Source organism: Bemisia tabaci, chromosome 1 (assembly GCF_918797505.1).
Source record: "Bemisia tabaci chromosome 1, PGI_BMITA_v3".
Classification (NCBI taxonomy): Eukaryota; Metazoa; Arthropoda; class Insecta; order Hemiptera; family Aleyrodidae; genus Bemisia; species Bemisia tabaci.
Window position 1 is genome coordinate 76319144 of NC_092793.1, and position 144179 is coordinate 76463322.

Here is a 144179-nt window from a genome sequence, read left to right on the forward strand (position 1 = left end):
AAACGCCAATATTTTTTATCGATTGTGGTAGAATTACCGAGATAAAATGGCAAAGCTACCGGGAATTGATTACCAGTAAAAGTGGTATTCTGACCTGAAAATAACAGTTAAAGTACCAGTTTTTGGGTAAGCTTACCAGTCTGTCTTGGTAAAATTACCAATAATTGGTAAAAAAAAATTGAGATGGTAAAGGTGCCAACGGACCTTGGTAAAAACGCCGAGAATTTTTTTTAGTGCGCAAACAGAGTTATGTGAATGCTCATTTACACTGTCGATATGGACTTAACTCGGAGGAGTTCGATGTCATCTGAGCATAAACCAGACAAACAGAAAAACCTGGCCTGCAAAAATCCCGGGTCACTGTATCAGTGTTTTTGAGAAAATTTTTGACGCGCTGAATCCGAATTCCAACTTTCAGCCGAAAAATTCGCTTCAAAACGTTGCCAAAACTCTTTTTCGCGAATTATGAACCCTAAACTCACTATGAGTTGATCTGCGGACAAAATTAGTTATTTTCAAAATTAAAGCCGGTTTTCCCCCATTGAATTGAGTTTACGTAGTTTTTCGCTCAAGGCAAAACTGAACGCGCTGAAAGCAGCCCTTCAGCGCCGAATTTAGCAACTCACCGGCACGAAATTTTTGGTCCTACGCGGAAATTCGGATTCAGTGCTTCAAAACTTCATAAGAAGCATTGCAAACATGGGCAACCGATTTCAGCAGATTATGGCTCCTTTCATGGACCCGGCAACGCTTTTGGGAGGAATGAAAATGCTGACCATGATCTTTTGAAAAAGAAGGAAATACTGACATTTAGAGCCTCTGGGACTTACCCAAACAGGATTTTATGTAATTTGACTACACTTCGCAATAAGAAACCACTACTGTGTAAGAGCACACCCTTTCAACATTCAACATCGGAAGGTATTATGCGATGGTTTGCCAGGAAGAACGCATTAAAAATGACAAAAGAACGACTCATTTAGGTACATGCGTGGAGGAAAACTTCAAAAATCATACGCAGATACGCATTTTTTTCAGTGCGAGATGCCAGCACTGTTGGATACAATTTAACAATCAATGCATTTTTCAGAAAATTGACTGTGTCGCGACAGGAATCCAGCGTTGTCAGATGACAACGCTGGAATTAAATCAAGGTGTGAGAAAAACATGCAAATCGGTCTCAGTTGGTATCGCATGCGACGAACACTAAGCGAATTGCATTATAACGCCTGCGGATGCAACTATTCGAGCTCTACGGATGTCCATGTTGCATAAGCACGGAGGTGAAGGCGTTTTGACTTTTCAGGCACTCACCGCTTCATCCGCGATGACCACGATGAGGCGCGGCAGGCAGCATTGCGTGCACCCAAGAGGACAGAGCGCCTTCAGTTCATCGCTTATACTACAAAGACACCTCTTTAACACAAATAATCAGTTGCTCTATAGAAATCACTTTTACTACATCGTGACATCAAATCGAAGCACCAAAGATATACGTACTCACATCCTACGCTTGAGTGCAACCCAACGATCCGAGCTATGTTCCAAATTTGTGCGACGAAGTTCCGAAAAATGCTTTGATTTTTTAAATTTATTACAACGTTACCCACCTGAAATGTTGGCTAGGGCCCCAAATTTACGGATCTAAGAACGACGAATGCGGCACAATGATTTCTTGGAAAACTTCAGGGAAAATTTCTCGAGTGCGCAACCTAACAAATTTTTTACTTCAAATTTTGCTATGTTTCTGAGTATTTTTCTTTTCTTAGCGGCTTAAAAGTAGGCAAGAAGTGTCGCTCTTTCAAATAACGGTAGAACTAAATGACTAACTTAATTAGGAATTGGAAAACAATTTATTTACATAATTACAATTTCTTTTTACACGTGTGTCCAGTGTGTTAAAACTAGGAAGACTAGATAGTGGATTGCTTCGAAACAAACAAAAAGAAAAAAAAACGATTGAGTGGTAGAAAAGGCAGTCACAGCAGACTAAATACGTACTTGTACCAAAAAAAAATTTCGGGGCAAAAGTGACAGTTCTCTCTCATTAGGCTTTCCGAAAGAGTCCATATATCAAATAACACGAAAAAATATTGAACCTTCATGGAATGAAGATTCCTTTTCTTCGACTGAATTTTGATACAATAAATATTATTTGCACATAACAAGGTAATGTTTTTTTGGTGTGAATTATCTAGACAAATTTTGTTGAATTAAAGAATTTATTATAAAACTAGTTTATTTTCAGAATTTGCAAGGCAAACCTCTTTACGGGCCAAATTTGACTGGACTTTAAAAGATAAAATACCACACAAGAGAAAGTCGTCAAGCCTGCCCTGCTCCCGAACAAGCCTAAAAGATACGCTGGTATGAAGGGAACTGTCAGTCAAGCACCTAAATATTAGAGCTAGTTTTTCAACTGCAAATGAGATCATGAGGAGGAAAAATCTTTTCATCACAAAATGAGATCATAAAAAGAATAAATTGTAACCAGACATTGGCGGATCCAGCAAATTGGCAACATTATTTCTCTCCATTTAAACCTATGGAAATGTATCGATTCTTGAAGGGGCCAGGTGCTCCGACAGGAATCGATTATTTAGCATAGGTTCAAATGAAGGGAATCCAGTTTTGCCAAATTGCTGGATCCGTCTCTGGTCATAGATGAGATCACGATTGAGATATTGTTGTCATGCAACTCACATAAAATGCCTTTCAACGTTAAGGTTGTTGAAACTAAAAGATGAGAGGGGGGGTTGAGGGTTATTGTGGTTGCTTAGGACGGTAACATCAGGAGGTGGGGGCGGCAGTGGCCCTGGAGGCACAAAGTAGTGGAGAGGCAGCAAAGTTTGCTCATGGTCGAAAACTTCATGCGAGCCTACGCCCGGATAACGGTGCAGCGAGTCATGCACCAGTTTGGTGCGACTCAAAGAATGGCAGTATGGAGATTCAACAGGCATCGTATCTGGAAAAAAAAATAAATAAATAAAAAAATAAAACGAGGTGAAGGAAAATAAATATTACTCCAGATTATCAAAACTAATTTTTTGAAGGACCTAATTATTTTTTTGAATATTTCAGAAACGTATACAACTCGAAACCAAAATGACGTTGATAGTTTTAATTCAAAACATCCAAATTTTAAAAATGTCACACCCAAGAAGCACAGTGCAACGAATATGTTGAAATTAAATCGCAATTTGATTAATACAATAAAATTGTAATTTTTTACCATTAAATTGCGATATGTTTACATCATTAGTCGATTTATGCCGACTTTAAGCAATCAAAAAAATGAGCCCTTCATGTGTCAGAATGATAGGCAATATGCAATGAAATGAAAAATTGCAACTGATTTTAATTTTATTACAATAAGTTTCAATAAATGGAACCCCTTCAAACAGGAGCTAGGCAACATACTCAACACTCAGTGGAATTGCAATATTTTTACTGTGTAATCGCTACTTGTAGCAATCCTGCAATCTTTTGTATTATCTGCTGGTAAAACAACTTAAATTGGACTGCGTTAAGTAAACATGAACCGAGCCACGTCAGCTATTGCCACATATAATTGAAAAAGTTGATATTTTACATAAAAACGGTTGTGCAGATTTTTTAACAAACAATAAAATTTTTGCATTCCTCAAAATTTTTAAATAAAAATCCGCACGAACGTTATCTTGTAAAAATTTTCAATTGCTCAGTTAAATTTGGCGATATAGCTGACGTGGATTGATTCTTTTCTGCTAAACGCGGTCCAATACGGAATTGAAATAATAAAATAAATCTCACAGAGATATAAAATAAAAGAGGCGAATAATGCATTTCCGAGTGCCTGTCCATTTCCTCAGGACGGATTCCGATAAAACTTTCTGCCTCCTATGTTGCCGCCTAGGAATTTTAAAAATCAATTATCCAGCCTTTCCTGATCAAATTAACCAAACCAAATCTTCCCGATTTTTATTTATTTCCATCCATTCCACAGTATCGAATTTACACATCTATCCCTGAAGTTGATTAAAATATCGCCGAGTGTTCGATTACGTATGACTTTCGTAAATAGTTGACAACAGGTGAATTCTCAGTACGTTCGAGTTTATTATTTCGATTCCATACACTGAAAAAAAAGTCCGGTCGTAAAAACCAAAGGTTAACAAACAGTTATCCCTAAAAGTGGCGGAAGTTGAAATCCGCTGATAACACAGACACGCATGGGCTTCAATTACAAAATTTAATTGTTGATGCTTTGCTCTCGGTTGGATCTTTTATACCGAACCGCATGAAAGATAGGAAATGTTCTCACCACGATTTGGACTCCTTTGACCTCTCCTCATAGTGCCAAAACTGTATTCACAATTCCAATTCAAGTAAGGGTAGTGCCCTGCGTAACTATTCTGGAACCTGTGGCACATTGTGGCAGCGATTTTCCTATTTTCATTCTGTAAAGATCAAAATACAACTTTGAAATGTACCAAAACCTGAGGACACCTTCAACATTTTCTGACAAAATTGCATACCTAAGGATTACCCAGACTAAGGACTAGAGAATCTTAATTGAATATTCCGTCTTCAAATCGGATTCATGATTTATAAAATTAATGATTGATGAAACTAAAGAATTAATTTTTAGAGAGAATTCTGACCAATCTGTTTCCTCATGTGCATGTTTAAAAATTGATTTTTTGATCGAGGTATAATAAACAGATGTATATTTTCTTTGAAGCGAGTATTTTTGATTCACGTTGAAGGTATTGGTAGATCGCTATTTCTTTCATTAATATGATGTCTCACCAAGCATCATTTGATACGCAAGAATTCATAAAACAAATTCAAGCAATTTCCAATAACCTCCAGATAATCAGGAGCTTTCAAAGCTTTGAAAAAAAGTCAACATCAAGCACTTTCTACAGCTGCAACAACCATGTTGATACCTACATTTTTTTTTCATTTTCTGAACTGAAATTTATCGTAAAAAATGGAAGTAATTCCACACAGAAAACCTGAATCTACTCCTTAGCGAAAAAATAAAATCTTCTAAAAAGACAAGATTCAACTCGAGAGAAACTTTCAAGACTTCATCATGATTCTAGTTAGGATACATTTCCCCGTAAAAAAACTTGCGGACATTATTGCTATGAAACTATGTTTGGTTCATTATTTGATGCGGTATTATTTTGGGATTTACTTACGGTGATATCGGGATTTGGGTCGGTGAAAGTTTCACTTTTCTCCGATATACTACTCAGTGTTTCTGTCGTCCCTGTTCCTGTGAAAAGGCTCGGAGATGTGAACATTTCTAATGAATTTGTTTTACCAGATACTTGCTTTTCTTTCCCTGAAAATTCAGGCACAGTAAATGAATTATTTTTTGGAGAGCAATTAACTTGAAAGAAAATAATATGTAGGATCCCTAAAAATCTTAAAAGATTAATGTTCGTAACCTAGGACAATTTCATAAAGAAAAGAGTGTTGGTGGAGTACGTGCTATGAGAGTTCCAAAATGCCACAAGGTATGATTGTATAGTAAAGCTGGGGAGTGCCCCTGGACCCCCGGTTCCTAGCTTCGCGCTGAATTTGCAGCTCGCTCCGCGGGCGCCCTTCATAGCATATATCTTTAACCCTTACCTGCTCAGTGGTCAGTCACACTGACCACCTTTTTAAATAATTATTCCTGGCCGTGTTTGCGCCATATACTCTTACCAACCATGTAGTTATACTCGGGGTATGGTCCAGAATATGAAAAAAAATATTTCAAAGCAATGTCACGTTGGCAATATTGCTTTATCATTAGTTGTTTACCGCGAGTTCGTTGGAGGTTAGGTCCCGCCGGCGTTCCCTCCAATTTTCCGGTTGTAGGTTAGTTGTACGCCTCAAATGGTCATGGATTAGTGGCGGAATATAAAGTTAGAAGACTTTGCTGTAAGAAACTCCTTTGGTAAGTAAAAAATTCAAAAGTTTTGATTATTTAATTCATGCTGGAACATGGTGGTTAGTATGACTGACCACCAAGCAGGCGGCTAGAAGCTGGCACTGGATACTTGTTGCTGAGTGGATTCACCCTCACCTCATTGTGGCGATTTATTTAATTTATTTGTCTCAAACTTACTACACAAATAATTACATGACCTCCAGGTAATCAAACTTTCAATCTTTCACAAATTATTTTCCATCTTTGATCATATTTGACAGAATTCATGTCAATCTCAAGCTTCGGTATAGTGTTGCGCAGTGTTTTGTTTCGGGGTGTTTTGATTTTTCAACCTTTACCAGTTTATCTGATTTTCGTATGCTTCTTGTGCAGACAACATTTTTAATATGGATAACGTAACGGACGAAGAGATAGAGCAGCTCCTGGCAGAGATTCCCAGTGATAATGAATCAGAGACCGATCCGGAACCAGACAGCGAGGATGATAATGTCATAACTCCCAGATCTTCAGCTCTTCGTAAACTCACTCCAAAGAGTTCCAGCACAGGCAAAACCAGGTGCACACCCATTTCATCAGGTAATAAAAGACGTTCAATAAAAACTTACAGTCCAAATCGGCCTTGTGCGGACCCTTCACTAGTACCATCAAGAAGAGGCGCTAGAATCCGTGTCCCAAGGAAGCCTTTCACATTTAGTGAACCAACCAAAAGTGACTCGCCTTTAGATATAGAGATGCTCTGTGTGCCTTTAGACAACATTACAGAATTTAACGTTGCAGAATCCAACGCAGAGGAATGTACCACTGCAGAATTTTTAGAACCTGTCGCAGGGCCCTCGACCGCTGCAGAAGTTTTTGAGCCCATCGCAGGGCCCTCGACCGCTGCAGAATTTTTAGAGCCCATTGCTGAGCCCGCTCCCGGGCTTGATGATAGCTTCATACTAGATGTTTTCTTACCGGAAGAGATACCTCAAATCGACGATGATAATGAGGCTCAGTACACGGCTGAGGAAGATGTGCCGCTATCTGTACGATTAGCAGGCCCTTGGAGGGACAATCCAGAACCACCGGTCGTAAAAGAATTTTCAGAGCCTGTGGGTTTTACATGGCCTCATTTGATTGAAACCCCAACCGATTATTTCAATATAGTTTGGCCAGACTTACTTATTCAAACAATTGTATTTCAAACAAATCTTTATGCTACGCAAAGAGGCAAGCCATTTTTACCAGTAACAGACACAGAAATTAAACAATTCTTGGCGATAAACCTGCTCATGGGCATAAAAAAACTACCATCTTACAGAGACTACTGGTCTGCTCATTTAGAACTTCGAGATCATTTCATTGCCTCTTTGATGCCGCAAAAAAGATTTTCTTGGATCCTTGGAAATCTTCATCTGAATGATAATACTCTTGCCCCCAAAAAAGGGGAAGATGGTTTCAATAAACTCTATAAGTTACAGCCGATGCTTGATATTTTGACCACATCATTTCTCCATGACATGAACCCTAGTCGAGAACAATCTATTGACGAGTCAATGATTCGCTTCAAAGGGAAATCAAGCCTGAAGCAGTACATGCCCAAGAAGCCCACAAAACGGGGCTACAAGGTCTGGGTTAGGGCAGACAGCTCTGGATACTGTTGTGAATTTCAAATCTATACAGGCAAAGCTGACAGTCCAGAGAAAAATTTGGGTAAGAGAGTCGTCCAAGACCTTACGCGTCGTCTTGCTGGAAAAAACCACATTGCATATTTTGATAATTATTTTGCTGGGTATGAGCTGGTGAAAGAGTTATTGACTGATAAGATTTATGCATGTGGCACCATTATGAAAAAAAGAAAACATCTTCCACAACTACCTGGGTATGAAAATGATGAGCGCGGTGAATATGTCTGGAAAGCAGACACAAATGGAATCTCTTTCATGCGCTGGAAAGATGCAAAAGATGTGCACCTTATTTCATCGGTCCACGACCCAAGAATGAGAACATCAGTCAGTCGGAAACAAAAAGATGGGACAGCACAAAATATTCCATGCCCCATGGCAGTAAAGGATTATAATAAGCACATGGGCTATGTCGATCGAATGGATCATCTGAAAACGCTGTATGAGATTGACCGCCAGTCAAACAAGTGGTGGCATCGCATTTTTTTTTATTTTCTAGACATTGCTGTGGTGAATAGCTATGTGATGTTCAAATCTCAGTCTGAAGGTTCCTCGCTAACAATGAAAAGTTTCCGCATGGCTGTTGCTTCAGGACTTAGCGGTGTATCCACACCAGCTGCGCGAGGTAGGAGAGCGACACCACAACCTGTTAGTAAATTCAAACCTATCATTCCCTTAGAAACTAGGTACACCTCAAACGCACATCTCCCAAAAATTGGTACATTTCGAAGATGTGCACACTGTAGCACAAAAAAAGAAGCGCATCGTTCCCACTGGGCATGCTCCACTTGCAAAGTGGCATTGTGCTTGGCCCCGACAAGAAATTGCTTCGCCCCGTATCACAGAAAAAATGGAAATGACAGTGATGGAGGAGAGGACGGAGATGGTGTGGTGGTAGACTGAATTCATGCGACAAGTTTCTGGCATTTACTATCTTTTTCGTTTACATTTTTTTCAAGTATTCATTTTTAATTTTGTTACCGAAATTTCTATTTATTTTGCGACAAGTTTCTGGCATTTACTATCTTTTTCGTTTACATTTTTTTCATGTATTCATTTTTAATTTTGTTACCGAAATTTCTATTTATTTTTTTGCACGTGCTCAAATTTTAGGTGCTTGTTTGAACTAAAAGAAATTATTATTCTCAGTTATTATTAAGTTTTTTTTTCAAAATTTTCATGACTGTGTTCATTACTTAAATTTCTATTTATTTTTTTGCACGTGCTCAAATTTTAGGTGCTTGTTTGAACTAAAAGAAATTAATATTCTCAGTTATTATTAAGTTTTTTTTCAAAATTTTCATGACTGTGTTCATTACTCAAAATTCTATTTATTTTTTTGCACGTGCTCAAATTTTAGGTGCTTTTTTGAACTAAAAGAAATTAATATTCTCAGTTATTATTAAGTGTTTTTTCAAAATTTTCAAGACTGTGTTCATTACTATTATTAAGATTTTTTTCGAAATTTTCATGACTGTGTTCATTACTTTTAATTTTTGACCAAAATTAGTACTTTACAATTGCTAGTCTCATGTAGGAAAGGACTATTAGGGTTACATTTTGAAAAAAATGAAGTTATTCATTGAACTACGAGAAATTAATATTCTCAGTTATTTTTAGGTTTTTTTCATAATTTTTATGATTATGTTCATTAATTTTAATTTTTGACTAAAATTATTAATTTACAATAGCTAGTCTCATGTGAAAAAGGACTGTTAGCGTTTCATTTTGAAAAAATGGATTTATTTCATTTTGACTAGTCTTTTGTTGCCTCCTTACTCATCCCAGTTACTCTCATAATGTTCCTAATTTCAAGTTTTTTTTCTGTACTTTTTCTCTTTTTGTACTTTTTTATAATAAATTGTACATTTTTCTAAGACTAGCTTTACTCAATTTCCAAATAAAGAGACTTTATCACTTACAAACATGCAAGAAGAAGTGAAAAACTTACGAAACCTACCGAGTCAGCATTTATATTTCACTAATAAAGTTAGTATGGAGGGGAAAGGGAAGGGGAAAATTAAAGTAAAGTAGGCAATGCCCGGTGTATAGTTCTGATTAAACTCGTTCAATTACGAAATCATAATGTAAAAATGGAAGGATTCCATTCAGCTTTATAATATTTCGTCAACTTCCAGGCAAAGTATCACAAGCGCCATGCGACGTTTAAAAATTTCCGCCGCCATTTTATTTCTTTACTGAGAAATTGTTGGTTGAATCTGTTCGAAAATTTCACTAAATTTTATCGGCAGCACAAAGAAAATTCGGTATAATTTTTGGACAGCTTCGTTGAACAATTTCTCAGTAAAGAAATAAAATGGCGGCGGAAATTTTTAAACGTCGCATGGCGCTTGTGATACTTTGCCTGGAAGGTGACGATTTCACGATTTAGGTACTCGGGTCAAAAAAAAAAAAAAAAAATGGCGGCGACTTCAGGTGGGAGAAAGTGTGAGCGCAGCGGTTGAGAAGGGACTTATTGCCAACCTTTGACGTTTATTACTCCGCCTATTACCGTATTTTTTTTATACCATAGAGGCGTAAGTGTAATTGATGTTTTCAAATCCAATACAGAAAGTTGGATTTTGTCTACCTTCGGGATGGGAGTAAATCTTACGTTCATATTGGCAAATAAAACCTCATTATCTACATTGGCAAATGATCTGCAACTGACCAACGCCATTCGTTTATCTTAATGGCCTCGTGAAGTCTTATGAGAAATGCGCACGAACAAAAACCACGCCATTGCACTGCGTAGATCACTGTGAGATCGCGCGCAAATTCGCAGGCTGCTCTAATTGGACGTTGCTAGAGCCACGCCTCTTCCCGGCCATCATATCCCGCTCAACCGTTCTACTACTTCTATTCGATCATCAAATTAAACCAATCAGAAACACGCACGGACAAAAACCACGCCATTGCCCCGCGCAGATCGCTGTGAAATCGCGCGCAAATTTGCAAACGGCCCTCATTGGACGTTGGTAGAGCCACGCCTCTTTCCCCCGCACTGACCTCTTCCCTTCCATCTTATCCCACCGCTCAACCGCAACCCGACCCCCGCCATCGGATTGAATCGGACCAATCACGCGCAAAGCTGCTCAGTGGCCGTTGCTAGGGCAACGCTTCTTTTCCCCGCGCTAACCCCTTCCCTACCGTCTTATCCCACCGCTCAACGTTGCCCCTACTCCCGTTATCTGATGAAATCGGACCAACCACGCGCAAAGCTGCTCATTGGCCGTTGCTATAGCAACGCTTCTTTCCTCCGCACTAACCGCTTCCCTGCAATCTTATCCCACTCAACCATGTCCCTTTATTCCATTCGCTCTTCAAATTATACCAATCAGGAACACGTACGAACAGGACCACGGCATTGCAACGCGCAGATCGCTGTGATACCTCGCGCAAAGCAAGTTGCTCATTGGACGTTGCTAGCGTCACGCCTCTTTTCCCCGCACCGGCCCCTCCCCTACAATCTTATCCCACCGCTTAATCGTTCCCCTACTCTCATCTGATCAAATGGACAGCTTTATGCAATAAGGAACTAGGGTCAAATTTTCGATTTTTTTTTATGATGGATTCCGTATCAGGAGGGTATTTACTTACTATTGAGAAAAAGAAAATCCTCAAAAACGATTTTTATGCCGCTTCAGCAACCCCGCGAAAATTTGCCGTCGCAGGATCACGCGAGGTTCATTTTGCAATTGGGACCTATACTATGGTTCCCTATTGCGTAATGCGAAACTCGGATTTCCCATTTTGCAATTCGGAACTATAGGCAGACGGAAAAATGCTATCTCGGCATTCTCGGCTCCTGTTCGACCGATCTTGATGATTTTTGGTACCAGGTGGTATTTTTCGACGGGAAACTCGAATTTCTGGTCAAATTTTGAAAATTCGAAAATCCAAGATGGCGGATGTGGCCTAAAATGCTATCTCGGCTCCTGTTTGATGGATCTTGCTGATTTTTGGTATCAGGGGGTATTTTTTGACGGGAAACTCGAATTTCTGGTCAAATTTTGAAAATTTAAAAATCCAAGATGGCGGATGTGGCCTAAAATGCTATCTCGGCTCCTGCTCGATCGATGTTGCTGAATTTTGGTATCAGGGGGTATTATTGAACGGGAAACTCGAATTTTTTGTCAAATTTTGAAAATTCGAAAATTCAAGATGGCAGATGTGGCCTAAAATGCTATCCCGGCTAGTGCTCCATCTACCGCGGTGAATCTTGGTACCAGGTAGTAATTTTGGATGGGAAACTCGAATTTCTGGTCAAATTTTGAAAATTTGAAAATCCAAGATGGCGGATGTGGCCTAAAATGCTATCTCGGCTCCTGTTTGATGGATCTTGTTGATTTTTGGTACCAGGTGGTATTTTTCGACGGGAAAGTCGAATTTCTGGTCAAATTTTGAAAATTCGAAAATCCAAGATGGCGGATGTGGCCTAAAATGCTATCTTGGCTCTTGTTTGATCGATCTTGCTGATTTTTGGTACCAGGGGGTACCCTAATAGCACACCTAGTTTTAGAGATGTTTTTAAAATGTGTCAATGACACCAAGCCTCATTTCTGAAATGTTTCACGTGGCACTTTAAAAACCCGAATGAAGTGTCAAACACGAAGCCACTCTGTGTTCAACATATTCCCATGTCACCACATTTTATTTGTCTGTGAAACATTTGCAGATTGTGTTACCGAAATGTTTCGAATTCATTTTTTACATATTTGAATGACACACTGGGCAAAGGTCTCCGTTGGCAGTGCATTTTTGACACATTTCTGACACATTTGTAAAACAATGAGCCTTTAAACTCAGATTTTCCTCTGATTTTCTAAATGTTCATGACGCATTTTTGGTATAATCACTACAGTTCATGTAATGTTAAACACCAGCCCACTCTTTGTTGAATACATCTGCATGCATGTCACTACTTCTTATTCGCAGGTACATCTGAATTTCATCCATACAGTAAGTTTAGATTGGGACCATCTGAAGTCAAGTTTTAGGTGAGGACCAACGTCAGCCTTGTGTTCTTCCACCACCAATCCTAATGAATGTGTGAATTATTTATGATGTTTTTCTGTACTTTTCTTGAACGCATAGCTCAACCTGCGCTCTAGATGACCTGAATTTTTTGCTTTTATTTTGCAAATGCTACATTCACAGGGTTGCAAAGAAGGGGAAAAAGAAATTTTGAGTTTAATTAGTGTTTGAGATACTTAGTACGCTTATTTTTCCAAATTATGCATTAATTCGCAGAAAATTTGCTTGAACAACTCATATAGGCCATTTTTGTAAATGCCTGAGATTTCCAAAAAAAATGTCCAAGTTTTCCAAACCAAAACTGCTTCTGCATCATTAGTGATGTTATGTATATTTTTCTTGACCCATGAAAGCGAAATTTTACCCTGTGTTAACTGTTAAATCAGATATTTCAATGATTTCTTGCTGTACTATCAAATACCCGGGGGCTAAGGAGTAATCTCAGGTGATTCTCTCTTATTGGAAATTGAGATGAGACAAGTAATTGTTCATTTTATTCATTTTCAGATGATCAAAGTAGATTGGTTAACTCACTCTTAGTTCTCCCAATTTTACTGCCATCGCTGACATTGAAAAAAAATTGGAAGCCGTCCAAAATTGAGACAAAAGACGCGTTTTTCCTGCATCGTGAATCACGCCCTGCAGCACTTGATCGACTGAAAGCGAGAACTGCTTATTTGAGACAGTATCAATTACCACCACAACCCACTCCAGGCCTGATTGGTCCTACGCACAGTCGCGAAGCCTATGTTGTCATCGGGGATGTTGTTTACGTGTTGGATTCAATTTTGAAAGCGATTGATGTTTGCTGCAAGTTAATGATAACTCTGGATGCAGAGCCACCAAAAGATTGTACTTTACCTTGGCTCTTCATTCTAGCTTTTCTTTATGGAGTACGCAAAACCGCTGTCATCAAATACCCTGCCTTGATGACTCTCAAGAATGATCTCGGGCTTTAACAGTTTTTTCTCTGATGCCATTTCAGCTTTTGATATCCATGTCAAAAGCACTTAACTCTTTTCATACTTCCAATTTTGAACAATGATTTTTTTAAAGGAAAAACACATCATATTTACTGTAATGATAACAATAATTAACGATATATAATAATCAAACAAATACCAAACCCTCCTCAAATGAACAAGCACAATGAACTGATTATCTAGACCTGAATATTACAGGAAAATTAAAGAAAAGTAAAACTTTTTAATTAATCAGTAGCAGTTAAGTTTGGGAGGACTCACAACACAACAACATAAATCAATTTTTACCACCTTCGGGCGGTCCTCGTTTTTCAAGATGTTCGTATGTTTTAAATGTAAACGCTCAATGGAATCTTTAGACGGTCTTTTGGAACATTTCCGACGTATTGAAAAACTTACTGCAACCATTGATCCAGTGAAATGCTGTCACAAAGGTTGCTCTCGCACGTTCACCAATCAGCGTTATTTTGTGCGACATTTTTTGAAAGAACATTCCGTTCAAAATGTTCCTAATATTACAGAAAACGAAGAAATGGATATAGTTTCTGACGAGTTAGGACCAAAACTTTCCTCGTGCTTGAATACTAGTGTAAATGTATTGTGTCCAACATTAGTTTCTCAAAGTCAAGAAGACTTCGAAGGTGGATGCTCCTTTGATACAAGCGTTTCTAGTGATGATCTGAAAGAAGCCCTAGGACAAAAAGTCTTTGCATTTTGCAGTTCATTATACAGTTCTCCAGGTATCCCATTAGCTCATGCACAACAAACAATTAAAAGTACGATTAATCTTGTTGAGTGCATTAATAGTGCCTATAAACAGAATTTATTGAACGAAAGTGCTAACGTGTCAGAAGAAACTGTTCCAAACATTGTTTCAAGTATGAAAGAAATGACAACATTCGATCGTAGAAGGAGCTTTGAATAAATATAATTCCAACTATAAATGTGAGAACATTTTGATGAGAGAAGGGTCTTACTTTGCCCCGGAAGTTAAAAGTTTAGGGTATGTTTTTAAAAGAAGAAAATTTAAGAAAAGATACTGTGTTATCCGCGTAAAACTCCCCATTGTGCATGTTCAACTGAGGAATGTTCTTCAAAAACTCCTTGAGCAAAAAGGTATATATGTTCTTCCCCGCATACTTCAGTATATGGAGGCATTAAAGATGGAAGACCAAAGTCTTGAAAACTGTATTCAAGGTAATTTTAATTACGGTTTAATTGCGAGAAATGTTGTTGAAACATACTGGTATCGTTTGGAGCATTAAAAATATTCGATAGAAAGCCTATATAAGAAGTCAAATTCTGAAATAAGCGTCTTACTAATTAAGTTTGTCCTTACTCATTTCCGACAAATTTCTTCACTACCTCAAATTTTTCTGAGTGATGAAGTTTCTTTTGTCTTTGTCTCTCTTTCTTAACTCGAAAACTGCGTTGGGTATGCTCGAAATGTCTACTGAAAAGATGAAAGGATCGATAAATCGTCGGAGCTTTTCCGAAAAAAATTGTCTCAGTTTTATTTCGCAAGAATTTTCTCACCGATGCCGCGATCCACGGATCGTATGATCCAGCACATTTTGCACCCCTGAAAATATCTGAGCGGGGAGATCGACCCGATAAAACATCGGAATGCGATATATTGCACGTTGAAGATAGAGCTAAGTCTTGTCTTATCGTGCTGACATAGTTTCAAGAATCGGCCCGCGGACATGAAAGTTGCTAGTTCTATGGAGTTACTGCTTGAACTCATTGTCAGTTGAAAATTTTGCTGGAACTCAATGTCAGTTGTAAATTTCACGAGCTGAAAAAAACTTACCACCAGTGAATTTCTCTGATCGCTTATAGAGACAACAGCCAAGGAGTACTGCGTTTATGAGGAGGAGCATTGTCCCGACTCCAAGCCCAAGAAACAGGAGACTACGATCGCCGTTTATTTTACCCGCGCTCAGTGAAAAAGCTGATGTTGGACCTAAAATGGATGAATAAGATCATTTATGATTTAAAAAAAAAAAAAAAATCATGGAAGCAATCTTCCGAAAAGGACTCTGAAATCAGTTGAAACCTGAAGGACATCTTTCAGAAGGCAGGGTTGTTGATACTTCACTGACGTTCTATCCATTCATATTTGATGATAGTATGATGACTCTTCTACTACTATCAAATTTTTATCTAATGTAAAGTACACTCATATTGATGCTAAACTCAAAATAAAGCATGAGATGTGCCAAAATAAAAAGTAAAATTGCACATAAAATTTAGGTTTAATTTTTTCAATATTAAATGGAATGAAGTGATAAAAACTTTGTAAAAGTGAAAGAAAGCATTTTTACGTGAAAAATAACAAAAAGGTTTACTCACTAAAATATTTAACAGTTCTTTAAGGGTTTTATTTTTAAAATTGAATTTTTTTTAGTTTCTTCTGAAACAGTAAATCGACAGTGAAACTCCCAAACTACGTATTTCAGTTTTGCCGACTTCTTGTCACATTTTATTTTTTCAATGACAAACTTCTCAGCGTCATGACGTTTAAAGTCAGTTGTATATGATTGGAACTCTTCAGAGCTTCCATGATTTATCTTCTCTGTGGAAAGAACATTCTGTGAAAAATTAATGCAAGAATGTTGATTTTCTTTTTCTTTAAAAAAATAGAACGGAAGCGGAGATGTTATAACACCGCAAACGAGATACGTGGTTTGAGACTCTCACCGTCGAAATGCTACCACACTGAAAAAAAGATTGGTAGAATTTACCATTCCTTCACGCTGTATTTCAGACAGCGTGAATTCAAAGTTGATTCTGCCAGATAAATGGTTACCTGTACCAGTATATAGAAACGTTTACCTTTCTTCCGGCGAAATTGACTCTGGATTGACGCTGTGTGCAATACAGCGTGAAGGAATGGTAAATGGACCACTAGACAAGGTTCGAATTTAAGCCTTGTGATACATGTTTCTTTACCAAAATTTCATGTAAAACACGATGCGCACAACGAAAATTACCGAAATCAACTTCTTACGAAGATATTTAATGATTCTTGATGCGTGAATTCAAACCTCTCGCCTTGAAAACTCCATGCTCTACGTGACTCACATCGCGCGCTAAACGTTATCATGACAGTCTCTGCGATATAAAAATCTGGCAACCTCAATCTTGACGCTTTGGCTCAGCTGTAGCAAATTGCTTATAGTTTGAACAACTCATGGTGGAAAATGAACATTGCTCGATTGAGAAGCTTGCTGAAATCGTTGCAGTGCACGATTTGACTCACGTAGAGCTTTGAGTTTCTTGTGAGCGGGCAGTTCAAATTCCTCGTAGCCTATGTGAAATAAAAACGTTAATATCTCCGTTCGGAGTTGGTTTCAGTAATTTTCGTTGTGCGCGTCGTGCTTCACGTGAAATTTTGGTGAAGAAACATGGATGAGGATGCTGAAATTCGTACCTTGTCTAGTGGTCTATTCTACCCATCTTTTTCTTAGTGCAGGGAGGCCTCAAAGTATATACTTACTCAAGGTAACCCCTTTGATAGTATCAGAGTAGAATCTGCTAGTCCCGTATTTGTTGATTGCCCGTATGCTGAAGATATACTCTGTCCCCGTCCTGAGGCCTGAAATTATAGTTTGCGAGACGTTGGACGGGACTTTATGGTAGCTGTCCATGAGATTGGAGGAGTGAGCTTGTCGGAAGCGGATCTGGAAGTCGGCCGGGTCGCCGCCGTCGAAGCCCGGGAGCCAGGCGAGCATGACCGAGGTCTGCGTGAAGTTGACCACGCGGAAGTTGAGCGGAGCATCCGGGATCGACGGCTGTGTGAGCTTCACCACTGATGAGGAGTAGCCGAGGACGTTGCGCACCACGCAGTTGTAGTTACCATAGTCGCTTCCTTCCACGTTCGTTACCAGCAGTTTCGAGAGGTATTTTGTACCCACCAGCTGAAAACCAATGATTCTTCATGACAAAATCTCCTTGAAATGGAACACCGAAAAAAATAATATGCTGTTGTAGCATCTAGGATGTCAGAATTGTGTCTAGTGATATCAAGATGCTGCCCCCGCAGTTAATTTTACATCCTGTGAATGCAAATTCAACTGCGGGGGCAGTAAAGGCAGCATCTTGGGACCACCAGACACATTTTTGACATGACACATTTTGACACATTTTAGGATGTCAAAAATGTGTCTGGTGATTCCAAGATGCTGCCCCCGCAGTTAATTTTACATCCTGTGAATGCAAATTCAACTGCGGGGGCAGTAAAGGCAGCATCTCGGGACCACCAGACACATTTTTGACATGACACATTTTGACACAGTTTAGGATGTCAAAAATGTGTCTGGTGATCCCAAGATGCTGCCCCCGCAGTTAATTTTACATCCTGTGAATGCAAATTCAACCGCGGGGGCAGTAAAGGCAGCATCTTGGGATCACCAGACACATTTTCGACATCCTAGATGCTAAAACAGCATATTATTCTTTTCGGTGAAGCTTTTCCGGAATGATGAAGGACACTACGCATTTCTAGTTAAATAGGCGGACGTTTCGGTTTGAAAGACTAGGGACGGTACTCGGTATTAAAGAGAAAATAAGAGTCCGCATTGAATAGGGAAGAGGAGCTCACTTTTTATCCAAATCAGACATTATTCGACGACGACTTTTGAATTCCGCATGGAAAATAACATAGGAAATCCAAACCACATATTTTTTTCCAATTCCGCCGATTTTTCGGGAGAGAGTTTTCTGCTATGACTGACTTCTCGAGACTTTGGCGTTTCCATTGATGTATGATACGAGCTCATTCCACTTTCTTCAAAAAAAAAAAAAAAAAAAAAAAAAAAAAAGAAAAAGAAACAAACAAAAAGAAAACACTAAAGATCTTTACTCTTGAAACTTCAGTTTCCTTCTACTTGGGTCGGCGTCCTACTGACACAAGAAGAAGGGAACTAAAATTTCAAAAATAAAGATCTTTTGTGTTTTTTGGAGAAAGTGAAATGATGCTCGCATTACACATACACAGAAACGCCAAACCCTCGAGAAGTCATAGCCATGGACATCATTTTCCGAGAAAATCGGCTGAATTTAAAAAAAAAATATGGTTTCCATTTCCCATGTTGTTTTCCAAGGAATGCAAATATGGTCGTCGGGTGTCTGATTGGCTGCAAAGAAGCGCGAGAAAATCAGGCGTGGTCACGTTTTTTCCCTAAGTATTCTATTCGGACTCCTTTTTCCAAAAAAAAAAAAAAAAATCATAATGAATAGCAAAATCATTTCAAGAGGCCATTATTTTCTTGATACCAAGTAAAACTTAGAAATAAAGGAGCAATAAACTTACTTTTTTTTCAATCTACTTTTAAATGAAACCAAAATCAAAGCTGCTAAACATTGTAAGCTGATTGAAACTCACAAGCGGAAACTGATCACGGACTTGCTCTTGCAATATAGGAAATTTACAAACTTGACTAGGACTGAACTAGTTTATACCTGATAGAAGAAAACCTGATATTTTTCTGTTGTGTTTATAGCCAGAGGTGATCCTACTCGATTCCAAGTGAATTTTGGCTTTGGCGCAGCGGAGGCATGACAAAGCAATTGAGCCGTGTTTCCAATATGACTGGCAGCTTTCGTCAACTGAGGAGACAATTCTATTTCCGGTTTATCTGTTGAAAGACGAGATCGGAATTGATTCATGGGTCTCCAATAATGAGACAAAAATACTGTTTCCTGGGTCTAGGCTCATGCAAGAAAGATTGCATCACATTCATGCACGCTACATTACGAATACAAGTTTTGCCTCGCTAGTAAGCAACAGTTCATATTTTTGTATGTTTTCATTTTCTATTTTACTTTTTAGCGGTAGAAAAGGGTCTTCAACGACTGAGACGTCCCGCTTTGTATACCTACTAACAGCCTGTACCCAGGCCCTCCACAAGGGGGGGGGGGGGGGATACTGAGTCCCTGGTATCGGGACCCGGGTCCTGTAGGGGCCCGAGCCCGTGCCGCCGCACAGTGGATCCAGTCAATCAGAGGGGTCGGATATACAATCTTTTACCGAAACTGCTAATTTTTATGTTTATTTCGTCACATTTTAAATGTTAAGGGATGCTCCTAGCAGAAAATTTCACGAAAAAACCAATGGGGCCATTTTTCAAACCTCAAAATTTTGTATGAACGGAGTTATAAGCTCTTAAAGTTTCCAAATATTGTCCGACCTCTCCCATTGACTCGATCCACTGTGCGCCGGTGACAAACCATTGCGAATTCACATGTGACCCTTTGTCTCGTAAGGTAAAGTGAAAAATTTACCCTAAAAATTTAGAAAAAGGTGAATAAATTTTCAAAAGCACACTGGGCACTTTAGAATTCTTCTTTACTTCTTGAAAGATTTCTGTCTATTCTCAAGATTTTTAGTTTAGAATGATATTTTTAGTAACTGCGTTTCATTTTCTTCCATCGTCGGATGCTACGAATCTCCAGTCTGGGTATCCTAGACTTCAATGGCTCGACTCCCTTGCCACAGACGTACGAAAAGAGGGAACCGGCCCCCCTAGAATTGAAAATAGTATCATCCCCCCCCCCCCGCTACAAAAAATCCTGCAGATGTCTTAAATACAACAGTGCGAAAGTATTTAAAGCTCAAAGTGAAAATAAAAAAAGAGTAATTATTTTGCAGAAATTGATGGAAAATCTCCGCCATAGCCATAGGAGCTTTAAAATACGTCAAAATGGATTTGCAATTTCAAAAATTTCTCGGGGGAAGCCCCTCGGGCCCTCCTCTGTGCTGGGGGCTCGGGCCTTAAAACTGGTACCAGGGCCCAAGACGGGATTTGGCGGGCCTGCCTGTACCTCGATTTTTATGCATGTCCTTACGTATTAAGTGTGGAATTGGGATGAGTAATTATGTTACGTACATGTATATTAATCGATTTACACCCTCTATGGGCACAAAAATGAACTACAGCTCTTGCAACTGCTTTTCGCGACCATTAGAGAGTTTGCCGTTGAAATCGCTTTCATCCAACTCAAACAAAAATTCGCTCCTCCGAGAATTTCCAGTTCAAGGCTTTATAGTTTAAACATGCATATAAGTCGCTTTACAGCACTCCCTCGCGCTCTACGACTCCTAACCTCCACTGCTCTCTTTCAAACCATAAATCTTGGGGGATTGAGCACCTTAACATTTCCGCTTCAATCCCTTCCCTCCAACCTTTCATTGGGCGCCCTCTGCGTCTTCTCCCAGGAGGAACCCAGTCAAGGACCTTCTTCGGCAACCTGTTTCCTGCCATTCTCTGGACATGACCATACCAAATGAGTTGTTTTGTCATAATGTCATGCACGATGGTCTGCTTGGCATCCATGATATCCCGTACCGTCTCATTCCTGACGCGATCCTTTCTGGAAATACCAGCGGATCTACGCCAGAAGTCCATCTCTGTTGCCTCTAAAACCTCCCGGACGGAAAGATGGAAGAGTGGACCAGGCCATCAAGAAGAGGAATATGCTGGGTAGGAGGGCAATCGCTATGTTAATTGGGGTCCTTTGGGACCAAAGGATCTCCAAAGAGAACAAAAGAAGGATCTACAACGCGATTGTCAAGAGCATAGTAACCTACGGGTGTGAAGTATGACCGACGAAACAGCGGACCCTTTATAGTTTATTCATTTCCAAATAGTAAAGGAGAAATCGTATGAATTCTTACGCTTGAAGAACAAATGAACAGCTTTCTGGACAAGCTTTCCGAGGCCATTGTCGACGATACATTCGTATTCGCCGTAGTCCTCACGTGTGATGTTCTGAATGATGAGGATCGACGTGCTGTTGACAAACGTTTTGGTGGCCCCGCTTTTGAGCAGGTGTCCTCTCCTCCTCCAAGCAACGTGATCCGTCTTCAAAGGATTGCCTTCCAAACCGCAGACCAGACTCACGTTTTCACCATGACCTGCCTCAATGTTTTCCGACACAGACATGATGGTTGCAGGATCTAAAATCGGTTAAACCTCTATGATACACATACTCAAAAACATGCTAAGAAGAGCACAGGCCTTGCTGGCTGATTGGTGAAACTAAGGGACAAAGCGATAGACAAAGAAGACATAGCAGTGGCGTGGCGTGAATTGCGATGTATCGCTTGAAATGTAATTTAAACCTATGGTAAAGAATCGATTATTAAGGTGTTCGCTGCGAACACCCTATTTATCGATCTTTTTCCATAGGTTTAAATGGCAGAGCATTCGATATATCGCAAAGCACGCCACACCACTGAGACATAGGGAGAATGGAGCGATCCTATTGGTTAAAATGTGTGCTTCCTATAGAGTAAGGAAGAGAATGATGAAATAAAAAACTGTACGCACAGTCTCTCGTGGGTTGCCGTTAGTGTTATAGTCTAAAATCTAACTCCTTCGTCCACTGCAACCACCCGCTTCCACCAATAGGATCCCTCCAATCCATTTTGTCTCCTTTGTATATCAATGTCAACAATCAGTGCGCAGGCTCACTTTCAATTTGGTGAAATTCTCAGATTTTGGAGGCAAAAGGGTCAAAGTTTCCGAGAAAGTAAGGGAGAGTAGAACACACAGATGATGCGACATGCACGTCACAAAATGTGAACTGCAGTGTCCTAGAGACGATATAAACTCAAAGTACAAATGGAGGACCTAGCACACAAGATGAAGGGATTCGGCACCGCCTAAATATTATTATTATTATTTGATATGATATTATTTACATCCCCTGATTGAGGACGATGCGTTTCAATAATCGAGCTTTCAATGTATGCCGATTTTGAAATTTTTATGAAGCGGGTCGCTGTTAAGGAGTGAGTTTTTCACAAGAGTGATTTATTCACAAGTACTTCCTCATTCAGATTTGGATATGCTGCTTTTTCAGATCTCACCAGACAGGCCAATAAGTGCACTGCAAGTGGTCATATTATTAGTTGAGTATATATCATTCCAATTTTGAGGGGTTTTTCAGTTATCGGAATTTACAAAACAGTTGGACCTATTAAAATTTTTGCACGTGATAGCTTCTTGCTTTTCCAAATATACTTTCTCAAGAAATGTTGGACAAAAATGTCGAATGATGGTCGCCTGAAAAAATAAATTACAAGCAAAAAATACTGGCACGCCACAACGCCACAATCATGGTACATCTTAAGGTATGTACTTAAAGATGTATAGTGATTGTGACTTTTAACTGTGAGAGATTGTTAGGTCACTGTCAATAAACTACGAAAAAGGTCACATTTAAAAGCTTCTCTGAGGTCACGGCGTACCTCTATTTCCACGAGAGCCCTAGAAAGCATAGAATAAAATTAAGGGCTCACGTGAAAATTGAGATACGTTATCCTACGTCATAACCGCAACGAAATATTGTACAGTGGATTTAAGCTCACATTGAACTTCCAGGTGAAAAGAGAAAAAAGCTGATCCTTCACTGTTGATAGCCTCGCAAGTATAGATTCCCTCATCTTGACGATCCAGCTTTTCGAAACTTATGGTAGAACCATTGATGAATGATGAATTCACGGGTGACCCATTCTTCGTCCACGTGTAAGTCAAAACAGGAGGATGGGCACGCACTTTGAGCATAACCGCAAACGGCTCTCCTTCAAGCCCTTTCCGCTGATTTTCCATCTCAATAAAAACAGGCTTGTCTATGAAACAAAAGGAGAGAGAGAAAATAAATATCAAAAAGCAACCAGCGCAATTGCAGAGATGGAGAATTTACAAGAAATCTACGCCAATATAGAATGAGACGGCTGCCAATTTATTGCTCAGATGACAGATGGAAGCTGCAGAGTTTTAAATACAAATACCAGTGAATGGATAGCTTGACAAGGGCATATGACCTTAGCTTGATTAAAGTTATAATGACAGTTAATTTTACTAATGTTAGTAACGTAAGTATATCGACGGTGAAACTACCAGACCGCACGGGAAAAAAAAAGTTGGAGTTTGCCACCAATCCTGGTGGAGATGAGAAATTTGGAGCGGGAATCCATCGGAGTGGCCTGCCGCTCCGAAAAGGATTTCGAATTGCCGCCACTCTTGAGTCGGAGAATGTATGCTGCACCCTCTGTTAGACCCAGTCTGCAACATGCGTTTTTCTTTTCCCAATCAACAGTCGGAGTTTCCCTCCAACTTCCTATAATGTGCGGTCTTGGTCTTGAACCTTCGTATTCCGCCGAAAATGTAGTAAACATGTGCTTTTTGTTCACTTGTAATTGTGACTACGCCTTTTCCTTGTGTTAAACCTCGTTTCGTTCTTTCGTGTTAAACTTCTCCCTAAATAATTTGGTAAGTGAAATCATGCATAACAGTTACAATGAGATTCTTGTATGACTTTTCTTCTCTGGTTACGTGGCTAGAATTCTTTCTAACTTCCACTAGAGAGTGCGCTAGTTCAACGGGTTTTATGTTATACTCACCTCCACAGCCTTGGGGACGAACCCGATATTCAAATCATCAGTAAACGATTAAATTAATGATTGTTCTCCCTTATATATGTCATCTACTTCAAATTTCCATTAAAATGTATTTAGATTATACAACACTGATTCGAAATATCCATACTTTTGTAGGGTTTTTTTCTACGGTTATAGCTGTATAGGTCGATTTACGTGAACACGCTCGTTTCCACATGACCAGGTTTTTTGCGGGCCTCGAATCTGCTCAACAATCCCATCATAATAATTTTTTGGGGTCCAAAATTTGTAGTTAAAGCATAATAACTTTTTTAATATTTACTAAGATTTAAAAAGGGCGGGCAGTACGAGTAGATCTGAGCACATTCTACTCAAACATCATAGGGTTTTTGGGTTATACTCTATACGACTTAACAAGCTAGAGAGCTAATTTGACCGCAAATCATGCAGACGAGCCCGATTGAGATTCTTCGCGTACATCTAGTGAGGCAGAAGTCACCTGTCGTCTTTCACTTCTCAGGGTTTTTTTTTTGGGGGGGGGGGGGGGGGCTACCACTACCCAGTATCGGTTTTTTTAGGTAGATACCTAAAAAATCTAAAATGGAAGTTATCCATAAGTACATTTAACTTGAGTTCCAATCGTGAATTGTAAAATCAAGATTTCAACTCACAAACAACTTGGAGCGTGTGTGAGTGATGGATACTTCTCTCCAACGGCAAATTAGTGGCCTGGCAGGTGTATGTTACTCCGTCGCTATCGGCGGTTATAGTGATGGGCAGATGTATGGAGGCCGCAACACCTCCGTGCATTCTCTCTGTTTCCCGATCGAAGACCACCTCTTCGCCGACTGGTACATCGTTCCGCCACCAGCTTAGCTCAGCAGGGGGGTTACTCGCACCCGACTCACAAATCAGTGTTGCTTTCGTCCCAATCCGTAGGACCTCAGGCTCCTGCTTGATCTGAACGTAGCTTGGAGGAACTGGAGGAGAAAAGGTTTTACAACCTGAATGAGCGAAAGTGAAGGAACTAGGGTTCATGCTGTCAAACACAGCAAAGCTGAAGAATTTGCATTCGGACGGATTTCTGCCAAACGGAACTATGTGTATTATGACGTGGGCCCTGTTATGCATATATTCTTATGGGTCTCAGGGCTCATGTCTTAATGCACATGGTTCCGCTTGACATAAAGACGCTCATTTGAAAATATTTATGGGCTTTTAATGATGTTTTTCAGCCCTTCAATGAAATTTTAGCGCTCACACTTTAACTGTGAAGACAATCTTGCAATTAATAGATATCTAACATAATTCAAGGACTTCAGAGTAATTAGGTGGTGGCTTTTCTAAAAAAAAGCAAGTATTTTCAAAAACTTGAAAATCTGCAAAATAATTGCGAGAACTTTTCGGTGCCGCCTCGAACTCTGGTTGAACCTGATCGTGATCCGACTAAAATTGAGAGGCTTGGAGGACAAGGCGCGTAAGTGCGTGTTTGAAGATTCGAAATTACACGGATCCTTACGGCGGGAAGACAGTTCAAACTGACTTTTTATTGCTTAAAAGCTGGAATTTGGGAGCTAAATTTTCCTAGAATATGCATTCAGACTAATTTTACTTTGTAATCATTAATACTCAATTATCCCAAAAACTGCACTTGTGCACCTTGTCCACCGAGCCCCTCAATTGTTAATTCCTCCTCCATAATTTTTCCACCAACTTTCCTTCCTCGATTCTCTAGTTTTCAATATGGGGCTTCTCGTGTCTTCTCCTAACTAACTAAGCGACTGTTTATAATAGGGAATATTTACGATGGTGGTGCTGTTTTCATAGCCGGATCATACACGAACTTTTTTTCGGCCTATTAAAACCTTATTTTACCCTCTACTCCATTCCTTATTTTCAGCTCCATTCAAGCCATGGAAAGAGCAACCATCTCACTAGATTTTTCACTGTATAAGGTTCATAGCATTGACAACATTCACTATTTTTTCATCAATTCTCTGGACCAGAACATGATGAGCCCTCATTTCACTGGCACAATTGCAGTTTTTTGAGCACATTTAAGAGCGTTGACTCGAATGAAAGTTTTGGGAAAACTTACAAAATACGCTCAGGAGGACCGATTCGGAGAGCGGTTTCTCAGTGGCAGAATTGTTTGCTTCACACGTGTAGACAGCCTGATTGTCGGAATTACTCAATAATACAGCCACCTCAGATACAGTTGTTTGGTCCTGGACTTTCATTGTTGATTGGATCTGTCGAAGAAATATCATAAATCAAATGTTTTTTACTCAATAGAAGAGTATCTAGAAAGATAACTAATAGACTTTTAACCTAGGTGGGCCTAGTATCTGTTACCATGTACCCTCTCTACCTGGACTTTGTATTGTAGTTGTATTGTATTGTATTATTTGTTTTGTACCTTCTCTACCTTGACTTTGTTTAATTTGTTTTGTGACAAATCTACAATAAAAATTATTATCATCATTATTAAATAACAAATACAGTAAAGTACTTCATCGATTAGATCTCAGCTCCTCCGTCTGGTGGCTCCGATAAACATGTTGGCTCGTAAAAGTGTTATAATCGACATTTAAAAATGGAACATAAATGCTGCTACAAAAGGTAAAAATTGACGGTTACAGGCCTCTTGGCTCAATCTAGACAATACTACCCTAGAGGAAACCGTACAGTATATGAATGAGTTGTATGAAGACCCTAATATTTTGAGTAATGTTATACAAGGTTCTGAATGGACCAAAACTCTTGCAAAATTAAGAGAAACAAAACCAAACGATCTGTTCATACCCCTGTTCATATACAATGATGAATATGAGATATACAACCCTTTGGGCACCCATAGAAAAACCCATAAACTTTCTGCAATTTATGCACAGGTTCCTTGTTTACCACCCAGGATCCAGAGCAGCCTCATAACCATGTTTCTTTGCCTCTTATTCCAGGGCAAGTACCGCAAGGTGTGTGGAAACGCCGTAACGTTTGAAAAAACAATTTATGAATTAAATTTTTTGTTCAATAATGGAACTCAGGATGAAATACAAGGAGAGATAAAACAATTGTTTTTTGTTGCCTCTCCATTAATTGCCGACAATTTGGGCTATAATCAAATGTTAGGCTTAGTAGAGTGCTTTGTTGCAAATTACCCCTGCAGGATTTGTCGACTTAAACTAGACCAGATTCAAATATTATGTTGGGATGATCATACAGCTTATCGTACTGTAGAGAATTATGAGGAAGATCTTCAAACAAACAATTATTCGTTAACAGGAGTAAAAACTCCATGCATGTGTTTGAAACAGGGTTGAAAATGTTCAAAAAGTACGATCTTTTGAGTGAAAATCTCAAGAACGTGGACGGTTTGTGCATCACAGCGGATGGAGTGAAAATAGTAAGAGTTCATTGAGGTTAACTTGCCATTTCATTGAAGGCGTAGTGACAAAGAACCATCCCCTGGAAACAAAATTTTTGGATGAACGTCATACAGGTGACAGTATTCGAATAGCAGTCACGGAAATTTTTGATAATTGGGGCATCATTCTGTTTCAGATTGTCAACTCCGTTACAGAGGATGCTTCAAATATGCGAAGAAACCTATGAGGGATCTGCTCGGACTTGCAAAACATTCAAAATGTGCTAGCCTCGATTTGAATCTTATTGCTGAGGCAACATTAAGTTTCAGTGAGGCTATAAAAAGAATTATAGTCAGTGTGCTATTGTTACATTTTCACACAAGAGTGTAATATTTGCGGATAAAGTGCGCGCATCACTCAGTCTGACTATCTTCTATAGGTACAGTCTTGTGATACTCGCTGGAACAGCAAATATTACATGCTCAAACGCTTTCTCGGGCTACGAGTTGTAGTCAGTGCGATCTTGTTTGAACTGAATACTGGTCCACCGATGTCAACTAGAGAGATGAAATCAATATCTTGGAAGAAGTAGTACAAGTCCTGGCACCTATAAATGGAGAAGGCCACATAAAAAGCTCTCTTGGACGCCCTCTCCAACCTTTCCCAATTGTGGTTGATGATAAAGAAAAAACTGTGGTGTAGTCGTATGTTCATGTAAACAACGTCCTATTTGAAGTGGAACCTCCTCGTTATGCCATCGACCTTTGTTTTAAGACTTGTTACTTTGCTAAATGCTAATTTATCTAGCAGAAGCCCGAATCCCATGGCAATTCATTCAGAAGTATTTGTATCACAACAAGTCTAACTTCGACGTTAATTCACAGGAGGAGAAGAAACTGTACAAAATGTTTCTTTTTCGTAAAGCGCAGAATTTTAAATAAGCTCCCTCCTTGAGCTTTCTGAGCTACTAAAAAATAAGTGATTCTTAATGTAATGTTATATGTTAGTTTCGGATAAGACTGTTAGTTGTAATTTGCGATACACTCACACTTTTGGAGTCTAGAACGTACATTAAGGTTCATTCTTCCCGCGAGGATATGTTGTTTCTTTTTGCCCTAGACCGAAAAAACTACTCCCGAATGATCCCTTTATGTTTATCAAAGATGAATAGATTAGGTAAATCAGAGCCAACCATTTGGAAAGAATTTCTAGAAGGCAATTGGGTTGTTAATAAAAATAAAATTCCATTCTCAGCTTTAGGTGACGATGAAGCCCTAGAACGTGAAAACAGAAGGCTTAGGGTTCAAGGAGGACTGACCGGTATGACTTTGAATGAATCAGCAAGGACACGATTGTTTTTGACAGACGTCGAGTTAACTAACATAGCCTTGAAACTGGAAAAATTTGCTAAAAAAAAAAAAATTTACAAAGCGTCCCAGCATCACAGTATGTATGGTAAGACGAGAAATAGGAAAGATAAAAATGTTCTTACATTGAAAAAATTCTTTGAAAGGACAACCAATCCATTTTCATGCCACGATGCAAACGTATAATTCAACTTATTGCTTCACAAGAAATTTTCACCTCGGACATTGAGAAGGATGTTGACCGGATAAAAACTTTTGGTGAGAAAATGTTCCTAGCTTTTACTCAAGAGCGCATCGAGACTTGCTCTGTAACGTCTTGGTCAACTATGCAAAAAGTAAAGTCAACACATGCAAGTCTGCCAAAAAAAAAAAAAAAAAAAAAAAAAAAAAAAAAAAAAAGTAAAAATTTATGTAAAGAGAAAAATCACAGAAATTAAGGCAGATACTGCACTTCTATCTAGACTTATCGCGGCGTCCAGATCTAGAGCTGATGTTGACATGTAAACATGCATTTCTAAATATGAATTATCTGAAGTTCCAAGATAGCTTTTCGCTTCAAACGACAGTAGAATCTCTACCAGCACCGTCAACCGACCCTGATGGTTATTTGCTCGACATAAACTCACGCGATTCTACCTCCATAAAAGTTGCAATCGTCGATGGTATGGTTCTGCTCCACACGATTTCAAAGCTAGGTTTTATAAAAACGTCTCACGAGTTAGGCGTTTATTTTTGTAAACTTGTTAGCGAACAAATTGTAACCTACAATGAGATCCATATGACATTTAATTCACATAAAGAGGATTTTTGAAGACTACAATCAGACACTTTCGGGAGAGTAGTGCAGGCAAAAGTCAGCACAAAATACCCCCCACCCCAAGTGGGTAGCGGTAACACAGCCCGAGTTTAGAAAACTCGACCGTGTGTGAAATGATACCGCGCGCGGTTTCACTTTACAACAACGTGTTCCGTCTACTCACTGGTTGTATCAGTTCGAGGCGGTCAGCCCCTACTGCGGCCGAGCACACCCGCGGTTTTAAGCTCGGTATTTAAAACTTTTCGGGGGAAAACGTACGTAGTTATAAATTCATTTAAATTAACGGAATCTAATGTGTTACAAAACGGAAATACCCGTTTCAGATGTTGCAATAAAAAAAGTAGTGCAAGTGTTGTTCTCGATAATACTTTAAAACGGATCATTGAGGTTAGTCAAGCTCCCCATAAAAATGACAGTGTCATTAAAAAGAAAAGCCGTGGAAAGCATTAGAGAAAAGCCAACCTCAATGATTCGGCGTGAGTTGATAGAAAACGAAGGTGAAAGTGCAAGTGAAGTGGAAAATTCTCAGGTGCCTCTAATGAGGAAAGTTGTTTAGGTACCATGCACGTAAAAAGGAGCAGCCCGCCCCTTCTCCGAAAAATTTACAAGAAGCTTTACAACAACTGTCAGATCTACAAGCTCAAATTTTAACAAACGGGGAACAATTTTGTCACGTCAACTCCAAAAAATCGATGGTGATTTTCACGTGCTCCGATAACTTATTGTTTTTAAGTAAATGTTCAACAGTGTTTGGTGACGGCACGTTTAGTTTTAGTCCTGATCATTTTAAACAGTTATACACAATTCATTGTCATGTCAATAATTTTTATGTCCCCGTCGCGTATTGTTTTTTAACAAATAAAAGTGTAAAAACTTATGAACTCATGTGGACGGAACTGCAGCATCTTTGTGTAAAACTCGTGGGAAAACCGTTCAAGGTCGAATGTTTTCATGCAGATTTCGAGATATCAGCCCACCAAACCCAAAAATTCATCGTACTCGCCAAAATGTCTTCAAAATCTCCGTTTCAACCGGCGACTGGTGAGTTCACATTACAGTGTTGCTTTTTGTTTTACATTAATTAATTAATCGCCCAAAAATCCGTTTTCCTCCCCGCCCAAAAGACACCCATTTCCTCGCCCAAAACGCCCTCTTTTCAGCACCCGCCCAAAACGTCGCCCCCCCCCCCCCCCCATCTGCACAATGCTTTTTATCGATCGAGGTCATTCGATAACGATTCAACAATCAACCCGCTGGTGTGTTTCACAATGACAATGCTTGGTTGCTTATAACTCACAAAGTCGAATTATACGGACAACTAGTCCGTATAAACAGACGCACTTGTGTTCGCTTTTTTTAACGTGGGCGGTCGAGTAGTAGTTTGAGAGCAACGAAGGAAGGATTTCTGAGCCTCGCGGGTCCGAACTGTTAACTTCCTCTTAAAATATGGTATCAGAAATCTGATTATCCGCATGTGCGACTTTCTAGCTCGATTGCATTCCCCAAAAAATATCTGCTAAATTGTTAAGATCGCCAAGATGAGAAAGCGGGAGTACCACTAAAGAGCCTTGCGGGACTCCTTAACCTTTGGCTACGATCCTGAGATTTCTTTAGGATTTTTTTCTAACCAGAAGGAAACTTGTTGGCAAGTGTCTCGATTGGATTTCGCAATTTTTTTTTTCACCGTCCAAAATGGGACACCCTATTGCACACCCTTGGAAAACATTAAAATGTTGACGTGTTCCTCTTAATCGACTGCAGATCCAGACAAATTTTTGAACATTTCCTTCTGTCAAACTTTGGCATCTTGGCATGAGCCCGTCTTTGAAAAGTTAGAAAACGAGTTTGACGATATTTCTGTGATATCGGAAATTAAAAATGAAGATATAAATCATTATTTCAACATCCCGACTGACCCCAAATCTTCCAAGTTTATCCTATACACTGAAAGTATAGTGGCGCACATTTCTGGCTGTATAGTCAAAATGTTGAAGAGAAGACTAAAGTGCATTGCATGCATACATAGATGCAATGACAGGTAAAGCTGGAATGAAATTTGAGTTAACGATGCACAAAGATCGAAGTGGATTACAATACTGCTCCGAAGATGTGTTGGTTATCACAAGACTCATTGTTAGTGAAAAAGTCCCTCGCGTAGCATTCCCAAACGGTAATTTTGAAGGTTCCTCTCATAAATTTTCAGCGAAGACCCTCACTAATGAGGTTATACCGTTTGTTGAGACTCATACTGGTAAAAGGCTATTCAAGAAATAAGATATCCACTTGTTTGATCTAGACCCATTGCACGAACATGCATAAATTTTATTTGATCAAAGCCATTGCTACAAAATATATGTTATTTCGCACCCATTACATATAAGTGCAAAAATGCTCTCTCAAGCAAAGTTTCAAAAAGACAGGTTTTCAACAAACTAGTCCATTTTTCTGGTCAATAAATTCCTTCCCTGCAGCCTCGGCCTCGGTCAAGTGTTAAAGAGTTTTTCACACTTCGTTTCTAATTTATTACAACATAATGTTTTGTATATGTTGTTTTTTTTTTTTTTTTTTTACAAAACTCGTTCTTTTCATTTCAATAATGGTTTTTTCCCCTTCGGTTTTTTGGAGACTAACTTAAAAACTTGTGCGACTGATTTCTTCTTCGGCTTGTGCTGTAAATTCTTATGTTAGTTTGACTTTGAAGTATAGTTTTTCCTTCTTCTCTTATTCGCCTCAACTCCTTAATACTTTTTTTAGCAACAACGCGAAAAATCTGACTCTCATTCTGAGGTTGATTTTTAAGATCAAAAGTATTTTTTGTGAATCTCAGAATTGTGTTTACCATATGCTGGAATATATACCCACTATAAGTGAAAATTAAGAGAAAATTTCAATTTTTCCCTCTGAGAACTTCTGGATAATCAGCTATACACTTTGAAATGATCCTGCATATTCAAGACCCTAATCAAGATTTTGTCATGGATGCCCTCCTGTCTGCCCTTTCATTTTGCCTTGCATGATGGAGAAATTCAACCTGGCTCCAATGCTTTATATTCAGACCCCTAGCAATAGTCTTTTATGATGTCTTGAAACCAGATGTGACTGGCTTGAAAAGATCTACAACATTTTTAAGGACGCATCTTCTTGAACTGTCTTCAACTTTGGAGTTGAGACGTCTTTTAGTTTCGGTTTTAGGTGTGGTCTTTAGTGTCTGGTGGTGCTCCTCTTGATGTCCCGGGTCAAGTTTTTATTCGTCACAATCAACTTCAATTTAAACCCCGTATTTATGAGCCCCGTGGATAAGTATAGTGACGATTCCTACCCAAATAGAAACAATAGTTCATATCTTTATTAATTCTGTGTAATCTAAAATAGAATTCTATGTATTCTGTGTGAGTATGCTTTTTAAATATTCATGCAATTTTACCCGTAGAAAGTCTATTTATTTTGTCTCTCTTGCGTGCAACAGACTCATGACCCATTGTATCTCTTCTTTTGTGTTCCAAGTTCATTAAGTTATGAGAAGTACAACAGGGCCAATGCAGAAAAGAAAGTTGAATTAGTGGAAAAGCTACTCAAAGTGACGCTAAATTTTAAGGTAAGTTATCTAATTTGTCAAGGATTGGTTGCTTTTTTTAAGTCTGCGTGCCCCTTAACAGGAGCATGAATGTATGTTTAAGTCGCTATGACGGCGCGTTAGGGCGCTCTGCGATACCCCTCCTTTTCGCCCCGAAGATGAACCCTGGCGGTTTGAAAAGCTTCGGCATGAATTAATACCTTAAATAAACATGATTAACATTTATAGCATATTGGAAATTATTTTTCTTCGTTTTTATAAGTATATCTATGCTTATTTTCATTAATTTTATCCGATTTGTACTTTCACTTCATCTTCTTTCAGATTTGTACTTTCACTTCATCTTCTTTCATCCAACCACCATCATCTCTCCTCTTAAGTACCCCTATCTATAAAGCGGCGTTTACCCCTATTCTATTGTAATTAATTTAAGAAAACATTTGTAAAGGCCCGTAAGGTCTAAAAATGGACTTAGTAATTCTTTATGTGTATAATTACAAAAATAAATTTAAAAAAAAAAAAAAAAAAAAAAAAATTAATAATTTTATCCACCCTTAACTGAAACTAATTTGATTGACACGATTCTCGAAGTTTCTCCTCATTTTAAAATAATTCACGGAGCATGGCGCCTGCTGCGAGAGGTGATTCCTTTTTCGTTATCGACAGGCCTCTTTCTCCTTTGGTAACACTAGTAAAAAAAAACCTATTGGACCAATGCCGCGGTGCATTGACTTAAGAGTGCAGTTTCTTGTCGCCGGATGTAAGAGTCTTGAACTCTTGTTTCAAGCGGAGTTTGCATTGATTCAATTCAAAATCCGCTTGAAACAAGAGTCCAGACTCTTAAATCCGGCGACAAGAAACTGCACTCTTTAACCAAGAGGTTTTTTTTTACCAGTGAATAATTCCTACCAAAACATCATTTCATTTGGAACATCATCATAGAAAAACACGACCTCCACTGTTGGATTGGAAATTTTGCGCTGATTAATTTTTGTTCTTATGAATTTTTTCGAAAATTGTACATTAGAAGAGGAATTCGCGAAAAACTGAGCGCGCGAATGAATTCTCCATGGCTACCCTGCAGTCTCCTACAGCGCTCGGGACACACGCTCTCTCCCCTTCCCCGCCCGCCCGGCATGGAGTTCAGGGAAATTTGCCTCGATTCGCCCGTACTCAATCGAGCCGGACGCACGGTCTACGTAATTCAATGTCTTTGGAAACACTTCAATACAACAATTTTCATAAGGCCACTGAAGATGAGCGTAAAAAAGGCTGCTTGGCAAAGTATTTCTCAACAAGATAAGCTGACAATGAATGAATGGTTAGTGTAACAAATAATTGATAGACTTTGTATAGGGTAAAATAATTAATTGGTTTTCAGGCTCATGCTCCAATACTTACTTTTTGACCGTTTTTGAACCATGTCACAATTGGCAGTGGATTGCCTCCTAGAACTGTGCATGATAATCGTAATACAGAACCCGCAGCCAAATCAGTCCCTCTCGCATAACCGCTTATCACAGGTTTTTCAGGTACACCTGTTGAAGAATTGAACTTAATTAGTGAGCGATGGTATGAAATCGGACAGATGGGGAAGACTTCAATTTGATCTAGGCAGGATTACCGAGAATCCGAAGTAATTTTCATTTAGAACAAATTGCTTGTTCAAAACTTTAGTTTTAATGTTGCTTCCTAAAGTCTGTTCATGATCCTGTGCTAAGGATCTCCTTAATGTTTCCTTAATCAAAATGCAAACCATTCGAGGCCTCTGAAGGGAAAGAGCTATTTGAAAAATGACTACAATGTGGCCCTAAAATATCGTCACCTTCCAGGCAAAGTATCACAAGCGCCATGCGACGTTTAAAAATTTCCGCCGCCATTTTATTTTTTTACAGAGAAATTGTTCAACGAAGCTGTCCAAAAATTTCACTGAATTTTCTTTGTGCTGCCGATAAAATTTAGTGAAATTTCCAAACAGATTCAACCAACAATTTCTCAGTAAAGAAATAAAATGGCGGCGGAAAGTTTTAAACCGCGCATGGCGCTTGTGATACTTTGCCTGGAAGGTGACGATATATTGTCTCAGGAAGACAACGGTGTGGAGGAGTAGAGTCTTACTAAACGAATTTTATTTTGAGGTTTAGAACTATTTTTGCGCCCAAAATCTCCCAGCTGCCATTTTATTTGTATTCGAAACTTCCGATTCACTGATTATTGATGAGACGGAACCGGGCAGAGCTTCAGAGGGAGATTCGGAACTGTAAATAAAGTTCGCTTATTGAAGAACTACTAAAAATAAGACAAATATGGAAACAAACACAATATGAGAACAGAGCAAGAGGAAGGACGCTTGCCGTTGACGGCGTAGAGATACAACTATTCGTGCTTGACGGATGTCCGTGTTGCATGTGCAAAATTGAAGGCGCGTTAGCGCGAGGCGTAAACTTGCAACACTACTATGCGCTCTCCTCTGATAGCGGAACGCCGCTTCAAGTCGGGAGAAAATATTGAAAACGAGGCATGATTACGTCTATCCTATTTTCGGCTATTTTGTTCACGTAGCCTCTTAACCATCACCTCAAATTAGACAAAGCAATGTTGTATTGTACACTGGAAAAAAAAAAACACATTGGATCTAGAGTCCAGACTCTTAAAAACATCGACAAGAAAAAGTACTCTTGATTCAATCAGAATCTAGCTTAAATCAAGAACCGAGCCTCTTAATTTAAGCGGATTTCGTTTTGATTCAAGCAAAAATCCGATTGAATCAAGAGTATTTTTTCTTGTCAATGTTTTCAAGGGTCTGGACTCTAGATCCAATGTGTTTTTTTTCCAGTATAGAATTGAATTTTTAAAACATCCGGATCTATTGCCAAGAGCTATAGACAAAGAAGACAAAAGGGATACGGAGGGATCCAATTGGTGGAAGCGGGTGGTTGCGATGGACGAAGGAGGTAGGTAATACTTTATTGTGAAACATCAACAATGAGTGGGATTCGAAGCGTCGCTTCGAATTCGCGCATCTCTAAAATCATAACAATGTATCGAGTCTCTCACCTATTGGATGTAAACCAGAATAAACTACACTCTTCTTACTGATGTCGTCGCGTACGTGTCTAATCATACCTGCTATCCCCGCTATATCATAATAGGTTATGGGCCCAGTGCTTTAGTATGTGTAGTGTGCAACTTTAAAAAAAAAAAAAAAAAAAAAATGGGCTGGTTTACGGATAGTTCGGAAGAAAAAGAGAACCAAATTGACTTAATACAATCCAACATTCAGCAGTACCAACCCGTAAGTACTCACGACGTCGTACTTTACGTAGTAACCGCGATATTGTTCTTCCTCATAATCGCCGTTTTATTAGGACTATGGTGCGTTGTCGTTACAAAAAGGCATTCTCGACTCTCGAAGCAGGTTAAAGCACTAGAAGTGCGCGTCGCGAAATTATAAGTGCGAAAAATGGACAAAAAACTGAAACGGGTAAATAACAGAATACTTGACGAAATATAACGCGTTTTCTTCCGCCAGAAACTAGGTGCTACAGTTTCAAAAAATTATTGGTGCAAACAAGGAAACTATATCGTTATTGTCAAAATCTGAAACGGGTAAATAACAAAATACTTGACGAAATATAACGCGTTTTCTTCCGCCAGAAACTAAGTGCTACAGTTTCAAAAAAAAAAAATTATTGGTGCAAACAAGGAAAACTATATCGTTGTTGTCGAAAAAAAAAAAAAAAAAAAAAAAGTTCGTCCGTCTCGTGTATCAAAAAGCGCTACGTCCACAAAAATTCAAGATGAGTGACGAGCATACACAATACTCTCAGGTTGAAAAGCTGAAGGACGTCGAAAACTTTAAGCTTTGGGAATTTCAAGTGAAAGTGCTGTTCAAAGCAGTTGGAGCCATCGAAATAGTAGAAGGAACATCCAGTGATCCGGGACCCTCAGCAGAAAGAAGGCAAGAAAGAAGTGATTGGGCGCTGAAAGATGGCAAAGCGCAACGAATCATCATGTCGACCGTCGACAGAAGCCTACTCGCCCATCTCCTTGAGTGCAGTAATTCAAAAGAAATGTACGACAAATACAAGGAAATGTTCGAAAACAAAAACGATGAGCGTAAGTGCATACTTATGCAAGATTTCCTGAACTACAAAATCACTCGTGGAGAAAATGTTGCCACATTTCTAAGCAAAATCTCAAACCTGTTTGCCAGTCTGAAAGCCGTGGAGCCGACCTTAACAGATGACCTACTAATGAACAAAATTATATGCTCACTACCAGAAAAATTCAACCCGTTCGTCACTGCATGGAGGCTTAATGGCAGTAAAAAACTTAGTGACCTCATTGCAAACTTGGTGAGTGAAGAACAAAGATGGCTTAAAAACACAAATGAAGAACCAGTGGCCTTTATGTCTTCAAAAGACACAGTCTGCAGAAATTGCAACCGGAAAGGCCATAAAGCCCGCTTTTGCTATCAAAACAAGAAAGACAACGACAGGAATGAAAGTTCATCAAGCAGAAACCCTAAAAAACAGAATAAATTTTGTGAAATTTGTAAGAAAAAATCTCACGAGGCCCGTGAATGCAACTTTCGTCCGGGCGGAAAATGGGATCCAAATAATAAAAATGAAGAAAAAGACGACAAAAAGGTCTCATTTTTAGCTCTAAAAAAGGGTGATGAAAATTCCATGACTTGGGTCATTGACAGCGGATCGAGTTCACACATGACCTACAACGAACTTGCCTTGACAAACGTGCAACAAATAGACACAGAAATCAGCGTTGCAAAAAAGGGTGCCGCGCTGCAAATCCGGAAAAAGGGCGACATCGAAGCCGATCAATGCGTACTCAAGAACGTATTGTACACCCCACACGTCGCAAGAAATCTAATATCAGTTAGTGCAATCGTGGAAAGTGGCGGACAAGTTATTTTCACAAATGAAAGCGTGCAAATCATGAAAAACGGAAGTGTCATCCTTGAAGGCCAAAAGGAAGAAAATGGACTCTTTTTAGTGAACCTGAACATTCAAGACAAGGGTCAAGCCTTTATAGCTCAAAAAAGTGAAAATGCAATGATTTGGCATTTGAGACTAGGGCATCTTGGTGTAACAAATATGCTCAAGCTGTCAAAATTGTACGATGACACCAGTCTGCAGTTCAATAAGCAAGAACTCGAAAAACTGATAAAGGATTGTGACGTGTGCTATAAAGCAAAAATGACGCGAAAACCGTTTGGTGAAGGCAGAGATAACGCAACGAGACCTCTAGAAATCATAGTTAGTGACGTAGGAGGTCCAGTCACACCAAAAACATACGACCAGAAGGCTTATTACGTTTCTTTCCGTTGCGACTACACCGGCTATGTGGAAGTTTATCTACTTAGCGCCAAAAGCGAAGTTTTCTCAGTGATGCGTGAATATATCGCGAAAGCAGAAGCAAAATGGGGTACTAAAGTTCATAAGTTTAGGTGTGACAATGGAGGCGAATACTCATCAAACGAACTAAAAGATTGGTGTAAAGACAAAGGCATCATTTTAGACTACACGCCTAGTCACACACCCCAATTAAACTCGAAAGCGGAAAGGCTAAATCGAAGTCTACTTGATAAAACAAGAGCCTTACTTATAACATCTGGAGTTAACAAAGAACTCTGGGGCGAAGCCTTAAGATTTTCAGCAGCGTTGTTGAACCGTACTCAGTATGCAGAAAAAGAGTTCACCCCGTACGAGAACTGGCATAAGCGCAAACCTGATTTACATGCCCTGAAAGTTTTTGGATGTTCAGTTTTCGCAAAAGAACTTGGATATCTTAAGAAACTTGATGACAGATGCGAAAAAAAGGTCTTAGTTGGCCTTGCACCTGTTGGGTATCGCTTATGGGATCCAGTGAAACGCAAAATAACAATCTCTCGGGACGTCAAATTCAAAGAAGACGAACTCGAAAATAAAAGAAATAAACGTGAAGATAATTTTGCCATTATTGGCAACATCGAAGAAAACGTTCCACAAATCAACCAAAACAACACTCAGAAATATCAAGTTGAAGCTCAAGGTGAAAACCTCACACAGAATGCTGAACATGCAGAAGAAGACACCGGAGCGACGGCAGAAGAAGAGGATGATGAACTAGACCCTGACCTAGCATATCTTTTCGATTCGAGTATGAGTGACGCAGAAAACACAATGATCCAAGACCCCAACTGGCTACCCGGTGATAGTGACCTTCACGCCGAAGAAACCATTGAATTCACAGATGAAGATGATGACTCAGACCGTAGGTATCCAGATCGACCCAGGCAAGCTCCAGAATTTTACCAGTGTTCGATGCTCACGCAGGGACAAGATGACACCGAACCATTGACCTACTCTCAGGCACTGAAATCAGGTGAGGCAGAACAGTGGACAGCAGCCATGGTAAGAGAGTATGAATCCTTAATTAAAAACAAAACTTGGATCTTAGTAGAACGACCAAAAAATCAAAATATCATTACATGTAAATGGGTGTATAAAAAGAAAAAAAACGAAAATGGCAAGACCGTGAGATATAAGAGTAGACTATGTGCCAAAGGTTTCTCTCAAAAATTGGGTATTGATTATCATGAAACCTTTTCACCAGTAGTAGGAAACTGTGTAATCCGATTCCTCTTGGCGTTAGCAGTGACTTTAAAACTAAATATACATCATTATGATGCAACCTGTGCTTTTTTAAACGCAAAATTATCTGAGCGAATTTACATGGAGCAGCCGCAAGGCACTGTAAGTAAAGGTAACGAAAGCAAAGTTTGTTTGCTACAGAAATCTCTTTATGGACTGCGTCAAGCGTCAAGAGAATGGTACAATTTAATTAACCAAATATTATTAACCCTAGGATTTAAGAGATCAGTACTACAAGCTTGTGTTTACTTTAAGATATCAAACAATTCGATTTTAATCATAGCGTTATTTGTTGATGATTTTTTAGTCCTCTGGAACAAAAATGAACAACTAGAACAGCTAAAAAGAGATTTGAAAGTCAAATTTGATTTGGTTGACTTAGGCCCTGTGCAACAGTTTCTGGGCATACAGATAAAGCATGATAGCGCAAAAGGCACTTTAAGTCTTAATCAGAAACCTTATATCTTAGATCTTTTAAAAAAATACAATATGAAGGACTGCAACCCTATAGGCACACCATTAGAAGTTCGTCCATCAAAAGTTATACCAACCGAAGAGTTGCAAGTAGCTAAGGACGTTCCATATCAAAACCTAATTGGGGGATTAATGTATCTTGTTGTTTGTACTCGGCCTGATATTGCTTACGCAGTAAGCTACCTCAGTCAGTATAACAAAAAACCCACTCAAAACCATTGGAAATCAGCAAAACGAGTACTTCGATATTTAAAATATACCATAGATAAATGCATCATTTATAAGTTCAAGCCAGGGATACCTAAGCTACTAGCATACTCCGACGCTGACTATGCAAACGACGTAATTGATAGAAAATCATACGGTGGATACGTGTTTTTTATGGCTGGAGGACCCATATCATGGGAGAGTAAAAAAATGGCTACCGTTTGCCAATCGAGTTGTGAAAGTGAATATTTGGCACTAAATTCCGCAGCAAAAATGGCATGTTTTCTACAGAATTTTTACAATGAACTTTTCCAAAACCTAAAATGTGAAATCATACTAAATAGTAAATTAGAGACGACTGTTTTCACAGACAGTCAATCCGCAAAAACCTTGGCGGAAAATCCGATATTTCACCCAAAAACAAAACATATAGAGGTGAAATACCATTTTATTAGGGAAAAAGTACTAGAAGGAAAATTCATTTTAAAACATGTTTCTACCACGGATATGATAGCCGATGTGCTTACAAAAGCCTTGCCCAAGCCTAGCCATAAGAAACACACTGATATGATGTTACATTAACTTATTTGACATTATGATATCCAGGTGGTGGGTCTCATACTTGCTAAAACCATTAAAGCATCTATAATTTGTTCTTAATGACCTTATAATCATAATCATAATAATCAAATAATCAAAAAAAAGTGAGTGAAAGAAAGCTTCAGATTTTAAACAACTTTTTTTCTTTTCTTCATAACGTCCAATTTTCAAAAAACAGATTCCGAAGAAAAGTAGTCATGCGTCTCAAGGCTAATTTTTTCTTTTTTCCTCATTCAAAGAATTTCAATGTGACTCAAGAGAAAAAAGAAAAACAATTTCTTTTCCGTGTGTTACAAAATCCTTTCATGATGCATGTCTAACTTGTTTATTCTTTTCAGAAGAAAGTCATAACCAACGATATTTGTAAATAGTCTTAAGTCAAATGTGCGAGAGACCTAGGAAATTTTAGACGCCTCGTAAGGGCAATAACAAGGAAGTAGAGAGATACGCGCCTCGTAAGGGCATGATGCAACGAGTCAGAAAATTCATGACACAAAAATTTCACCTCTCCAAAACAGACAGTTTTTCCTACCAATTGTTTACACGAATAATCGTTTCAAAAATTGAGGTGGTGTATTGTGAAACATCAACAATGAGTGGGATTCGAAGCGTCGCTTCGAATTCGCGCATCTCTAAAATCATAACAATGTATCGAGTCTCTCACCTATTGGATGTAAACCAGAATAAACTACACTCTTCTTACTGATGTCGTCGCGTACGTGTCTAATCATACCTGCTATCCCCGCTATATCATAATATACTTAGAGTAACTAAATTGACTTCTAAAAGGTGGAGAGAGGTTGTGCTCAATGAAATTGGCTTACTGAGGACGGCGATGGAGTGTGTGGCGATGAGGTGCTCGTTGAGCTGGTGGTTGCGGGCGTGGCAGATGACGACGAGGGTCTTGTTGGAGCGGAGGGGGACGGTGACGTTGGAGACTGAGACGAAGCCGCCGCGGGGCCCGGCCTCGCTCGTCGCCCGCGTCCACGCCGCCGGCACCGCCTCCCCGGCCACCGTCCACGCCACGCTCGTCGCCGGGTTGCTCGCCCCCGTCCGGCACGTCAACCCCACCGAGGCCCCGACCAGCGCCTCCGACCGCCCCGAGATCTTCACCTCTCGCGACGCATCTGCCAAATCAAAAACAACAACACCCAATCAAACAACAACACCCAATTAAACAACAACACCCAATTAAACAACCCACCCGTTTCAGCATGACCACATATGAAACGTATTGGACCACTAGACAAGGTACGCTTTTAAGCATTCTGATACGTGTTTCTTGACCAGAATTTTACGTAAAACACGATTCGCGCAACAGAAATTACTGAAACCAACTCCTAACGGAGCTATTCACCTTTTTATTTCACATTGGTTACAAGGAATTTGAACTGCCCGCTCACAAGAAACTCAAAGCTCTACGTCAGTCAATTCGCGCACTACAACGGTTTCAGCAAGCTTCTCAATCGAGCAATGTTCATTTCACACCATGTGTTTTTCAAACCATAAGTAATTTGCTATAGCTGAGCCAAGGCGTCAAGATTGAGGTTGCCAGATTTTTTTATCGCAGAGACGTTCATGATAACGTTTAGCGCGCGATGTGAATCACGTATAGAGCATTGATTTTCATGAGCGGGTGGTTTCAATTCAAGCACCAAGAATCATTAAACATCTTCGGAAGGAGTTGATTTCGGTGATTTTCGTTGTGCGCATCGTGTTTTACGTGAAATGTTTGTGAAGAAACATGTATCAGAATGCTGAAATTCGTACCTTGTCTAGTGGTCCTTTCTGCCATAGAGTACATAGAGTCATAATGTAAATGGGAGAGCTGGCGCCATGTTCTGCTCGACGAATTCCGAGCCCGGTGTGCGCCGAGTCCGGGTCGCTTTTTCCATACATTTTCGATCCAAAATGGCGGTGTGGAATACGTGGTGATTCCCATCTCCTTTGTTGTTGTTGTTGCTGTTGTTGTTATCGGATGGCCGGGTACCCGTGTACCGCAAACAATCGATTATGTATCGGAAAGTGACCCGGCGTCACACAGGAGTCTCGGAATTCGGGACATGGAAAATGCCTAAAAGTGGCGCCAGCTCTCCCACTTACATTACGACTCTACGTACTCTATGATTTCTGCAGAATGGAGCTAAGCCACGGAGAGAAAAAAGGAGGTGTTTGCATCTCTGTGGCGGCCAATCTCGGTGGCTAGAAGCCGATACCTGGTGGATATTAGTATCACGCTATATCAATGTAGACAGTGGACAGTTCATGGAGGGCATGAGAATAGCCTTTTCAAACGGAGGTGTAACCTTTTTGCACGGCCTTTAGTTCATTGTTCGCAACCTATAAATGCTCATCTTAACTTTCGCCCTGAATTGTTTATTGCAGATGGAATAACAGGAGTCACCATTAGCCAAATTCTCCAGTTCGGCTTGGGTATATGTACTGGGCCACCCATGGGTTTTGCATTTAGGCCTGCATTAAAATTTCTTCACGGATCGAACAAAGAGTTCTTAGAGGCCCATACTTGTAACTTGGAGTTAGATTTACCGGTATGCCACCTAAACTATGAATGTTTCCAGAAAGCCATAACTAGAGGACTTCAAGAGCCCCTGAAGTTCACACTGCTACAGGTAATTTTTTCTCCGAACGATGTATCATGCGCCATTGGCGGATCCAGCAATTTGGCAACACCGAATTTCCTCCATTTAAACCTATGGAAAAGTATCGATTCTTGGAGGGGCCAGGTGCTTCGACAAGAATCGATTATTTAGCATAGGTTTAAATGGAGGAACTCCGGTGTTGCCAAATTGCTGGATCCGCCTGTGGAGGGGAAACGTCCCTGGATTTCCATCATTATATTCTTAAATAGTATTGGTGCTTAATACTATTCATTCAATAATATGTGTCCATATTTCTCTCAATTCTTACAAAGAATTGAGAAAGTAAATAAATAAAAGTGAACTTTCAATTAATTTGAAAACATTATGGAGGCGTCTTTAAGTCAAATTTAATGACTAGCACTACCTATCCTCAGCCCCAGTCTTTTTTCTTCGTCTTTGATGTTTTTCATCTTAGTCTGAAGATGCCTTAAATATTGTTTTCATTAGGTTCTTTCTTTTGGAAACTGGAATTGGATTTTGGAATGAAAAAATATATCAAAAAGGAAATTATTATACATCAGAAAAAAATGTATCAAAAAGGAAAGTATTATACATCAGAAAATAAAATATATCCGAGGAGAAAATATTTTATATTTGATTTACGGTTCTGCTGTCATAGCCGTCAACTCTCGTATGCTATGGGATCCTCGGCAGCGAGTTACGCCAGCATACCTGGAGATCCGCTACCAACGTATGCTCGGAGATCCGGTTACTTGAGCATCCGGCATCTCTACGTATGCGGCATCTCGACGTATGCCCGGGGGTCAACATCTCCTATCGGTCCCTGCCCTTGGCGACACTAAAGTTGCATTGCATCGCCCGACCGGGCGCCGACGCCATCTATCTCGGCAATCGGCATCAAAATAATTTTTTCAATAAGTTTTTTCTTTTTAAGTTCGGGTCATTGTGTGTGCTGTGAGGTTTAAATTGTTGCAACATTACCGGAGATCAATTGGACTGCATTTTGCAATTTGGAGCTATAAATTCTGGCTCATCTGAAAAAACACTTATGTGCGTGGGGAAACTAATGGCACAGACGTTGTTTTTGAACCGGGCCGGAATTTATAGTTCCGAATTGCAAAATGCAGTCCGATTGGGAAGATGGATCGGACCGGGAGAATCCTCCAAATTATTTTATTATTTTTGTTCTCCCAGTGATCAACTGAACTTTCCTTTCACTCCGTCGTTTGCTCATTTTATATATTCAGTTTTTCTGTTTTATGTGTGATGTGGCTGTGAGGTGTGATGAACTAAAGATGGAAAGGACCAGAAGGATCCTCCGACTTAGTAAGTGGCTTAGGCTTCTGATTTCTACCATCACATTGTTTACTTTGAAACACATAATCTGTTTCAAAATAAGATACAATGATTTGATTATGGTATCTCTTTTTCCCGGTGGATTCAAAAGAAAATAGGCATCCAAAAGTATACATAATCTGGAAGAAGAAGGCTAATATCAAGTTATCCGACTGTAGTGATGAGATCGAATATGGGTCAGCTCGAAGTCTCCTAACGCTCTAAGAATCGGGGGCTGGGCCGATTCATATCTAAAAATGAAAGCGGTGTCAATCAAAGGTGGGTACCAATACGTTTCTGGATGTATGATATTATTTTATGAATAAAATAATTGGATCAATTGATCTATTCAAAATCAAATAAACGCATGATTGAACTTGGATACTCACAGAAAACATTGAGTTGGACCTGAGAGCTGAGAGGAGTTGGACTCATGATATTGGAGGCCTCACACAAGAAAACGGCTTTGTCGTCCTCCTCTGTAGCGGTAAAAGTGAAGGTGTTTTCGGAGGACTTTCCGTTTGTCCTAGAGGAAAAATTATGCTGATAAATATGAGAAATTCTTAAAAGCTCTAAACCCCCATTAATGTCACTCTGCATATGAGTTGAGATTGCATCGGCATCCCAACCAAGAAGCGCTTGCGCTCCTGGAATGGGACCGATGTGGTCGCAGGTTGAAAAGACGCAAGCCCTGTGAGCTTGGAATTCAGGGCTTTTCTAAATTATTTTTTTTAAAACAAGTGTGCCTCCCCGCATCTTCGGACGGATCAGGGGTCCTTGGTCTTTGACCGGTGACGGCTGACCACAGTCTTCACAATATAATACAATATAACCAAAAGACTTATATATGATTCAGCAAAAAGACATTTTTATTTCCGAAATAATTATGTACTTATAATCTCCTCACTATCAGAGGCTATACTTTTCTTACTTAACATAGTTAAAATCAATCTATATATATTTTTTGTTACGTAAAATTTGAATGTATATAATATTAAGTTATCACTTAAAGTTATAATTAGCTTAAAAAGACAATTTAATTTGTCTATAAGCATTTCTTTGTACTAGATTATTTTATTGTACGAATAAAAAAAAATAAAAAAAAAAAAAAAAAAAATTAATGTCATTCGTCTAATGGCACTCTTCAGGTCCTAGTAAAGTGAAACCGGGTTGAGGGTTTGAAGTTTCGACACCCACAAGCAATAAAGGTACATGAAGGTAAAGCACAACATACGAAACCATACAGGTAAAGCATACGAAGCAAATCCGAGTCGATTGTGCACGAAGTTGAGGTCGGTCATTAAAAGCGCGAACAGCTCCCTTAGACGATTCAAATACTTAAATAAGACCCGAATCCCGGCGTTTGGAGTACCTCGCCTTTATGATGACGTCAAAATTGCTGCCGCGGTTCATGTATTTTTCAAACGTTTCAGTGGTGATGATGACGAGATCCGCAGGTTGCTGTAGAAATGCTTCAACATCTAAACACACCTAACATCATCCAAGGGATTGTGGAGGAAGGGAGCTTGACTCGGCGAACCAGCCAGTTTCAAGTCATGAATTTCTGGTCATTTTGAGCAGACCCCAGCGTGGAGCCCCGAAATTATGAAATTTTTTGCCGAGCCGAATCAGCTTAAATTGGCAAAAAATTATACTCGGGACCACTTCAATGAAGCTAGTGATAACCAGTTTCTTTATTGGCAAATACGACTTTATGCCAAACTTCAGTGCGCTAAACTTAACCCTCCAGAGCTCCATATTTGTGAAAGCAAAACAAGTGTCACGGCAAAAATCCAACAGAGTCTATAACATTTTCATCTTAATCGACGCAGCCAATTCTTCGTTCAAAGCTGTTGTTGGCAGCTACTGCACATGCCTCAATGGGGGCTAGGACAGCGTGTCCTTGCTCGCATGTCGTGGCTATTGTGTGGTACCTTTTCTTTGGTCGGCATTTGGAAAACCTCGTATCAACGGCTGCATTTCTGCAGGATTGTTTTCCAATGACAAAAAGACGGGACAATCAAGACGACGCATCGGAGGGCGATGTTAACTCTGAACAGGATGAGTAACGAAAGTCTTTTTGGAACTATAAATTCAAGTCCGGTTTAATAACAACGTATGTGCCACTAGTTTCCCTACGTACATAAGTCTTTTTCCAGAGGAGCCAGAATTTATAGTTCCAAATTGCAAAATGCAGTCCATTTATTCGCTGATGATGAGCGTCGAAAGAGTAGATGCATTACCAATAGTTTCTGAAGTCCAAGTTTACCTGTACTCCATGCTGACTTGTTCTCCGTTCTTGTACCATACGAGTTGCGCCGGAGGGTTGCCACTCTTGGATCGGCAAGTAAGTTCCACCGTTTGACCCCGGAGGACGGACTCTCCTTTCATGTAACCCTCAATGAAAGGCACGCTCGGAGGATCTGTTGAACAAAAGGTAGCTTGCTCCAACAAAAAGTTTTACTACATGAAAATATGACAAAAATTGAAATCAGCGCGTCTCCACTGCTCTTCTTTGGACGAGGCTGAGAGCTGTTCGGGGGACTCCGGTACTTTACGACCAGCCAGTCCACTTTAAGTAAAACAGGTATATATTTTTGCTGCGAGGTACACTGAGAAAAATTGGTCCTTGGATTTGACAGGACGAGTCCTGTTGATTGGTTTTCTCTTTGGCTCGAAGAGACTTCCTGTTGACTCAACAGGATACCCTGTTGAGTGGAATCAACAGGCATTTTCCGTTTGTTTAATTAAATTATCTCCAAGAGTGGGGAGGTCCCTAGCCTGGAGAGGGCTCGCTCCCTCCTTAGAGCCAGCAACTTGAGCCAGATCGAGACAAAAGTAAGAATTGCCTATTTTCTTTATTAGTGATTAATTTTTATCCATATGAAATTATATTTCCATTAAGTTAGCAATCCACATTTTTAAATTTTATGCGGTGTGCTTTTCGGAATTAATTAATATAAATCTATATTTATTTTCACAAATTTCAGCAAAAACCGAGAATGCGGTTATACATATTAACCGAACAATACGGCCGACCGATATTGAACACCGAATCATAAGGATCATATGACCGAATTTTTTTTTCTCAGTGTAAGCCTCATCATTATTCACATAGTCTTATTGTTCTCTGCAAAATACTTTTGGTTGAATTTATAGACTTGAGTTATTTTATGGGACGATATAGTTTGCTCATAGTTATTCCAGTCAATATTTGTATCTCTTGCTTATTGTTTTCACTATTTTATAAGATTTTAAATATCATGAAGATTAATTTTTATTTTATCAATATTTTACAGAGTTCTCCAAGAGTGGGGAGGTCCCTAGCCTGGAGAGGGCTCGCTCCCTCCTTAGAGCCAGCATCTTGAGCCGGATCGAGACAAAAGTAAGAATTGCCTATTTTCCCATATTGAAGAAAAAAATTAGTGTTTGGGCGAGACTAAAAAAAACGCCGACAAAAACATGCGCGTCTGTCTCGAAAAGTCAAAATTACGGCAAAAAATAGTACCATTACGATTAATATCGATAATTCTCTCGTTCACAGTCTTAACTATGGTTTCTCAAAAAATAAGGTCACATTGTGCATATGTATATCGTGATAAAATATCATGAGGGCTGATCCCCTCACTAAAATTAAGATTAAGAATTTGTCATTGTTTCACTTTCATACTTTATTTTTTGTTCCTCTTCATTCTAATACAGTAAAACTTTCGCTCATTCCTCACACAAAAACTTTTCAGCAAACTTGAGAATGAAACTATTTGGACCTTTTTTTAAAGCAGATTCGAAGTTACGATGAGATGCGTGGTCCAGATGACGAAGATAACAGATCACTCTGCATAAATAAGCCCAAGCAACATTTTCCATTCAAGATCGCGGTCAAAGTGATTGCTATGTTGAATTATTGCCGTTTCTCTGGGATTATTGAAATATCTGACTTAAAATTCGGAATCTACGCCTCGAAAAACCGAAGAATCGACACCTCACATGACGTTCTAAGAGAATGCCACTAGGCACTGTTTAGCCAAGTTTGAAAAATTAGAGGATGACTTTCTCCGAAGGTACCCGTTCAAAGAAATAGCCCAATTCGAAAAGTTTGATCGTAAACTGTCACGCAGCAAAAAATTACGGAACAAATTGGTAGGAAGACTTAGAATTTGCTTGTTTTTTATACATAATTTTAATGGAGTGGGTGTGACGCAGGGTTGCTGGCGGTTTGAAAAACAAGGTCGGATCACGTCGTTCCTACCTCCGGCTGTGACGTCACGTAGCCTTTGAGCCAACACCACAAATGAGACAAAGAGATTTCGTAGTAGAATAATTCTATTATCACAGAATCCGGCTCCATTAACCTGGAGTCTGGCGCGTTACTTTGGTTCCATGAAAGTTTTTGTATAATGGAACATGCTGAAATTGTATATGGTTTGCCTTGAGAGCCACCCAATGGTGAAACCAGTGCTGTGCCAGTGCTCCCATGCCATGTCCGTCAAAAGTTCCAGGATTCGGAACTTTTTTGTTCCAATTTCTCCCACTCCATGACCGTCAAAATTTCCGGGATTCCCTTTAGATTTTTCCAAAAGTCCCGGGAAAGTTCCGGGAAGAATCCAGGAAAATCTAAAAAGTTCCGGAATTCAGAGATAGTTCCGGGAAAAATTCAGGAAAATCTCCAAAGTCCCGGAATTCAGAAATAGTTCGGGCCGGCCAGTTGGCCTAGTGGTCAGCGCGTCTGACTCTAGGCCAATAGGTCCGGTTCGAATCCGGTGGTGGCGACAAATTTTCATGGAACTGACGAGTGGATCTGCAGAAACAGATTCCACTCGGCCTTAATCCTGAAAATTTGAAAGCCTGGAGCATGGATGTGCCTAAATCCCATGATGTCTAAGGACAATAAATACTGTCTATCGATGGCTGTAGGTTCCAACGGAATATAAGCCACTAAACCAGCAACAAAAAAAAAAAAAAAAAAAAAAAAAAAAAAAAAAAAAATAGTTCCGGGAAATGGGAGCACCGAGCTGAAACATACACGTTTAATCATCAAAATTTCCCGTCGAACAGTGAACAATTTCAAGTGGTTCAACCATCGAGCCTTCGCGATCAATTTTTATTTTTTTCGTGGCAGATCCTTGATGTCCTAGGAAGAAATAGTGTTGTTTGACTCACACAAAACACTTAGCTGAACAGAGGCTCGAAGTCTTTGGTCGGGCGGCAAAGCCTCGTGCTGCGCTTCGCAAGAATACGTCACGCCGTCGTCTTCTGCACTCGGACTTAAAACGATTCGACTCCACGCCGAGCGCCTCTTCTTATCACTCACAATCTTCTCCTCCTTCTTGTCTGCAACCCAACAAAGTCCATACGGACGCCATTAGTGTTACACTGTTAAAAATTGAATATGGAAATTCGGTGACGGAATCTATATAGCATTCAAAACCCCAATGATAAGCATACGAAGTGAAAGTACTGCCATAAAAGCGTATTGACACTCCACAAAAAGAGAAAATTCCGCTCCGCGTTGCGTTCATAACGCTCGTAGAGCTTTTGGACGCTACACAGAATTTCACTCCAAAATTTGTGTCAGTGTACGTCACAGGAAAACGATGTACATCGATTTATTCCCCTTTGCTGACAAAGAAACAGGTTTGGTTATTGTTATTGATTTGATTCATTTCGATTTTATGAAGAATCATGGTGAGGTCATCACTTGTGGCTAGGTAATAACTATGTATCCAAGCTCGATGTTTTCATCATAAACAAATACATAGTTTTGTCGTTATTCGTGCCAAATTAATCGATTATTGATGACGTTTGAATGAATTATACCATACTATATGTCGGAGGCTGAAGTGCAACATCTGCACGTATCCCCATTGCGGTATTCTAATATCTTCACCACTGGTCTATTTTTTCGAGATGGAACAAGTCAACTTCATGGCTTGAATTTATGCAGGATATTTTACTGACTGAGAAGAAAAATCAAGGAAATTTTCTAGAAGTTTCGTAGAATAGGTTTCCAGGGAAAGAATGAAGTATGACTGGAACAGAGGCGGATATAGCAAATTGGCATTACCGAATTTCCTCCATTTAAACCTACGTTAAATAATAGATTTTTGTTGGAGCATCTGGCCCCTCCAATAATCGATACATTTCCATAGGTTTAAATGGAAAAAATCCGATGTTGCCAAATTGTTGGATCCGCCAATGGACTGGAAGTCTACAGCGTCGAAAACGGAGATACGGTCTTAGTCTAAGCTAATGACGATTAAAAAAAGCTTTTCTTTTTATTTCAATAAACTGTGTTTAATCATCATCGCTGGAAAGACTGAAGGCAGCATAACTGACGACCGGTAACGTACCTAGCTTGAGTTGGTCCTTGCCGCGGTACCAGGCGATGACGGTTGCCGGTTTGGAGCCACTGGTGATGCACTCAAGAGACACCTCCTGCTTCTCCTTCACCTCCAACTTGGAGTTGTCCACGTGGTTCAGCATCGTGATCGATGTTGGAGGAGCTGTCAACACGCAAAACTATTTTGTTATCGACATACACCGAGAAAAAAAAAGGTATGTTCTGTGCGAGAGTGATGCGAGAATGGTACTACGGTAATCAACAACGGATTGTGCGGTCGCGAAGAGCATATTAACAACAGATTGTGCGGTCGCGAAGAGCGTAACACGCTACTGATGCGTTCACTAAAAGTATGGGAAGGTAGATCTGGGTTCACTGGACACACCAATCGTTAAATAAATGATATACGATAAGTAATGAAGCCTGCGAGCTAAAAAGCTAAGCTAAAATCTTCCAATTCCTATTTTTCAGTAAATATGGCACGCCATAGAAAACGAACTACTAATCATGCGGAGCCGATAAACTGAAAGCAGCGGTTACAAAATGTCCAGCTGATGCTAGTGCAAAAGGAGTCGCAAAGGCAACAGGAACTCCACGCACTACGTTCATTCGATATCGGAAGCCAAGATCCTCTTCATTGATGGAGGTAAATACAGTAACCCGCCCTCATCATCAAATTTCCAAACCAACACAGGAGTAACTGCTTGCAGATTACACGATTCAAGTGTGCGTCAAACATACATTAAGGTTCGACAAATGTTCGAGGAAGGTAGCTTTTGAATTCTCTCAAGCCAATCATGTTCGAGTTCCTGAGAGCTGAAAAACTCACAAGGCAGCGGGCAAAGATTGCCTGAAGTCCTTTATGGGGCTTTACACAAAACAAATTATTATCATTCCACACCCCAGGAAGTGTGAGTTGGAGTCGTGCGACAAGCATTGATGAAGCGAAAGTACAAATTGTTTATGAGTATCTTGCTTCCAGGAGAGCAAAGTATAAATTTGCAGGACAAGATATTTACACTTCAGATGAAACAGGGTGTGTAACTGTTCATTGTCCACCCGAAGTTACCGTGCCGAAAGGGAAGAGAACAGTCTCGCAAATGACTCCTGCTGAACGAGGAACGTTGGTAACATTAGTCGCCATTATTGGAGCCACTGGGAAATCGGTGCCTCCGTTTTTAGTTTTTCCTAGACTTCCTTGAATCTGCCTAGGCGCTGCCCGTCTGAGAAACTTTCCTGCCTCCTAAATGTTCCAACTTTTAAACAACTGTACTTTAAGGGACTCTTAAAACTACTCCCAACGGAGAAACCCAACAACTTACAATGGACCACTAGACAAGGTACGAATTTAAGCAATCTGATACATGTTTCTTAACCAGAATTTCACGTAAAACACGATTCGCGCAACGAAAATCACTAAAACTAACTCCTAACGAAGATATTATCGTTTTTATTTCACATTGGTTACGAGGAATTTGAACTGCCCGCTCTCAAGAAACTCAAAGCTCTACGTGAGTCAAATCGCTCACTACAACGGTTTCAGAAAGCTTCTCAATCGAGCAATGTTCATTTTCCACCATGTGTTGTTCAATCTATAGGTAAGCAATTTGCTATAGCTGAGCCAAAGCGTCAAGATTGAGGTTGCCAGATTTTTATACAGCAAAGACTGTCATAATAACATTCAGCGCGCGATGTGAATCACGTAGAGAATTGAGTTTTCATGAGCGGGTGGTTTGGAATTCACGTATCAAGAATCGTTAAATATCTTTGGAAGGAGTTGAATTCGGTAATTTTCGTTGTGCGCGTCGTATTCTACGTGAAATTTTAGTTACGAAATCATGTATCAGAATGCTGAAATTCGTACCTTGTCTAGTGGTCCATTAGCAAGTGCAAGGGTCGGGGTCAGTGGATCAAGTGAAAGACGAGTAATTCAACCTACCATTCGACTAGCACTCATGTCTGAGAAAAATATTACCTACAACTTGCCTTTGGTGTTTGACCTACTGCCAGAAGCTTTCAGAAGTAGGTTGATCACAGAGGGTAAGTTGAATCCACCCAGTCCTCTCAGAGAGTGGCTCAGAAATGTTTCTTAAACGAAAAACAAGTTGCTTCCACCTTCCTGTGGGAGAAACTCGTGCTACACCATCCCTGTATTTTCTTTAAATTATATGTCCCGATTTTCTATGCCTTCATTCCTGAAATGGCATTAATTAGGGTCATTTTTACTTTTTTTCTTTTTTCTTTTTCTCTCTATATTGTCACTAAATTAAATTAATTAAATATAAGACTAAGTTAATTAGGAAGTGGTGCCTATCGTCTGATACGATCTTTCTTGTTATTGATAAAAAAAATGCCTACGTTTTACTACTTTTGCCGCACGAGGTTAGACCTCTTGGCAAGTTTGTTGAAATGGCTTCAATTTATTTACTGTCATATGTATTTTCTCTTATTATATTGTCACTAAATTAAATTAATGAAATATAAGACTAAGTTAATTAGGAAGTGGTGCCTACCGCCTGATACGATCTTTTTTGTTATTGATAAAAAAAATGTCTATGTTTTACTACTTTTGCCGCACGAGGTTAGACCTCTTGGCATGAAATGACTTAAATTTATTTACTGTCATATGTATTTTCTCTTATTCATACATGAATCTGAATCATGTTAGCGCTTTAGGTAATACGAGACCTGGTTTTGTCGCCCTTACAGCTCTACCACACCCTCGCGATGGCACAATGCATACTTTCTCTATGTACATAAAAAGAGGCTGAGTTAGCAGTATAATGATTCGAAATGAGAAATGCCTTTTATGAAGCCTACTCGGCAACAACGGTCGAAGCAATTGGCAACATTTTGCAGTGGCAGTGCAAAAGTCGGTCGGCTGAACGGTTTTTAATAACCAAATCTACGCGCTTACAAAGACGCGGCCAATACCAGAGAGCGGGGCGGAGGGTGAAATTCATAGCTATGGTTAAAGTAGTGTTGCCTACTCACGAGTAAAATCTCCGAAGTTTTGAAGTTTCTTCAACGAGAACACCTTCTTGTGTACCTATATTAATGGTGAATTGGAATACTTCAAACCTCTAGAATTCCAAAGTATATTATTCGGAGCGAACATTCAGTGATGCAGGACTGCGTCCATGGTATTGGACTTCATTCTCATCCTTGTAGTTCTCGGTTGCTCATTTTCCGTCCAAAATCTTGGAATCAATAACTACTTTAATGGAATGGTTCTTTTTTTTTTTTGAAAAATAGGAGTGACCGTAAGGTCCAAAATCGTGAGACGCAAAAAAATATATTTTTTTTTGCCATGCGCCCAAAAAAATCTCGGGTTGCAGGAGTCGTAGTTTTTTTTTCAGTGAACCGAACAAGATGGCGGAATCGGCCTTGATTCAGAGCTGCAATTGAACTCCATTTTCAAATAAAAACCACTATTCCTGGCTAACCATAGAACCAACAAATGCGTTTATTGTTTCCCTGAGCAGATAGGTGCTTTGGTGGATAGGGCGATGGCTCATTGCAAAACAGGGTGTCTACTAAAACAGGCTGACCAAAAATCGTTACCTTTACAGTACGTTTTCAGTACATTCCCAAGAAATTCAGTACCTCCTTAACATTACCCTGGTGAAAATTGGCGATATGAGCTGTGTTTCAAAATACCACAGGAATTCTTATAGCCGGCTAAAGAAGGCTACAGAAAATCATATAGCTGGCTGTAGAATGCGGAGAAAATCATACGGCCGACGGCCGGGCTATACGAAGCGATAAAAAATTATACAGCCGGACTATAGTTCCTATCGCCGGGCTTTAAATTCTATTGCCTGGCTGTTGCTTTTTCGCCATCGATTATAAAAGGCTATATGAAATTGTGTAGAAATTCGTGTGCTTTGGAAATCATTATAAGTTTGATACGGAACCACCTTAATATTTACAAAACACACATTATATTTTCCTTTAATACATATTTTTTTTCGTCAATTAAAACGAGAATAATCCATACAGGATGTGCAAACATTTCAAAATCATGAGTTGAATAACGCTGACTCCGCCAGATTAAATATTAGAGTCCTAACACAAAGCGGAGCGGCGACGCACTGGCGCCTACAAACCTAACAGGGATACTTCACGCATTGCGCAACGCGTGAAGTATCCCTGTTAGGTTTGTAGGCGCCAATGCGCGTTCCGCGCTGACTGCTCGCCTGCCGCGCCGCAGCATGCAACTATTTCACACCAGAGGTATTGCACAGTATCATACGAAACTGAAGGCGCTCTGATATATTAGGAATGGTAGGCATCCATCAAAAGTACGGAGCTTTCCTCGCAAAATAAATCAAGGTACTACGGCCCAAAAAGAGAGCAGTAGTCCAAAAACTCACCAAGTCCTAGCATCCGTAATTAGTGACGTTTAGCATACACTTTATCGCCTGGCTGTTGTTAAATCGCCATCGGCTGTAAAAGGCTATAAGAAATTGTGTAGCCGGATATAGAAGCTATTGGAAATCTTGCAGCCGGCTGTAGGTCTATGGTATTTTGGAACACAGATTCTATTGTCAATTTTTACCAGGGTAAATATTCAGTACTTTTTCAGTACCTCTGATTGTAGAACTCGAAAATTTTCAAAAATTTGAACTTTCCGCTCAAATTGCGACAAAAATGACAGAAAGATGCAAACATACCGGACCTTCTTGCGGGATTCCCGCACTTTTTCAGTACTTCCGGGCCGCCCCTAAAAAGTCAGTACTATTTCCGTGCATTCCGAAAATTCCGGACTTGTTGTAGACACCCTGCAAAATGTAGCCCAGAACAAGGATTCTCTTTGCTCGTGCGGCGTGTTGGCAACGCTGGGAGAAGCGATCGCGCGCCGGGCATCCGAGTCCCTCGGGATGATTCATCGCCCCCATAAAAACGGGATCCTCACCATCCCTCCCCCTCCCCCCTGTCCGGCGAATCCGGGAGATAAGGAACGCTCTGAAATCGCGGACCGCGCGACGAATAAAAATATGAAGCGAGCGGTCCCCGACTGACGCGGCTGGGACTCCATTAGCTTATAATTTGTTTCAAATCGCCCACCGACCTCGTTTCTTTGCCAGCTCTCTGCAAATTCAATCGCACTCAAAATCCAGCTCCTGTCTTATGACCAGGGAAATGGGAGGGAGAACAACACGGAGAAATGCACTTAAGCGCAACAATATCTGACACAAAACTGCAAAATACCAAACGGGTCAATAAAGCTCTTGTATGTGTCAGGAATGTGCGAGTGCGATATATGTACTTTTTTGTACGTAAAATTTAGCGAGAAACACGTTAGTGCCGCTGGTTTTCTTTGAGATCAACTCCGAAACTCAGAAAAAGCTCTCAAAGTTGACGCCGTAATGACGGAGATATCCCACACCACCCTGAGAATCCATCCTTGTGTATGTCGAGACAAACTCTCTATGCAAAAATAGGGAGACATAGGCGTAACTAGGGGGGTCCTGGGGGGGGGGCTGCCCCCCCCCGAAATCTCGTGGCCCCCCCAGAAAAACGGGATCCTCCATTCCTCACCCACCCACCCCCGCTCTCTTCACCACGAGAGGTGGTCCCATGCCCCCCCCCCCCCCCGGAAAAATTTCCTAGCTACGCCCCTGGAGAATAAACATTATAATGGTTGAAATTTGGTGTTGGGGCGAATCTATTATTTTTTGCCTGCAATCTAAAATAATCAAAACGCGATTTTGTTGTGTATCGTAGATTATTTTAAAATTTTAAATTTTAATTCTTGCTCCACGCAATTGCAGGAACAATTTCGTGCCAAAATTATATCGAAAATTGAAATATGAACAAGTGAAGCGTAATGATGGACAAGAGACTGGTCCATGAGTCTGCATATATTCGGATGAAGGCTGAAGGCGACTTTCCTTGGCAGGGCAGTATTGCCAATAAGTAAAAACGCCTCAAGAGTATTCAAATTTTGCGAAACTTCTTCTCAGAAAATATTCATTTTTGATGCAAGCTATGAATATTTTTCCTTGAAATTTTCAGACTTTTAACATCAAGTTACGAAGGAAATCCTCTGAAAAATCGGAGGAAAAATATTCACACATTTTTTCAAAATTCGTGATTTTTCGAAGGTTAGGCAACGCCTGATGGATCATGCGGCGCTTTTCTTTAGCACGGCAGTGTAGCGGTGACGCGCTTCGACGGGAAGGGATCGCAACCTCAGTCTCGCAAGATTTCCCCAAAATGGAAAATCTGTTTTTGACCTGAAATCCGATTAAACTGAGCCTGATCCCCCGTTCATCGGATTATTACGAGAGGCCGCCCGGCAGACCCCGCTGCCTTTGAGAAAATGACCCGAGACCCAGTGTAAAACATTCTGTGCCATGCTAGGGCAAAAGGCGTTGCCATCGATAAAATACGAATTTAGTAGGAGAAATGAAAAGATTTTTCTTCCTATTCATCGAACAATATTGTTTGCAATTTAATCCAAAATGTAAATCCAAAATGAAAGCCCTCTCCCTGGATAAATACTTAATTAGATGGTATTTGACAATGTTCATACGGCGTTTTGCCTTGGTTGGGGAGTATTGATCACCGACTCGTAAGCGCCAGCGCTGGCACAAGGAACAAAAGCAGATCACTTAGTCGCTCCTTTGACGTTTTCAAGATGACATGAGCCCTGTAGCCCATTACAACTGCAGGCTTCCCACGGCTCCCATAGAAATGTAGCTAAGTCCTTTCGTGAGAGGAGCGACCCGATGACTCTGGAGCGTAATCTCTGGTGCTCGTAAGAACAGACTGAACCGCGTATTTACACGCAGGATTTCCATTTTATTCACGAGGTTGTTGCTTAGCAGAGCGGAGAACATGCTGGACCCGACGGGGAAATGACCCTTGCCGGTGGTGCAATTAGAGACCGCTTAATTATCAAGCGAGATACGCTGCCGTGCTAAGGAAGAACGCCGTATGAACCTTCAGGCGTTGCCAAATTTGCTTATATTAAATAAGAATTTTTTTGGGAAGTTGCTACTATTTTCCTTCTAATTTTTCAGACAATTCTATCCGCAATTTATCGGAATCATCTGAAAATTTTGAGGGAAAAAATTCTAAACTTTCCTCCAAAATAGGTGTTTAATCTGGGGAAATTTTGCAACTCTCGAATGTTCATACGGCGTTCTTCCTTAGCATGGCAGTGCGAGCGTTTGGCGGGGGTTGAGGTGGACAGCTACTTGCATTCAATTAATGTCCGTATGGATCAACCCGATGTTGAATCACAATCGTCGTCAGAACGCCTATCTTCCGAATCCTTCCAACTTTCGATTAGTTACATGCTTAGGTCACAAAAGCGTTGGAGTCGCGTCCATGGTTGCGTCAAAGATACCATACGCTTAAAAATTATCATGTCTTTCGTTACTTCCGATTGATATGTGGCGGTTCAATCAACCATCAATATGGACCACTCACAATCGTCGTCAAAACGCCTATCTTCCGAATCCTTCCAACTTTCGATATGTTACATGCTTAGGTCACAAAAGCGTTAAAGTCGCGTCCATGGGTGTGTCAAAGATACCATACGCTTAAAAATTATCATGTCTTTCGTTACTTCCGATTGATATGTGTCGGTTGAATGAACCAACAATATGGACCACTGATGGACACGGTACGAATTTAAGCACTCAAAATTAAAATATATATTTCTCCATTAAAAAAGGTGTGTGAAATTTAAAGATTTAAGGTAAATTCCTTGTCTCCGACGAAAATAGCCTAGTTGCTGACCGTCGTAAAAAATTAACTAACTGACTCAGATCGATGATCCATGTAGAAACTATAAAATCTCAAAATGTAGGTACATTATATATACTGCTTTCAGCCTTCTTCTCCAGCCTTAATCATTCGCAACGTTGGAAAGCCAAAGGAATTACGGAATATATTAGGAAGGCAACAACGCGAAGTCATAGAGGGGCTCTGGGGAGCTTGGCACACAGGGCTCCTTGGTGGACACTCGCGTGTTAAGCATTGAAGACAGATCCTTTGAAACCCCAAAACCAAGGTAACCATTGAACACTATAGGTTCTAGCTGTTTTTTGTTCGTAAGGTAGACTCGTTGACCAAGACTGGGAATTGTATCCTGCTTAGCCTCGATCTTCGTTAGTGCTCCTCCTCCTTCAGTATCTAAATGTTATTGCTTAGTTCTCTTTTGGTTTAGGGTTTCTGTGTTTGCTTGTGCCCGGATACCTGGGTGAGTTCAAATAAGCGTCTAATATGGTGTCCCGAGCTGTTTTAATAGTCATAATCTGAGGAACATGGGCAAATCAAATTTTTTTCTCATTTTCCACACTATTGTTGACTATTACATGCTATTTCCCACTTTATTTCGACTGAAATAAAAATTTAGGAGAACTTTGAATGTGCAAATTGCCTGTATTTGTCCCAAATTTGCGTGTCCCCCGTGCCTGATTCTTGACTTTAAATCGATGTTGCAGCATAACCAGGGTGATTATTTAAGAAAACTTTATCGGAGATGATAGGTAATGCTTTTGAATTTGAGAAAAAAAATATGTCGATTTCTTTTTTGCTCCATCGATAACTTTTTCACGCCCTAGAATCATTGTCCCGAGCAACAGTCAGCAACAGTCAGGAGAGACATGGCAACAATGTAATAAGCTCTAAATGATTGCCGTAACGTTGAGGTTTTTCCAAAAACGACTTTTTTTGTTTTGATTGAATAGTTCACACGTCGTAGATGGCAAAAATTCTGAAATTCGCAAATTTTTGTGCAAGATTAACGCCATTAACGATGCCAAACAGAATTCTATACACGATAACTAACAGGGCGTCAAGCATACACACACACACTAATATCAGCTCGTAAAATACTTTCAAAGTGTGCGTTAGGGAAAATTTTCTCTTATTCCGATCCTCTAGGATGTGCTACTAAATATTCCGTGAAAAAAAACACCAAAATTGTCTTTACTGTTAGAGATAAGCTTAAAAAACAGCTTATTCCATCCTGTCCCGTTCCATCTTGTCCCGTTCCATCCTGTCCCATATGTTTCCATCCTGTCCCATGTCCCAGTTTAGTGGGACAGAGTGGAAAACTGTTACAACTGAGACTTGCTTGTTTAAGCCCTGTAGGCGCTTTTTTCTACCGATTTAAGTGAAACTTGGTACCCAGGGGTATTTTTCAACGGGAAACTCGAATTTTTAGTCGAATTTTGAAAATTCTAAAATCCAAGATGGCGGACATGACCTAAAATGCTATCGCAGCGCCTAATCAACTGAGACTTGTTTGTTTAAGCCCTGTAGGCGCTCTTTTCGACCGATTTAAGTGAAACTTGGTACACGGGGGTATTTTTCAATGGAAAACTTGAATTTTTAGTCGAATTTTCAAAATTCGAAAATCCAAGATGGCGGACATAACCTAAAATGCTATCTCAGCGCCTAATCAATCGATTTACGCGAAACTTGGTACCCGGGGGTATTTTGAAATGGGAAACTCGAATTTTTAGTCGAATTTTCAAATTTCGAAAATCCAAGATGGCGGACGTGGCCTAAAATGCTATCTTAGCACCTAATCAGTCGATTAAAGTGAAACTTGGTACCCGGGGGTATTTTTCAATGGGGAACTTGAATTTTTAGTCGAATTTTCAAAATTCGAAAATCCAAGATGGCAGACGTGGCCTAAAATGCTATCTTAGCACCTAATCAGTCGATTAAAGTGAAACTTGGTATCTGAGAGTATTTTTCAATGGGGAACTTGAATTTTTAGTCGAATCTTCAAAATTCAAAAATCCAAGATGGCGGACATGGCCTAAAATGCTACCTCAGCGCCTAATCAAGCGATTTACGCGAAACTTGGTACCCGCGGGTATTTTTGAATAGGGAACTCGAATTTTAGTCAAATTTCCAAGATTCGAAAATCTAAGATGGTGGCCGTGGCTTAAAACACTATCTCGGTGACTAACTAATTGATTTTAATGAAACTGGACCGGAGAACCTTGGTATTAGGAAAAGAAAGGAAATTTTAATAGGGGTGCAGTAGGGTTTCTCATGTATCTTAGGCTACGAAATCGAAAAATTCCTGGGTTTTTTTCCATCGTGCATAGATTCTTCCGGAAAATTGACTCTACTGGAAAAGCTAGATTTTTAAGGAAAATTCCGATTTCTTCGGAAAAATTCCGAACTTTCCCAGGATAAATCGCACTGATACAGTTAAATGGAGGTGTTCTTCAGAATCAGCGCCAAAAGTCTACTCCAAAACCATTGGCAAATCTTCGGAAAATCAAAAAAAAAAAAAAAAAAAAAAAATCGACCGGTGTTAGTCCTCAAACTTTTCCTGGCTTTATCTCCACTTCAGTGGGTACACGCCCACTCGAAGTTTTAAAATTCGGTGTTTTTGATCCATTTTGTATTGGAATATTCCAAGAAATAAAAGCTTCTTCTCGTGTTAAAGGAAAACAGTGCGCATTTTGATAAACAGACGGAACTGTCTAAAAGAAGCAGAATACGCTCCAGATATCTTTCATGACGGATGATTTTTCCTTAATTTTTTTGGTTCTGCAAGATATGAAAGGGATACATGTTTTCAATTATGCTTTAATTTAGTGCTCGACGATGCTTTTATGACAATTGTGTTAAATTTTCAATTAAAAGTATCATATGTCACCTCTGGGACGAAAATTTGGGAAATCAGGCAAAATTAGAGCACATTTTGGGAAGTGATACACTTGACGGTGGAAATTCGGGTTTAAGCCCAACTATTAAGCTCGACGAGCTATATTTCCTAAGTCTACACCTAATGATAGACAAAATAAAGTTTGGTTTGCCCAAAAATTCACAAAAAAATTTTGGGAGGTAATAAAACCTGGAATTTGACCCTTATTTGAATTCACCCACCTATAAAGGTAAACATCCCTTAAATTCTCTTTTTGAGTTAGCTGGCAGATCGTTTGAAAGTTAGGTTCCATATTGGAGGTTTCCGAAGCCCCAATTTAAGATGATTGATAAACTTGCCCCCGATAAATCAATCTCTAAAGGCGGGACTAGCCGTAGGGATGAACGCAAGCTTGCCCGATAACATGAAGCTCCCCGCGTCCGACCAGGCGGTGCCATGCAAAGCTGTCAGTATTATGTACCAGATTTTCATTGTTGTTTCGGTTTTTATTTGAACAATAAATTATTGATTTTCTTTTAGTGATGTTTCAATCATTCAATTTAATTTCTGGCATTTCAGGGGTACATGGTTGCTCACTTCAGCTATTGATTTGCCGTTTGATCATTATTCGGTTTTCAATGAGAATGGTTTCTTTGTTAGTTTTACTTCTTCTTTATTTTATATTTACTGCCGATAAGTTTATGCAGATGAAAAGTAAAAGGCTATTATTATGTGTTGCTGCTATTACATTTTTATACCGTTATAGTTCTTGGTAATAAAAAAAGACCCAAATTGAAAATCGACTGTCAAAACTATGCTTCAAAAGTACAAAAACCTGGGTTGTAATATGAACTATAAAATCCACTTTTTAATGTCGCATGTAGACTACTTTCCGGAAAATTCGGCAGCTAAGAGTGAAGAAATGGGTCAAAGGTCTCACCGAGATATCAAAGAAATAGAAAAAAGATATCAGAGAAGATGGGATGTCTCTATGATGGCTGATTACTGCTAGATACTGCATCGTGATGAACCAAAGAAGGAACATGGACGGAGGAGGGAGTTTCAAAGCAAACATGATTATTCCAAGAAAACGCCAACGCAAGGAATACAATTTTCTGAAAGTTAATTTCATTTATTTCATTGGGAAGGATAGGAGGAGCTTAGATATTAAATAAGCATATTACAGTTGGTCAGAAGAAAATTATCGTAATCGCTTGATCATAAATTCGATGACAGTTCGCGGACGCCGCGTGGAGCTCTCATGACATCTTGGCGCCGCCCCCCTCTTCGAAATATTTTAGAAACTTGTGTTTACTTTTTCTGGTGATTAGTGAGTACTGGCGAAAGTAACTTATAAAGGTAATACACTTTTTTCGATACGTATTCTCAAAAATTTTGACCGGAAAATGATTTTTGGGGGATAAAAATTACCTGTAAATGCAAAAAATTTGACGAAATTCGGACAATTATCACTCATTGAGGCTCCTTTTTGACGTGCAATGGTTGTCATACTTAGCAAAGATACTACTGACCAAAATCAATGGTCAAATTCATTGGCGGATCCAGAAACTTGGCAACACCGGATTTCGTCCATTTAAAACTAAGAAAATATATCGATTCTTGGAGGATCCGAGTGCTCCGACAAGAATCGATCAATTAGCATAGATTTAAATGGAGAAAATCCGGTGTTGCCGAATTGCTGATTCCGCCTCTGGTCACATTGAAAAAAAAGTTTCAATTTTTCGGAAATGTTTTCCCCGAAACACCACATTTTGAATTTGCGGAAAATCCTGACGCGATGGAATTTATTGAATATTTCCCCCAAATTCACCCCCTAAAAAATGCAGAGGAATCAATCGAGACATGCCATGCAACTCGACATGACCAAAAAATTGGAGGGCTATGTAATCGGCGCGCTGCTGCCCTAAACTCGCGTATATTTTTTTAGGATACAACGTATGTGTTAGGCTCCCGACTGGATTCGGCAAAACAGCAATTTTTGTTGTCCCATTTATGATCCGACAATCGATCGTTGTAATTGTTATTCCGTTAATTGCTTTATTAGTGGATACTTTCAATAAATTATCGGAAAAAGTTAGGGTAATTAACCTAAGAGAAACTGTTCTATCGGAATTAGTTATCGCAAATTTACATGAAGAGTTGCGTACGGGTAGTTCATTATTTTTTTTGGTCACACCGGAAAAGTTGCATTTCCTTTATTCCTTTGAAGTGTTTATCCATAATTGCAACAGGGACGTGTGCTTCGTTTTCGAAGAAGCCCATTGCACGCCCACGTGGGGCTTAGAATTTCGGGGAAAATTGCTCGAGGCGCCGCGATTTATTCTCGATCACCCGCAGAGACAGACTATTGTTGTCTCTGCGACGTTATCGGATGTAGACCTCACCTTTATTGAAGGAATCCTGTCAATTGACATAGAGCGTATGATAAGTTTTCTAGCACCGCGGCCAAACATTAAAATTGAAGTCCATCTAATTAATGATGTGACTGCCGCTCCATCCCTCCGCCAATTACTTAAGGATGAACATTTAATTGTTGCAATGCTAAATCATTTTTTTCAAAATGATAACCACGTTATCGTATTTCTTGAGAATCGAAAAGGAATAGAATTATTATCGAATTATGCAAATCGAGGCGGAATAAGAAGTACTTTTATCCATAGTAGAACGAATGACGCTGATAAAGAAGAGAGACTCACCATGTGGCGCAATAGTGAGGTGGCTGTTTTATTCGGTACTTCAGCCTTAAGCTTGGGTATCGATAACATTTCTTGTAGAAGTGTATTGCATATTGATACACCTCCCTCCGTATATTGCTTCCTCCAAGAAAGCGGACGGTGTGGCAGGTTAGGCCAAATAGCCAAATGCGTCATACTACTAGATAAATATTTCTCCTATAATAGAATGTGCAGCAAGATTGATTTTAAAGAGAAGGACTTTCATTATTCGGCATCAGATGTTGTTCGCGGTAACAACCTGCTTTTGGGATACTTCGCAGTTACCCAAAAACAATTCTGCATTCAAAAAATAATGCTCATGTTTGTCGGAGGTTCATCCCAAATACCCGATTGTGGTACCTGCTCCGCATGTGAAACGCCGCAGCGATACCCATTAATCGATGTCGTGGAACCCTTAAAAAATGTTTTACCAGTCATAAGATTTTTACCGGATCCCTCGAAAGGCTGTTTATTATGCTTGGCTAAATTTTTGTCGGGGCACGAATGCTCGTTGGTGAAGAAAAATAAATTATCCTCATATGCCGAGTTTGGGTCTGCAGGCTATTACTCGATCCAGACTCTCCTCTGGAATTTGGGGCTTCTGGTTGCGTCACAAATATTAGTACCATGCCTTACATACGACAAGGACACTAACACAGCAACAGACCTCTCGTGGGCAATTTCAGAATAGGTAAGATGATGGATTCGTTTGACGTTGCCGCTAAACATATTTTAGAAAGTTCAAAATTTGTGGGAAAATGTATACGCAGGGGATAGCAGAGAAGCGAGGCATCATGTATATTAATATGTAAATAGATATCTCACAGAACTTCGTATATTAAAGGGGGAGCAAATGATACAACGAATTTTGCCGGCATGATTTATCTTAAGGTACCAAGAAAATTAATCCAATAGAAAGCCTAAAACTGCATAGAGATTTTGCAATTTTGCAAAAACTTCTTCGTATAATACAAAAATTATCTAAGATTTGTCTCTTTCTTGTTTCAGATACACACATCACGTCAGCCAAGCAGCTGGACTATAGCACATCCTTCAACATGATGATTCCTTTCTAACGGCATTCCAGTACGATGAATCGAGGAAGGTACTATGGTATAGTTTCAGGAACTATAAAGATTGTTATGCTTTCCTTAAAGATAGAACACGTAATTTCGCAGATAATTTTCAGGGCCTGTACGAAGTTATACCAGCTACAAGAAATGTTAAAATTTACGCGGATATTGAATGGCCGATTCAAAACGAATCTGAAATAGAGGTTTTTACTGAATGTAGAGATAGATTTGAATTCTTTATTAAATATGTTATATACCCTGATGCCGAATTTTTTTGGTCAACGGCAAGCAATGTTGAAAAAGCATCGTACCATTGTGTTGTTGGCGGAAAATGTTATAGCCAAAAAAAGAAAATTAGGCTCATCATAGAACGATTTCAAAAATGGTTGCCTGAGGAGAGTCTAAAAAAGCTGACTGTAAATGGAAAGTTTATCTTTGACTACAAGGTTTATTGTGATGGCAACCAGCAATTCAGACTATTATATGGCACGAAAAAGGAGAAGGATGCGACAGGAGCCTTTATTCAAAGGCCCTTCCTACCACTCAGGCCCGTTAGTCAAAACACATTCGGCAACTGGCTCGTACAGGTCATTCCATCAGAACAAGAATTATACTCCACCCTTGAAACAACACCATCAAAACATATAACTCCCCGCAAAAGGTCCGTTTACCGCCAACATGATAAGAATAATTTGCCAATAGATGTAATTCCTGCAGAAATGTTGGAAGTTTTAGAAAGAATTACGGGTAGAGACAATCTGACCAAATGTTCTACCAAGGGGTTGCATATAAGAGTGTTTACAACATTTAAGTTCTGTGTTATAAAGAAAGGTTATCACGGATCCAATAATGTATTCTTTGATATTGACGCCACTGAGAAAATTATAAATCAAGGGTGCCATAACTGCAATTGTTCTTCAACATATTACAACCCACATTACCAGCGCCCAAACCTAATGGAGGGACATCCCTTATTACTCGCTGAAGAGAGTTATGAGGAATTCTTAAACGACTTTTAGCACTATACTAATGAAATATTATTATTAAGACGCATCATTCTGCATTCTGTATCAATATTTAAAGAAGGGAATGGTAATATAGTATGGTTAAATTTATTTAAGATAGTTTATAAGAAATGAGCTAAGAATTAATCAATTGAAGGAATTATTTCCCAATTCATAGAGGAATATAATTTTCATATGTTTTCAGTTAATTACAATAACATTTTTATGCTGTGTGAAGGATAACAGTTTTTCGATTAGTATACTCATATGATTCGCTCTCTGTTAACACAAGTATTTTAATACTTATTTCTTTTTGGTTTAAAACTATAAGAAACTCCTTTTTAAATAAGGTTGTAACATACACTTTCGTTAGACATTTTTACTTGACCCTAGAAGTAGGAATACGTAAAAAATTAGGTGAGCATTACTGTAACGTGAATTGCCGAATCCTGCTGTATAATCTTGAATGTTGTCTTTGACTTGTTCATTCAAACACCCTTTCTACCCTTTGGGACTATGAATCAACCCTTTTGGGGATTGTGTTTACACAGGGCTAAAATATAAAAGGCTCAAAAAATTTAATTATTATCACATAGAAATGAATTTTATGAACCAACACTAATCTTTTGATATGGCCACAGATGAAAATAGTAAATGGTAGAATTGTAGGATTCAATTTATTGTAAAATAAATCAGAAGACACAAGATATGAAATTATTACTCGCGTAAATGTGACGAAATTCACATCAAAGTTTGCAGTTTTTGTCAAAAATTCTATATCCGACCTCTTCGATATACTCGATCCATTGTGCGGCACCCTTGCCTTCATGCAGAGACTCAAGGGTAAAACCTAAAACTTTTGGAAAGCGGCTGAAAGTGAAGGAAACCGGAAACAAGCCTAGCGATACGGTCCGATCTGGCTGTGATAAACTTATATTTATGAGACTTGTGAAATAACCGCGAGTATTGGAAACGACTTTTTATCGTCTCAAGTGACTAGACACTCTGCCGTGCTAAGGAAGAACGCCGTATGAACATTGGAGAGTTGCCAAATTTCGTTGGATAAAATGTTTGATTTTGAGGAAAATTATGAAGATTTTTCCTTGAAATTTCCAGACACTTAAGATCAAATTATAAACAAAATTATCTGAGCAATTGACGGGAAAATATTCAAAAATTTCCTGAAAATAAGTGATTTGCCAGAGGAGATTTGGCAACGCCTGGAGGCTCATACGGCGTTTTTCCTTGGCACGGCAGCGCTCGAATATGGCGCGTAACGAGCTGGTGCATCGGATCGTTAAAACCGAGAAGTGCTCCGTTGAGATCCGCGCTCATTACGGTTGGGCCCACGGCCATCGATGACGTCACCAAATGAACCCATCCTCAAAGAGAACTTGCGCCCCTTGAACACAGGTTGAGTCCAACGGGAGAGGAGGGGAGAGATGGCGCGAAGTTACAAAGAACGTTAAGATACACGCGCGGGTATCACTTTCATTAGAAAGAGTAGTTGCGCGCGGTGTCCCATTGCCCCAGGTAATGATTGTAAAACGTAGCGCGCTAGAGAGACATAGGAATACTTTATTAAGAATCGGAGGCAATTTTCATGAATTGGGAGCGCTGTTTCACCCCGTTTACGTATTTTAACCAATCGATTCTACGTGAGGTTCCCTGTTTCTCATCTTCATATTGGAGATGTTGCATGTGTGAGGAATTTGCGATTTGACTATTGATTCTTGTGTAAAAGTTTGCGAGAAACACGATGGTCCCACTGATTTTCTCTGAAATCAACTCCCAAGCTCAAAATAATCTCTCAGGTTGAGGCCAAAATGGAGGGGATATCCCACGCTATCCTGAGAGTCCACCTCTACATCAAGACAAACTCTCCATGCGAAGATGGGGAGCAAATACATTGACTGGGTTGCCGTGATTTCAGTTTTGGAGTCCCCAAATAATGTGGCAACCCTGTCAATGTATTTGCTCCCTATTTTTGCATCGGAAGTTGGTCTTGATCTAGACTTGGACTCTCAGGGTAGGATGGGATATTCCCTCCATTTTGGCCTCAACTTGAGTGCTTTTTTTTGAGCTTGGGAGATGATTTCAGAGAAAACCAGTGGCACCATCGTGTTTCTCGTGACCTTTTACACAAGAATCAACAGTCAAATCGCAAATTCCTCACACATGCAACGTCTCCTTTGCCAAAAGAGGGGGTTTCACCGACTGGCAGAACGGAGGAATAATTTATTCATTTAATCAGGGATGGCTGAAAATTATTCTCTGAAATGTTCTTTTGAATCCTTGTTGAACCATCTAGCTGTAGTCTATTTTTTCTTCTCCTTCAGTTGCCATTTCTGAATTATTCAAAGTAACTGAGGTTTCTTTTTTTTTTGTTGTTGTTGTTTTTTTTTTTTTTTTTTTTTTTTTTTTTTTTTTTTTTTTTAAATTAAGACAGTTTTTTGCTGAATACACAAATAGGTGAATAAAAAGGAGCGATTATCTATTGGCTCTCAGGCTTCAGATACACCACCAGAGTCCTACGTACCAAATATGACTCATTTTGGTGAATTACTATTTCTTGTGGAGCAAGTTGGTGGACGGAAGTCCACCTGCGGCAAATGAAGATTGATGAAGCAATTTTGCAAGATGAGGTTAGTATAACTTATTCTATTCATTAATTTTACGAACTTTTGAGTGCAAGAACAACCTGTCTCGGGACCAAATTCGAGGAAACTGAAGAAACCGACACAATACGAGGATTTTAGATGAGCAGAAAACACTTTTGATGTATGACATCAACTCACGCCGGTATCAAATAAGCAAAGTAGAGCTATGTCAAAGATCGTCGATCGGACGATCTCTCAGGGTCATGTGACGTCCTTTTGAGAGCCCATACTATGATTGCGTGATACTGTCTTTACAAAAGAGACCTACCGCCAAAAGTATTCATGGCTTTGCCTTTTTACCAGAAAAATTGTAGCAATTCAAAACATCTAATTCGCAGAACAAATATATGTTCGCATGTTACGTTGGCTCTGGATTTTCAAAAACAGACCCAACGGTTTTGAAGTGAACTTACTGCTTAAGAAAATGAAAGAGAAAAATATGGTCATAGAGTTTTCCGCACACGTCGACTTTTCAATTGAAAGTAGATTTTGAAAATTTTAAAGGTGAATGATAAATCATTTGCAATAGTACAAGTCAGGTGTGGGAAGGAATGAGGCAGAAGAGAATCAAATAGAGTGGTCCTCAAATGTAGAAGAAATTTTGATTAATAAATATAATGAACTTTTCCACTTAACAAACTTGTCTGTGTTTTTAGAAACTCTTGTGTGCAAAACGCACCGTATCGCCGTCGAACCATTTATGTTTCTGCTAAGCACAAAATGCATCTCAGAGTGTATTTATTATATGAGAGGACTTTTTCCACCGAAAATGAGGGCTCACCTATTGCATATCAATTTTACTCACTTCAACCTTCACCTCATGAAGTGAGTCAAGTTTCCTTCGTTGATTTTTATTGACCTCGAGTTTTGATGACCTCAGGAAGGTAGCCAGCGACCATGTCATTCTTACTTGAACCGTTCAGAACCATAAACTCAAGCGCAGACAATGTTGTCTCAGCCTTTGCCAAAGGCCGCGGCCGAGAAAGTTTCCCCCTATGAATTATGGGCGGCTCCCCCCTTAGAAAATCACATCCGCACTACTGATGCCGCTGAGTCGTTCCACTCTCATTTTCACCAGAGCTTCTACCAATCTCACCCAAACATCTACGCTTTTATCGTTGATTTAAAATTACTACAAGCGGAAACTGAGGCCTTGTCCACACGAGCGCAGTTCGCGGAACTTATTCCTCGAACTTGCTCAGTTCCCGGAACTTATTCCTTGAAACGAGGCATGCTGTCCACACGGGTTCGTCCGAACTGGAACCGGAACTTCAATAAAACTATACAATTATTGCAAAATAATAGATTATTATGACCGCCAAAGTAACAAAAATAAATGTCAAGATCATATGTAAAGGACGTGAAAAACAAAAACAAGCAAATTCACATCAAAAGAAACATATTTAGAAGCTCGGAGCACGGGGGAAATTCCAGGTTTTGGAGGAATAAGTTTCAGCTCAGCAAAAAACTTGTTCCGGGAACAAGTTCCTCGAACTGAGTTCCGCGAACCGCGTTCGTGTGGACAAGGCCTTATATCAAATTAAGAGGCCCGCACGTTTGAAAATTTGACAAGAATGAGACTGACGAATAGCTTATTTGTTGGACGTGTTTTGCTTGTACCGCCTAAACTCTATTGACTTGGAAAAATATTTGAAACGAGTTGGCTTTAAGTTCGCCGCCACGAAGCTTCATTGGACTTTTCCAGAAGTTACCGCTGCAACGCCGTTGACTACCATGAATATTGAAATGAGGCACCATGAATATCGAAATGATTTTTACTTTTTTGACGCAGCCGACTGGCACAAAAAACGGGCAAGGGGGGAGAAGGCTCCTAGATTTTACTTTTTTTATGGAGAAGTAAAATTTGGGAACTTTCTATCAACCGATACCTACTATCTTCAATTTCTTCAACTACGCTCTCGTTGCTTGTATTAACTTAGAGGTAAGCAACGTTGCCATTATTTTTAACAATTATTCGCCAACATTTGTCACCGTGCGCTTTTAGGTTGTGCTCTAATTACCCCTCTTCGGCGCGCAGCTGCGCTTTTGGGTTCTCTTTTTTGCGCAACTGAATCTCGTAAAAGATTATCTAGGTAGACAAGTGTCAGCCAGTAGTCAACAAAAGTTACAAATAAAAGAGGATCTGAACCAGATCTTTTGAAGATGATTGGCGTACTATTTTTTTTTTTTTTTTTTTTTTTTTTTTTTTTTTTTTTTGACTTGGTTACTTAGAATTGATGAAAATCAAGCTCTTACTCAAAAACAGTTACTCAAAACAGTTTATTTTCTTTCTTTCTTTACATTCATCGTTTTTGAATTCGGAAGAGAAAAGCACACGATTCTTGATTTGCCGTCTGAATGGGTTTGTGAAAACTAGGAGGAGTTTTTAGGTAGGGTTTCTCAAAGAGTAATATACTCAACACCTAAACCAGGATGACCGAGCAAAGCTTCATCTTCTGTCGCAATGGTAAGGCGCAATGATACAACTATTCAAACTCTCCGGAATGCGTGAGGTATCACGCAGCATTTGAAGGCGTTTTCAGAACAGGCAAGTCTCGACATCGGGATTGTCGTTTCGCGTTGGCGCTCTTTCTTGGCTCCAAAAAAGCTAATACAAGTCTTCGGGATGCGGGCCCTCCAACTTGTATCTCTCGGGCTCCTTGGAGAATCGAGCCTTCCAATAGTGTACTGCAATGGATTCGAGCGGTAGAATCCACTAAAAAGTTGGGGAAGGGTCGCTGAGTAGACTCAATCACCTATATAACCATATTGCTAAGACGCAGAGTCTGGGTTTCTGCCTGCATGGGAAAAACAAGCATCCCGGTTAGAAACGGTGATGTGTGTTTCCTGTCCAGACAACAGCTCAGCTGAAAATTGCAAGGATGAGACAAAGTGATGTCATACAGAGTCTTAGTTCCTCGGTTCCCATAAGAACGCAGTCAGCCCGGAAAATCAGAGTCCCGTGTAAGGCCCTGATAGGCCCGGAGGATTGGGCCGCAGGGGAGAAGGGAAGCTAAAGCGACGCTACTCGCAATTTTCAGAAAATTTCTGAAATCAGTCTCAACATAGCTCACCAGCGATCCTGGCCAGCAGTGGCGTAACGGACTTCCGCTGGGCCCCCCCGCAAAATTTTTTCTGCCCCCCCCCCCCCAATGTTGATAAAATTTCAAAATTATCCTCCCCTCCCGCCCCTCTCCCTCCCTCGCTCCTTCCCGTTTTCCCTCTTATGGTCGGGTCCCGCAGCACGAAAATTTCTGCAAAAATCAGCCTTAACCACCAAAAATATCAAAATGGCAGCAGCTTATATCTTTTTACCTTTAGGGATACTTTTACCATACCTTGATCTTTTATCTTGTGGGATTTACCACTTTAAGCAGCCGTATACAAGGGCCAATTGGAGGGTGGGGTCAATTAAGTAGGGACGATGGAGGGTATGGGTTTCTGGTGTTAAGTTGAAGAAAGTGCTTAATTTAAAAAACAAATACTAAATGTGAACAAGTGGTTAATTTCAAATAGGGCTTAATTTGAACAAATTGCTTAATTTCAAAAATTGCTTAATTTAAAATTTGCTTAATTTCAAAAAGTGCTTAATTTTAAAAAGAATGACGATGGTAAATTTTCGAGCTTTTTGCCAAATTATTGACGGAGGTACCTGTTTCCGCTTTTGACTCCGTCCGCTGGATGGCGTTTCCCCGCGACCACGACGCTTAATTTTAATCAGGAATTTATCGATTTGATATTTTTTCTGTGAATAGGACTCCGCCTAATGGTTCTTCTGCTGTGCCGATCAATGCACCCAAACCTGTCAATTCTACAAATCAGACAACTCCTGTAATTCAATGTAAAAAATCTTATGCCCAAGCTACATCAAGTAGCGACGAAGACGGTGTCTTTGAAGATGGATCTGACAAGCCTCAAGAAACTCCTACATCTAAGATGTAAGTAGCCTTTATATATTAATTACATATCATTAATATTTCTTAAATCCTCGCGTTATAAGGATTTCTTATAAGGCGCGATGATTTACATCTTTATTACTTTATTTTATTAATGTGGATGTTTTTATTTCTTTTTTTTTTTAATTACTAGGACAGTAGAAGAAGCTGAATGTCTTTTACAGAAAACTTTACGACATGAACAGAGGAGCGTGGTCGATTTTTTGTTAAAAGGGAGAGGGGAAAACATTCTTCTCTTGGCCCCCACAGGCTGGGGGAAAACCCTTACTTTCATTATACCCCCCCTGTGTAAAAAGTCTTTTGTTTTGTTAATTTCACCTCTGGTGTCTCTTATAGAAGAGCAAATTAAAGTGTTTTTGGAAGCAAATTTTTTTGTCATAAACGCCAGGGATGCCGCTGACGATTTACCAAGCTTGGACACGGTTTTAAGCGTTATAAAAGGGACCACTTTACCTGTTCTTCTTATAGGGACCCCGGAGAAATTTTTTTTTAATAGCAGAGTCGCTGCTTTGTTACGTAAATGTTTATTGGCCAGCGACGACACTCTCGTAGTTTTCGACGAAATTCATACTGTAGTAACTTGGGGGTTAGATTTTAGGAATTCTTACGTAAGATTCGTTGAAAATTTGGAAGGCGTTCCCCATTTGACTTTCTTTCTATGTACAGCGACTTTCCCATCGTACCTGTTCTTACCTATCCAGGCGATAGGAGGCAAGATACCTTATCCCGGGAGAGTGCTCATTGATTATTTCTGAAATCCTCATCATGTGTTACTTGGGACCTAAAAGACAGGAACACCCCATAAATCGTGTAATCGCAAACCCTCCCCTTCCGCGCATACCGCAAGGAAATAATCGCGCCGTTGCGCAATTTCACGCCGTATTAACCGTTGGCTTAAACCGGGTGCGCACAAACTCGCACTGAATTTTCCCTCATTCATTGTGCTGTTCAATTTTTTTGTTGCATTCAAAAAATTATCTTCTTGGATCAGCACCTTTAGCCGAACTACGCGCGTCATCGTGAGTTTATTTGTGTAAAATGAATTTAAATTTCGTTTTGGTTCTTTCCCCCTCTTTAACTCTCAGTAACTGGAATCTAGCCCTAAATTTCGGGCAGCTTGAACCAACAATATTCTTAAAATTAACTCAGAATACTCATGCTTTGTTGACCGAACTGTGCCGAGTGGGGTGTGAATGCACACCTTCATCTGTGTGAGCAAAGCTTTATCTTCTGTCGCAATGGTAAGGCGCAATGATACAACTATTCAAACTCTCCGGAATGCGTGAGGTATCACGCGGCATTTGAAGGCGTTTTCAGAACAGGCAAGTCTCGACATCGGGATTGTCGTTTCGCGTTGTCGCTCTTTTTTGGCTGCAAAAAAGCTAAATACAAGTCTTCGGGATGTGGGCCCTCCAACTTGTATCTCTGGGGCCCCTTGAAGAATTGAGCCTTCCAACAGTGTGCCCTGGGTCACACCCTCGACCCAGGGCACACTATTGGAAGGCTAGATTTAAGCTTAAATCAAAAGGAAATCCGCTCAAATTAAGAGGCTTGGTTCTTGATTTAAGCTTAAATCTGATTGAATCAACAGTATTTTCTTGTCGATGTTTTTAAGAGTCTGGACTCTGGATCCAATGTGTTTTTTTTTCCAGTGTATCATGCCCCGCTTATCCAACCCTAAGGGCTAAGCTTTTCTGCTTGTTTCCAGTTGGGAATAGATATGTAATTTGCTCGAAACGTCCTGACTGTGTTTCATCATGTAGGCATCTTAGACCCACACTTTAGTGTTTTTTATCTTTTCTTGTGTTTCATAGTTAAATCGAGCCGTTACGTTATGATTTTCTCATCACTGACGGACTAAACAGTAACACTGCAACTTCGGTGAGTAAGAAACTCACATGTTCACCGTGTTTCCAGCTCAAAAATATACGACCGTGGTAGTGCGTGAACAGACCTGGCGATTCCAATCGATCGATACAGCTGACCGCATATCATGGCGGATCCACGCCGACTCGCCAAGCAAGGTTGCCATATCATGCGACGAGATCCACGCACTTTACGTTGAAATACTTGGTGAGAAGCGATGATTTCCGATGCGATCCGGCGATCATGTCCCCGGAACCTTTGACACAGCGCGTCTGTCGCCGCGTCGTGTGTATTTTTGTTCGGGTAAAATAAACACCACCGCTGGCACGGACCCCTCGGACCGAAAATTGAGCCTTTAAACAATTTATCAACGGATGAGTATCGGTGGCCCAAGTTGCCGGGTTACGTTGCCTTTTCCGGATGTTTGTGTTGCAGCATCTTTTGATCCTCGGAAATTTCCGGAGGGCAGTCCGTCCGCCGCACAGTGGCTCGAGCCAATCAGAAAGGTCGTACATGCAATTTTTGACTAAAATTGCAAATTTTGATGTTTAAATCGTCAGATTTTAGATTTCAAGGGGTGCTTTAGAGAGAGGGTTTTACGAGAAAACCGATAAAACCACTGTTAGAACCTCGAATTTCTGTACAAACGGAGTTATAATCTTTTAAAGTTTCCAAATTTTGTTCGACTTCTCCTATTGACTCGGTCCAATGTGCGTTGTAACCCGCATACTCGAAATCTTCAAGCGAAAACGGCTTGAGGCATGAGTGGCAGCAATGGCCGCGTTAGAAAAGGTGTCGATTTCACTCCCAACTTAACAATCGTGTAAGAAATGTTTGCATTTCCGAACTTCTCGCTTCCAGAAGTATATTACGACGAATATATAATTTGAAACAGGAGTCTAGGACAGTTCCACGCGAATTGCCCGGTGGGGAATCGGTGGCGACGAACTGACCGGACACCTTGAAACAGATGGTATTCACTAAAATCTTACGTCTCCACGCCGAGAGAAAAAATAACCCATACATTTGGTTAATATGGGAAAAGAACACAAAGTAACGCAAGGCTTCGCTTAAAACCGGGGTTGATCGGGTCTTTCCATTGCTTCTTGTGCTAAATTGAGCGCAATATTCAACGAGCGAGATCAACACCAAATTTGGGTTGGTTTGTGTTTAACACCCACGAAAATTCGCAGATGAGTGGGTGTTGACGACGGTGTGCGTCGCGCAATCGATTGTTTGAAGTTTGTTGCAAATGAAGTGCGTTATGTATTTAAAGAGGGCAAAGCTATGTCGCGACGAAAAGTGAACAAAATGTCGGGAACGTGGAAGATAGAGGTGGTTCAGAGGATGATGCTTTCCGTCCAAAGCAGAGCAAACGTGAGGCGAAGAGAAAAAGCGATTTGGATTGCAAAAAGAAGACAATTTCAAGTACTTCTAGGAAAGTACTGGCAATCCCGTCAACGAGTGGTTATATTGAAGGGGAAAACGTGAAAAAGTGCGTGGCGTCATCAAGCGAACTGGTTGATACGGGTTTTTTAGACAGCGTAGTAAAGAAAAGTAGGGCGCCGATGATGAGTCGGTACCAGTTGGCCGACGAAATCCAGTTAGATGATGGACTTTGCGAGTTTTTATTAATTTGGGGTCTCATGCCAGCATCAAAATTGTGCAGTTCGCGCGAAAGTGTAATGAGTCGAAACTTTTCTCGGAAATCGGTAGCACAATTTCGGTGCCGCAAAAAACACTTCTACAAGGGCAACATCCGTATTTCGCGTGCGAAAGGAACATGATTTGAAGGATTCAAAAGTTCTTATAATATGCTACTGTTTTGCGCGCGGAATGTCCTACGACCAGTGCATTGTCCAGGCGGGACTTAGCGAGGAGGACACCCAATTTAGTTGCGCAACGTGTCAGATTGGTGCACATACTGCAGAGAGGTTTGCACCTCAGCCCTCAACCGCGATTATAAGTAGGAGGGTCCAATCGGAACACTGGGAAAAAAAAAAAAACACATTGGATCTAGATTCCAGACTCTCAAAAACATCGACAAGAAAAAATGCTTTTGATTCAATTGGATTTTTGCTGAGATCAAGAACCAAGTCTCTTAATTTCAGCGGATTTCCTCTTGATTTAAGCAAAAATCTGATCGAATCAGGAGTGTTTTTTCTTTTCAATGTTTTCAAGAGTCTGGACTCTAGATCCAATTTTTCTACCATTTTTCCAGTAAAGGGATTAACATTTAGTAGAGGCGGATAAGATGAAACTCGGTGGAAGAAAGTATCATCGCGGTCGAGTATAACTTGAGTACCGAAGTCGAAACTGCCGAATACGACTTGAGTCCCGCCGCGCCGGGCTAAATAGATGGCGGATAATATTAATGTGGCGACGATGCAGTCTCTCACGTTGCGTTACGACGCGACACCAGCAGTCAGCAGCCTGATTGTTGAAATTTGCCGTTTTTGCAACAAACCAATGAAGGTTGCATCTACGGAAAACACTTTGTGGTGTGGTTTGCAACTTAAGGTGATTCGTCACTCGCTTTTGGCGTGGTCAAAGTAGCATGCGACATATCGCATCGATCTGGTCAAAAATCTCTGTCGTTTTTGAATTTTTAGCCGAGGAAAGGGCTACAGCCCATGCGAATGGGCCTAAAGAATCATTTTCAGGTGATTCGACGGTTGCCATCTTTCGTGTCAGCGCGACGTGCGATATAGTCGCATCAATTCGTTCCATAATTTCAGCTACTTGTCATTTTTTTCGAATTTTGAGATCGCACTTCTGTTGTCACGAGACCAAAGAATTCATGTACCTTTGAGTAAGAAATTCACCGTAATAAAAGCAGGGTTTTTTTAGAGGAAAAATATCGTATTCGATACTGATATCGAAACTACACTCGAATGCGATATTTTCCCTCTGAAAAAACCCTACCTTTCAAACGTTGAATTTCTTTGTCCAATTTAGTACAGTTCTTAGTTATTTAGTCTCGAGACAACAGAAGTGCAATCTCAAAATTTGACAGAAAAGACAAGAAGCTGAAATTATGGAACGAATTGATGCCATATTTCGCACATCGCTCTGACACAAAAAATGGCAACTGTCGAATCATCTTAAACCGAAAAATTGGAAAATTTCAGAGAAATGAAAGCAGATCATTGTTCGGGAAAAACCTCTCATCCGATACAGAAATCGATAACTACAATACCGCTAAGCGCCTCCGTGGTCTCCGCTACAAATCCTACCCTGCCCGTAGGACCGGGTGCACTACGTTTCCGCACCCTTTTTCCTTTTTTTCGTTTCCGCACACTCCGTTTTCGCGCGGTGAACGATTTGGCAACACAGCTGTGCGTCTGAACTGATTCTGAAGCTGAGTGGAGTATATATCTGTTTATCCATATCGACTTATCTTTGATTAGTCGCACGCATGATAGATAAAGTGCATTGATTAATTGAATTTGAGGTTGAGTGATGCACTCACCGTCAGTAATCGGGTGTCCGTCCTACGTGCCGTGCTGTATTTCATTTTTAACGGAAAATTTTTGTGATTTTTAGATTGTTTGCCGGGAATGGGACGCCAATTTTAAATCTTTAATTTTCTTTTTTAATCGTGGTTTTACGAAAACAATGTTTGGTGGCACCTTTGCTTATGCGCCGAAACACTTTTCTCAAACTTACACTATCCACGTGTACCACGAAGGGTTTAACACGTCCACGTCTTCACATTTTTTTTCCATCTAAAGAAGCTGTTACTTATGCTGCAATGTGGCGGTTACTGAAAGAAGTTTGGGAAAAAAAGACGAAAAAGGAATTTAATATCAAGCTCCTGATGGTTGATTTCGAGTCTGCAGTACTGAAAGCAGCGCGAGATGTGTTTCCCTCAGCTATCATCAAGGGATGCCGATTTCACTTAGGGCAAAGCTTTTTCAGAAAGATACAGTCCATGAAAAAATTAAGAAATTGCTACTTGCGGAATGATACAACTGATCGTGCAGCAACAAACTCAGGTACGCATACCTTTTTCAAGTTTCCTTTCATAACAATACTAATCAGGAGCCTTACTCCATCAACTCATTTGACCGCTTACTTGCTCTTATTGTGTGTTATCAAAATAAAAAATCAAAATATTTAGTTTAATGATGAATCAAATTGGCCATGCACAATTAATAACATCGTAAGGGTTCACTTCGTAAAGAACCGGGCAAGATGTGCGCATTCTAAACTCAAATCTACTGACAGCGATCCTCCCCCCCCCCCCCCAACCATCACCCTTCCGTACGTGTCAAAAGGTCAACATCATTGCTTGAAAACTTCCGCAATTATTTCTCTTCCCTGTCGACAGAATATTCTATGTAAAAGATCTATTAAATTAGGCTAGTTTCTCCATGAAAAAATGATGTCAGAGCGGAAATATCATCAACACCGCGATGAAGAAGCCCCGCTCCGCACTATGGCCATGTTATGCAACTAGGTACATTAACGCCCTACATCGTCGCCGAAAAATCCTCCAATTTTTTTTCCTTTTGCGCAGGTACTTACTCACCTGCCTCCCTACTAACGTTTCCTATTATCTTTCTCTGTTTCTCTACACATTAGATTGAGAACAAAAGCAAGAAACCGAGAGGTATCAGATGGCGAGAGCAGACAAGGGTGCTTGCCTTGGCGCTGTGGAAGAGGAGTCCTAAGAACTATAAGCTGCTCCGAACAATCTTCAAGCTACCAGCAGAAAGCACCTTACAGCATTTACTCTCTAAGTTACCGATGGAGCCTGGGATCCATAAGAATACGCTTAAGTTGATATCACAAGAAGTCGGCTTGAAAGAAAATGGTAAGTTTCAACGAATCTTCACACGCGGTCTTCTTCTTGAAGAGACCTTCAAGTGTGCATGGCATGAGCGATGGTTTCGGTTTGCTTATCAGGTATCAGGATCAGAGGAAGGGGGGGGGGGCAAACTCAGTCCCGCCTGAGCATCGGACTTTACGGACTTTACTACATCGGAGTCTTACGTTATGCAGAAGAGGAGGGGGGGGGGAGCATATCTATCTCACCAAGGTATGGTGGAAGGGGACGGTGCGACGGTGCGGTGTCCAAAACCTGCAGAGCTGGATAAAGTGATATTTAATAGAACCCCTAGAAGTACTTAGAAAATTTTCCTACTTAACTCCTAAACCCTCCAATTATTTCAATATTTTCCATTTTTACTAGGGGGGGGGGGGGATTGAGTTTTTCCTTCTTTTTGGTACCTATTATTATCATTATTATTTTTGTTTTTCCTCGAGAGTCAATTTTCTGTTTTTATGTTGCAGGTTTCCATTTATGTGCGGCGCTGTTCGATGAGATGTCCATAAAGGAGCACTTAGAATACAGCGTGGCCTCCGACAAAATTGTCGGCTTCGTGAGCTACGGTGGAGGTTCAAAGATGGAGGTAGCCAATTATGTCTTGGTACTTATGCTGCGAGGCTTAAAAAGAAAATACAAGCAACTAATTGCCTACTTCCCTAGCCGAGGAGGCTTAAATTCAAGAGAGCTGACGAGCATAATCAAAGATGTCCTCAAAGCCTGTGACGAGGCCGGTCTGCTGGTGCTGACGACGGTTTGCGACCTAGGATCCAGCCAAGTGAGTGCCCTGAAAAGACTGGGCGCCACCTTCGACGAGCCGTCTTTCAAGTGGAATGGAAGAAAAATCTCCACTATCTACGATCCCCCGCACCTCCTGAAGTGTGTTAGGAATTTGCTCCTTATGTACAGACTTGACTGTGAACTCGTGATGAGTGCAAACAGGAAGGCCGATAGGGGTGAGAAATTATTAATTGATCATACCTACCAACCTATCAAAATACATTTTCTTGCTTTGATTCGGTTCTTTCTGCCCTGATATTTATTTACATGAAGTAACATGAATAAACATTGAAAATTCGTAGGGGGAGGGGGGTATGTCCACAAGTCAATGTGATAAAAAAAAAAAATTGTTTTGTATGAATGTACATATGACGGAAAGAAGAGGGGGAGAGGAGGAATTAAGAATCGAGGTACCTGATTTGGGAGTTTAACCGTCGGCATGGGTTTCGCGTTTCATAAGAAGGATATCGCAGCACAAGTACGTACTTGCTCGAGTAATTTTTTCATCATTATGACTTTAAAGTTTAGTTTAATTTGAAAGTTCGTTTCCAGGCTAACTCCCAAGTAGGGGCACGATCTCCTCCAGGCTTTGTTTACGATGGGCCTCGTAGGCGATGAAAGATTTAATGAAAGGAAAGAAAGAGAGAGAGAAAGGGATAAAAAAAGTTAGCCACAACTCAAATTTTATTCAATTTTCTGCTTCGTCAAAGTACCTGTTTTTATCTTCGGTTCACAGGCATTGCTGATTGGCAACACATCAGGGATCTGTACGAAGAAGAAAATGATAATGAGTGCTCTCCACAAACTTACGGTCGATCACGTGTACCCTCAAGGTAACATAATCCTTGATGAATTGAATGGCATATAAAACCTTTTCAAGTTGGGCTTATAGTTTCCAACCGAAAATTGACTTTAGTTAATTTTTAGCAAGTTTGCGCTACCGTCACAAATGAACTGAAAAATTCTTTGCGTTTCACATGGGTTTGATCTGTTGATCTACGAAACTTCACGAATCTCATGGGAGAGGAATCACTTTATGCTTGTCTCGTGTCAATTTTTCTCTTAATGCCGCTAAAAGGTGACGAGCAAACTTGACCGGGTCGAAAAAAGGATTTTCACTACTCTCTCACCCCATATGCTCTAACGCGAGGGCGTACATAGGGGGGGGGGGGGGGGGGTTGGCTACAGGTAACGGCACCTCTTAAGTTTCCGACAGTATGTCGTCCATTCAACCTGACAAAGGCACGACAAAACAGCGATAAGGACATAGCCGACCAATCACGCTCCGCCTTTTAACCTATGTCATCTTTGTCGTCCCGACAACCAAAAAATTTCAACGATCAAGCTGCAAAGTGGACCAGAGCAGCCTTGCCAAGGAATACCTAACGTGAGCCCTCTGTGACTCACAATCAGTGATTAGTTCATCAACTAACAAGGCTGCTGGTCAAATTATGTTAAGTTCTAAAGGGAAAGATCTAATTATTCATGATGGTTTCAAATGTCGATACCAAAAACCTTTAAGTGGTAATAAAGAGCATTGGGTGTGTATAAGTGGTAAGTATAACAGTCATTTATACAGGTGCAATAGGAGAACAGGGTGTTCATCTAGGTAAAACTCAACCATAATTATTCAAAACCATATGAACGTGAATTAATCAAGGAATAATTTAATGATTCAGTGAAAAGAAAGCTATGGAAGAAATTTTTCTCTGTGACCGGCCACGGAAGTTAGGTAGAGGGAAGTTGAGTGTGGGGCGTCATTGATCAAGACACAAAAGAATTTCGATTAACTGTTGTAAGGTAGTAATATTAATCCTACTGCACAGTCTGTAGTCTGTAGTCTTAGTTCCGATATTGTCAGTGCGTATGCACTCTCGCCCTCTAATTACGCGATGTTGCCTCTCCATCCTGTTACTCACTCTTTGCTTGTGTGTCTTGTCAATCAGTTTTACCCATGTTTTACCGGAATAAAATATGTCTCAAACTTCTTCATTCAGTGTCGTTGTCATGATTTAGACATCCTCCGACATTAACCGTGGTAGTCGGATCAGCATTCGTCTAACCTGGGCCTGACCAGAATCACCCTGATTCAGCCTTACTCAGCATGACCAGAATCACCTTGAGTCAGCCTGACCCAGGGTATGTTTCATAAAGCACCCTGACTCAGCCTGACGTCACCCTGACATCAGGGTGATGCACTTTCACTAGGGTTCTATGTTTTGACAAGTTTGTCTTTTGTTTACATTCGGCAACGCTCAGTAATTGACAGTGACGGTGAGAATATGAGTTGCGTTTGAATGCGAGTGGAAATGTAAACAAAGATTGCTGGTGCTGCCTCCTTCCCAATTACTGATTTACACTTGTCTACATTTTGATCGTGTGGCCGGACCTGGAAACGGTGAATTACTTTTTCATATTGCTCTTGTGTGATTCCTGCGACGTTGCCACTGATGTCACATTAAATCCGCACCACCGCGAGGGAATCGAATCGGGGAATGAATGGAGATTTTGCATGCGTGAGGAATTTGCGATTTGACTTTTGATTCTTAAGTAAAAGTTCGCGAGAAACACGATGCAGCAGTGATGCCGTGTTTTCAGTTTTGGAGTCCCCAAATAAAGTGGCAGCCCTGTCAATGTATTCCCTCCCTATATTTGCATAGAGAGTTTGTCTTGATGTAGAGGTGGACTCCCAGGGTAGGGTGGGATATCCCCTCCATTTTGACCTCACTTTGAGAGCTTTTTTTGAGCTTGGGAGTTGATTTCAGAGAAAACCAGTGGCACCATCGTGTTTCTCGCGAACTCTTACATAAGAATCAACAGTCGAATCGCAAATTCCTCACACATGCAACATCTCCATTTCGGCAGGGAGTTCGATCCGGGAGGGAGTTTTGGGAGTAAGTCGGGCGGTCACCGACCAGAGACGTAGCTCGCCCTTCAATCGGTAGGATGGGCCGGGGCCCGTCTGTGGCCACCGGAGACGAATAGAGACCGAGCACGCCCTATCCTGCCAAATTTCAGTGAGGCATATCTAACTCTCGCGGATTCAACAAAACACCGGTCATCATTTTTCTGATTTCGCCTGATGTTGAGCGTTGAGCTTCGGTGGTGGTTGGCGAGCACGAATTGCAGGTTATTTAAAATGTATTTATTACCTCGCGGCTGGTTCGTGTTGTGGAAGGCTGAGCTTTTAGAACATTTGAAAGTAATGAAACCAAGGCATTTTCTGCCGTGTCATGGAAATTATTGTGTCGTGTTGTTTATTAAAGTGTGTGTTCATAATGCCACGGTGTACTTTAGGTAGCAGCGGTAAAAAATTGAAGCGTCATTATTGTTTATGAGTGAGTGTTTTCAAAATGCCAGAGTGGACTTTACGTGGCAGCCGTACCCACAAAAAATCGACTGCTCAAAAAGAATGTGAAAAGAAGATGGGACCAGTTTCACTCCGCAGTACGAAGTGCATACATTTATATATTTTCGTTTTTGACTTTTTGAATGGGTTTCAATGATGTTTCGGATACCTATTCGTTGTTCGATTTCATCTTTGAAGGAGGGAAGAAACCAAGAATAAGGAATAAAACCACGATTAGTCAAGGGTATTCGTAAGGAGCCCTACAGAAATGGATTAAATGAAAAGAGAGTATTTGCCGTGAAACAATGTGCCAAGTAGCATACTTGCTACTCCGCACAGAAGTAGTTTTGCCTTTCGATCTAACCCATTCGTTTATACTTCCTTTCAACGATTGACGACTTTCAACTGGACGTATTTCTATCAAACGGAACTAAGCGCCAATTTGAGTTCCTTTTGAGGAATTTAGAGTCCTGGATAGCGCGTTCTGTCAAACGGACCTAAGCGCCATGGAAAAGCATTGCGAGTATAGGACGGAATAAGCCGGACGCCCGATTCCGCCGCCAATCCAAGCCCCCCTCTACCTTCCTCCCCCTATGGCGCTTAGTTCCGTTTGACAGAAATACGTTCAACTTAGCCTATGGGTTAGGGCCAATTCTGACGAGATGAAGATTGAGTGTGCAAATATGAATATAAGTTTGGGTTGGTTCTTGAATACTTACCGAGGACAGTGAGGTTGGCGGCGGCGCGGATGGCCTTATGGTGTTTGTAGGGCGTCACTTGGCACTGGAACTGGGCGTCATCGTCAAGGCTGGCGTTGGATATCCGCAGGTGGAATTCGCCCACACTCGTGTTGCCCACCACCGAGTAGCGCGGGTAGCCCGGTATCCGCGCCTGAAACCCTACAAAATTACAGCACAAATACAATCAAACACAATGGCTTCGTTCTAGAATGGACCACTAGACTATAGGTGAGAACTAGAATACCTATACACTGAAAAAAAAAAGCCTGGATCAAGCATGATAATTCTTGAATTTGCCGCCGAGAATTTTCTGCATCTTGCTTTAAGCTGACTTTTTCTAGATTCAAGAAAAATAATGCTTGGGTTAAGCAAAAAAGTAGCTTATATTAACCGGCAAAATTCTTGATTTAAGAAGAAATACGTCTTGGCGGCAAATTTAAGATTCTTTTTTTTCCAGTGTGTATGGGGAGAGTCGGACACGGCTGAAAAATGAATAATAATCACACTGAAAGCTTAATTTTCGGCAAAAATATTCATCAAAGTTCGATCCGAACTCTATTCAGAAGTTGGATGTAAAAAAATTTCTAAAACACCCCAAATCACGTCTAGAACTATGAGAACTTTTTCGCCATCTTTTTTGTTTACATTGGGCCAAACTAGGAGCGGAGGGGCTGGGGTTTGTTTACAATGGGCCAACTTTGGGGCTTCGTGATAGCCGGCCGATCAGAGAGCGGCACGCTTTTTCGGTAGTAAAAGAATTGAGATGGCAATACTTTCCCGTATACAGGTACTCTAGCCTAGAGTACCTGTATAGCGAGAGTATAGACGGATGTGTAACTCCGAAAATCCATCAGGCCTTAACCGATGCCTCCGCGAATAAAGTTAGGGCCCAGAAATGCAGCCAACCTATGAATTTCAATTATCCAGAGCGATTTATTAATACAATTGTTACGAACCATCGTTTGTAAAGCACGTATTTGACTTAATTTTTGCATAAATTTACTCATTTTTGTGGAAGAACGCTCATTCATGTACTTTCTTAGCAATCTTCGTTAGAATTGGAATCTACAGACTGGCAGTGAATTTTTTTGCGATAGAAGTTGGTTAGAAGGGTGGCTGCACTTTTGGGCCCTAAAGCCTCCAGGCTCCATGAAGCGATCTGTCCATACTCTCGCTACACAGGTGCTCTACACTGGAGAAAAAAGTCTGCTACGGTCAAGCCGTCTCGGAATCTTGAGAAAAAATCAGCTTGATTCAAGAATTTTTATCTTAAAACAAGCAATTTATTGCTAAATTCAAGATTCGAGATTCTTAATTGCAGCTACCTTATAGCTTGGATCACTTGCTAGCTTGATTCAAGCAGCACAAAAATCTTGAGTCAAACCTGCTGAGTCTTACATCAAGCCACCATGGCTGCTAATTCTAAGAAGTTGTTTCTTGATTCAAGATAATGTATACTCGATTCAAGACTCCTGGTTTCAAGCATGACACGAATCTTGGAAATAGCTGAAAAAATTAGACTTAAATTAAGTTTGCAGCCAACTTCTTGAATTAAGTTTCCATCGGATTGTAACCACTACGCCTGTATTTTGACACGCGGGCATTAAGTTATACATTCCTACATTCTCAAGTCAGTCCAGGATATCTCCAAAAGCCAAGAATTTTAACATCGCTGCAAATCGAGAACAAAACCCGCGGCAACGCACGACGACTTCAACATGATCCATGTCGAAGAATCAGTAACGTTTTATCCCTACGTTACGGAATTTTATGAAAAATGAATAAAACTTTCAGTATTTAGTATTGGATCCGAGCATTAAACGAAAAATAATCAAGATTCCGCCGGGTAGCTAATTTCAAGCGGCACGGCCATGCTTATTTCAAGCTATACGTTTCTTGGCGGCAAATTTAAGATTTTTTCCAGCTTGCTTCAAGCTGATTTTGATTTGTTTCAAGCTAATTTTTTTTTTCCGGTGATACTCTAGCCTCAGTAGAATCGATTAATCGCCATTATATTCTGCAACTTTTAGGCCTTGTCCACACGAACGCGGTTCGCGGAACTCAGTTCGAGGAACTTGTTCCCGGAACAAGTTTTTTGCTGAGCTGAAACTTATTCCTCCAAAACCTGGAATTTCCCCCGTGCTCCGGGCTTCTAAATATGTTTCTTTTGATGTGAATTTGCTTGTTTTTGTTTTTCACGCGTCCTTTACATATGATCTTGACATTTATTTTTGTTACTTTGGCGGTCATAATAATCTATATTATTTTGCAATAATTGTATAGTTTTATTGAAGTTCCAGTTCCAGTTCGGACGAACCCGTGTGGACAGCATGCCTCGTTTCAAGGAATAAGTTCCGCGAACTGAGCAAGTTCGAGGAATAAGTTCCGCGAACTGCGCTCGTGTGGACAAGGCCTTTAACTCGAGGCACTTTTCCCTGCGATGGCGCGAGGAGATTCGCTTTATCGGAGGTGTAACGGGACGACAGGGCGGAAGCTCATCGGGAGCCGCGTTTCCGGCGGATGAGTTATTTGCCCGGGCGAATCATCAATCAAAACACGAATTTGTCTCTCAGCGCGCGGGCTATTAGCGGTCGCGCGGACAGCGCGTTTTGTCGAGACTCGCAACCGCGATCCAGTGATGGCCTCATCAACCCGCATGCGTTTTATTGCCGTGTTACGAGAGAGAGAGCTGTAAATGTAGCTCAGGATCGAAACGTGCGAACCAGTGACGTGGCGCGTTTTGCGATACATCGATTGATCTGCCGCACAGTGGATAGAGTCAATCAGAGACGTCCGACGTGACATTTTTGACTAAATCTGCAAATTTGATGTTTATTTCGTCACATTTTAAATTTTAAGCGGTACTCACTCGGAGTGCGGCGCGAAATTCGCGCTGGATTTCTTTTTCACGCCGGCTATTCACTCAGAGTAAATCACTGATTTTTAACCGTGTATATTTTTGCTGAGAACTACACTTTTTGCGGAGGAGCCCATGCATTCTCCCTCGGTAATTTAAGTTCCTCTTGATCGGGTCTGTTGGCAATGGTCCTGAAGAACCCCACACGCTCGAAACTGATGATCTAATCACACTGAAAAAAAATATATCGGTGTATTTACTAAGAAAAGGGCAAAATTACCAAGAATTCAGAGTTCCATTTGATCCCAGTTATTTCTTGGTAAAATTACCATTTATGGAATTGGTAATTTTACCGAAAAATCTCGGTAAAATTTTTGAACTTTCTCGGTAATTTTACTGGACCCCGGTAAAAACACCAATATTTTTTATCGACTGTGGTAGAATTACCGAGATAAAATGGCAAAGTTACCGGGAATTGATTACCAATAAAAGTGGTGTTTTTACCTGAAAAATACAGTAAAAATACCAGTTTTTAGGTAAGCTTACCAGTCTGTCTTGGTAAAATTACCAATAATTGGTAAAAAAAGTGAGATGTTAAAGGTACCAACGGACCGTGGTAAAAACGCCGAGAATTTTTTTTCAGTGCAGAGAGTGGCAAAACTACGGCAACACTCTCCTTACGCATGGAGTCCACCAAGCACCGCACTGCAACCACGTTAAATACGAGGTGATGAAACGGGGGAGCCGAGAAATGATCCCGGCGGTATTTCGCGAAAAATCCTCCCTGGCAAATGAGGAGACGGAACGAGGTGCGGGGGAAATCAAGGGAGCGTCGATTGCGCGGCTAGGGGAGGGGGTGGAGGGGGGAGTGCAAGCAAATTAACGCTTCGACGTCGCCGGAGAGGGCAGGTAGTTAAAGCAGGAGTTCACGAGGGCCATTGAGACGCCGGAGCCGGGACCGGGTAAAAACGCGGGGATGAAAAAGCGGGAGGGGGAGGAGATGAGACGCGGATAAGGGTGGAATCGCGGCTTTATTTAGGGAATCGCGTTCATTTATCTCGGCAGGGGTGCTCCTTGTCATCATCCTCGTCCGCCACCCCCGGAGCTCTAATGCACTTTCGCCTCCTTGTCGCGCTCAGCCTCGCCTACCATACTCAACCCCCCCCCCCCCTCATCCCTTCCCCTCCGTATCAACATATTTGTGTCGACGATGCCGCGGGTTCTTTCCGAGCTTTTCCGAAAACTCGGTGAAATATTCAAGTAATTGCAGGTTAAGCTCTTGTGGATCAGTTGCGGTGGTCAGGGAATCGTCTCTTTTTCGGGGTTTCCCCCGGATATTAGATCAGCAGAATATGATGATAAGATCCATCCAAACTCTAAGTTTCCACGTACTGTATTCAGAAACAGATCACCTTTCGTGAAACATGGCGTATACGACGTCATCATTGGTACAGTGAAAGTAAGATGATACCTAAAAAGTAAGAAAAAGTCACTCTCAACATATATTTTGCGCATTTCTCGAGTACAGTATGTGTTTACGCGCAGACTCTTTCCCCTAGACATGTGCTTTCGACTTTCAATGAGGAAGTCCATTCCGGTGATGTTTTCTTCAATTTTTCACGTTTATCCATGGTGATCTACAAATTAAAAGCGCAAATGGAGGCATGATTCCTTCCTCGCCAGGAAAACCATCCGTATCATGATTGTCCTTTCGAGTTTCAATGAGGAAGTCCATTCCGGTGATGTTTTCTTCAATTTTTCACGTTTATCCATGGAGATCTACAAATTAAAAGCGCAAATGGACGCATGATTCCTCGCCAGGAAAACCATCCGTATCATGAATGTCCTTTCGAGTTTCAATGAGGAAGTCCATTCCGGTGATGTTTTCTTCAATTTTTCACGTTTATCCACGGTGATCTACAAATTAAAAGCGCAAATGGACGCATGATTCCTGGCCAGGAAAACCATCCTTGTCATGAATGCCTCACCTTTTTTTAAAAAAATGTTTTCTCGATTCTTCCTCACATAGTGCCGCACTGTGCATCACAATAACCATCCTTATCATAAACGTCCGACTTTTTCTTTTAAAAATGTTTTTTTTTTCGATTCTTGCTTACAAAGTGCCGCACTCTGCATCACAAAACGCCGCACTCTGCATCACAATAGTGCATCCCATCGTTTTTTCTACCCATGCAACGAGTTGAGCATCCAGTGCAAATGTGTGTATCACTTACTGAACCCAAAATGGATGACACCATGGTGAGCACTAACCCGGTTGATGACGTCACAGGTCACACATGCTGTTTTTCGAAGTGCGATATCTCCGTTGACATTGAGAAAACAGCCGTTATGAATTTTTCCAGGCTACCATACGATTGCGGAAACGACGGACAAAATGGCCCCCCTCCGAAAGTCCAGGATTGCGCAAATGCTTGGTCAAAGATTGCGCAACCGTATGCGATAGGATTTCGCGAATAGCACATATGCTGTTAGGATCTGGAAACGCTACGCCAATTCAGGCATCGGGCCGAAGACTTCCATTCAAGCCACATTCAGCCGCCACATTCAGCGTGTGATTGCGGCATCATCAGTTCGGCCCTCGCCGTGCCGATTACTTCATCTGCTGTGTGACTGCTTGTTATTTTAGTTCGTATGAAGTGGTCAAATATACGCAAAATGGATGATCTCGTGAAAAGCGTGACGAGTACTAGACAAGATTCGATAGTTAGTAAAAATTTTAGATATATACCGGAAATATCGAGAAACAAAATCGGGTTGTATTTGTTGGAGGTGTTGCAAAAAGGACTGTCTGGTTTACTCGAAACTAATCCGGAATCTTCGGTGATAGTAATTTACAGTGGTGAACATAATTATAACCCAATGGAAGCTGACCAGTTACCCAAGGATAACTTTCGTAATTATAGCGCAAAAGGAAGGTCGTTGAAGATCTGTGCAACTTGGAAACACGCTAAACTATACTCTAGCAACACTTAGTTTCAATGCGATTTCTGAGCCAAGCAACAGCCTCTCTGTCCGATGGTCCATCCCTACAAGAATAAACTTTATTGCGTTTTGATTAAAATCGGCACTAACACTCCCGGATTCATAGGAAACCAAATCCATTTTCTTCCTGCACGGACGCAATGTATATTGATATACTCTGCAGCGGAACTCAGGGGACATCTTCCCGAAACATCCGCAATCCCCCGAATGAGTTCAGCACGCCGCGCCGCACAGAGGAGCAATTCAACAGGAGATATCTGACGTGATAAGGAAACTTTAAAAGCTTCTAATCGATGGCTGAATTGCGGAGCCGCACGTATGACCTTATAGCAAGGTTTTAAAATTTCCGCTCTTGCTTTATTTTTCCGGAGAAAAACAAATCAACTGTACATATAGCATTAAATGTACACAGAATATTCTGCTAACAGAAAAGAAAAACCAGGGCAGTTTCCGTAACATTACACGCATATGTTGACTCGTTTTCCAAGGAAAAAATTAAATGAGACAGGAAGTCTGCGCCTGCGACGCCCCAAACTAAGATACTTCCTTTGGGGGTGCCACACACGGGAGGGATGAGGCGCCCAAAAGTGAGGCTCTGCTGCGCGCGCACGTCGCATGTTTGGATTGTAATTTCGCGGCAGATTCGAACCCAAGGGGCGAGTTCCATAATACATTCTTCTCAAATGCACAGTATTAAAGTAAAAAAAGTCCTGAGTTTTAATCACGATTACTTTAATTAAATTTAACCTCTCGTAAATCCATACGTAAACAGGGTTTCCTTCTCCGTAAATTTTAACAGTTTTATAGTGAGTTTAGTGATTAAAATTTACAATTTTTAGGAGATTTTTTAAAGTTCTTACTACAAGGGAATGTCTTGGCGAAGATTCTTTACTTTAACTCGCTTGCTCTTGACTTTCACATGGATGAAGCTAGCAGAACTTTTCGTGGAAGGGAGGGGGAGGATACGCTCCCAGCCCGCCCAACACGGAAATATTTTAAAAATATTGCTGAAATATTGTCAAAAACATTTTAACAATATTTTAACAATATCGAAATAATATTGCTGCAATAGTTTGTTGTCCGCCCCCCTGACAATATTGCAGCAATATTGTCAAGGTAATATTGATAATATATTTTAAAAATATTTACTTGCGATGAGGTTATCATATTCCATATCCGTGTGCGCGCACTCTACCACCTCTTTGGTACTAATTTTCTTTCTAATGTACACATGCGTCCAGGTTGTGGACCGTAGAGTTGTTACTGACCTTAAAATCCGCGCCGTCCTAGTCGGGATTAGAACCCACGCCTCGGGGTGGAGTTAGTATCCGAAGTCCAGTACTTTACCACCAGACCAGCCAGGCTTGATGTAGATGGGCCCGTAAATTCAATCTCTTAACTATCGCAGGCCTCTGAGTCCGTAATATGTTTGTTTATTGACGGATTCTTATAATATTTTACCAGAATTTATTATTTATTATTTATTTATTATTTTTTATTTCATCCTGTAATTTGTGTTTCAAATTCTTTATTAATTGTACTCAACATATTCCTATTCATGTATTACAAATTTTCGTTTTTTTAAACTCTCTCTCATTTTTTTCTTTACCAAATTACTGTTTTTTATAATTGCGTCTTTTTCCAGTTTTAATTATTTGAGCTTTTTCCTAGTTTGAATTTATGTCGATGTATTTATGTTATGTTATTTATTTTTTTTCCCCTTCTTTTTGTCTTTTCTTCCCCCCCCCCTTTCTTTTTTCTAGCGATTGATTTTAGTAAGTTCCGCAAAATAATTGGTAAACAGAGCAAAACCATACGCTAATTTGGCAAACATTTTGAAAATCTAGCAAAAATTTTAGCCATAATAGCATAAACTAGTAATGTTAATTTCGCAAAAGTATAGTTTGCCATTTTCGCACAATAAAATTACCACTTTTGCAAATTGTTTTGTCGTTCTCGCCACGAGGGTGGGCATTTTAGCAAAAAAAGCAAATTCCAGAAATCGTAAACCATTTTTTGCCATTTTAGCAATTAATTTTTAAATATTACAAAAATATTTATAAAATATTTTTAACATAATATTAAACAAATATTTTTAAACTAATATTTCTAAAATAATTTTAAAATATTTTGTAAATATATTTTACAAACTGTTTTAAAAGTAATTACATAAATATATTTTGTAAATATATTTAAAACATTTTTATAAATATATTGTTACAATATTGTCATGAAATATTTTAGCAATATTGTCAACATATTTCTGCAGTATATTTAAGGAAATATTTACATGACAATATTGTTTCAATATTGACAATATTGCTGCAATATTGCTGCAATATTTCGTGTTGGGCGGGAGGTCGCTCCCTCAAAAAAAGAAGAAAAACCGCAACAATGATGCTGTGGGATGTTTCTTTTGTGGGGGGGGGGGGGGGGAGCCTCTCGAGAAGGACTGGGCAGTGGGCTCCTCTGATGCCAGCTTTGCTCTCTCTCTCTGATATTTTGGTACCCTGCTACGAAATTTCTTTTCCATTTTACTGTTAGCCTTTCATCCTTACTGCTACACGAATTGTTAATTTGAGAGAATAAGATTGAAGGAAATTCATTTGTGAGCTGTCTGGAAAAGAGAATTGGACGTATTTATGCTACAAGGAAATATGTGCAAATGAGTGAAAGCAAAAAGATTAGTGTAGCTTGTGAGCCCTATGCACATAGATCCTCTTGATTCGATTTATTTTCGCATAATTCTTCTCAGCATAAATACGTTCAATTTTATTTTAGCACTTTCTCGTCTCTTTTCTAAATCCTTAAGCTTCAAAAATCTCAAACAATATTTCCTCGATAAAAGCAATAGGTACCTGCACCCGCTATAATTATGATTATAGGCATAAGTCTATTGCTATAGCGTACCTACATTTAGAAACACATAGGTACCTACCTCAATTACTAAGTTTAATAATGTATGTGTCTCCTGAGTATCTTTGCAGAAAAACACCATTGTTACTGTCTGAAATTTTTACAGGATATTTTCTGTCTTGAAGAGAAATCAACGGAAATTAAAAGAGAAAACTGGGATCATTTCTCCTTAGAAAAAATAAACATGTTGGAAAATGACTAACGTCTTGAATCCAAAATGCATGTTTTTGGACTTAGGCCATCAGTGTGCTCAAGAAGCAGTATTCTGATTAAGTGATGATTAAAGTATTAATGGCAATATTTGTTGAATTCGTAATTTGTATGAATTATTACATTTTGAATTTTTTACTTAGAAAAATCTTTGACTCGGTTTGTTTTGTCCTCCACGGTAGCTTCTGATTCATTTTTGGACCTTTGAGTATAAATTAAGTGTTTGTAAAGCACTGATTGGCCTAAAACATATTATTTTAACGAAAGTATTAGCAAACCCCCAGAGTTTGCTTTAACACATTTCAATATAATCGCAAAAAGAAGGATATAAGCCTGACAAATAATGTAATTCTTCAAAATGCAGACATTATTTTACTCTAAAAAAGTAGACATAAATCCAATGAATAAAAGCTACCGTTGTCATGAGGGGAAAAAGGAAATAGGAATTGATTAAAAACTGTATCTTTTTTGTTTTCATGTATTTTTTTAAAGAGGAAACAGAAAAAGGTGACCAAAAATTAACATTAAAGTCTATCAGGAACAGTAAAACATTAGGTCAATGTTGAATAAAAACAAGTAAAGGATACAAGAACCGTACTTAATCAACTAATTGGTGGTAAAAATTTCTTTATCAAAAATATCTTATCAAATAGTTGGTTTCAATGGTGATAAAAATTTCTTTATCGAAAATATCTTACCCTTTATTGCAATTATACCTAACTTTAGTTAGACAAAGTGTAGGTTTGAAATGCTAACGTTTTAATTTGTTGAGATACACATTCTTACTTCTAGAATACCATGGATTTTCCTTCATTCTGTAATAGCGTGAGAGTTCCGCCTTGCCTTGTTTGAAATCAGAATATACTGTGCATTTGAGAAGAATGTATTATGGAACTCGCCCCTTGGGTTCGAATCTGCCGCGAAATTACAATCCAAACATGCGACGTGCGCGCGCAGCAGAGCCTCACTTTTGGGCGCCTCATCCCTCCCGTGTGTGGCACCCTTAGTTTGGCACTTTAGCCATCGATAGTATATCTTCATTACTAGCTTTAATCAAAGCACACGGATATAGAGATACATTAGCGTGCGACGACAATTTCTACTAACGCCTCGATACAACTATTCGTATTCAACGGATGTCCATACATTGCATATACGATGATTTGAAGGCGCTCGGGCTATCATGCGCTCTGGAAGATGTTGTGTGAATTATTCATGATGGTGATTAGACCGAAGCGTCTGGGCCTCGCCTGATGATAGCTGATTATTATTCCATTAGTTTATGAGACATTACAACAAAGACACTTAGCCCCTCTCTTCGAGGAATCTCGATAAAATCATGCAAAAATTAGGATCTCATTACAGCTTAAGTTTCGGTCAAATTTCGACGTAATTAAGCAAGTCTGTATTATCTTATAACGGAAAAAACAACTTAATCGGCCCGAAACATTGACAGAGAAACAACTGAAAACGGGACTAAGGCCGCAAATAATAAAAAGAAACACATAAAATAAAATAAGAAACCCGGGACGTTTCGCAGGGATCACGCCCGCATTTTCAACCGGCAAAACAAGGAAAAATTAAAAGAAAGGACACTATGAGCCTCACCGTTGTTATTGTGAGACTCAAAATTGTAAAGTCAATGTTGTTGTCACATAACAACGGTGAGGCTCATAGTGTCCTTTCTTTTAAATTTTTTCTTGTTTCGCCGGTTGAAAATGCGGGTGTGATCCCTGCGAAACGTCCCGGGTTTCTTATTTTATTTTATGTGTTTCTTTTTATTATTTGCGGCCTTAGTCCCGTTTTAAGTTGGCTCTCTGTTATCTTATAACCTATCTATGTTTAATCGGCTCATATTATCTGGCAATGTGCAATGAAGAGGACAAGTGACACGATTTTACCGTTGCATAGTAAAGCGAGTTGGGAGCGATCATACTTGATCCGGGGAGTTTCAAAGATTATACCTTCATTGGTAGATAAAGTGAATATTTTAAGGAGGTTACATAGGGTTCTCCGTAGAATTTCCTAATAAAAGTACCTCTTAAAGTTTACGATAATTTTGGAGTTTTAGCCGAGAATTTCATACCTCGCTCCACTGTGCCTCACCTGCGAGTAGCTTACATGGAAAAAGCAAATCGCCGCCGTCGAGTTGCGAGGAAGGCTAGGAGTAACCGGCCACTCGAGTGGTCTTCCAGACTGGATGAGGCGAGTGGGGGGGGGGGGGGGGGGGAGGTGGCTTTCGCAGGGGCTCCCCAGGGTGTCGTTCGTCGGCGGCCCCGAAACGGGAAAATTCGCAACTCATAATCGAATACTCCTCGTCTGACTTCTGATTTCTCGTTAGCGCTCTCTTTAATTCTCGTCTCCGCGGACACTTCTGGTGCCTTTGGAAAAACCTTCCCCTCGTCGAGGAAAAACAGCTCGGTTAAACAAACACACAGTTAATTTTCTATCGTTTCAAGGAATTTTCTTTTCTTTTCCTTTTACTTCCACGCGGTGCAAAAATAAATGCTTCAACACGATCGGAAAGAGTCAGGGTTCGCCATTTTGTGGTGTTAAGAGCTCCATGAGGTTCAAGATAGTGGAGCCGATCAAAATTATAATGTGTTAAGAACAAATATGTTAAGGATTTTTGTTGTCATTTATTCAGTGTTTTTTTTATTAATTCCTTTCTTTGGTAAAAATTGCAAGAAAAAAATGTGAAAGAATTTGAAAAATTAAAGGTTTTAGAGTAAATTTATTTTAAATTCATTTTGTGTCTCGCTCAAATGCTTTAATGTAAAGAAAAGAAAACTTTTTGTTCTTTGTCTTTTGTTTGGCTGTGCTTAAGACAACAATGTAGCACTTGATGTGAAAAGCTAGAATTATCAATTTATTCCCCCGGAATTGAAAGATGTGGTCACAAAGGCACAGTCGAGCAAAGAATGTAAACTGTGTCATGTAAGGAACAAACCTACTCCTTGTTCCTTTCTTTGGTGTGTAAAATGTTTTTGTTGATGACTTTCAGTTTCCTTCTGGTTTTTTCAACAGATATTACATATTCCAATACGCAAATCTTGACAATTTATTTAGACTTGGACTATAAATGATGCAGCAATACAGCATGAATACAGCATGAAAGCGTGAAAGCGCTCTACAGGAAGCGGCTGGATGAGAAACTGGGAGTAGAAACTTTCGATACTGCCGAAGAGTTGTACCAGTTCATCAAAAGTTGTATACATTCAGCTGCGAAGGAAGCCCTGGGTATGTGTAATGAGAGCAAGGATGTACAGAAACCCTACTGGTGGGACAAAGAGGTAGAGGAGGTAATTGAAGAAAAGCGTAGGAAGTACCATGACTATCTGGCTTCTAGGACTGCAGACACCCGCGGCGCGTATAGGAAAGCCCAGGCGAGGGTTCGTCTTTTAATCACCAGGAAGAAAAACGAGTCTTGGGAGAACAACTGCTCAAGGATTGACACATACCTGGGGGGAAGGAAGAGTGCCGAGAGCTGGAAGCTGATCAAAGGCCTAAGAAGGGACATGAAACGGGACATTATATCTCCGATAACAATCTCACAGCTTGACGAACATTTTAGTAAATTATTGACGGAAGGGCGACCAGAGTTTCAAACGGGGAATGCTGAAAATATAGTCGAGGATCACTCAATGGAAATTCGAGTTGAGGAGGTGGTCAAAGCAATCAGGGAATTGATGAATGGAAGAGCTCCTGGGCCGGGAAACATTCCAGCCGAGTTAATTAAATGTGGGACTGGCAAGTTGGTTAACCATCTCAGGGATTTGCTGCAGAAGTGCATTGACGGTGATGACATCCCGAAAGAATGGAAAGAGGCCTGGATAACAGCGTCGCATAAAAAAGGAAGGAAGGGTGACTGTGGGAACTACAGAGGGTTAGCGGTGACAGGAACGATAAGTAAAATTTATGGAAAAGTGTTGAAAGCGAAGATCGAAGAAGAGTGGACCCCGTTCGAGGCGGAGGAGCAAGCAGGTTTTAGGGCTGGTCGGTCTACCGCTGATCATCTGTTCTGTGTTACCCAGTTAACCGAAAAGAAGAGAATTGTTGGCCAGGAGCTTCATTTAGTGTTTTTGGATATTGAAAAGGCTTATGATAGTATTCCTCTTGTGAAACTCTGGGAAGTCCTAGAAGAAACTGGTTTTAGTAAAGGACTTATTGGGGCAGTCAAGCAGTTTTATCGGGGGGCTTTTGCTAGAATCAAGTGCCAAGGAAGGCTTTCAGATGGTTTTTTTGTCACCGAGGGGCTTAAGCAGGGATGTTGTCTGTCACCGACGCTGTTTAAGATATATCTAGAGCACGTTCTGAAGGAATGGAAAAGAAAGTGTGCCGGCATGGGCGTCCCTCTAAATGACCAAGAAACACTTTTCACGCTATGCTTTGCTGACGACCAGGTAGTCATAAGTCAAGATCACGATGACGCGGAGTATATGACCCGGAAGTTGGTGGAGGAGTACCGCAAATGGGGCCTCGAGGTTAGTGTCCGTAAGACAAAAAAGATGTCAGTCGGAGGTGCTCAGCAAAGCATAGTCCTGGAGGATGGTCAACATATAGAAAGTTGCGAACAATACAAGTACCTGGGGGTGAAGCTGACTTCGGATGGGAAGCTGGATCAGGCCATTCGGGACCGTAATCTTCTAGGAAGGAAAGCCATCGCCATGCTAAATGGGATCCTTTGGGACCAAAGGATTTCCAAAGACAACAAGAAGAGGATTTATAACTCGGTTGTCAAGCCTATTATCACCTATGGCAGTGAAGTGTGGCAGTTGAAGAAGCGGACCCAAGAAATGCTCAAGGCGACCGAGATGGATTTCTGGCGAAGATCGGCTGGAATCTCGAGGAGAGAACGTGTCAGGAATGAACGTGTCCGAGAGATAATGGGCGTTGAGGGGACGATTGTGCACGATATCATGACCAAGCAATTGGTATGGTATGGGCATGTGCAGAGAATGGCTGATACCAGGTTGCCGAAGAAGGTGTTGGAGTGGGTCCCCCCAGGTAGGCGACGGAGAGGGCGTCCAGCCAAACGGTGGGTAGAGGGCATCCATGAAGAGATGGAGAGATGCCAGCTTCCGGAGGATCTCTACCATGACAGATTCCTGTGGAGAATAGGCGTCGCAGAGCGCCCTAGCGCGCCGTAGAAGCGGCTCATACATACATACATACTATAAATGATGACTTGGAAAGTATGATTATGAGCCGCGACTCTGTCTCAGCTCTCGAGCTGAGAGCCTATTCTTTCTTTTGATTTTTGATTTCTCTTTGTGGAATTTTCAAGAAAATGTATAATTTAATTATAGTTTCACTTTTCAAATATTTTCTGGGCGTATGTTAACAGGAAGAGCTGGTGAAGAATTGGTCCATGGTTCGAGCAAGGAGTGCCACAGAGTACTTTGAAGACACTTACGGTCTGGACTCAGATATTAGTACAGAAGAAGTAACGAAAATGAAGGACTTGATTAAGAGGAGTGACGCTGTACGCAAAACACGAGGAGAAAAAATATACGAAGAGAAAGTTTATGACCAATTAAAGATATATCGTCGGGCAGCACTGTGGTACAAGATACTTTTGTAATGTAATTTGTATCAGTAATTGTTCAAAATGTAGTTTGCTTTCCAGAATTAGTGATTGATCTCTGAAAAAGGCACAGACAAGTAAATATTGTAGACTGTGTCCTGTAAGGAACATATCTTTTCGTTGTTCCATTAGTTGTCATTATGAATGATTGTGTAAATTCAAAATTTTATAATGTAAATTCAAAATTTTCCAGTGTAACTCAAAATTTTCGAGTTACACTGGAAAATTTTGTGAAGTACATTGAAAATGCTGGAATGCAAAACATTCAAAATGAATTTGTCTTTCTCTCTCTTTGAAAATTTAAAAGCAGGTTTCTTAAAATAGGCATGTCCGAGTACCAATTGTCGGGCGTGTCCTTTACAGAACAAACCTGTCTTTTCTTTTCTTTTAAGCTTATTCAAATTCTAGATTATTTTATTTTTTTCCATTTTCCCGCCCATATTCAAAATTTCAGATTTGTAAATATTTTATTTTTTCATTTTCCCCAAAATTCAAACTTTCAGTTTTTTAAATAATTAATTTCTTCTAAATTTACAGTTGACCGAAATTAGTCTGTCGTTTTCGAAATGTCGCAGAAAAATTCTTCAAGTTTGTCGCCGTCTCCTCCGGCATCTGATTCTGAGGATGATGGTCCAACAACCTCGTTGAAGTTTACAGAAATAAGATGCAAGGTTACACACCTAGGAGAAGTAAAACAGGCACCCATCGACATAGTGGATCAACCTGCCGTCAACGAACGCACATATCATATTCACACCACGGAAAATCAACGCGGGGTGCATTTCGTAAATAAAAGTAATTTGAAATCGATGTCGAGTGCTTTGCCTCTTGAAATATTCATGCCTAAAGCGCACTTTGACAGCCTTGTTAGATTTATACAAAAAGCGTCTGTCGGCAGGGTATTGAGTGACGGAGTAAACTATTACTCGCTAATATCCGAGAAGAAAGATGCCAAGAACATCTCGCACAGCCTCGTCGAAAACACATTCAGAAAACTGGTCCACACTACATGACAACCAAAGGACATAATATTATGATCTGTATTACATTATGAGAGGAAACAGAGCAGAATTTAGACCCGATAAATTCACTTTATCCTTCGCAAATTCGCCTGTACACCTTACATGCTACAGATTAATTAAGCTGAAAAAGACGAATAATGGATATACCAGTAATTGTAAAAATTGCCTTTGTGGTTCGATATTTTTCAATTTTTCAACCTCTGAAGAAAGTATCTATTCCGTTCAATGGTAGGTCCTCCTTTTGTAGACTTCGAAAAACCGTTAAATATTTCTGTTTGTGTATAAAGTGTAGCAGCTGTTGTCTACTGTTGTATTAAGTGAATATTACGTCCATGAATAGTAGCCTTGAAAATTTAACTCAGATCAATATTTTTTTCGCCCTTTTTATTTTCACTGTTATTGAGTTGTGGTTTGTGAAATCATCATAGGCAAAAGTAATGGAACTAAGTTTCCTCTTCATTAATATCCTCAGTGAGCAAGCTGAGCCTTAATTGAATTGCGGCATCTTCGCCTTTTACTAAGGAGCATGCCATCTCTGTGCCATTAACTGGGAGCACCTACTACGGCGCAACACAATCATAACATGCCTAACCATTATTTTCGAAGAGTATCTTCATTCGCTGTTTTGTTATATTTTGATGCAACACTTTTGTTAACGGTTTTTTTTTTTTTTTTTTTTGTTAATCAAAATTTTTAAATTCCTTTCTTGAAAACGATCCGATTAATCCGATTGATACGCAGGAATACCTGAAATTGCCGGAAGAGCAGAGGGAGGTCGTTGCCGGGAGAGTGTCAGAAACAATCCATCCAACCGACCGCAAGAAGAAGGTATACAAGTCCTCCTATGCATTTTAATTGTCCTGCAACTATCACTGAATAAAAATTCTCGGCGTTTTAACCAAGGTCCGTTGGTACCTTTACCATCTCACTTTTTTTACCAATTATAGGTTATTTTACCAAGATAGACTGGTAAGCTTACCTAAAAACCGGTATTATTACTGTTTTTTCAGGTAAGAATACCACTTTAATTGGTAATCAATTCCCGGTAACTTTGCCACTTTATCTCTGTAATTCTACCACAGTCGATAAAAAATATTGGCGTTTTTACCAAGGTCCAGTAAAATTACCGAGAAAGTTCAATAATTTTACCGAGATTCTCGGTAAAATTACCAATTCCATAAATGGTAATTTTACCAAGAAAAAACAGGGATCAAATAGAACCCTGAATTCTTGGTAATTTTTCCCTTTTCTCAGTAAAAACACCGAGATTTTTTTTCAGTAATAGTAACGTTTCTTCGAAACTAATAAGGGGACCTCACACTCATGCCTCTTCAAAATCGATCGCCGTTTTGCCAAAAAGTAGTTCATGGATGTCCATTGGACACGTGTTTTTGGTCCTAGAAACCGAAATTCAGAGCTAATAGCGGAAGTCTTTTGTATTGACACGGCAAACAAAAAGTCGACAGCTTCACTCCTGAAATAAAGTTGCGCTCCTAGAACCGAAGTAATTTTTTTCCTGAGCTGAAAATGTTCGTGTTCCAAATGAACCGATGTGTTTCTCTTCTTGTGCGAATCGTTGAAGTACCTACTTCACATTCAGATGTGCCGTATTTCCAAATACTTCTACACACAATTTTATGGCAACCAGCCTCAAAACGCTCCACCCTGTATAAAAATTCCTCCTCGGAAGATTTACTTCCGAAAAAATTATTATTGTCAACAAAACTAAACACGAGAAAGTCTGTCGTCGAGAAGATGCGTTGAGCAGTAATGTTAGAACGGTGATAGTCCCACAAATTAAAACAAAACACATCGTCGTCCACGCAGAAGAATCGGAAAAACAGATCATATTCATTACAAGAAATCTTAAGTTGACGAGCTTACAAAGAGCAGCTACGCAGATGTTTCCTATTTCATACATGAATAGAATAGAAGAACAGGTCGCAGATGCTGAAGAGGGGACAATCTTTCACGACTCTAATAGATTTTACGTTGTTCAAGGGAAGCCAGACAAGAAACTTTTAATCGAGGTAAGCTAAATTCCCATCAACGTTCAATTTTTTCCTTTTTTTTACAAATGTAACATAGACCCACGTAGATCAGTCTTTCAGTATGACCCCCCCCCCCCCCCCCCCACCGCCCACCGCGAAAATTATTTCTGGAAATATTATTGTCATAATTCAGGACCAAAAGTTCTGACGTAGCCATTGTGGAAACTTGAAGTCCATCTTGGGCAGCGGACTGGGAAAAATTCAGCTGAAGGTGCTCGCACAGATGCATTCGATTAGGGCGAAGCCGCTAATACATTCTCCTTCCGGGGGGAGAAGGCTTTCATCGAGCGGATGATAGACGGGCAATGAGAACCACCTATCCCTCGGAGCGTCCCTGCTGGCGTTACGTTGTTCTTCCTCGGAGCGGTCTCTCATTCGGGTATTCACGGTTGGAGGGATGGAAGCACTCGGGACTCAAAGTAGCTGAAGCTTCGTAATGCGTTTGCGAGCGTGGACGCCAGCGAGTTTCAAGGAACATAGCTTATTTGGACGTATTTCTGTCGAACGGAACTATGTGCATCATGACGTGAGCCCTGTTCAGCATATATCCTTATGGGTCTCGGGGCTCTTGTCTTAATGCGCCTTATTCCAATTGGCAGAAATACGTTCATTTCCACGCGATTTCGGTCGAATCACACCGGTGGATCAGTCAACTCCAACTGGGCTATACCTTTGGAAAAGCGCACGGTCATCCGTATCTTTCGGAGAACGGGGAAGTTTTGCCGCGTATTCATATTGGTCGACAGGCCTCAGAATATTCATGCCGACCCGTTCTCAGAGTAACGCAGTTCCCTGCACGGAAAAAAAAGGCCTGCTACCCGAGCGGACTAGTCCGTACCGGTTGCAGGAAAGTTCCTGTGAATATAGCGCTATAGAGGGTTACCGGGGTTGACGACTGTAATAGTACCTGTGAATTTGATGGTCACTATGCCGGAGTGGACAACTGCGAATGTCTCGCTACGCCGACCGTCCTACTCATTCACCACTCCAGAGAGGTCCGCTGTGAATACCGGAACTCCCGGTCGTTCATGCGGGCTTATTCGTTCGTTAGATCAGACCAAGACGAATTTTGTAGCAGAGCTAGACTGATGTAATCACAGTACCGAATTTCTTTTTCTTCCCCCCCCCCCTTCTCAGCCCTGCTGCTCCAGGGATCCTCAGGTTTTCCCTGTGCATTAGACCAGTTATTATTCGTTGAGAAAGCTCTTGTTCCTATATAGGAATAAGAGTTTATTAGTTCTTCAGGTTCGCATCCGTTTTAGCAATTTCGTACTTCCCGTTCATGCGCAGTTCATGATGTAAGTCAGAAACCCAAAAAAGTCCCGCAATCAAGATCTGGTGCTCCTGTATCAGTTTCTGTTTGATTTTGATAGTTTTTCCGAAAGATGAGAGTTTTTTAAAAGAGCTGTCAGGCGTCAAAGCTGTTCAAAAGCTCAAAGATGTGTGTGTTTATCAGTCATTGAACACCGTCATGAATTTTCTACCAATTTTCAAAATTCGTCACCCTTTAGTTACTTATTAACTAAATAAATAAATAAGCAAAAAATGGGGGGAAATAATTGTTTCATGTAACACATTTGCTTTGAAGTTAACGTGCATCACGCGTTTGTCGATGTCAGTATTTTCTCTCTTTGGATTTCAGCCTTTCAATAAATCAGTGGGACTTAATAGTTGCGTTACTAATGTCGTGAATGTGTAATGAAATGCCAGTATTCTTAAAAATTCAAATTGCGGATTTTATCATTGATTGATTTCTAAATGAGTGACCAAATAACAAATATACAAGCATTATAAAACCATCGATTCCATTAAAAATGAATGAATGCAAATAAAAATTGAATATTAGTTACATTAAATTCCTCACTGTTGTCCAGCTATGCGTAACTCAAATGGTAAATATTCTCGCGTTGTACTTGATATATGTATAAAGTAGGTGTGCACTTGTTTGCAGGTGTGATGGGGCAAAAACAATAAAGATCCAAGATACGAAAAATTGAATGATTCTGTGAAGCAAAATGTGAGAAATGAAATAAGAAAGATAAAAATGTGAGTAATAATGTATGAGTGACGAATTCTGAAAATCTAGAATATTCGAGGGCCTAAAATGGCCTAATAAACACACTCACCTTGACAACACACTTAATCCTTAACTGCCTACAGCTCTCGTAGAATCGTCTCAGATTTCTTCAAATACATCAACATCGTACACAAAAACAAAACAGAAAATAACACAGTGTTCACACAGATATTAATATTCCAACTGAAACTTGGAAAGCAGTTAAAACGGTCAGAACGGTTGGAAGTCAAACACCAATATGGCGCGCGGTGGTAAGTGGACAAAGACCACGCCAACGGTAATTAGTTGGCCGGACAGACATGCGGAAATGCGGACCAACGCGGGGTTGAGCCCTGATCCTTCTGTGCCGACGGGGGTCGATGCGTCCGGTATCCACGGGGTGGACTTTCCCCGTTCGTTGGCGCCGACCAGCCGCTCGTCATTACTGAAGTTACGGTATTCATCTCAGACCCGAACAGCCGGGTTCCACAGGCGACCTGAGTACGGGGTTGACAACCAGGAGTCACCTGGGTCTTTATCAGACAGTCGTTCCTCAAGCTCGTACCTCAAATTCACCGAGCAGGTCCGCTCACGTAGCGGACCACTTTTTTTTCCGTGTGGTAATCAGTAAAAGGTTGACATTTTTCTCAATTTTCAGGATTTTTCCCATGACAATATTTCTGGCAAAAGTTCGCCAACGGCAATTTAAACATTCTCTTTAATGCTAACATTCATTTGAACAAAACTGGTAATATTACTTTTTGAGAGTATTTGTTCCGATATTTAAAACGAAATTTGATGGTTCCGATCTCTATGTTGATCCTGCAAACTACGCCGGTCGCAGTGCTTAGCCGACGTCCGGGAAAGTATGCTACTGTTTACTTTTTTCTCCGCTAGGTTGCGCTCACATCTCATGAAAATGCTTTACCCCTCTAAATTCCTTGATTTGATTTAGATGGGGTCCACTCCACGGTCCGCGCGATTCGTAAGTCAGAGGACTACAAAGCCGAACAGTCATTTCATCGGATGGTTAGCATGGTGGTTGCGTATCCTAGAGCTTGATAAGGCTCACTTGGACGGTCTGTGATTTGATTGCATGGGCAGCACGAGTTCGAGTAAACTTACAAGTTCAGTAGTTAGCTATGTGTTTGTAATGTGTATGAAACTGTGTTTAATGATTAGCATTTGGTTGTATTCGTTGTTCGCTCGGGTATCGAAGTTCCTCGTTGAGAGCCGTCTCCGAGAAGAAATTTGCACGGAACTCGTGCAATCGGGTATTTCTCGTTGAGAGCCATCTCCGAGAAGAATTTTACGGTACCCGATTAGTCGGGAATCTACTCACCGTGGTTTCTAAACTACGAAGTGGTTTTTACAGTGAACACTGTCTTCACGTTGAGAATAGTCTCCGTGAATTGTTCAACTGTTGCAAGGTTTTTCGGTCGTTCAGAACGTCGAATTGTGTAGTCTTCGGCATTTTGGTTCAGGCTGTGAACAATAGCCAGGTCGTTAAGAATCCGAGAAATTATCGGTGAAGGAACTCAGGTTATGAAAAATGGCTGACGAAAAGCCAGTAAATATAAATGTTAGAAAACGCAAACATGCCGATTCACAGGAAGTAAGCAAAAAGCATTGTATAATACATTTCGGGCATAATACGAAAGATCTGAATTTACTTAGTTTTACCGATCATTCTTTTAATAGAGTTTTGAGTTGTCGCAAAATTCGATTGGCAGCGACCAACCCGACTCATCGATTCGATGATGTCTGCAATGGAATTCCTGATGAGCTTGACAGTGCAATACACTACTATCACCGATGGTGCTATAAAAAATTCACCAACTTGCAGAGAGTGGAATATGTTGATGCAACTACTGCATCAACATCGAAGCATTCGCCTCGCAAAGGTGCTGGTAGTGTATTGTTTCCTAAAAATGCGTGTGTATTTTGTAATAAAGAACATAAATGGGTGCCATCTAGGAGTGAGAGAGAATATCTGACACAGTGCGTCACAGAAACCGCAGCCGAATCCATCTTGACCGCCGCAGAAAATAAAAAAGATGAGAAACTGCTTAGACAGATTCGTGGGGTTGATTTATTGCCCAAGAGGTCCATTATCATAATGAATGCAGAAAAGAATACACCAAAAATCCGGATCGGCGGCATTCTGCGGATCCCTCGGAAGAGTCAGTCCAACGGCTTAAAGCCAACGCTGCCGCATTTCAGTATGTTTCCGAGCATATTAATGAGAGCATAATTAAAAACGGTAATGTCGAGCGCATGTCCATGCTTCGCGAGAACTACCTCTCATATATGCTGGAAAAATATCCGTCATTCTATAACGCAGATTATAAGACAGAGAAATTAAAAGGCAAATTGAAAAGCCATTTTGGTAATTCACTATCGTTTTGGCAGCCTAACTACAGAAGTGAATTAGTATACTCCACAGACATTCAGAGTGGTGCAGCTGTGCAAGTTGCCTTTGAGTCTGTTGCGTCGGAAAAGCGGAAACTCGAGGAGGCTGCGTCAATTCTGCGGCGCAACATCATGCACTCGTATGAAATGTCTCCTCAAATTCCGTGGCCGCCCTCTGCAGAGTATTTACAGTCAAATAATTGTGCCCCTCCGGAAATTTTGAAAACATTTATCTCCCTTCTAATCAAAGGAAATACCTATTATAGTTTAGGATTGCGCTTAAAAATGGTGATCAAGCATCCGTTCACGAATACGGGTTTTTGAGAAAATGTTCAAAGTATTTCGGCACCAATTGACAAACTGACTAAAGAATGTTCGATAAAAGATAAAACAAAAGTTCAGACGAAATAGATTGTATTGACGTGATGAAGACACATATCACAGATTTCACAAATTGAATGTCACGAAGTTTTACAGCGTTAAAGTTGAAATGAAGAGTTGCACTACTGGTGGAATAAAACCGATGAGAGAGAAATACACGGGTCGTGGGTCATAAGGATGTTAAAAGACCAGAGAGAGAGTTTACACGTTCGTGGGTCATAGGGATGGTAAAAGACCTCGATTTTTAGGCAACCCACGCTTATATAGTCTTGCTGACGTCACGGGTGGTGAGACAACAAGGCTACGCGTGATTGGTTGGCTATAATCTATGTAGGTATCAGTTGCAAGTCTAGTAATTAATTTTATGGGACATTATTAAAGATTGTATAGGGATAAAGTGAAAAAGTTGAAAATGAGGACTGGATTGACTGAAACTAGAGTTAAAAATGGAAATCGAAAAATGTAAGGGAAAAAGATGCTGAGGTGTTGACAATACCCTAACGACGGCAAGTACCAAAGTAAAGCGAAAAGCTCAATCTTTTCCGAGGACCTTTGTTATGCAGCTACCAATGGATCCTGGAAAATGCCCAAACATTTAAGTTTGGGAATGACAATCCGGCATTTAAGTGGAAGCTCGGAAATAATTTGTATTCTCAATCGTTCAGGTCATTGTGCTTCTTATTCATTTATGTTGGAACTTGAGACTGCTCTTTGCTCTGCTATTCAGATTAACGATAAAATATTGCCCTTTAATATCTCCACCGCTAATAATGCAGTAGCTCATTTATGTTGGGATAATTTTGATCTAAATGAAGAGACCCCTTCTGGTGCGGGTACTACACACTCGACTCATGGTATCCTCATTCAAGAGAGCAAAGATGACGTCTCTATCGATGATTCAGGTGATTTATTAGTAAACACTACGCGTGGCAAAAAGCGTTCCATGAAATTTTTACCTAAGACGCTCGAGCCTTGCATAGTGCAGAAGCACGCTGAACCCAAAATTAATGCAACCATAACTGCCGTTTCAAACAACGCTGCGTTGTCTTCTGCTATCAATTCTGATATCCTTTGGATGCTGTGTAGATTTAAATTTAATGATGCGTATTCAGTTCCTGGATGGGCCGTGTGGGTTTCTGTACTCTCAGAACAAAAATCTCAACAGCGTCAGTCAGTTATTGGCTACATGACTCCTCTCTCTGAATCAATCTCCGAGTATTCTACGCTTCGAGAGGTCCTAACTATTTCACAGCAAGCGACTGAGAAATTAAACCAAAAATTTACCCTAGTGACTTTTGACATGGCTGCCGCAATCAAAGCATACAATGTTATTTGGCAGAGTAATAACTTCCAAAATGTAGTAGTTAATATCGGCGCTTTTCACACTATTTGCTCGTACCTCGGATGCCTGGGCAAAATAATGGCTGGTTCAGGATATGAGGATATTTTAGTTGCATCAGAAATTTGTGCTAGTGGCTCCATCAATAAAGTCATGTCAGGGAAACACTATAACAGAGCAATTTCTATTCATAAAACGATGATGGAATCATTGGAGCGACTTTTGTTCACCGTTTACGCCGACAATCATTCTGAGAACTTGCCAGATAAAGTTGGCTGGGAGCGCTTCAAATGTCTAGCTGAGAATCCTAATAATTCTAACTTAAAACTAGTGAACAACAATGAGTCATGTAAAACCTTTTTAAGTCAGTAAGAAAAATTCAAATTAGAGGTGAAAGAGGGAAATTTAGGCAAGACTGCTCAATTTTGGATGGAATATATGGAAAAAGTAGCGATTATATTACGATTTCTCCGTGCAACTAAAGAAAATAATTTTGACCTCCTTCTATCGTCCTTACAGGAAATGATACCAATTTTTTTCGCATGTGATCATTATAACTACGCAAGGTATTTAGTAGTTTATTTCCTTACTCTGTTGAACTTGAAAAATTCTCACCCTGGAGCGGAGGAGCTATTAAGAAATAACGGATTTAGTGTGAACCGATCTGCAATCCCTGGATCTCGCAATGCTGTTGATATCACCATCGAGCAAACAATAAACCGCTCTGCTAAATGCTCTGGTGGAATAATCGGATTTAGCAGAAACTTCTGGGCTTACACCCGATGGTGCGTGACCCGGCATGAACGTGCCAAATACGTTGAAGTATTGATGGAAAAAACGGACATTCAACACTCGTCAGATTCCGCCCATCGTAATTTGAAATCATCTCAAATTAAGTTATCCGAAGAAAGCATTAGGAAAGTAATTGAAGCGTTTGGTCAATTTTTCAACCCGTTCGAGGTTGAAACCAAGGAGGACCCCTTTTGTTTATCATCTGGAAGACCTTTGCCTCGCACAGTCGATGTTCGCCTGTTGAAAATTAATGAAATCGGCCAGTCAGATTTTTCGAATTTTATTCAGGATCGAATGATCACAAAAGAAATCAGTTTTCATGACCCAATTAAGAGAAACAACATCAAAACTTTTAAAGTGCTCCAGGAAAAAAGAACTGTTTCGACAACACAGAATAAATTAGTCGAAATACGTGCTGAAAGAAATCTTTTCGGTCGGATTCTTCTCTTGTCTCAAAATCATGAACTAAATTTGGAGGAGATTCTCTCCTATTCTTTGAGTCCCATCCCTTGGGCTTTGGCAACTGCAGACGGGGGTCCGATGAAAACTGATAAATCAAAACTCATTCATGTTTTAGAGCAAGGGAGCACAACAAAAGAAATTTCCAAAACAGAGGAGAGTATCTTCATTATTGACGGAATGGCTCATTTCCAGGCATATGTCAATATCCCAGAAACTTTTGGCGAATTGGCACAAAGCGTCTTGGATAGCTTGCCAAATTATTCCATTATTCACTTTGTGACCGATACGTATCGCGACATATCAATCAAAAATATCGAGCGATTGAGAAGGGGATCAGGGGATACTTTTATGATTAAAGGACCCTCGACCAAAATACCCCGTAATTGGAAAAGTTTTCTATGCAACAACAAGAACAAGAGCCAACTTGTTGATCTCCTCTTTGCCGAATGGAAGCAAAACAAATACGCCCGCTATTTTTACGGGAAAAAAGTATATTTGACGCATGGAGAAGAGTGTACCTTGTTTACTTCCAGTGATCGCGTGAAAGTTGACTTCACCTCCCAAAGTCAATTAAAATCTAACCAAAAAGAGGCGGACACGCGAATAATTCTGCATTGTTTCGAGTCGAACAATCTTGATAACTATTCGTCAATTAGAATTCGTTCACCAGACACAGATGTTTTTATGCTCCTTCTTCGATACGCCCACGACATTAAAAAATCTGTGCTTTTTGATACAGGGAGTGGTAACCATCGAAGAGTGATTGATGTAAGCTCTATTGCAAACGAGTTAGGACCTGATTTTTGCCATGCTTTGCTGAATTTACACGCATTTTCGGGTTGTGACACAACTAGCTCTTTCTTAAGGCATGGCAAAAAATCAGTACTGTCAAAACTTGAGAAAAATCGACAGTTTGTTCCAAGTTTCAAAAAGCTTGGTCAATCTCCAACCGTGTCAAATGAGCTACTCTCCTCTCTAGAGGAATTCGTTTGTTGCATCTATTCCTCTTCAAAAAAAAAAATCTGACATTAATCAGCTACGGTTCGAGCTTTTCTGCAAAAAATACGGCGCAACAACATTAAGCCCCAGCAGCATGGATTTAAGCTTGCTACCGCCTTGCAGAAGTTCGCTAATTAATCACATAAAAAGAGTAAATTACCAGTGCTTGATTTGGAACAATGCTCATATAGCCTCACCTCAAATACCACCACCAGAGGAGCACGGTTGGAAGCTACTCAATAATGGAGCACTGGATTTTGAATGGGTCTCCGGAGAAATAATGCCGAGAAATCTCATTGACCTTTTAGATAGCACTGATGAGTCCGAAGAGTTAAATTCGGATGTTGATGAGCCACCTGAATTTGAAAACTTGGAAGACGAAATCTTCGCTGATCTCGAGGAAGACGACGACTAAAAATTTAAAGTCTCTATTTTGATTATTTAATGAAAGTCATTTTTAATATTTTACTGAACCATTCGTAGAATTATAAGATTTTGTAATTTTGATTTTAATAATGTTGAGACCTGTCTCTAAATACTCTGTAAACGAAATAAATTTTAGCAAAAAAAAAAAAAAAAAAAAAAAAAACCAATAACAGCTGCTCATTCTCCAAGAGCGATTAGTAAATTTTGATACAAAAACGTAAATTTTCACGATTAAAATTTTGGGGGGTTGGGGTGGGTTCTGGTAATCATTTCAACAAACGAATTACCTAATTGATTTACGGATATAATTCTTTTGAAATGAGCTGAGAGCTGTGAGTTTCCGCTTTCATTTCACATTTTGAAAGTGGAATAAACTTTTTTTGGGAAGGGGGGACGTCGACGCCTATTTAGCCCCCCCTCCCCCCGTGTTAATGCGAGCGTGTCAATGACAAGCCTTGGAAGTCGCCTTACAAAGTGAATTTTTCGCGTTTATTTCATTTCTTTCGGTGATTGATTTTTTTTTCTGGGGGGAGGGGGGGGGGGTCGTGAACCCCCCCCCCCCCTCTCCCCCGCCACCACCCTCAAGAGGTCGCAGAGATGTGCTCTCAACAAACAAACGCTACTTGTTTTCATTTTGCCGTCCAGTTTTGCGAAAGACGCAACTTCAAGGAAGCGGTCAATCTTGACGGTTTTGATAGGGTGGGTACTGCTGGGGGGCCCCCTCCCCCCTCCACGAAAGAATTTATGCTCCATCATTATAGGGATAAGAATTTTTACGATATTACCAACCTTCTCCGCGTTATTGACGAGAAATCGCGGCGAAACGGTCATTTTCGCGGGAATTTGAGATATTTTGACTGTTTAAGCCCCCCCATTTTGGGATTCCCGCGGGTCATGGCCAAGTCAAACACAACTTTTCTAGACCGAAATTTCACGAGCTTTCAGAATGGTTATTTGGAGTTTTGCCCTACAATCAAGCCTTTATGGGTAAAAGTGGGAAAATTCGCGGAAAAGTCGGAATTCTGAGCAATTTTGGGGGGTTTAGGGGGGGCTTACTCCCCCCCCCCCACCACGATAGAATTCGCGTAGACATGAAAAATCTTATTCTACTAGTTAAGAGCTTCAAGAAAATCACCATCTTCAAAATTCCCACGGGGGGGGGGGGGGGGGAGGGTTACCCCTTGCTGGCCCACGGTCTATTCAGTCTGATCTTCTTAATTGTTTATGATGGGGTATCTACTATAAAAATCAGAATTTCCCCTAAAAACTGAACTTTTTCAGCGAGAAATCAATCTTCCGGAAAATTTGAGCACGATGGAGAAAAACTAAAATCATTTTCGAGTTCAGCAGTCAAAATTACATGGGAGGCCGTGTAGTATTGCATGCCTATTATAGTTTCCATTCTGTTCCTGGGTCAGTCCATTTAAGATTTCATTTTGCTGTTACCGCTACTTTTTTCACAAAACCAACCCAGTGGCATGGTGTTTTGTACATCATTCCTCATAAAAATTTTGCGCTGAATCCGAATCCGTGCTTAAATTGCAGGAATTTTCTTTTTATATAGCTCAAATTTGATCTGAAATGCTGAATTTGTTATTACCGTAACCTGTTACCGGTCGAAAGTCTCAACTTTATCGCTGAATTCAAGCAAATATATACAAAGTCACGGGCTTCTGAAATCAAATATGGCTTCAGCATACTTTGAATTGATAATTTTTTCTTTTTCGAGCCATATTTTCCTCTAAGTCTTCGAAAAAATTGCCTTCTTGTGCTTGTTACTGGATTTGGTGTCATTACCGTAACCCCTTGTTCTGCAGCAAACTTCGGCTGCTTGGCGACAGCACCAGCTCGAACTTACATTCGTGGATGTTTGTGTTAGAAGGAGGACCCATGGTGAGTAGCTCTCTATTTTTTACTTAATCATAAAGTAATATTCGTTCAATTTACAGTGATGAATTGAGTTTTGTCCAACTCTCAGCTGCCATTACCGTTACCACATAAAAATCCACCAAGGATTGAAGATATCATCAAACCTACTTCATTTATGAACGCATGGCATTCAACCAACCTCAAATATGAAATCTCACCTTCCTACAACAAGCCCATGTCTCCTTTTGGCGCGAAATTTGAATGTTTCTCATTACCGTAACCATCATTACCGTAGCCGTAACCATCATTACCGTAACTTCCACCCAGACCGTCTAGGGTGTACGGTAATGATGCAAGAGTTTCGGTTATGACCAACTATCTTTTTTAATGAATCTATAGCGACCTTTTTTAGTTTTTTAGGAATAATTTCAGTTGCTTGAGATTACCTTGAAATATATCTCTGTCTTTTCCTTGTCCATAGACGTTTTAATTGGAGAAAAATGTCAACCCCATATGAGAAATGGTTTCAGAACTTACAAGAAAAACTGAAAGTCAGTCAGTTTAAATCAGCACAAGAAAACATTTATTGTAAGGATTTCTGTAGCTTGTACCCGTATATTTTGGTCAGAGGTATTTTTCCGATAGGTCAGGTTAAAAAAGTACTTTTTGGTAATCAAATTAGATCCTTGGATGTTTCACAATACACACCTAGTGTTTTTTTTGGTGTGTGTTAGAATGTTGGCTGCCCTTTTGAGCTCTAATAACTCCATATTTAACGAGTCCAAACTCTCCCCAAGACAGTTATTTTATTCTCACGCCTGTGCTTGACTACAAGGTTTACATGATTTGTAGCAGAGGCTACCCAGGCAGCAAAGGTCGCTCAAGCATCTAAGGTCACCGAGGCAGCCGCAAACATCCGCGTTCTTCTTGATTCCCCAGGGCCCTCCAGGGGTCGACGATGACTCCCTCAAGAGACTTTTAAATCAATAATTGCTTTTGTAAACACATCTAGGTAACACCGCCGGACCTGGCCTCAGGGACGCAGACGAGGACGCCGTCCAAAACCCAACCTGCAATTCCAATGAGCTTCTTGCCGCCTCCTTGATATAGATCTCCCGTCTCGATTATTTTATGTACTTAAGTACCTATTTACAATGCTCAAAACAATTAGGCAGAACTTCTGTCGCAATCAAGGAAGAGTTACTTAATCTTATATTGGGCGTGGGCTTTTATTAACTTGTGACTGAGTGCCAAGTCAGGTAATTTTTGCCAAAATTTAGAGTTAAAATTTTAATTTTCTAGATGGAAGCTGAGGAGCATGAGGTCAGAGTTGCCACAGAAAAAATGGAATTTTCCTGACATTGCCCTGGGAATTGAGGATATGCCAGACGCTCAATAAGGCATGATTCGAAATATTTTTCAGGCAAAAGGTGTTATTTGAAACGTCGAACACTTTTAGAAAGGAAAGGAAGGTGAATTGACAATTTTTCCCTGACATTGTCGTCATTTTCCCTGACGTTCCCAGATTTTACCCAACTTATTACAATTTCCTGGCGTTTCCCGGTTTTCCCTGACTGTAAGAACCCTGGAGGATGTTAGAATAGGAGGTATGTCTTTTTAATGCGACCAGCTTATGACTTATTTCCAGATGTGCACTTGAACCTTCTTAAGAATATCCATATGGAAATTTGGAGGGTCATTAAGCTGTAGGGATCTGTCTTTAAAATACGACGTACTTATGACTTAAGTCATAAGTACGTCGTATTTTAAAGACAGATCCCTACAGCTTAATGAGCCACCTCCACCGCCACAGGGGCAGGCCCTGCGTGGGTAAGGCCCAGCCCTACCTGGACAGGGTCTAGCTCTTACCAGGTAGGGCTGAACCCTGAAACAGGTAGATTTGGGCTCTACGCGCGCCGGGCCTGCCCCTATGGCGGTGGAGGTGAAGCAATTTTACCTACCCGGTTAGGGCTGGGACCTTCGGTGCAGGTACCAGCCCTAAACTCGTTATTTCCGTGTTTCGTAGTAGAATGGATCTTTATTGACTTTTCAAAGTGGTCAAAATATTTGCTCAAAATTTTGTATGTATTTTAACTAATGTATTTAGGACTTACCAAGGGCGAATCCGTCCATGACCCACTGGACGCGGCCGGCGAGGTGGGCGACGGCGCACTCCATGACGGCGTCACGGCCCTCGACGACTCGGACGTTGCGCGGCTCCACCCGGAAGTACTGCTGCCACTCGGGCCCGGGTCCCTGTCCTGGCCCCGTCCTCCCTGCAATTCAAAAACCGTACTCTATAATATAGGATCGTAAGAGTAGCCAAGAGAGGATTTTTAACTCTGTTGTCAAGCCTATAATAACCTATGGCAGTCAAAAGTGGCAGTTGAAGAAGCGGACCCGAGAATTGCTCAAGGCGACCGAGATGGATTTCTGGCCAAGATCGGCTGGAATCTCGAGGAGCAGGCCCGCCATAAGGGGGGATACTGGGTCCCTGGTACCGGGGCCCGGGCCCGGAGGGGGCCCGTGTTACCCGTGAAAAACCACTACGAATTCACATGCAACCCTTGTTTCGTAAGAAAGTGTGAACACTTTACCCTAAAAATTTCGCAAAAGGCAAATGGTGAATAGATTTTCAGAAACACGCAGGGGCACTATAGAATTCTTCTTAAATTTTCAAAGAAGTATACTTTTTGGAAAATGTCTATCTATTTTCAAGATTTTCAGTACAGCGGGATATTTTTAGTAACTGCGTTTCATTTTCTTCCGTCGTCAGATGCTAAGAGTCTCCAGTCTGGGCATCCTCGACTTTAATGGCTCATGGCTCAACTTCCTTGCCATACATAGACAAACGAAGGGGGAGTCAAGGGGGGCCTGGCCCTCATAGAACTGAAAATAGTATCATATGCCCCCCCCCCAAAAAAAAAATAAAAATTTTCGAGATGTTTTGAATGCAACAATTCGCAAGTATTTTGTGCTGAATGTATTAAAAAAAAAAAAAAAAAAAAAAAAAAAAAAAAAAAAAAAAAACAATTATTCCGCAGAAATTGATGGAAAAAATTTTTATGGAAGCTTCAAAATGCGTTCGATAAGTCGTATAAATTCTAAAATTTCTCGGGGGATGCCCCTCGGACCCCCCCCCCCCCTCCGTGCTTGGGGCCCGGACCTTAAAACTGGTACCAGGGCCCGAGATGGGATGTGGCGGGCCTGTCGAGGAGAGAACGTGTCAGGAATGAACGTGTCCGAGAGATAATGGGCGTTGAGGGGACGATTGTGCACGATATCATGACCAAGCAATTGGTATGGTATGGGCATGTGCAGAGCATAGCTGATACCAGGTTGCCGAAGAAGGTGTTGGAGTGGGTCCCCCCAGGTAGGCGACGGAGAGGGCGTCCAGCCAAACGGTGTGTAGAGGGCATCCGTGAAGAGATGGAGAGATGCCAGCTTCCGGAGGATCTCTTACCATGACAGATTCCTGTGGAGAGCAGGCGTCGCAGAGCGCCCTAGCGCGCCGTAAAAGCGGCTTATACATACATACATAAGAGTAGCGAGTCACACTGGAGCCTTGTTTCTGTTACGCACCATTGGCAAAATTAGACTTGCCCCGTCCGCTGAATGGCCACCCAAAAGCCGATCAATAGAAATTTGCTCTATTGAGAACGATATTATAAGCTAGTCCACATAGTTGAGAAGACAAAGGCGAGAATTTACTTCGATAACCGGTGCAGGAAACATAACTTAGTTCCTAAATACATTAAAATTTCCTCTGGAAGTAGATCCACGGCTGCTAAGAAAACGGTCAAAAATGCTGAGCGATTTTGGCTCGCAACAGAAATAAACCACCGCTTCATCACATTTAAGAAAATCATGATGAAAATTAAACAAATCAACGGCCATTGTCTGAAATGAAGTTATGGATTTTGTAATTAATACTTTCTGACCCTGACAATGAAGCGCTTGCTTCGAAAAGCTTCGGTCAAATTTTATCAATAAAATGTAAGTTTTCCAAAAAATGTTACATTATTTCTAGCACTTAGCTACATTCCACATACCAATATTGAGAAAGAAATGATGAAACTTACAGAAAAATAATGATTCTTGGCGAAAATATTCGTCGAATTTTGCTCAGATATTATTATTGATCCGTTGGAGCTGGTTGCTGAGTAGTGAGGTAAGCGTGAGATAGCCCCAGGGCCTGCGATCGTATTCCATACATCGAACAGATGAGATTGTAGGCTATGTATCCGATTTGCGTCCGGCGCATAAATCGGGAGGGTGGCAACACCGCATATGAAAGGCAATTTCAATCGATGATTTCCCCACCCCAATGTTTTTAAATTGATTAAACTGTTCTTATATATAGCTATCCAGTGCATAGTGTATGCAAAAATGAACTCTGCAAGAAAAGCGCTTCCCCCACAGCTCACTGAAAAAGAAATATACGTCGCAGTATAGATGTGTTTCCTGATGTGAAACGTGTTTCCTTCAAATTTTTCCCGTAAAAAAATAAAAAGTGAAACTACTTTGACAAAAGAGCCCGTTAAACCCTGGATTATTTGTTTTAAAGTTCATAACGAGCCTCTCTTGATCTTAATGCGCCAAACGGTTTTCGTAATGTGGGAACTTTTTGTCAACCGAATCCTACCATTCACCGCTCTATTCCTATTTATTTTGTTGAAGAATTATTAAATTGCCCAAAAGAAGCTGGCAATAGATGATGTGGCTTGGTACGTTTCTGCTTAACGGGGTCCATTTGTGAGTAACTAATTTGGCTCGGTGGTAAAACAATATTCACATGTTTTTTTTTCATTTTATTTCTTATTCTTTTAGGATGTATCGTATGCCTGGACAGGGAAAGGGAGATTATGTTCCTCCCTTGCCGGCACTTCGCGGTTTGTGAACCGTGCAACGAAGTGCTGGTCAGGGAGGTCCCACCGATGCAGGACTAGCCATGCCCGACATGCAGAGAGCCGGTGATCGACGCCGTAAGGGTATTCGTGGCTTACAACGAGGAGACCCGAATACACTGGCTCCACGAAAATCTCACCTGATCATAGAGAGTTTAAGAGTCCTCACCAGTCTTCAGAGACGGAAATGTCAAAAAAATAATCTTGTTCTTAATGAATAAAATATTATTTATTCTTGGTGAATAAAATGATGACTTTTTTCAATGTATATGATGTATCGTCATTCCCAATAATTCCTTTGCACAGTCAATTTCTAATAAGTTGTATGAAAGCACAATCTTTCATGAAAGCACCGATGATTCATGAAAGCACAGATCTTTCAAGAAAGCACAAAAACTTGAGGCTACAACAGTCGAACACTTTTTGTAAGTCGCTTTCTGAGTTCTGATCATCTGGTGGTAAGCTACACCTGTGTCAAATAACATCTGAAAGAGAACATTGGAGTAAAAAAAACTCCGTTTAAGTAGATTTTGCTTTTTTCATGTGCGACGTTCAATATTCTCTCAGAAATACAAATAGGTTCTCATTGCCTGTCACAGAAAAAAAGAGCAAACTTCGCAATCCATAACGCATCCCATCCTTGATTTTTCTCATTATTATTGTTAATTACGTAAGGTTCGACTGACAACCCCCCCCCCCTTTTTCAACTATCGCACAACTAAGTATTATGTTTTTTTTTAGAAAAACAATGCAATTTTTAAGCCAAACTTTTAATTTGTGAAACTCTATATTTGAAGTAAAAGTTCATAGGAAATATTAATTATACACTTAGTTTAAGAAACAAAAATACGTGAAGAAAAATCGAAGATTTTTGTTTTGTTTTTGGAATAGTTAAAAGTATGAAGTTGCGACATGAGGTTGAAGTCACTACTCATAATCCCACGGAGTGGAGATATGGGAATCAAGAGGAATGACAGGAAATTGATCCGATCGGTCAGCAATCGGCGATGTGCTGATTTCCTCTATAATTCATCTTGAATTTTACTATCAAACAGACGAAAAATGGATTTTCAAAGTTTCTTTAAATATACGCTGGTAAACTTACGCAAGGGTCAGTCGTACACCCCCCCCCACTCGTAAGGCACCGTAAGGCTATTTAAGACCCCCTCCCCCTCCCTAAGTGCCATATTAATGCCACTTAAATAATTCTTGCTACTTGGTGCCTGCAATCGATATGCTCGAGTTGTTTAATATTCTTTTGTGTTTTTGGGTCTCCAAGTGAGAGTTTAGGTCACCGACGTGTTTGTTGGCCACTGATACATAGGTACCAGTTTTGCAAATTGTGCACTCAGCTTCAAATTAATCTCTGGCTTTCTTGCAAGATTCCGCCAATGGCGCCATTTGAACACATTGCCACTGGCATATCAGAATTCTAGATGCAAGTTGAGATCGGAAAGCGCTTAAAAATTGGATCCTCTCTGCTAAACCCAATCCAAATGATGGCTGCTTCCTGACACAGTTATTCCAGCGAAGTAACTCCCAGTTGCCTTTCAGAGTGGGTATGAAAAATAAGGAAACGCAGATAAATCCTCGGATGGTTTTGTTACGGGGAGGTGACGTGGAAGTGAAGGTACGGAGAAGTCTGCGATGAAGTGCGGAGTCCACTCGATGATAAAGGACTCGACTAAGAAGCTGTGCGTGTAATCATGCATGTACTGGCGCGAAGCCAAACTTCCCATCCTTCACGTCGCACGGTGGAACGATCCTCCGGAAAAAGTCGGACATGAAATTGTTTTCAAAAAATTGTAAAATTATACGTTTATATCGTCACTATTTATAAGAGAGAAGTATACGAAAATAAATGAAAATCCTTTTAAAACATCGACACTCCATATTAATGAAGATATATGCTTTTAAAGTTCTTAAATCTGGTTCGACCTCCTCCATCGACTTGCTCCATTGTGCGTCGCACGATCCGAGAAGCACTTCAACGGAGCCGCTTCTCGGATAATTTGTTTCATCCCCACCTCCCCCCCCCCCCCCATAGCGATCCTTAGCTTCGGATTACTCGTTAAAAAATTACAACCCTCAAGGTTGGCACTTTTAAGAGATGGAATCTCTAAGCTCTCCAATTGCGATCGGACTCAGCAGACCGTTTACTTCAATAATTTGACCCCAGGGAAGCATTTTCTGCAATTGGTTCGTCGTAATCGAGCATTTATAAAAGATGTCCTGCAGAATCCCTGGGCGCACAGTCACGATGTAAAGAGCGAGATAGTACGAATTTTGGATCGATTAAAAGCTCGTGTCAGCTTAGAATTGAGGGCATGATTGTAAAGGAATTTGATGATTTGAGGCGTAAAACATTTTTGAATTTGTTTTGAACATTTGTACACCTGTTAGACACCAAGGAAATCATAAATTATTATGTAACTCACCACCTTTAGTAAAAATTGTTAAGTCATATAATTGGAAATCACAGCTTGCGTTACAAAACGTGTTAATTTTATTTTTTAGTCTGAAAATGTGCACATTCTGAACTTTTCATTTTTACAAATTACAATTTTGGACCAAAATATAGTACCAATTAGTAGTAATTTAATAAGTTGTGAAGTAACACGGGTGTCATCAATGACAGTTTTCTAAGTTCTCATAAAGTAACTTTCGGCAGGTTGGCGCCTTTTTGGTCCACCAGCTTTACATCAAATGACAGTTCCATACTCTCTTAAAATAGGGTATGAGATTAAAAATGACAAAACATGATTCCTCATTGAACTTTCATGTAATACGGTGGGAACATAACAAATTTTCAAATATAGCCGGTGAGAAATCAGCACCTTTTCTATCTTTGCTCATCTAAACCCCTTACAGCTAGTCTACAAATACTGCGAATCAGATTCAGAGCAGAAAAAAGGTTTTTGCCGAATGTAAGGTTAGTTATTTTTTAGCGATGACTTTGTTTTCAATCGCAAATATTTTTTTTATTTTTTTTTTTTTTTTTTTTTAAAGTTGATTATGTATTTTCCAACAAGAGTATCTCCTTTGAATTTCCTGATTCAGATAATGTGAATTAATGCATCTAAATTTTCATTTCTCAGTCGATTCTGGACATGTTCAATAGACTGAGCGTGACATATTTATAGGCGGATCCACGGGATGGGCGTGAGGGGTGCACGTCCTCCACCCCGGTTTGCCAGAAATAAAGATAGGAGGAAGGGGCGGAGAAAAGAAGAAGGAAACACGCTTACATTTAGTGAACATTCAAAACAAAATAGACTCAAACTGCAAATCAGATGCTTCAAAAATTCAAACATTTTCTGAGGGCGGCTTCCAGACCCCTTCTCCCACCCTTCCCCCTCGCGTCTGGATCCGCCTGTGGACATGTTGATTATAGACATTTTTTATGGTACTTAAATTTTAGGTCTGTCCTCGATGGTCCGTTCCTACACGGAAAAAATATCACATTCCCAATTACATACTCCTAGCTGATTTCAGCGCCACATATTAAGAGTAGTTGCACAATCCAGAGGTATAGTTAAGTCGGCTAAAAAAGTGGTTGGATTAACCATACCGCTAGCTGGTGCAACTACTGCTCTTATGGTTGGCACCAAAATTAGCTGGAGGTATAGTAGAGACCGTGATACTTTTTTTCAGTGTAAGTTCCTCGCTAAGGGCAAAAGAGCCTTCATTTTCCTCGGAGGGGAGGGGGGGGACTCTTCTTCCCGAACAATTTTTTCAGCTCAATGTGCAGCTATGCAAACCCTTACAACTAAACTGCGTTCTGGGGATCGCTCGGCAGGGAGGCAACTCCGCTCTCCGGGTTGGCGATAAAGTGCGACATATTTTAGAGGGTCCTTTGAAAAACGGCCACACATCGCGCTAACTGCCTAGCAAGCGGGGACAGACTGACGCAGGAAACAAAAGTTAAGCGGAACAAGTTCACTATACTCGGGGCGAGCTTGTGCAGGATGAAGGGGGGGGGGGGGAGGCGCCGGGCGCTGCAAAAATGTCGCCGTGTCGCTCTTATGCCGAGCATCTAGCGGGAATTTGAAATACTGCAGAGCTTTCCCCCTCCTCCTCGACTGGGCTATCAACGCCGATGCCGCCTTGTGCCAAAATTAGGTCACTTCCTACAGTCCAGGCCAGAGTAGAGTCCCTTTATACTGAGAGTAGTCCCGTTATACTGATGCGAATCCATTTCTGATCGGTTCTCATAATTTAAGCCTTCGCAGTGCCACAAACGGGAGTTAGGATTACATTTTCATCAATTGCAAAGATTATAAACTGGAATGGACCGGGGAAATGGGATTGCGGCAAGGAGCAAATGGAATGAGAGAGGGAACGGAGATAGGAATTTGGGGATGGGTTAATCAAAGATTACAAGGAACGTCCGATTTGAGCAGTCTTTATTCCCGTTTGTGACATCCATGAGCCGCGTTGTCACAACTCAGGCTAGATCACCTATATGGTTTACGGACAGTAAGTCTAAAAGAAAAAGGGCTACAAAAAAAAGGCTACCTTTTTTGGTCTACGGTCAAAATGTCCACATGAAAATGCGTATTAAAATAGTGTCTATAGAAAAATATGTCTGCGGTATTAAAATGTCTTTGGTTTGACTGCCTACTCCAAAAATGTCAAAGTACGTATTTATGTCGTCTGATAAGAATCTCATTTGAAAGTGTATCCCCAAAGACAGGACGAGACTGTGGATGCTGCAGAAGCTGATGCGTAAAAATTGTGAGTCACATTTCGCGAATAATTGACCCTCTAAATATCATGTGTATTTTACATTTATTTTATTTATTTTTTATTTTATAAATATATTTTATATATTTTTAGTGGCCAACATAAATATTTTGACATTTTCTAGAGTGGGTAAACAAACCGTAGACATATTTATCTGTAGACATAATTTCAGAAGGCATTTCAATGTAGACGTTTTGACTATAGATTAAAAAAGGTAGCCCTTTTTTGTAGCCTTTTTCTGTAGACGTACTGTCTGCATACCACCTATATATACGTATAGGTGGAGTACGTACATGTCGGTAATTTTGAGGTTAGGTCATGGAGCTTTTAGGGCCCAAAAGGACAGCCAACCTTTGAATTAAAATTATTCGGAATGATTTATTTTTACAACGGTACGAATCATCGTTTCTAAAGCACGTATTTGACTTGGTTTTTCAATAATTTCACTCATTTTTGCGGGAGAACGCTTATTTATAAATATTCTTGGCCATCATGGTTTGCTATTGGAATCTGGGGATTGGTAGTGACATTTTTTGTGTTGAAAGGTTGGCTGCCCTTTTGGGCCCTAATAGCTACATATTTTGACATGTCCATACTCTCCCTATGTAAGTAGGTACAGTGGTCCAAGCTTAGGTCCTGGTTCATAGTCCTTCCTTAGGGCCGTACTCCTAGTCGTTCTATAACAGTTCCTTTCTTAAGGGAGGCCCAAAATGGTTTAAAATCTGATGAAGGGAGGTTCAAGGAGGCCTCTAACGTAGCATCGTAAAAAAAAAAAAATGTTCAGAACTCTGGTAAAATTAATCAGTTTGACTTGAGAAATAGATCCTTGCCAGGCAATACGACGCGTTTCCACCGCAAAAAATGTTAAACACGAAAGATGATATTTTGCAGATGTTTCAAGTTTTGAGGTCCTTAAATTTTGAGGATCAGTAGGGCCTGGACCCGTTTTCCTAGACCGGGACTTTTCTGTTTAAGAACTTAATTTCTCGTGATTTCAGGAATTTCCCCCTGAGGACCCCTCCCCCCCTCCCATGAAAATTTCTAGCTGTGTCACAGGGGGTGGGAGGAAGAGGACTCTTACCTTCCCCAGATATTGCCCTTACTGAGATCTATTTAAATCCCGCACAGCCCTCTCTACAACTGGAGTCGTACAACGAAACTAGACCATGCAGGATGCAGCGACAAATGCTGACGTTGGACAAATGCGCTAAAGGGGACAGCAATTCCCCAGTGGTAAATTGAATGTACATTTCGATAAAATCGAGTGCTTGGCGGTGGGGCGGGCGGGAGGCGGCTAACCTGGAGCTTTCTCAGGCCCCTCTCGACTAATTATCCTCCTTGCCCCGGCCAAACATCTCACGGTTCGCCCAGGCCCCCGCCCGCTTCCACCCTCTTTCCGCCTTTGTTCCCGGAAATGAATCTAGTTCAATTGCTTCGCGGCTGCGGACAAGCTCACAAGCGCTATTGATATAGTGTTTAGTGGGCAACTCTCGAGGGGTATTTTTCCCGCTCAACCCACTTCGATTTGGACCGGAAAAAATCCGCAGAGAAATGCAGTCGCTGCATCCAGATAGCTCTCGAGATTGTTCTTGCTCTTCTGGAGCGCTCAATTACCACGCACGGATTTTTTCGTAACGGATCACTAGACAGGGTGGAAAATGAAGTACACACAGGCACGTAGCCGGGAGGGGGGGGGGGCTCAAGTCCCTCCGAAAGCAAAAAATGGTATTTTTCAAAGAATTTCCGCAGGAGGATCCCTGGACCCCCTTTTCTTCTAAAGCCCCCCTCTACTCTAAGCCCCCCTTTCGGAGACGAAATTCTTGCTGTGTACTTGAGCACAACGACACATGTTTCCTTTCCAATTTTCAACGTGGAACAAGCTATGGGGACGTCAAAAAATTCCAAGTTCTCCTCAAAGCTGAGAAAACGTTCCCTGTTTTCGTCAGTTTAAACTTACCGCTTGCCAAAATACAAAAGTCCACCTTTATCGAATAGATCATCAATTGGACTACATTTTGCAATTAAGAACTATGATTTCTGGCCCGGTTTCAAAACAACGTATGCGCCATTAGTTTCCCTGCGCACATAAGTGTTTTTTCAGATGAGCCAGAATTTATAGTTCCAAATTGCAAAATGCAGTCCAATTAGACCAATTTCAGTGTTCTTTCGGTGTTCACGAACTGTTTGAAATTGTTTTTGACAGCACAACGGTACAAATAAGGCACTTTTAAGTGGGAGGGGCTATGTGTATCGTAAAATCTAAAATAACTTCAAAACATGAAAATATCATGGCATTCTCTTAAAAACGTACCAGACCGGACCCATATATTAATTGTGAAACTGTAAAATTTACGTTCAACCCTGAAATCTAAATATGTGGTTGTCCACGGAAGAGCAAATTTTCCTCGCAAATTTTTCTTTTCAAGTTGGGTCGGAAAAGCAGCATTTAAGTTTAAAAATCGAGTCTGAATAAAAAACGACGTAATATAGGAAATCAATTCTCCAATTTATTCCTATAAAAGATGGCTACAATCTATCCGATTACCCTCCTATTATTATCTTAACCGTTTGACGAAATGACGATTGTACGATTGACGATTGTAGTCGCAGTCGTCACATCAAAATGAGAATAAAAACAGAATCTTCAAACACCGCGATGCTTAGACGTATTTTCAACTCAAGCCATCGATTTGCCGGTCAGCGAAAACTTTCAGGAGTAACTTGTGCGAGGAACTATGTCTATCTCCGCCTAAACGCGGAATCGAATTTCCGGCGCATTCCCTCGAATCTCATCAACGATCGGCAAACTTGGACGCCACTCCATCACCAATACAGTCTTACCCCCAGCCTCCCCCCTTCCCCCACGCCCGCCGCTCCTGGTAGTCGAATGCACCCCCCATCAGTTGCGCTTCCCGTATCCTGCCGTCCTACGCAATAACCCCGTATGAGCATTCAAATGTTGCCTATCTGCAACGTATCTCCTCTGAGAAAACGAATTCCCAAGGCATCTTGAGTATGTTTTCCCTTGAATTTTCTAGGGTGTTTCAGTTGCAACGGGTCTGTAGTACGAAGAAGACACAGCCAATTAATCGGTTGGACATCATGCTTTAAAATCGCATGGAAATCACGTTATGCATTTATAGTTCAGAGACCCCACATTCGCTGATACATTCGGTCGGGTGCATGACTTTGGCCCTTATCTAACCTCCCTAACCTATCCTAACCTAACCTAATCTAAACTAACTTAACTTAACCTAACCTAACGTGACCTAACCCAACGGCTGGGTGGATGCATCGCAGGTGGATGCATTGCAGGTGGATGCAACGTCCTGAGCTCCATTCGGTCCACATTCATTAGCGGATGTCACACAAACAAACCGTACTATCAATATATCAAGGTCAAATGCTGTGATTGGTCCAAGTAATCGAATAAGCCAATCACAACACCTGACCTTGATGTCTTGATCGTGTGACAAGGGCTATTCGACGTAATCGGGCGAGGCAAGAGTTAAGTTAAGCATCAAGTTTGCCAAATGATGACTAGTGAAAGCCTGGGTGGGCGCTTTGCCATGGGCGATTTTCCTCTAATGGACCACTAGACAAGGTACGAATTCAAGCATTCTGATACATGTTTCTTAACCAGAATTTCACGTAGAACACGATTTGCGCAACGAAAACTAATGAAACAAACTCCAAACGAAAATATTAACGTTTTTATGTCACATTGGTTACGAGGGATTTGAACTGCCCGCTCACAAGAAACTCAAAGCTCTACGTGAGTCAAATCGCGCACTACAACGGTTTCAACAAGCTTCTCAATCGAGTAATGTTCATTTCCCATCATGTGTTGTTCAAACTATAAGCAATTTGCTACAGCTGAACCAAAGCGTCAAGATTGAGGTTGTCAGATTTTTATATCGCAGAGACTGTCATGATAACGTTTAGCGCGCGATGTGAATCACGCAGAGCATTGAGTTTTCATGAGTGGGTGGTTTGAATTCACGCATCAATAATCATTAAATATCTTAGTTAGGAGTTGATTTCGGTAATTTTCGTTATGCGCGTCGTATTCTACGTGAAATTTTGGTTAAGAATCATGTATCAGAATGCTGAAATTCGTACCTTGTCTAGTGGTCCATTAGGCCAGGTTTGCTGAACCTGGTGATATCGATGACTAATATGAAACAGTGCTTTGGACGTTATTTAAAGATTTCGAAAGATTATTATCGACATGATTATTTCTTAATGACTAGTTTAGAGACTGAAATTTTGATTTTCTTAACATAAAGTCTACCTAATTTTGAAATTTTGAATTATGTCCCGCACCCAGAATGCATTGCGCCAAAGTCGAGGATCCACCTTAAACAGTCAGCAGGAATTTGGGGTTTTTGAGGTTCACCTTTTTTTTCTTACCTCACTTCTCTGAAAACTGTGGCGTGCCATGCTTTGCAATACATCGATTGATCTGCCATTTCGAGCTATTAAAAAGGATCGATTAACACTCAAATAATCGATTCTTCACCACAACTTCGAATGGGGATATAGCGATAATCGATCATCAATACCTCTCCCTTGCTTGAAAATTAATGCCTTATGGTAAGAAATGCGGCAACGTCTGGCTGTTGATACGCCGTTTTTCCACAGCACGGCAGTATTTGAGCGGCAAAGAAAGAAACCGAGATCAAACTGCTGTTTGCTGAACATGAAGGGGGCCGCGGGGTAAAAGATGGGGGATGAAATTACGACGGGGGGGAATTGCTTCCTCCGCTGCGGACGCGACGCGACGCGGTGTCGCCGAGGGGGAGGGGGTTGGGGGCGCGGGGGGTTTTGATAGGGGGAGAGGCGGACATACGAGCGACGAGCTGTTCCGTTGTTGGGTGTTGGTAGACCTGATTCGGAAATGCAAATACGACGCGACCGGCAGAGGTAGTGGACAGTTTGCTGAAACAAGACGAGGACGAGAACGGACTCCGCCATCCGGCATTGCCAATTGGACGTATTTATGCTAAAAGGAACTATGTTGCACGCAATCCCTATGTACATTGGTCCTTTTGCCATAAATGCGTCCAATTTGAAACAGGGAAAGAGCTTTGATAGCACACTCAAAAATAAGAGGCTTGGAGGACAAGGCGCTGAAGTGCAGTTTTTGAAAAGATTAAAATCGCTGAAAAAAACACCCGGTAGATTTTACCATACTCTGACATAGTGATACGAGTATGGTAATAAACACCAGACTCTATAGTAGCATTTATCATATTATGGCAAGTATCAGTAGAGTTCTGTTGAATAGCAATATAATTCTGGTTATTTTCACTAAATGGTATCACTGTGTATAAAGAAGCAAGTAGACTTATAGTTGATGTTACCATACTTTTTTTTTACAATGATAGTAATAATTTCAAGTAAAACTAGTCCCAATGCATATTCTGCGAAAGTTTCGCTCAAAAGTGCCAATTTTCAAGCATCAAAAAGTCAGTTTGAACTTTCTTTCCGCCACAAGGCTCCATGCGTTTTCAAAACTTCAAACACGTATTTCTCGAAATGGCACAAACTGCATTTATGCGCCTTGTCCACCAAGCCCCTCAAATAATCACTTAATGCCGTGCCGGCTAGGGGGTGACCGAATCCGTATGCTAATGGCATTAGCAGGTCGCAAAGTTGCATTTGAAAATGCATTCCTTCACTCAAAGATGTTTGTAAATATCCTTTTGAAATTTTTCGGCACCTTTTGGGCGATTTCGACCGCGCAAAGCAGGACCAAGCAAGGAGGAGTGCGTTAAGCAGAAAGGAACCAAGCCGCATCAGCTCTTGCCAAATTTAAGTGGGCAATTTAATTTTTTACATATCAAAACGGTTGTGCAGATTTCTGTGCATATTACAATGCATTTTCTGCATAGTGCGAAGCAAATTCTTTAAAATTGTCGAAGGAATCCACTCAACAGTTCTCTCATAAAAACTGAAATTGCCAAATTGACTTTGGCAAAATAGCTAGTGTGGCTTGGTTCCTTTCTACCAAGCGCAGTCCAAATAATCACTTAATGCCAGTTGGAGTTATGAGAATTCGCGTGTCAATTGCATGAGCACGCCGCAAAGTTTCATTTGAAATTGTATCTCTTAGCTCAAGTACATTTGTAAATTTTCTTCTGACATTTTTCGAGAACGTATGGGTAATTTGTGAGAGATAAGCCTCGCACTAAAAAAATGGTATGCTGCTTTAGCACCTTGGATGTCAAAAATGTGTTTGGTGATCCCAAGATGCTGTACTGACTGGCCACGTAGTTTTTGGATTCACAGAAGGTGAAATTAACTCCGGGGGCATTGAAAGTAGCTTCTTGAGATCACCATACACATTTTTGACTTCCTAGGTACTAAAACAACATATAATTTTTTTCAGTGAAAGGACCCTTCCCATTGAGGGTCAAATGTGAAAGTACCTCACTCCTCCTGAAAAACTGTCTTCTTTAGGACTTGAGTGCCTAATTTGTGAGTTATCCGTAAAAAGTTAGACATGCGAGATATTTTTACCTTTGTTTTTCAGCTCATTTGGCCATCACCGTTTTTGGCGGAAAATGGCAGCTTTCCAGTATGTCATCAATAAAATTGCCCTTCCAATATTCTTTCCCAAATCACTAATGGCTTAAAAAAACACATATTTGAAGAAATCGTTGTCTCGAGGAAGTGTTCGTGCCTGACTGACTACTAGGATACGAGAAAAAAACGCTTGGGAAACTGCCATTTTTGGCGAAAACCCGTGAGACCACCAGCCAAATGCGCTATAAAACAAGGGCTAAACTTCTCTGCACATCCAATTTAGGATTTAAGCCTCACAGACCGGACACTCCAGTGCTACAGAAGACAATTTTTTTTTTGGGGGGGGGGGGGGGAGGGGTTGTAAAATTAATTTTAAATTGAATTCTCACGTGGGGCAGAGAATGTCTCTTGACGGTGTCCCTCTCTGAAATATTCAGTGTTAAACGTTGACTCGATAATGAGCTAAAAAGTTAGGTAAAACTCTGGAACGGTGTAATTAAGCACTTCGGCCGATCCACCCCTTGATTTATAGGCGACGCCCCACCGACGGCAAATCCGTCCACGATGGGAGTGATCCTCGCTTTTAATATGTGATTCGTCTTAACAAGTCAACGGGCACGCGATGGAGATTCTCGTCACGATCTGAAAGGAGGATGTTGTAACTCATTATTCGCAACGAGGCAAAGGAGGGATCGTCAAAGGGTGTGCAGAGGATCCAAGAGGGATATGATACTGGGAGCTCATCGTATCCCGTTACGAATTGTAAATATAACATGAATTCGTCGCTTGGCTGACATAAGGGTGTAACTACACTCTGCAATGAACCCTGCCCTCCATAAAATTCAATGTTTCTCCGGGCTCATCTCAATCTTTGGTTAGCGACGAATTACGGGGAAAGAGCCCCGCTTCCCGCTGCACCGTTTGATCTGCAGGTTAGAGAGGAGTGCGATACTAAAGCCACTACAACGTCAAAGGGTTTTCCCGGGAATAACGGAAAAGTACCCACTTTTATCGGAAAATTTTTCGCATCTCGGTTTCCTACACTGTTTCACTCTGCCAGGGCCGTCTCCAGGGTAAATTCGTCGTCGCCCGGACGAAGGAACCTAACGGTGGCGTTGCGTGCTTTGCAATATATCGATTGATCTGCCATTTAAACCTATGGAAAAGGATCGATAAACAGGGTGTTCGCAACGAACACCGCAATAATCGATTCTATACTATAAATTCAAATGGGGAAATATCGATGACCGATGATCGATGATTCACGCCTCGCCACTGGAGCGTAACTCCATTCTAAGGTTGCTAAATTGGCTTAAACAATTAAGTTATTCTATAGTAATGTACCTGTTCAATTTTTATCCAAAATTTGTCTTATTTTTACATGAAATCTGAGGGAAAAGTCGGTGAAATTTTTAGTTAGAAAGGCCCAAAATCAGCCCGGTTATAATACGCTAACTATGAGGGGAGATTTGACAACATTAACATGGAGTTACGTTCGTTGGGGAGAAAAACGACGAATTGTCACCCACACAAGCGGCGAAATTGGACACCCCCCCTTCGTACAAATGAAAAGAGGGGAGGAAAAAGAAGGAAGAAAAGGAGAAAAAGGATGAAAAAGAAGAGGAAGAAGAATGAGAAGATAAGAAGGTAGCAAAATAAGTAAAATCATGAAAAGGAGAGAAACATAAAGAGAAACAGAGGGGAGAAAAAAAGAGAAAGATCAGGAAAGAATGGAAAAAGAGGAGGGAGTACAAGAAGATAAGGAAGTAGCAAAATAAGTAAAAGCTGGAAAGGAGATAAAGAAAGAAGAAAGCACATTCAGAATAGGACGGAACAAAAGAAAGGAAAAACAGAAAGAGGAAGAAGAAAATGAGGGATTAGAGGAAGAGAAGTTGAGAAGTAAGGATAAACAGAGAGTAAGATGCAGGAGGAAAGGAAGAATGAGGAGAATGAAGACAGAAAGAAGGAGGAGGGGAAAAATGAATAAAGAAAGGTAGAGGAATGAAGAAAAATCAGTGTTGGGAACATACGAGAATCACCCCTGGTTAAGACAGATAGTAAATCCAACGATATCCGTCCGTCCGCCCTTATCAACATCGAGTTGAGAGCGGTAAAAAAGCCAAGGAATAAGATCTGCTGCCGAGTAGCGAAATGCGGGCGTGCGCAAAAGACATAACTCAACGGAAAGCCGGCTTTCTCAACTCCAATACTTCACACTTTTAAAGTCGAAACCGATAATGGAGAAGACACTCCAATTGTGTTGGCAGTAAAAAGGAGAGAGAGGGGTGGAGGAGGTGCAGGATGCTGACCGAAAGATGGAGAAAACACGAAAATTAAAGGGGGAGCTATGAAAACCCTGGCCAGAGGAGAACTCATAAATATCGCCCTGTAAGGAGTTGAGATATTGTTCGCCAGGTTGTCGTGCAGGGCTTTAGTACCGGGTTTAAAACCGCCAATGGACGATGTTTGGAGGTGATCAATATGAGCATTATGGGGGAAAATATTCTAATGTGTCATTTATCGATGCCGAACTGCGACGCATCTCCATTGCGATGTTTCAAAATGTCCGTTCCGTTTCTATTTTTTCGGAGAGAAACAAGCTAATTTATACAGAATATTCTGCCAACAGAGGAGAAAAATCAGAGAAGGTTTTAAAACGTTACGGTAATCTAAGTAACTTTTCAAAGAAAAAACAATGTACAAAAAATGCTTAATGCCTTTAAATGCTTCAATTATTATATATACTTAAAAAAAATTTGGAGATGATCCATATGCTCTGGTGCTATTACTGGCTGTAGAGACCGAGTAGTTAATTAAACGACGTTTGACATCATCCATGTCGTCTCTTGTGCATTCCCTTAAGTTTTTCGTAAACATCTTTAGGAAAGATTAAAAAATCCTTACAAGTCAGGTACGGGAAAAATGCATTTTCATAGACGAATTTCTAAACTTAAAGAGGCCGAAGCCCGGCGCAACGCGTCCACTATTGAAAAGGTCCCAGGATACAACTATTTGCGCACAATGGATGCCCGCATTGCATATTCAAATCATTGAAGGCGTTTTCGCTTTCCCACCCTTCTATACATTTCAGAAAGCGACAGAAAGCGTATCTCAGAAATACAAGAATTTGGGCTTGCAAGGTGTCCGTGTTGCACGTTGCATGTCCAAAATTGAAGGCGCGATGCGTGCGTTCACAATTTTTCGGTCTACGCTCTTTGGTGCAAGTGGAGCGTCGCCTCTATTCGAGAGAAAAGAGGAAGAATGAGGATAACGTCTTCTTTCCCTATGTCTATGTTGCCCACGTAGCCGTTGAAGCATCACTGTAAATAAGACCATTGGAAATAGATCGAGGGAAAGGACCCGCGTTGATGACGGCGCAAAGATGCAACTATTTGTGCTTGATGGATGTCCGTGTTGCATGTGCAAAATTGAAGGCACCAAGGCATGATGCATGAGCTCGCAATGCTGTGATCTAAACTCTACGCAGTTAGTATAGAGTTGCTCCTATTCAGAGAAAAAGAAACTAGCAGATTACGTGTCTCCTTTCCTCGACTGTGTTGCTCACTCATTGTCAGTCTTTAAACTACCACTACAGCGGGCCGATTATTGAAATTGATCGACAAAACTATAGACAAAGAAAACAAAAGGGATATGGTGGAATTCTATCGGTGGAAGTGGGTGACTGCAATGCACTAAGGAGCTAAGTTGTAGATTAACTAACGGAATTCGGCAAGAGACCCGACAGTCAGTCCATCATTTTCTCCCTTAGTCTGTCAAAACCACCAGTTGCAACCAATAGGATCGCTCCATACTCCCTATGTCTTCTATGTCTGTAGCTGTGTATATCAATTTAAATGATCAGTCTGCTGATACATATAAGACTAGCGGAAAGAAACACATAATGGGAACAGAACAAAATAAAGACGCGATGGCGATGATTGATCTAAGATTACAAAAATACGATACAGCTGCATTTAAAAGCAAGGGAATACTACGGATTACGTCTCCTGGCTCCTATACCGCCCGATCCCCATGGAACGCTTCGCGAGTCTTAATGAGGTAATCTAAAAAGAGCGGGCTCATTTGCATGGGGCTATCTCGTATAGACAACCGCAAAAATAATGAAATTAGATAGATGGAAATACGCAGATCTCTTGAATGAACCGTGACTAAAATGAAAATTTTCATTGTTTAAATGAGAAAATTACAACTTTTACATATGATACAATGACATCAAAGTCATATTTTCAAAATCCAAATAAAGCGAGCTCATTTAGAGACTGTCGCCTGTCGATAGCAGCAAAAATCATGGAAATCGGCACAGTAAGTGGTAGGACTAACTGTGCCAAAATGTAAATTGAGGCGTTCAAAAAGCTAAAAGTAATGGACACTAATAAATTTCTTTCTCATACTAAAAATGAAATCTTCTATACACTTTCCTTGTTTTTATCTTCGAATATTTCGCAAAATTTTATGTACGATTTATTTCAGTGTGTCGGTAAGTTTTGAAGAAAAATAACTACAACTTTCCTCAAAAATAAATATTTTGGCGGAGGCGCGAATTTTGTAGCCTAGGCCGTAAAATAAAAAGTAGGTTTGCGGTTAACTCCCAACTTCCAAAGCAAGAGATTTGCGATGTGTTTCTTGTTCTTCATTCAGAACTTTGTCTCCTCATCCGTGACTTATGCTCATGTCGAGACGGTTGGGGTTCAAACCGATAAAAGTCTAAAAATGGTAAACCTAGTAGATTCTCGGTGCAGGCCAGTATCGATTAATCTGTCATTTAAACCAATGGAAAAGGATCGATGAATAAGGTGTTTGCAGCGAACACCTTCATAATCGATTCTTTACTGTGGCTTCAAATGGGGATTTCGAAAATCGACTATCACGCCTTTTCACTGTAGCAGGCTCTTTCTTTTGTTTTAGAGCTTCTCTTAAAATTTCGAAAACGAGAGCGCTCGGCAGTTGAGCATCACGACTGAATTGAAGATAAGGCAAACGTGACGTTCCATTTGTCGAGCACTTTGCATTTTTGCTGAATTGCCTTTCACCTGCTTTCGTAGCTCCCCTCTAAAAATACCGTAAAAAGAAATCGCAGCGGATCGTCCACCCCTTCCCCCTCTCGCCATCTAACCACCCCCGATTTCCCGGCATCCATCGGCGAAGCACCCTGCACCCTGGATTGCGGTGGGAACTGAATCGCTCTCTCAGAGATCAATCCAACTGCGACGCGTAAACTTCAATGAAGAAGAAAGAGAGGAACACTAGAGACGGGAACCAGGGAGGCTCTTGGATGATACCCTTGTTGTCAGTCCAGCAAGGACCGTAAGTTAATAAGGGATGAATTAATTGTCATCCGCGCAAACAGCAAAGCCGCCTCATTAACAAAAGAAAGGACGGAAGAAGAAAAAGATAATAAGAAGGAGCAGGTAAAGAAGAAAAGAAAAAGGCACACAAAAAGGAGAAAAAGAAGCAGAAATAAGAGGAAACAAAAGAAGAGGAAATAAAAGAAGAGGAAATAAAAGAAGATTGGGAAGCGAAAGAGTGAGAAGATGAAGAGAAAACAGAAGACGTAGAGGAAGGAGAAGTAAGGGAAGAAGAAGAAGAAGGCGACAAAGGGGAAGAAGCAGAATAAGAAGAGGCAGAAGATGCAGAATTAAAAAAAGAAGAAAGGAGGAAATATTAGAGGAATAAATATGAAAATCTCGAAGAATTTGAGCAAATAAAAAAATGTGAGAAATTTTGGCGACTGTTTGGTGCCCCCGCGGGGGACGCTTTTTATGCCGCTCGGAGTCCTGCCTCAGTCCCGCGTGGTTCTACATTTCCATCCTCGATAGAGATAGAGAGACTCTCGCCTCGGAAATTCAAGCGTACTTGCGCCACTGCATAGTAGAGATACGTATATAAATCTATAATTCCAAACATTATGAGAATCCTTCATGCTGAGGTAGTTTCCAAGAATTTTCAGGGGCCGAGTATGTAAATTTTAAAAAAAGGCCACAGTCGGTCACACTTTGTACCAAAGATCAATCGGACCGATTTTTATGATTTTTGCGGCTGTCGATAGGAGATAGTCTTTAGATGATCATGGGCACGAAGCATCCCCTGCGGGTTGGGCTGCATAGTGGCCGGGGATCGTATATCCTAGTTTTTTCTTGCTTTTGAATTTGCCTTAATATTAGTGAACACGTTGCCCGTCGCGTTGTTCTTCGGTTTCATCAAGTTCGGAATTTTTTCATGAAAATATGTTTCCTCTATATCTGACGCGTGAGAATTTTCAAATTTTCCCAAACTATGTGAATTATTATTTATTTATTTATTTATTTATTTTATTCCGCGTTTCTACGAATAAGTGACCTTGTTACATGACGCGTTTTGGTAATGGTCGATTCAGTTCGAATCTGGGCCAAAGAGGGTCAAGAATTTTCATTTACGTCCGGCTGCAGACCTCCTCATTATAACCGTGCATTTTTCGGCTCGAGACGGTACGAAACAAAGCGACGACCATTTAAAAAGTAATAATGGAAAAATGGCCTCGCGGCAACGACCTTTTCATCGCAGCATTGCGATCCTAACCGCATCGCAAAATGAATTTTCTTGCGTGAGCGCACGGTAAAACAAAACATTTTAAGAGGTCGGATAAGGAATTTTCGATTAAAACTGCAAATTTTGATGTTCATTTTGTCACATTTTCCTTATTGAGGGTTAATTCATGATTTAAATTGCAATAGTACCCTTAGATGCCCGAGACGAGTCAAATTGACACGAGGTAAAAAGATTGAAATAATCGAGCAGCAAGCCAAAAATAAATTAAACAAATAATATTTCAAACTACATAGAGGTGAGAAATACTAAAAAAAACTTACAGGAAACAAAACGAAACAAACGTTTCGACCGCCAACACTGCGGTCTTTTTAGTACTTTCGTACCTTATTACTTTCTTTCGTATTTCCCATCTCTATGTAGTTTGAAATATTATTTGTTTAATTTATTTTTGGCTCGTAACTCGATTATTTCAATCTATTTACCATGGTCTATGAAAGCCAGCCAAATCGGCATTAAAATGTATTGACACGAGGATTGCTAAAAGCAGGTGCAACGCGGGTTGTATGGGGCCGGTACTTACGAACCCTAGATATAGGTCTACAAATACATCTTTAAAAAACAATCTGACGTCAAATTGAAAACGAAAAAAAGAAGTAGTGCCAACATAACCGATGACAGACAAAACAACATTCGGCCTGGTTTTTAACTTTTCTCCCGAATAGGAGCGACGCTCCATTGGTGGCATAGAGCGCAGAGCAAAGAATTGCGAGTTCACGCCTCGCGCCTTCAATTTTGCAGATGCAACACAGGCATCCGTCGAGCACGAATAGTTGTATCTCTGCGCCGTCATCAACGCGCGTCCTCTTCCTTACTCTATTTCCATAATATGGTTGTCTTCGTTTGTTTTATTTGTAGTGGTGCTTCAAGGGCCACGTAAGCAACACGGCCTCCTTTTTTAACTTTTCTCCCGTACCTGACAATGAGCGATCCTCATTGCGGCAGCATAAAGCGAATTTCATTTAGAGGTTGAGCCTCCGATCTGCCATTCTATTGGACGTATTTCTATCAAACGGAACTATGTGCATTATGAGGTGAGCCCTGTTATGCATGTGTGCTTATGGGTCTCAGGGCTCATGTCTTAATGCACATAGTTCCGTTTGACAGAAATACGTCCTATTTGAGTTCGGAACGTCCGATTCGGTGACTAACGAATCGCAACGTTGGGGCGCTATTTTGGTGCCACCTCGCGAGGTGGTTGATATCGGTGATTGATGAGACAAACCGGGACAGAACTTCCCAAAGAGGTTCGGAACTTTCAATAAAATTCGCTTATAGAGCGGAGCATTGCAAGAGTACACGTCCCGCGCCATCATCGCGCCTTCAATCTTGCAAATGCAACACGAACCGGTCACATTGGTCCGGCTACCGCTTCTGGGGCTGTTACTGATGGCGAATGAGGAGGGGGATGGGGTGAAAAAGCGCCAGTATAATACCAACTTGGGACAACTCGACCCAGGATTTTGGGCGTAAAGCAAATCTGCGACATCCAAGGGTTATAAATTCAATGCATTCACTTTTAAACGTATACGTTTTGTAGTAACAAAGATACAGGGTTATTCAAAAGTCACGCACCACTGGCCATAGGGGGGGTGGCCATTTGAAATTTTTGAGTAGCACCCCTCCCCCCTCCTCCTGAGGGGGTCAACGACTGGAAAGTACCTACAGAAGGCTCCCTTTCAATAGGAGGAAAATCGTCACCAACCGCAAATCGATATCTTAATTAGAACTAAAGTTATGGCCAGTGGTGCGTGACTTTTGAATAACCTTGTATTAACTATTAAAATTTCAACATCATGTCCAACTTCTCCCATTGAGCTGCTCCACTGCGCGGCAACTGCTGGCAACTTTAAAAATCCGCACCGGAAGAATTTTCAATTATTCCGGAAAATTATTCCGCAGGCTCATGCAACCGCTCTGCGGTGCGTCGGTAAACAGCAGTACGCGTGAGCCTCGGCGGCCGTAACGGCTCGCGAAAATCCCGGCTGACGCTGAAGTGCACATACTGTTGTCTCCCGGAGGATGGCATCCACGTCAGTGTGAATAACTGTTTGTTTGCGATTTATGCACTGCGTGCTCCAACGCGTCTGCCGCGGTCCGGATTTTCGGGCTGATATTAAAATTCAATATATTCCACGGCGCATATTGTAACTACGCCGTTGTGGAGACAGCGACGAAATATTTCCTGCGGCAATTTTGTTGAAATTAAATTGTTGGAGTCGCCTCGTATCCGTGTCGGCTCATTTTCATGCGGATCCCCCCAAAGCGTAAGTCACCACGCGGGTGACTCTAATCAGTGTTGTCGGATTTATGGTTTTTGGGTTGTTTTTTGAGAAGGTACGTTGACAGCACAACGTACGCACGCGTATGCGATGCGTTTCTTAATAGTTAAATAATGACACTAAAATGCATTTTTAGAACTGAGTAACTAGTAATCTTAATAAATACAAGGGCCTGATAAAAGGGTTAAATTGTAAATTTAATTAAAAGTTTAAACTTCTTTATTAAAATTTAAACTGCTAAATTTAGTTATAATTTTGAAAATTATTAGTTTAATTAATATATGCGCACGATACGCAACGTCATTAAAATTTCTCGCAAAGAAATTGAACATACCAAAAAGGCCTTAAATTAACTAATAAATAAGAGACGAGTCTATTGCCACAAGAGACACAGCCAATTGAATGCATTATTCATTTGTGTGATCCATCGAATTTCCTTTGAGCACAATAGATAAAGTCTAAGTAAAACTCACACATTAATGCGCAATTTGTGCGGTTTGTATCGCACTTTTTCAAATTAAACTTCCTCGGGCAGTTCCATTTAGTTACCGGTGATGAGATTTGCCAGGAGAGGAAAGTGAGAAAATCTAATCTAAATAAGCAAACTAGTCCGCCAACTATTACGCATCTTTCTTCCGCGAGAAGCCTCAACACTGGGAAAAGATGGATTCGCCACAATGAAGCAGACCGTTTTCTTGTCAATTTCTTGTTGCAACATGGAAACGATCCTTTACCGAGTAATTTTTAGTCATGACGACGAAAGTTTCTGGAAGAGTGGATACTCAGATTACGCTATGCGATTTCTGTCGTCTAACGAATCCAGTGGCCGGTAAGTGACAACTTTTGCTGTATAAATATAAAAGTTCACCGGAAAAGCTCATTAAAGAAGGGCATTTATGTTATCTCACATTCATGGCGAGGAACACAGTACACTTGCAATCTTGACAACACCTGATGATGCTTACTGGTTTTTGAATTTTAACCACATATTTAACTAGTGAGTTTCACAGCAGGGTTCTCAGTGTTACCGTCCAATTAAGCAATACCGAAACAGGCTTGTTACTCGCTCAAGACCCTGAGGAGATATGGTTGTATTTTTTCTCATAGAATCTTTGATTTTTCAATTTGTTCATTAAAACTTGCTAAATTACATATTCCTTTGCGTAGGCTTTGGTTCAAAAGGGACGTTTTAATCAAAGAAAACACTTGAGAAGGGGTACAACCTGCTGATGTGCGTGATGCTGGCAAGTTTATAGGGATGCTACGCAACTATGTGCCCGCCAGAGCACCGGAACAAGAAATGGAGAAAAAGCGACCGTGCTTTTTTTCTCTCAGAATGAGAGAACCCGTATCCTTCTTATTTACGAGTAAGAAATGCAAAACGTGAGGGCTTTGTCTGGGAACACACTGAATACGGAGCAGATGACATTTTTCTACAAAGATTATATTAGCTCAGATTTTCCTGCTTTTTGAATTACGCTGCCATTGTTTGCTTGAGTTTTACCCTTCCCTGCGTCGTCAGTAGGTTCAACATTCTTGCATGGAAGAGCACGAGAGAGAGAAGTGGTATACCCTGTATTTGAATTTTATGACAAATAAAAATGAGATCGGTAAACTGCCCATGTACAGCAGTTATTCGGACAATTATCCCAACCTCCTTTCCGCTTTGTGAATTTGAGCATACCTCTGATATATACTCTTTACAATTTTTGGTTTAAAAATGACGTTTTTTAAAATATTATATTGTCATGCTGACTTTCTGACTGTGTGATAACTGCAAAGGTGTGTAAATGGGAGATAATCGGGCAAATAGGCATGGAAACTGAAAGAAAAATTATGTAATTATAATACATCTTAAAAAAGTGCATTCTGCATACTTTTGCGCAAACTTTACCCGAAAATTCTAAAAAAAATTGCTCATTGAAAGCAATTAAAAGTTGTGGAAAAACGCTATTGAAGTTTAAGGGTGTTGTTTCAAGCTTCAGATATAATTCTATTTTAACGCAATAATAGTACATATTATCCAAATAATGAAATTCTAAAATGTATTGAACTGTTTGGCACTAAAAACTGAAAGTCAACATTTTTGACGCGACATTGGTTTTTTCCTGTAGTAAAAAAAATGTTTTCCATGCGGCTAATTTTGCCTAACTATATCAATCCTTTCTAGCATAATATATCGCCTCCATCAATCTTGTATTCTCTGTCGTCAGATTTTCGAACAAAGCATTCAAATGAGCTGAATTCCAAACTTAACTCCGACACAAAGAAGTTCAATTCACTGTGAACATCCGAGATTCCAAATCAATCTTCGATTACAATTTAATTTCATCGACTCTCATTTAGGTTCGCAAATTCAATCTTCATCGGCTCAGCGTAAAAATTGCCTGTCGTTAATTTCTCATGCAAATTATGCGATCGGTATACAATGCGGCTGTCTTTGATACGAGATCCAGAGAAAGAAAGAGAGAGAAAGAAGAAAAACTGAGTAATGGCTTTGGGGTTAGCTTTTAGAGAGAGTGCCTCAGCTACAGTGATGAGTTTATTGCAATTTTGATACGCGAAGGGCTGTTTAATGGCTGTATCACCCAGAGTTTCCAATTCTCATGTGAACATCTATTTACGTTACTTAAAACTGGAAACACTTGAAGCAAACTGGTAACATCGGTAATCATAGCTGGTGGAAGAACAAACTCAACGTTTATTTAGAACTCGGAAAAAAAAACTAATATATTTTTCGCGATCAGTCACGTCTTGGAGCAGATAAGCGGGAGTTTCTTTTATAATTAAAATAAACCGACTGCGTTTATGATGACAGCGAGTTGTGATAAACAGGTCTCGCAGGGAACAAATTGCATTGAGATGATCTTTCCTCCTTTTGAATCGGGCACAATGGAGCGATGACGCGATACGACTAGGAAACGCTTAAAAGACAAAGGCAATTTGAAAAGACGGATTTTCTTACGATTTTGAGAGGTAGAAAATGGAAAAAATACAGTAGCGGGTGAATATCTTTGAAGGGTACGGACAGCTTCTCGGGATCAGAAACCTATCATCGTAAGATATCGACGGTGTAAGGCGGCAATCACATAACTCGGCTTGCGACGTCGCAGACTTCCTGTCATACTTTATTTTTTAAACAGAAAACTTCTCAACAACAATTCTTTAAAACTGCCCTGATTTTCCTCCTCTGTGCGAAGAAAATTCTGCATTGACGTCAAGTAATGGTGTCAATTTGTTCTTCTTTAAAAAAAAAATATCATAGAGGCGGATATTTTCAGACATCGCAAACGAGATATGTAATTGCGGACTTACGCCGTCGATATGTTTCATCGTCAAATTTACACGTAAAACATAGTGAACATATGGGTCATTTCCAGGTTAATTCAGAGGGAAGGATATTACGTGCTCCTTCAATTAAAACTAGAAAACATGTTATAGATGTTTGATGTAGTAGCACTTCCCATTTAGTCGAATTGAACTATACACTCTCCAAGGAAACCATTGTATTTTGGAATCAAAACTGGATTCTCAACTCATTTCAATGTGCACTGAGAAAAAACTATGGTTTATAAACCTATTAGAGGTAAATATGGAACACCTATAATAGTCGTAAATAAACTAATGATTCTCGGTCTGTGAACCATACTAAGGTCTCTGTACCTAATTAAGGTACCCCGTACCATAACTAAGGTATATGTGCTATTATTATATGTAGAGGTACTACTATTAGTGGTGTTCCATATTTACCTCTAATAGGTTTATAAGCCATAGTTTTTTCTCAGTGTGTTATGTACAGAAATAATATTTTTTTTCTTCTTTTTGGTGATTCTCTTTTCTTACAAGTTTTCAACTATTATGCATCAAAGTGAGAAGAGAATAAAATTTGCAAAACAACAGTCTAATTAATCAAATGATAGGTCCGTTACCCATGACTGATTCGGCTCGCATTCATTGTGGTTTTTCTTGTGTGTGAGTAGTTTGAATTGTCCCCCACGAATTTAATTAATGAACGCTAATATCTCTTATCTGTGTTAATCTTAAGCCATTTTAGTATGTAACACGGATTTTATTTGAAATTTTAATGAGAAAACATGTGTGGTGTTGGAATTTTTATCCTGTCTAATGAAAAAACCTGAGATAAAATGGTTCATTTAACGACGCGACGTTCGAAATAATTCATTTTCCCCCCGTTTATTCCCTCAAAGTCTTTCGTTAAATTCTAATATTTGAAAATCCTCACGATTCAGACACGCAAAAAACATATTTTCATAAACAAATGCTGAACAAGAGGAAACCGAAGCAAGACGCGTCCACAGTTCGTAAGGCGCCAGGATACAACTATTCGTGCTTAATGGATGTCCGCGTTGCATACCCAAATTATTGAAGGCGTTTTGCCTTCCCCGACCTCTACACATTTCAGGAAGTGACGAAAGTTACCGGACGGCGCGGCGGCACTTCGATTGATTGATCTAAGATTACAAAAAGACGAAAAAGAAGCATTTCAAAGCAAGAAAAAAGTAGAGGGGTGCGCCCCCTTGCTACTTTACAACCGATCCCCTGGAAAGAGATGGTTCAGACCCACATCGAGCAAACCTTTTTTTTTTTAAATCGTTTGAATCCAACGATTAGTTGAACGTAACGATCTAACGAAAACCTCGTTCAAAGAACGATCCGGATCGTTCATTCGTTAACGATCCTGAACGATTCAGTGGGGGGGGGGGGCATAAATGATCGATTATCTATATCTCCTCATTTTAAACTGCGCGGTAAAGAATCGATTATTAAGGTACTCGTTGCGAGCACCCTGTTTACTGATCCTCTTCCGTAGATTTAACTGGTAGATCAATCGATAAACCGCAAACTACGCCACGCCACAGGAATGATCCATTTTTTCGAGCGCCTTCACCCCTGCCTCCCTCTCCCCTCCCCTCACACTTTCCACTAGTTGATGTAGATTTCAATCAAGTATTTCATAGTGCTTTAAGAACACACACACACCTTTACATACACACGCACAAAAAAACAATAATGCTAAGCATGTACTTGCTCGACCGCACAGTCATCGTCTGTATTTCGTGGCAAGCTAACATTTAAACCCCCTTCACCCCCCTCCCCGGAAATCTCGACTGGGAAAGCAAATGCGCAGCCACATATTTTGATGAAATTTATTTTCGCTTTGGGCCGATCCTTGCGGAGCCCCTGTCTCCCCCCCCCCCCCCCCCACCGTTTCGAGAGCCTCGACAAAAGACCCGTCGGGCCCTTTGTTTATCCTCGAAGGAAAGTTCTCAAGACGGGGGAACTTGGCGGGGCAGCAAGATCAAAGTGACGCGACGCGACGCTGCTGCGCTCTTTTCAGACACTCGAAACAGATATGATAAGCGCGAACGAAACAGCTCGTGTGCCGAGCTAGTCGAGGGGTTTATCCGACCCCGGGATTTTTACCGCCCTCACTCCGACTTCTCATTGGTCCGCCTGCAAATTTGCCGAGATAAAGGCTCTTTTGAAAAAGATTCGCCGTGCAAATAGCATCAAGCGTGGGTAAAAGTTAATGCGGGCCATGGTATTGTGCTTTTGAGTCCATGCTTACCACCTTCCGAGTGTGGTATCTACTGTTGCTGCGGGGATGTTATTTTTATGGGGGACTGGGGAAAAAAGTTTAAATTCGCACGTTCTTCCTTCTCATTTTAAAAATTAGCATTTGAGGGGCCGTTTAAA

The 144179-nt window shown here is 40.5% G+C and overlaps 2 protein-coding genes across 2 annotated transcripts; one reads left to right on the forward strand and one right to left on the reverse strand.

Annotated features, from left to right (window-relative positions):
- Window positions 1-1834: 1834 nt before the first annotated feature.
- Window positions 1835-115836, reverse strand: LOC109036377 (synaptogenesis protein syg-2). Its single transcript, XM_072306192.1, has 18 exons — window positions 115507-115836; window positions 84990-85169; window positions 51394-51546; window positions 50204-50374; window positions 47313-47466; window positions 45433-45569; window positions 41912-42214; window positions 34552-34688; window positions 26123-26276; window positions 24696-25004; window positions 22993-23253; window positions 21295-21576; window positions 19080-19255; window positions 17116-17536; window positions 15427-15579; window positions 5190-5335; window positions 4304-4439; window positions 1835-2965 (listed from the first exon to the last, which is right to left on the reverse strand). Exons 1-18 carry the CDS (start codon window positions 115568-115570, stop codon window positions 2700-2702), a joined length of 3603 nt encoding a protein of 1200 aa, XP_072162293.1. The 5' UTR covers window positions 115571-115836; the 3' UTR covers window positions 1835-2699.
- Window positions 72695-83631, forward strand: LOC109036378 (uncharacterized). The gene is made up of 4 exons (XM_019050564.2): window positions 72695-79308; window positions 79898-80129; window positions 80609-81097; window positions 81658-83631. The coding sequence occupies exons 1-4, from the start codon at window positions 79276-79278 to the stop codon at window positions 81756-81758; spliced, it is 855 nt and encodes a 284-aa protein (XP_018906109.2). The 5' UTR covers window positions 72695-79275; the 3' UTR covers window positions 81759-83631.
- Window positions 115837-144179: the final 28343 nt, after the last annotated feature.

Excerpts from the sequence above, each read along its gene's own strand:
- LOC109036378 (XM_019050564.2), top strand. The coding sequence starts at position 79,276 with ATGATACAACTGATCGTGCAGCAACAAACTCAG. Across the intron at positions 80,130-80,608 it reads AGTCGGCTTGAAAGAAAATG|GTTTCCATTTATGTGCGGCG; the intron begins GTAAGTTTCAAC and ends TTTATGTTGCAG. Across the intron at positions 81,098-81,657 it reads AAACAGGAAGGCCGATAGGG|GCATTGCTGATTGGCAACAC; the intron begins GTGAGAAATTAT and ends TTCGGTTCACAG.
- LOC109036377 (XM_072306192.1), bottom strand. The coding sequence starts at position 115,570 with ATGGAGTGCGCCGTCGCCCACCTCGCCGGCCGCGTCCAGTGGGTCATG. Across the intron at positions 26,277-34,551 it reads GGTTCAAAAACGGTCAAAAA|ATCCAATCAACAATGAAAGT; the intron begins GTAAGTATTGGA and ends TTTCTTCGACAG. Across the intron at positions 21,577-22,992 it reads TTTTCACCTGGAAGTTCAAT|ATCCTGCAACCATCATGTCT; the intron begins GTGAGCTTAAAT and ends AACCGATTTTAG.